The 144,179-nt window shown below is 35.9% G+C and overlaps 1 protein-coding gene across 1 annotated transcript; it reads left to right on the top strand.

Annotated features, from left to right (window-relative positions):
- The first annotated feature begins 58,941 nt into the window (after positions 1-58,941).
- LOC133846953 (twitchin) lies at positions 58,942-123,082 on the top strand. Its single transcript, XM_062281665.1, is given in 71 exon segments — positions 58,942-59,050; positions 64,218-64,566; positions 65,718-65,739; positions 66,983-67,011; positions 67,014-67,144; positions 67,254-67,395; positions 68,131-68,272; positions 68,468-68,668; positions 68,736-68,764; positions 68,767-69,036; positions 69,684-69,831; positions 69,833-69,905; positions 69,965-70,001; positions 70,004-70,099; positions 70,102-70,365; positions 72,574-72,616; positions 72,618-73,167; positions 73,170-73,238; positions 75,430-75,474; positions 82,205-82,378; positions 90,908-91,036; positions 91,575-91,842; positions 91,845-92,270; positions 92,357-92,710; positions 92,936-93,274; positions 93,277-94,234; positions 94,236-94,645; positions 95,460-95,813; positions 95,816-95,860; positions 95,863-95,923; positions 95,925-96,202; positions 96,205-96,354; positions 96,744-96,905; positions 96,908-97,048; positions 97,051-97,161; positions 97,164-97,454; positions 97,457-97,503; positions 97,782-97,917; positions 98,243-98,914; positions 98,917-99,132; positions 99,202-100,230; positions 100,233-100,532; positions 100,535-101,866; positions 102,155-102,436; positions 102,520-102,588; positions 102,591-102,818; positions 103,085-104,090; positions 104,092-104,373; positions 104,375-104,919; positions 104,922-105,152; positions 105,155-105,308; positions 105,310-106,349; positions 106,352-106,588; positions 106,591-106,716; positions 106,719-107,153; positions 107,156-107,482; positions 107,485-110,310; positions 110,313-112,370; positions 112,373-112,408; positions 112,411-112,530; positions 113,134-114,000; positions 114,003-114,111; positions 115,115-115,344; positions 115,347-115,455; positions 115,622-116,223; positions 116,226-116,663; positions 118,922-118,978; positions 119,935-120,056; positions 120,119-120,251; positions 121,016-121,318; positions 121,904-123,082. Coding segments are annotated over 70 exon segments (24,597 nt in total). The 5' UTR covers positions 58,942-59,050; positions 64,218-64,253; the 3' UTR covers positions 122,542-123,082.
- The last annotated feature ends 21,097 nt before the right edge of the window (positions 123,083-144,179 follow it).

Here is a 144,179-nt window from a genome sequence, read left to right as displayed (position 1 = left end):
ACAATGAATGTACTTCGCGATGCCGCCTGTTATGTTTGTGTAATTTGATTTAACATTCATTTTTCCGTTTATTCTTCTGTCAAATTTCAAATTTAATTTAAGTTTAAATTGAAAGTTTCAATCGACGCTTTGAATTTAGATTGACCAAGGAAAAATATCAAAAATATCAAAAAAAACATCGTGATTTCGATATTTGGGCAAAAAAATTATCACGATATAAATATATCATTTTTAGAAAAATATCGATATATTGATATTTTGATATATTATCAACAACCCTAGTTTTACCACTAATCGTTTGGAGTTGTGAAATTAAAGAAAGCGTTTGTTAAAATGCCGAAAGCTATTACATATGAAGCACATGCTAGCAATGGGCTGTAATAACCCATCTAATAAGATTTTTGTTCACACATACAAAAACTATTATGGGGCTGTCCATATATTACGTAATCACGTTTTCTGCGATTTTTGATATATATGTATATGTCGGCGGCAAGGGTATGTTTTCCATCTTGATGCTTTTATTGATTTTCGCAGCTGCACAGCGAGTTCCGTTTGGTTCGAATACTAGGGTTGTTGATAATATATCAAAATATCAATATATCGATATTTTTTATAAAAATAAATATTTATATCATGATATTTTTTCCCCTGATATATCGAATACCGCGATTTTTTTTATATATTTTGATATTTCCTAATTGGTCACTTTGATTTGACCTAACTTCCTGTAAAGATGAGCGCGGCAAAAAGTTTTTTTCGGAAGTTAAAAATCATTCTGCAACCTGCAACATTTGCAGTAAAATTGTCAAAACGAGCGGCAACTCGTCGAACTTACTGTCTCACCTTAAAACAGGCATCGGCATGTGTGAATTTCGCCGAAATTGTGCCAAGGGTTCACAATTTCGGGGAAATACACACATGCGTGTGTCTGATGTTTTTCTGGGGAATTCGTGTATTCCGTGTAAGAGATTTAATAGGCGAAATAAAATCAGGATTTTATATGTTTTTATGCAGATGCATATGCTGATATACACAAAAGATATAATTATGTATTTATTATACATATATATAATTTTGGAGTTAAATTTTGGTTAATGAAAAACAAATAAATATATAAAAATTAAATATCAAAAATACTTGATATATCGATATTTTTGGGTGATAAATATTTTTATCAATTTGATATATTTTTGAAAAACGATATATCACTGATACGATATTTTTAAATATCATGCAACCCTATCGAATACCCAAGCTCAACTTACTCTTGCATACGCGCTCACGTCATAAACTCACTCAAGTCGAGCCATCTCTGTCTTACTCAAGACTCTTGGTATCTTACCATCGAACCTCACTCAGCAGCAGTCTTTCGAATTTCCTTATATGTGTAAATAAGTTTCGTGCTGGGCCGGGCCGGGCCTCTCAAAAAGCGTTTGTTTTCGTGCGGGCCCGGGCCTTAAAATACAGGCCCTCGCCCACCTCTACTTCACATCCTTCGTATTACTGAATTACTAGGCACTAGGAACGCGAATAAAATTTAAAACATTGTAATTTCATTTTAATTTTCGTGCAAATAACTCTATCTTCTTACTTTAGATATTCACATTTTTCACAGACAAAATTAATATTGCCACCTTATAAAGAAACCTTATGCTGAAGTAAGTTTTAAATTTTACATAAACTGCTCACTACTTAGAGTTCTAATAGTGCCAAAAGATCAATCAATTTTTTAATGTTCATAAAAATATTTAGTAGAAAAAGATAAAATAAATTTAAGACTACAAATATTTATTTAATTTGTCTAACAATTATGGACAGCTCCTTTATTAGAGACAGTTTTGCATGGTAACTGCGAAAGGCAATTGTATGGAGATGTGTATTATTATTTCATATAAATAAAAGTTATAAATTAATTACGTGCAAACACATAACCATCCAATAATAAACTCATCCATATAAAAGAAAGCACAGCGCGACGATGCGCACCCATTCTCTTCTGAATTCAAACGCCGCTCGCCGTGAACGATATTTGAAATTCGAAATTATTCTGTCGTTCAGCGGTTGTTGTCATGGCTTAGGGTGCCAATAATGTCTTCAGTAAAATCACTTTGTTACCTGTTTAATAAATCTATGTATTCTTTAGTTGCAGATGTCAAATGGAGGCGGTTTTCATATTTTCATGACTTTGCACAGACATTTGATCTAGTTTGGCAATATTTAAATTTGTATAAACCGTTATATTCATCCGAAAGCAACATTATCATGGCTGCTACACTCGGATTTCAATTTCACTTGTGCCATAGACCTTTTTACTGTGTTTTCAAAAACACTGACTATTTTGCCAGTGATTATGCTAAAGACAGTAATGGAACTTCACTTGAAATGTCATAGATTCATAAAAAGTGCTCAATTTTAAATCAACTGAGTTTGGAGTAAGTTATTAAAATTAACATTTTTGTAAATCACTAGTGAAATCACTTGATTCGGCAAAACACTTCAGTGTTTTGACGCTGATTTTAATATATAGTGATGCCACTTTTTTGTATCGGAACACAAGTATTTAAAAAAATTTATGGAACGTATTTAAAATATGTTAAAAAGAAAAATGTATTTTATTTAGAATGGATTGATATTTTTTACCTATTTCCGTATTTATTGTCAAATTTGAAAAAAGCATTTTCCGCATGTGTTATATTGCAGTAAGCGAACCAAGTGAAGAATAAGAAGAGCATGACCAACGTGTAAATGATTTCTGTTTAAATTAAATAAATTTCATTTTCAATTTTAAATTAAATTTAACTTTACAAAAGAGACAGGGTTGCAGTAGCTGCTGCACTGACACTGCGGCTGAACTAAACTGGCAATAGACATTTAATTTACAGGTAAATATATTACAAAAAGTGTTTATTCCAATAATTCGGAAATATATATATATTTTGGAAATAACCAACGTCAAACCACTGAAAAATGTTCGTCATGTTACAGAATTCCGAGGGGTTAGCCTAGACAAAAACCCTTGTGGTGTGAGCACTGAACATAAAATAAATATAATTAAAATGCTACCATCACTACATTTAAATTAGGGGCTGTCCATATATTACGTAATCACTTAGGGGGTGGGAGGGGGTCAAGGAAATGATTATGTTTGATTACATGGGGAGGGAGGGGTCTTGGACAATGATTACGTAATCATTTTATAAAAATTATGTTTAAAGTATTTATTAAAAATTGGTTTAGCGCCGATTACTCTGTTGATAAGTACCGAATGCAATAATTCATATAAATGTAGCTGTAAGCTTCGATTGAAAATCAAAGAAACCCCTTTACCGTGTGGCTGGACGGCGATAGGGAGAATGCCTAGTAATTCAGTCATACGAAGGATGTGAAGACCTCGAAAGGCTTGAAGAAGATGACACCTGCGGATATAAAGAGATTTTGACAAGCCAACTTCCAAAAATAAAAAATATTAAAGATTGGCTGGAATCTCCTTTTGAAAATACAGATTAAAAGAACAAATTTTCCTATTTTTCTTTTTTTGTGATTACGTAATCATTGTTGGGGGGGGGAGGGTGTTCATCAAATGATTACTTTTGAATACCATGGGGGGGGAGGGGATCAGAAATCGCACATGATTACGTAATATGTGGACAGCCCCTTAACTGATTTTTGTAGTGCGATTGTTTGTACGGTAATCGTTTCCGAAAAAAAATGTCTCAAACATGTAAACAAAAAATTCGTGATGCTTGGTAGGAAGATTTCCCAATTTAAGTACTGCATTTAAAAAGATTTGACCAACTTATATCAAGCTTTTCAGCTGCTTTGAGTATGACGTCCCAAATAAGTATCCTACACAAATTGGTACAATGGAAAAGTAAGTATGAAAGCTCCTATGATTATGAAGAAATACACTACATTTGCTGTGCAAAAATATAATAACTTGTTATATATTCGGAACGATGAGCACGAGCGATTTCTTTATGCTGTGCTTTCGCATCTACGTATGCCTCTATGTATCTACATATATGATCGCCTATATTGATATATATATGCACGTGAAGTTTTACAACGTGCAGTTGTCACACTGTTTTGCTGTGCTGGGTAACGGACATGATACAATTATACAGGGTAGTCTCGTCGGCAAAAGCTGGTACCCTAGTAATCTTGACAATGAGTGTGAGTGAAAGGGTCTCAGCGTAGTAGTGTGAGCGAGACGAAAATGACGATGCAATTTAATATTTACATATTTAGAAGCTAATATTAATGTCTCCTTGACATATTTTTAAAATGTAAGTTGTTTATGAACAATATTAATAATATATATGAGAATTGTCTAATTCTCTAAATGTTGCAAAATGTCGTTTTGTATAAGCGTTAATTGCGAAAAAATCGTCCGCAGACAACCTCTTGAATCGTTTTTGCGGCACCCCTTCTTATTTATTAATTGACTATACTTATTTCAAGTTTGCATCATATTAAGCAGTCCGTTCTGAGAGGAACGAACTTGGTCGTCTCGGCGATTTCATCCAAGCATTTTCTTTCTTCTTTGTTCATTTCCTTTTATTTTTAGCATTATTCATTGTTTTTTTATGAAATTGCAATGGTGAAGTTATAGCATATAATGCAAGTAATCATGCCAACAACTGCTTAGGGATGCAAAATATTATTCAAAATACAGATACATTTTCAGAATCATTGCCGCATCATCATTATGCATCTTAAGCCGTCCCAGTCTTTTAATTATGCAGCCCAGGCCAAACAGGGTATTAGACTAATATTTGGGTATATTTATAAAAACAAGTGACATATCGCCTTCAAATTATTTATTTATATTTGTTTGCAGTTCTTAAAAAATAGTCCAATGTCAACAAAATGAAAGGAAACAGTCAATAGTCATAAGAAAATGTTTTTGTAGAAATGTTTGTATAGAAATATGATCGTTGCAGATTATTATGATGTACATCGGAAAAAAGTAGTCAATTTATGAATAATAAATAAAATTTATATATACTACTATTTTATAAATTTTTTAAATTTTTAATTTTTGGTTGATTGGTTTCTATTGACTTTGATATTCTTCTTACTGCCTGAGTAAGTTTACTTTTTCTCCCCAAGCAGCTGTTCGCATGACATAGTTTTGGTGTAAACCCTTGCAACGTACAACCGTATCATTGAATTGGATGATAGTTGGTAATAATATTATTATAAATAGAGTATAAAGCAGATGCATTTACTCTAAATGGAGTATAAAGCGGATGCACTTAATCTAAATTTAGTATACAATTTCTTATTGCAGTAATATGGTGATTGCTATCGATAACGCATTTCCGATAAATATAACAAAGTATGAGGAACGGCCACATTTTTAAAATCAACGCAACATTAGTCTCTCAACCGTCTCACTCTTATAGCCTATTTCCACTGCACCTGAAAACCTCGGTTTTTTCGTTCAGGTCGAATGTTACGTTCGCCCAATGTAAAACCCATAAGAAAAAAGTAGGTTCGAAACGTGGAAAAAGGATATAATACAGAGCTGTTTATGGAACAATGCCCCGAAGGTTACTTTTTCAGAATTTTTTAATGATATATGTAGCTAGTCTACACTGTATATTAATTAGGTCGAAGCACTAATTATATTACCATGTATTATATGGTTAATGGTCGAAGTCCATAGAAATTTCGTCGAATGTCTGTTCGACACAATATAATTGTTTACTCATAACTCTTTTTAATTTGAAATGCAAGTTTAATGAATGTAATATATTTTGGAATTAGTACATATATTTCTAGCGCCGATAGTTTCAGTTTTGTCACTAAACGTAATCAAAGTCAGCATATTGAATATGTTATTATTGGTTGTTATTCATTAAATGTAACGACTTCAAGCTGCCTGCGAAGAAACTTAAGTTCTTAGCAGCTTTGTGCAATTACAATTGGCACGAAAATAGTAAAAACACCACTCAAACATTCGCCTATTAAGTAAATGCATTTTTTGATTCCATTTTTAGTCTGAGAAATATCGATATTAAAATCATCGCTTAATTTTTACCTATAACCGCTGTTAACGGATAAACTAATACCTGCTTAGACTTTGTAGCATCATTACAAATTTTAGTTGAGATGAATTTTCCGTTAATGGTGCAGCATCATTAATGCAGCAACGGTTCTGAGCATGTGGCCGTATTTGGTTAATACTGTGGTATAGGCACTATTTCCAGATAAGCGAAATCGCGTTTTTCCGCGAAACTTCATATAACAAAACAAAAACGCCCGTCAAAAATTTTAGAAGCGTCATTTCGGTCAGTCCTTCCAAACAAAAATACAAAAAGGGTATTGATACTCCGATAATGGAATGAATGTGGATGTTTAATCGGTTGTTCCGCAGACAAACAAATAGACAACTTATTTTTTCGCAATGATATAAATGATGAAACATGATAAATTTAAAGACAATTAAAAGACGAGAAACGTCATTTATTAAAACGGTTGGAACGCAGGACTGTATTAAAAATCAAATAAAAAATGTAAAATAATTTTTAGGGAAAAAAATTCAATCGCCCAATTTTTGTGCAACTCCATAAAAAACAAATAAGAAAGCTAATATTACCAAATAATAGACCTCAAAGCTCAGACAGGTAGATGAATATCAAAATGAATTGAAACAAATCAACCGAAAATTAGAAATTTAATAAATTATGCGGCACTGAGGCCAATTAATTTTTTAGCCCTCCGTCTATTTTCATTCATTTTTTCGGTTTTTATTTAAGTATTGCAAAACAATTTGAAACTATTTTAAGGCGCTAAAACTCGCAAGTGAATAACCCAGTTGAATTCTATCGGCTTGCTCTGAAATGATTATGTTCCTGTATAATGTGGTCAAATGGATAGTTTTGTTTATTTTTTTTAAACATTTTCTATCGGGTCTATCTATTACTTTAATTTTTTAGAGAATTGCTATAAAATGTTGAATAATTTGAAGGCGCCAAAATTTAAAAGTGGAGCTATCTGATTTCAATCGATATCGCACTTTTTCGATAAATATACCAAAATATTAACCAAAATACGGCCACATTTTCAGAATCAACACTCTCTTACAGGCGATTATGAAATTAGGCGGGGAAGGTTCTACTCAACGGAAATTTCAATGATGCAGGTCAGTCCAAACAGCATATTAACAGCACTGAAAAATTTTAAGGACACGGCGCCGAAAATAAAAATTTATTAAAAATCAACTATTAATCTGTAATAAAATAAAAATTAATTAAAAATCAACTATTAATATGTAATAAAATATTATATGTCTAATTAATTCAAATTCTTATGTTAACTTATGTTAGTATTTGAATTACCTTACTGTTTATGTGCTGTTCCTAGATAAACTAAATAACTGTAATTTTGTGCAACTCGATATAAAAAATAAGACCGTTAAAAGTCTACGCGGCTGGTTCCAGATATACTAGAACGATTTATTTCTGTGCTGTTCCTTCAAAACTGTTCGCTGCGGCATTTCGTTTTACAATCCTAGCGCAACAACCAATATACCAAAATAATACACCGGAAACTATTAAAAATATAACAAATGGTATAATTTATATAATGATATAGTATTATGTGCAAAATATACCATATAGTGAAAAATATACCAGATTGTCAGACAAAGCAACTAAAACATCTAGAAAGAAGTCGATTTCCCCATACAAAAGTTTTACTTGAATATCTTCGACTGAATGACTGTATTATTGTATGTACCAATTACCAATTCGCGACTTAAGCTCTAAAATTTCACTTGTTTTTCGATTTTTGTCTATTTGCGGGGGCGGAAGTGGGCGGACCGACAGACGAACGATCAGACGGACATGGCTATATCGTCGCGGCTGTTGACGCCGAGTCAGAGCCCGAGATGCCTCCTTCTACCTGTTACATACATTTCCTGCCGGCACAAAGTTATAATACCCTTCTACCCTATGGGTAGCGGGTATAAAAATCGAATAACAAGCGTAATTTTAAAGCTAGAGCTGCGAATTTTTGTGTATACAATAATAACTATAGTATTTATGATTCCTGAAATTGATTACCAACAGATAAAAATTGTGGAAGTTATTAAAGAAATACTTTTGTATGTGCAAAAACGCCTACTTAACATACTAGGGGTCTGAGTTGCTTTGGCCGACAATCTGGTTTATTGTGCCGCCTATGGTATATTTTGAATGTGGTACTATATAGGTATAACAAATATACTTTAGTATTTTAGTATATTAAAAAAAATACTGAAATATTTTGCTTTTATTCAAAATGGGTAGTGGTATCTCACAGTCGAGCACCCTCGACTGTAGCTTTCTTGTTTGTTTAGATTTTAGATTGTATAGACATTTATTTTTTACTATTTCTATAGGGACATTATCCCATGCACATTTTATTACGACCTTTGTCTAACTATTAATATTTTCGGTTGATTACTAAAATCAAAGTTTCAAATAATTAAATTTTAATTAATTTAATCTTTTTTTTTTGAGGACTTTGCTTTTATTTATTGAATCTTCTCCTAAATTTTGAGACTAACAATAAGTTTACGAATCTTAACATTAAAATTTAGCTAACAGTGTGTTAAAACTGCATTCTGGTTGCGCGTCCCTCAAGTCGGTCGCTGGGTAGGTAAGTCAATACGACGAAGACGTGATTGGTTGCTCAACCTTGTTAGACCTCTCGCCAGGTGGTTAGGGTGCAACAGTAGCTTGGTAAAGTACTTTTCCTTCTGTTCTGCGATCACTTCTTTGACTGGTAGGATGTTTAAGTCGTGTTGTATGTTTTCGTTGCGAACGTACCACGGTGCCCCAGTGATGGTTCTCAAGATCTTCGACTGAGCTCGCTGGCCTATGTCAATATTACTATTGCTGGCATTCCCCATAACTGGGAGCCGTACATCCATATAGGTTTTAGTACCGAGTTAAACAGCAGGACTTTATATTCAAGGCTAAGGGGAGACCGAGCGTTGATAAGCCAGTGAAGGCTGCTGGCTTTTAGCTTTAGATGTGTTCTTTTGGCTTCAATGTGCCGGCGCCATGTGAGTCTTCTGTCGAGGTGTACTCCTAGATATGTCACCTCGTCTGCTTGCGGGAGAAGAGTGTTGTTTAACGTTAACGGCGGACAGTTTTGCCTGTTCAGGGTGAATGTAACGTGCTTGCATTTTTGTTCGTTCACTCTAATTAATTTAATCTATGCTGAGAATTTCTTATAATGGTTCTATCAGGGATTAAAAATCCAAGTAGCTATAAAGCCTTTTAATTTTCCTTTGACATAAAATCGAGTAGGAATTTTGAGAAATATGTAGATGATTGTCGACGATAAACCTCCTCTGCACTATGGGCAAAAGTCGCATTTTTTGTGTTCGGTATCATTAAATTGACTTTATTTTTGAATTAGAATACTTCAAGAATACTGAAACATATTTTTGAAAAAATTTTAGACTTCGTTGGTAAGTTGTTATTCGCCCATATTTAAAGACTATGGTCTGGTGTGATTTGTGATTTTTCTGTCAATTTTATATTCATATATTAAATCAAACAAAAAGCTTGAATATGGAATTTAATTGTCAAGGTATGTAATTTTAATTATTGGCACTAAATTTTTAGTACATGTGATATATTGTCCAATCATGCAATGTGTTGTTGGTATGTTTTAGGTCCCTGGTAACAAATGTATTTGTGTTTCTGTGGAGTGTAACTTGTGCGTCTAGGCCGGTCGAGGCAATATTAAAGCTGAATTTTATTAACCAAACTGTTAACAATCAAATAGTGATTAACATTTTTGCCCATTCTTGCCGGATTTACGGCAAAACTCAATGTTGCAGTTGTATTTACGTCTTGTTTTTCAACGTTGCTTGATTTTTGGAGCAATAACAACTGCCAACAAACTGCTGTGAAGCAGTTTGTTTTGCAAAATATCAATGAAAATGAATTAAGTGATGTTCAAGAAATCTTAATAAAAGATAAGCTTATTCAGTTTTTCGGATTGAATAACACTAATCTACGAAAATGCAACAGAAAAGCCTGCGCAATGGCTTGCATCCTCGTTCATAATTGAGTTTCTTAAGATGATGTTCCACGCGAAAAGCCTGGTCGTAAACGATTGACGTATACTGAGGCAGGATCAAGGTTAAAGTGAAAATTAACATTTGAACTAATCTATGAAACAGAAAAGTCAATGCTATTGTTGCATAACGTTTTGAAAAGTGTTTATATAATTTTAATTGCTACATAATGTGAGTTTGAGATATGCCCATCAAAATTTAAAGTAGGTACTTATACGTTAATACTTATAAGTGGTATCCAATGTCTCCAATTTTGCATAAAGTACTGGTACATTGGCACCAAATTATGGAAACCTCCGTACTTCTTCTAGCTCTCCGTAAAAATGCGTCAGAAGAGCGCAAAAATTGTACAAACTCGATATGTTTTCTCATGCAAGGAAAAATAGCCGCCTGAATACTATATCAGATGTGTTTAATAGAGCTTTGGATTCCTCTGATCCACTGCTTTCAACTATAAATCTAAAGGAACGCCAAAGATTAAACTATAAAAAAGCCTACCAAGAGATGTTATAGCTCTTTTGGAATCTCCTGATATTGAGCCTCCAATAACACAGGCACGTGCAGACAATAATGATAATCAGGTAGAAGAAGGCGGAGATAGTGAACTCGACATTTTCGGGCAAAGTTCCCTGGAGTTGGAGGAAGAGCTTTATGAAGAATAAATTATTAACTAGGCACCAAGCTATGGAGTCACAAAACATAATATTAGACATGCAAATTAAAATTGGCATGGATTCAAATCAAATTTAAAATGCGAATTAAATAGATTAATTTAATAAATTTTGTTTAATTTTATGCCATTTTACATTAAAATATTTTAAAACAAATTTTTAGAAAAACAAGTAAGAAAGCTACAGTCGAGTGTGCTCGACTGTGAGATACCCGCTACCCATTTTGAATAAAAGCAATACATTTTGCGGTATTATTCTCAAAACATACCAATTATACTACAAAAATACTAAAAATATATTTTGGGGTATTATTATTAAAATATACCAAATATACTAAAACACTAAAATATACCAAATGGTATATTTGGTATATCGATATAGTACCGCATTCAAAATATACCATAGACGGCACAATATACTAGATATTGTGATATTACCTAGTAAGTAGGCGTTTTGCCCATACAAAAGTATTTCTTTAATAACTTCGACAATTTTATCTGATTGCAACCAAATTTTCAGGAATCATAAATACTATACTTATTATTGTATATACCAAAATTCTAGTTTTACAATTACACTTGTTATTCGATTTTTGATTTACGGGGGCGGAAGTGGGCGTGGCAAAAATTTGAAATAAACTTGATCTGCGTGCAAACATAACAAATGCTGTCGAAAAAATTATAGCTCTATCTCTTATAGTCTCTGAGATCTAGGTGTTCATACGGACGGACGGACAGACGGACAGACACACAGACACACAGACGGACAGACGGACATGGCCAGATCGTCTCGGCTGTTGACGCTGATCAAGAATATATATACTTTATAGGGTCGGAGATGCCTCCTTCTAACTGTTACATACATTTCCTGCCGGCACAAAGTTATAATACCCTTCTACCCTATGGGTAGCGGGTATAAAATCAAAAATTTTAATTTCATGTTTCTATCTTCAAAATGGTAAAAATGCCGCAATTCGGGACTTTTTGCCCATAGTGCTCTGGTTAACTTAATGTCGAGGACTTGTTTTCTATAACTTCGTCGTATAAACTTAACATCAAATTAAAATAGTTATACTGATTTCATAATGTATTGATACTTTAAGTCCCTTAAGGTTCATTTATAACTGTTTTCCTTATTTACTATATTGCTTTCTTTCACCACGTAACACTAACCCATGCATTAAAAACACGAAAACTTAAAAACACAATAAGTCCGAACAATATATACAAATAAACCGTAATTGCATGTTTTCACACGAGAATCGATAGCCATAGTCTTGTTCTTGAATTTATTTTCTCTGGAAGAGGGATGCTTAAAGGTTCTATTGGCAATTCCCTTTTAAAATAACATAAAAAATCGTTTCATCCAGTAAATATCACGCTGGTTTCACAACACACGCTGCGCGCGTTACATATTTTTCTTCAAGATCAAATAGTTTGATGTTCTGCATAAATGTTAATTATTGAACAAGAGCTCACCAAAGTTAAATCAAGAAAGCCCTTTACACATAATAGGTGTAAAATATATGCATTCCTGATCTGTGTCAACCGCCGAAAAGATGTACTTATAACTGTCCGTCTGTGCGTATGAACACATAGTTCTCAGAGAATATACTCGTAGAGACAGTGCTACTATTTGCTCAAAGCATTCGCTGTTAAGTTTGTTTAGATTTAGACCACACGCACTTCTGCCCCACAAATCGAAATAAGTTTTGGTACACACAATAATAACTGCAGTCCTCATGATTTCTCATAATTTTGTTGCAATTGATATTAATAATGAGGAAGTCACTCAAAAATAATTTAATATGGTATTAACCCGCTGTAGCTCGTTAATTAGACATAGAAATGAAGTATATGTATGTATGTATATAACTACTATTATAATAAAAAATAATCTAAATACTAAACACTTTAAATAATCAAAACGCTTAAAAATTAACTAAAGCCTCTTGAAATTTTAACGAAAATACACAAAATTTGCATTGGCGACTATGACTATAACACGCAGTCTTGGCGTATGGGATTGACAAAGAGAAATTTAAATGATGGTCCATTCAAAACGTGTCATAATGCTGTCTGTATGCATCAACAAGAGTTTGGTATGTGTTATAGACTCTAAAATTGTTCTCAGTAGTTGACGCTGATTGAGAATGCATATATTGTTACATTTAATCTAAGATTATTGTATGGCTTCTGTATATCAAATACATTACACGTCACACTGTTAATATCCATTGTAAAATTTTTAATTATAACTGAAAACATACAAATCTTCAATCCATAATCATGTTTCTTAAAACAAATGTTTCATTTTGAAGCATTAATAAATTGCAAATATTTGTATGCTATGAGTACAATATTACTACAAAGCCTTATTACTTTTATGTATTATTTTGTTACTCACCCCTGTTCTCATGCTCATTACTAAATTTGTTTGCAGCCGACGTCCAAAATGAACTTAAAATCACCAGAACGAAATATTTGAATGCGTACAATACAACATAATTCAGATAGGAACAAAACAATAGACAATTAATTTACTCTAATTGCAATTGGCTTTTTGTAGGCATATGTATTTGCAGTCAGCAAAAATAAAACTTCGTGTATAGTACACATTTCTTAGAGCTAATTCAAATTCACATATTACTACTACATTTAAAATATGCTACCACGGGATTGTCAACCAAAGAAATTCAGATCCCTGCAGCAGCCGAGGAATATTGTTATTCGTTATATTATGAGACTACCTTAAAAAGTTCTTCCGTTTTTCGTCAACGATTATTTTGATTAGGTTTGTGTTTTAATTATTGGTTTTCGGATTTCATATCTGTATTATCGCAGCATTAGCTCTTAACGACCCGACTCCGACACCATAAACTATATGTACATATTCTTGATCGACATCAAAAGTCTAGATGATACAATCATGTATGAATCGATTTCAGACCTACAAATATGACATTAAACTACTATTTGTTTGACAACACTTGTTATTATTGCATGGAAATCAAGTTTTTTTGAAACGAAATGAAAAGAATGTCTAAGCTTCGATTCATGGATGGTGTTCTTTATGATTCCGATCAAATAGAAAAACTAGGAGTTTTTAAGACTGCAGCTGCTGTGGCAGCTGGTGGCATATTGTGACTTTATTCACATATTCACATTCACATTCATACAAATATACCTTTTGGTATTTTGGAGATTTGCATTTCTAATTCTTATGTTATGTATTACTCAATAAATGATTTAATCAAGAACAATATCTGCGAGTAAAGCTACAATTAAAAACGCCAACCTCGTTATCGTATATAAAATATTCTAAGTGATTAGTGTCAACAGCTCAAAAACAATTTCTAAGCTTTGATACAGTTTTGGGAAGGAATTTGCATGCAGCGAATGGTCTAAATACGAAATCGAGATACATATTTGTAAACTTTTATTCTTAACTGGCTGCACTCAGCATGGGTCCTTTTAATTACGTTCGCATACTTAACTGCCACTCATCGGCCTGTGCAACGCCCCTTTTTCATATTCTATTTAATTTTCCATATACTGATATTGTAGGAAAATAACCGGTTCAGTATGGGGGCGGGAGTTTTGCCAAGGCTTTTGCTCAGTGGTTGTCTTTACACAATGAGCACGAGGTAAACATACATACATATGTATGTACCTCGGGAGGTTACATGGAATGTTTATAATAATTGAAGCATATTCATATACTTGATAGGAGTGGGAGCGGTCGTGAAGACCCAGAAAGAGCGGTATACGAGTTTGAAATGTATGCTGTTGTTGTTGTTGTTTGCTAACATCCCGCTGTCATCTTCCATCTCTCATACCCCTCCTCCTTTTTGTATTGCAGATATGTGTTTTGGTTGTTTGCATTTGGTTGGCTGGTCAAATGCGTCCCTCTAGCCATAGAATTGACCGGCTTCCTCTCTGTCAACAAAATTGGTGCTTCTGCTGCCACGAGTTGTGTGGACGATACTCTAATTGTTTAATGGCTCGTTAGTTAAATTCCCGAGGGGAACAAACGCTTTAGCTTCAGATGATAAATATAACACGCTTTATGTTGAGTTAGCTAGGATTTTAAAGTGTGATAATTGTACTGATTTATTATGTATTAACCACTCACTATTTACATTTACTGAAAACAAGAATATAACTTTTATGCTCATGCATTTTTATTCAAAATCAACAAATTTGCATTTACTCCTGCATGAGCTCTAAAACTACTACTACTACTTGATAGTAGATGACCATTACCGAAATTATTTCATACTCTCTTTGTATTTGGAAAAGTGTCACCCTTCTGCGTGAAATGTGAGCCATATCTTGAGTTACAATATTTGTGGCAGCTTCAATACTTACTTCAACATTTTAGTCAAGTATTCAATCAGTTGCCTCTTTAAATATTAATATACAAAAGACTGTTAGAGCAAATAGTATCGTTTAAATTGTGAGAGTGTGGGTGCGTAAGCGTCGAGTCCTACATAAATATCTTGATCGACTTAAGTTTCAGCTGGCTGCTAACTTTAAATAATGGGGTATTGTCGTTATCGCTTGGTCGCAAGAGTTCACGCAGAGCACTTCGTTTAAAGGGCGACCATATCAAGCAACAGTGACATTTTGCGCAAAATTTGACGAAAGCAATAGAGCGTGCTGGTCTACAGGATATCATGTGCCCATTGTTTCGCAGATTTTCGCAGTTATAAAGCTTAAGTTAAGTGAAGCGAATTAGCTATATAATACGAGTTTAAAGAGGTTTTAACAGTGTACAAAACAAGTAAGAAAGTTACAGCGTGCCTGTTTCTTGTTACCTATTTTCAATAAAATCATGTTCTCATTAATATACAAATTTAAAATACCGAAAAATACAAAATACGCCAAAGGGCGTATTTGGTATATCGTTGTAGTACTACATTCCAAATATAACATAGTGCACATAAAATTTCAGATTGCCGGCCAAAGCAACTAAGACCTGATTGTCCAATATCTCAGGAATCATAAATAATCAGAACTCTAACTTCCAAATTACGCTTGTTACTCGATCAGTTGTGGGCCTGGCAAAAGTTTGATACAAATTTGATTTGCGTGTTAAAATAACAAGAGGGAGGCACAAAGTTATTATACCCCGCTATCCATAGGGTAAAACAAAAAGTATTCTTCAACCTATTTTTTAGGTCTATAATATTTGATTTCCAACGAGCCATTCAAAAACAGTTTTCATAGAAATCAAATTGTATTTAAATTATATTGTTAAATTGTTTTTTTATTTCATTCTAAATAACATTAGTTATATGCATTAAATCCGCACGCTGGATAAACCGTTAAAATTGGCAGCATACATATACTAAAATTTTATTAATTTATTGCAATAACTTATAACTTATTTTAGAAGCAATTATGTAAGGTCAAATACGGCTGCTGCTGTCGGGTCTTAATTGCATCGGTTGAAATATAAAAATAAGTTAAAATTGTTTCTCTGATCGCAACCAAATTTTCGGAAATCATAAATCCTTTTTTATTATTGAGTGTACCAAAATCGACTCCAAAAGTATATTTTTATGAACATTTCCTATGTGTCGTCACGTTACAATCGTACAACAAAATATTAAGATATGAAAACGACTTTTGGTTGCAAATATTTCGATACATCTTTGTAGTGGTCTAACACAAGAATTAAACTACACTATTTATATTAAACTATGGTATTGTATTGTATTACTTTTGCCATTTGTTCAGATCAACAATTACTCCCTTTTTGGATATTATTGCGTAAATTAAATTTCGAGTTAATTACCTGAATTAATCTCTTTTTTTGCTCTGTAGGCCTTTTTCTGGAAAGCTCATATATAACTAAAAGTTATATTATTATATTTTATATTTTTCATATATTAACAATCATTGAAGCGAATCTATCTACGTCCGTCACACCATGGTCCAGGAGGCGGATACGAATCCGTATCGAGATCCGGCTCAATGCAGACAAAATCTTGAAAGCTCTGCCCAGCAACCCTAAAATATCCTTTTCCATCATTTCCAGTGTCGGCACGTGGCAAAACAGTCTTCAACAGATTGGGCACAACTTCCTGCCGAGAAGTAGATTTACTTTTATACGGATTGCCAGTAATACTAATACTGTAATATATTTCTTCACTTCACCCGTTAAATAGCTCCGTTAGGCATGTACATACTATGTCTTTCTCTCTCTTTTTTTTCCCTCAATTTATTTTTGTGCTGTTACGGTTTTTTTTTAATATTCCCAGCAAACATAGCTTGATAAGACCTGATAAAAGATGCACATAACACACGATAGATCTAATCTTTATAAATTAAAATACTTCGAATGCAAGAAGAGGACGTGCTTCTTGCCAAATCTGCTCACATTACCTATTAAATTAAATATCTGAATACCAAAGCTAAATATTCGCTAAAAAAAAGTTAAACAAAATATTAAGGATTCATTGCGTTAGTTGTTATAATATTTCGACATTTGTATTTCATTTAGCACACCGAAAAATCAGTTACAGTCATGTTTCAATTTTATAAAACCGTTTATTAAGTCTTACTATTTTATTTAATTGTCGTTTTTGGATTGATAATTAATGCATAATAAAATATTGATTACAAATTTGTTAATTAAATTATAAAACAAACATAAGCATGGGTGAAAAGTTGTTATTTTACCCGATGTGGTATATTGATTTGTTATACAGTCCAAAAATATACATATGTTTTTCAATTTCATTTTTTTTTTTTTTTTTTAATATTTTGATTTTATATTTTTAGAGTATCTCACCGATTTTGTAAAGTTTTGCTTAGCACATTTTTATACACGCTGGTAGAATGCAAAAACTTCTAGAAAGCAAACACTTCTGCATATCCGACGCCATATGATAAAGTTCTTAAAGTCTACCTGTTTGTGTTTGTCTGTCTGTCGGAACATTTATATCTTAGAGGCCACAGATCTAAATTTTCTACAACCGTTGTTATTGTTGTTTTGCAGATAAAGTTTTCTTTAAATTTTGATCACGTCCCGTCTGTCTCGCAAAATGAAAATAAAATCATAATCTCCAGTTCTATGACCTTTAAAATTCCTGATAATTTTGTTACGATCGAATAGCTCGTTTTTCCCTTCATTAAATAAGCTAACTTACAGAATAATAATTATATTATGTAATTTATTTAGTGTAGTTCTGTTAATCGCCGTCTCTTACTGAACTTTGCGGACTATTTACACACATATGGATATTTAAAAAGTATCCCAACATCTCTAAAAACTCAAATCATTTTGTTGAAATTTTCCGTTAGGTAAAGTAATGTTTCCGGCGAGAAGAGTTTTCGCTATAACTACAAAAAATGTTATTTTGTAGCTAGATGATAGATTGTAGTTTTCCGGCTTGTTTAAATTTATTGTTATTTCCATTTGAAACCTTTAATATATGTTGTTATTTTTATTTTCTTTATTATTTCATTCTTTTATATAATGAAACTTCACACACATTTTTATTTACATATGTTTATGCCGTTGACTATATATTGATTTAATTTTTGTACATATATGTATATGTACAACATGTGTATGTATAGTCTATATGAAACTGACAATATGTACTTGCAACTTTGTCGTGTAACATTTCGGAATAACCTTTTGTGTTTTGATAATGTTGATCTATTATATATTGGCTCGTTTTATAGAATTTTATAAATAAAATATACAACTCATACATATGCATATATATGTGTATTGATTTAACGAATAATAATCAATAATCAAAACAAAAGTAACATCTAAATTAATATCGTCTTGTACAAATGTTGTTGTAGGCCAAGTGTTAATTGAATAGAATTACACGTAATCGTGGATTGCATCAATTTCCATAAACATTTTGTTATTCGAAACATTTGTATGAAATAAGGGCTCTCGTTTTCAGGCCTTTATTTCATGAAATATGCCATCCTATTCTAACTGTCGCTAATCTCCCAATGTGGTAAATGGGCACGTCTGCACATGCCAAAGTGAGTAAGCTGTATGTCCGTCGCTATAGTTGTGGGTGTGTCCCTTGTTTTACTCGTGCTGCTTCCTGACACAACAATAAAGAAACGCCCAAATCGCAGTGAACGGAGAAATATGAAACAAGCATCATCACCTCCAACACATTTGTATAAACGAGTTTTCATTCGTGTTTCTTTTGTCGAAACGGAAGTCAGTGTCGAGCGGTACTAGTTGCCGGAAGAGCGTAGCGGTTTTTGCTATCGGAATAAAACAATTCAATTGGGTAACTGCCACTTACTCGCACTCGCCTAGTCATTCGCAAATTGTATAGAAGTTATTCGTGGGTGAATGTGTGTTTCCATATACTGTGTATGCATCGTTCAATATAAATATGTACATAGATATGTTCATACATCCGTACGTACATCCTTATTCACACACGCCCAACATTCATGCATGGGATTTGAATCCTATGTCGAATATATAAAAATTGACGGCATGAATCATTAAGGAATGTACTGCATATAATAAACTAGCAAAATTAAATCAACTCTTTTACATTATGAATTGTTAAATATTTATGCTTGGTTAGATTTCTTAAAAAGATACCATTATTTTGCGGATTTAACTTAAGTTATTCTTTTGGTTTCTTTCCTTGCCACAACCAAAACACACGCTACTCTCTTTCAACGCAGCCGTGCTCTAACTTGTAATGTACAGAAGCGAGAGAGGCGCATCAGCCTGAGAAACTGGCTATCAGCCAATCAGCGTAGGCTTTTCCTACCCGACTTGGCAGTGGATGGTACGTAGACGATGTCAAGCGAACCAATCAGAACGCTCATTCAACCTCACACTTATGATATTAACGTAGTCGTTTGAAACCCGGGCACAAAATTTGAAGCATGTGATTGTCATTCACAGTTATATTGGCAATAGCATTCGCACTGCGACTCGTCGCCGCTTGCAGTACCTCAATTCCGACGGGGCTAGTGGAAGTTCTTGAAAATCGGGAAAATATAGTGTTATATGTATATTAATTAATTGCTTTGAAATAGTACCAAGTGTAATCAAATAATTCGGTGTTTAAATTGCATGCAAATACAAAAATACAAATCGTATAATACAAATACAAATATAAATGTGAAAACGAATAGAATCCGTATTTGTATCCGAATATGAAACAAAAGTGCAAACACGATAAATAGGTTCTATAAATTCAGTGCTTAAAATGCTCTTTTAACTCAATACAACAAAAGGAACAAGTCTAATTTCTCAAATATAAACAAAGGCCGTGCTGCTCATGTCACAAAATTATTTGACAATAAAGGATTGAAAAGTACACATATATGAACATACTTTATCCTGGAGCCGCACTACCAAGAGACCATCTGCCTGAATTGTGCAAATCGCTGCATGTATTCGTTCCCGCCCGCAGCGAACTCGGCGAACTCTGAAAAGAGCACGATTTGAGTTGGATTTCAAATTCAGTTTGTATGCCATACAAAAAAAAAAACTCGACAAAATTAAACAACAAGATTAACCAACAATCATCAGTAGTCAGACGCTGGTGCGTTTATTATATCAATTAGATTTGGTAATTATGTTTACGCTGCAACCAAACCCGGCCAGCTTAGGCACAGTACCATGGTCAGCAGGAGCGCTGATTGAGCGACTGCCTTCGCTGGAGGACCACAAAGGTATGTGCAGTATCATTTAGATTATAAAAATTCATTCAGCAGAATAAGAACAAAAATAAGTTCTCTCGCGGGTCGGTCGTGCTCGATTCAAAGTCTCCTAAAAGATATTGCCTGAAAGCCATGGAATTCTCAGAATGTTTTTTCTGGCCTCTAGCTCTTGTATTACTATTGTACTATGTATCTGTATTCGTACGGCTTATTTCCTTCGATATATATATACAGCAATATTGTATCCAATTTTATTTGGTCTAGCTCGAGTAAGAGAAGGAAATGGCGACAAACGATCTGTTGCCCCTCCAGCCTAGTAAAACCAATAGTTATCTAACGTAAGAGTTAAGAGTCTGTGCACAGACTACACATGTAGAAAAATAAAGTCCTCGCAAAATTAATAATAACATAAAACGACAGTTTTACAGATTTGTTTACCCGTTACCCATAGGGTAGAAGGGTATTATAACTTTGTGCCGGCATGAAATGTATGTAACAGGTACACCCGACCCTATAAAGTATATATATTGTTGATCAGCGTCAACAGCCGAGACGATTTAGCCATGTTCGTTTGTCCGTAAGAAACACTGGATTTTAGAAACTATAAGAGATAGAGATATAATTTGTTATGTTTGCACGCAGATCAAGTTTGTTTCAAATTTTTTCCACGCCCGCAAATCAATAAAATCGAATATCAAGCGTAATTTTCAAGCTAGAGTCGCGACTTTTGGTACATATGTATATACAGTAATAATTATAGTCATTGTGATTCCTGAAATTTGGTTGCGATCAGATAAAATTGTCGAAATAGTTGCTTGAACTGACAATGTAGTATACTGTTCCGTATATGGTATATTTTGATCGTGGTACTATATGGATATACCAAATATATAATTGGGCATATTTTTAGTATTTTGTAATATTTTGAGAATAATACCACAATATTTTGCTTTTATTCAAAATGGGTAGCGGGTATCTCACAGTCGAGGACACTCGACTTCAGCTTTCTTTCTTGTTTTTTTTTATCTAGCGGTAGACTGACAGTTTTTCATTTTCATTTTGCTCGCAAGGTTAGAAAACTCATCGGAAAGTTATTCATTCAAATTTTTAAATTGCTTTTACAAATTGAATTTAAAAATTTTAAGTCATGAATTTTATTGTTAGTTTTTATAAATGGTTCAGCGAGTTTTTAATCAATAATAATCTGAGAAATCTAAAAGTTTCAAAATATTTATTGCTTATCAAATAACTAATGATTAATGTTGAAAATGCTTCAAACGTTTTTGGATTATTGTTTAGCCGATTTTTTTTTTTTTTTTTTCGGAAAGTTTGAAGAAAATAAGAATAGCATAAATTACAAAACTTCAAATGAAAGGATGGATTTTGGTCATTCGGGTTAATCGTGTCGTTGGGCTAAAAGAAAAGAAAAAGAAAGACCAAAATGGTGGGCCTCAAAATATTTTTTCCATGTTCCGATAGTGCAATTATTATTAGCATTACATTATACAAATCAAATAAAGTGCCTGAATTCCCATGTAAAAATGCTAGTTTTAATCGAGATGGCTGTCACCAAATAAAAATGGGATCGCAGTCAGACCAGCTGGTTGATTAAAACAAAAATATAAAAAAGTTTATTGGATTCTCATGCGATAAAACCCAAGTTAACTTATAACGGCACAGGTATGGATCTCAACTGGTCTATGCTCCGCCGATCGTAGGGCAGCTGGTACTCCCTACCTACTTACCTACCTTATGTATAGTAATAAAAGTCCTACTTTTGGGTCTTCGAGCCACTCAGTAAGGCGAGAAACTGGACAATATAATATCCTTAAAGAAATGGTTAGAAAGCAATAAAGCCATCGATTTTATGCATTGCACGGAGTCTATATTATATAAATATCTCATTGAATGCCAAGTATACAATTCCTAGTTGGGTAAATTAAACATTTTGGGAAATTTGCATTGGTGTTCTGGTTAAAATTTCTATGAGAGCATGTCATGACAAGGACAGACTTGCTCAGGCGGGGCCCACCTTTTTTTTGTCAATAAGGATTCTCATTCATATGTATCAAATATTTTTACTAATAAACTTCTAAAATTTCTACATTTTACACAATTTTTCTACTAAAACAAAAAAAAAGCATATTAGCATAACTAAAGTATATAAAAACATGTAAGAAGGATACAATCGAGTATGCCTGACGGTGGGATACTCGCTACCCATTTTTAATAAAAGCAAAACATTGTAGTATTATTCTTGAAATATACCAAATTAGTATACCACAAAAATACTAAAATGCACCAAAATGCTATATATGTATATAGTATAGTTCATATTATAATATAGAGTGTGAAATATACTAGATTGTCAGCCACAGTAACTAAGACCCATAGTAAGTAGACGTTTTTCCCCATACAAAATTATTTCTTTAAATAGCTTCTACAGTTTTTATCTGATCCAAATTCTGTACCAAAAATCGTGGCTCTATCTTTAAAATTACAATATTTATTCGATTGTTAATTTGCGGTGCAGAAGTGGGCGTGTCAAAAATTTAAGACAAACTTTATCTTCAAACATAATAAGTGCTATCGGAAAGTAATTACTATATTTATCTCTTATAATCTCTTAGATCCAGTGTGTCATACGTACAGACGGACACTGATTGAGAATATAGTTACTTTGTGGGATCGGAGATGATTGTTTCTATATGGTATATACATTTCCTGCCGGCACAAATATATGTATAATACCCTCTACCCTATGGGTGGCGGGTATAATAAGGATTCTTCCTTATTCTTCCTTATTATAGCTACAGTCGAGTGTGTTTGCTTGTGAGATACCCGCTACCCATTTTGAATAAAATCCAAATATTTCGGTTTTAAAAATACTTGATATACACCAATGACTAGTTTACGTACATATATTGATATAGTACTACACTTAAAATATACCATAGAGTGCAAAATATACCAGATTGTCAGCCAAAACAACTAAGACCCCTAGTATGTAGTCGTTTTCCCCATACCAAAATTGTTCTTAATATCTTCGACATTTTTATCTGATCGCATTCAAACTTTCGGGAGTCATAAAGGCTATAGATATTAATGTATGTACAGTTCTAGTTATAAAATTGGGGTCCTTTTCCGAATTTTGTCGATTTGTGGGGACGTAAGTGGGCGTGGCCCAAATTTAAAACAAGCTGCCTGCAAACATGACAAGTGATTGCTTCTGACTGGTCATACAATTCCTGCAGGTACAAAGCTTTAATACCCTTTTACACTATGGGTACCGGGTATAAAAAAATGTTGAAACATTTTCCACCTTAACCATTAATTATTTAATAAACAAAAAATAAAAAAAATGGTCCAATTCATAATTTCGTAACTTTAGGTCGACATCTCATATTCCTGACTTAAGATTAAAGATAATTTATTTGATGATATAAAATATAAAATTTATCGTTTATAATAGTACAAAATACTGTTCTTTTAAATTTGATGAATAAGTATTAATGATATATACGTATGTATGAATACAAACTTATAAACTATTTAAAATGTAGTAAGTAGTTGAAATGGCAAATGAACTATATGGATTTTATGATCCTGATATTCTGTTTACTCTGCTCTCTTTTCTCTTTCTTATTTTCTTATAGACAATGTTCTTGCTATGAGAAATTTGCCGTGTTTGGGTGTCGCTAGTACTCCCGGATTAAGCGGAATGGTGGCAAAGGCAACTGCTGCTGGGATGGAAACCGCTGATGGAACCACTGGCGCAGTACCACAGCAACCACATACCACATCATCGTACTTTGCAACAACTTATTACCACTTAACTGATGATGAATGTATGTCTCCACTTTCAACTTTCCGCTTTTACCTCGACTTCCACCCCCTTCATACGTTATACGTTCATACGAACTAATGTTCGTACATATATTGTGTATCTACATTTATGCAGATTAGTCAATGCATATAATGCCAAAAGATTTTAAAAAGTTCAATTTGATTTGAACCTAAGAGAAAATATTAGCCTATATATCTAATTAAATATGTACATACATACATACAAATATATATATTCAGTCAAGTCAATGTGTATGGGTCAATAGGTACGCGTAGTAGGCGTCGACCAAAATCAGAATCGAAGACACTATATCTAAGTAATTTTTATTTTTACTTTGAAAATGTCTAATATACTGTTATCACTGTAAGAATCATTGAATATATGTATTTGAAAAGTCCAACTTTCCTCCGAATCTTTCCATAAACAGCTATGGTCATGGGTGATAAAGTCGAATATTTAATGGTACGATAGTCAATTAGAAAGTATTTTGGGTCAATGCTAAACACAAAAAATGTGGTTTCATGATGAATTTTTTTTTAATTTTTGTAGAACGATTTTTGTAAGAAAATATATAAAAAAAAAATATAATATAAAAATTAAATATTAATTCCTGTGTATAAAGTAGTAGTATTTACTCCTTTTGTAAATGGCTCATTTAAATTAAGCGATTGAAGAGATATTAAACACGCTAATTAAGTCATTTGCTTTTTTACAGTAACGTTGGAGTTACTCCTCAGATATTGTCTTTGTTCCATGGCACGAATGAAAATAAAGTGAGAAATTTGGTACATTGCGATAAGTTCGCCACTAATTGTGTGCAAGAATAGATCAAATTCATTGTTATATTGTAAAATAGATGTGACTGGCTTTTTGACCGAACACAATCACATTTAAGAACACAAACTAAATGGGTCCAAAGCAAAAATTCTATCCATTCAGTGGCATGTTCGAAAGAACAATACGTGCGGATTGTCATAGTCTAAACAATCACAGCAAACAAAATGCTACTGAAAATCAGTTGATCACTCTCTCCCTCTTCCGTTGTCGATGCACAGCCCATTCTTTTTGATCCTCACTGGCTTTGCCGCTTTGTTCCGGCTAGCAGTCACCCGCTGTGTCGTTAAGTACTCTTAGTCTCAGTTCGCAGCTCTCGGCTTTTGTGTGTGATATGCTAGGTGTGTATATGTGAATCAATACAATTATATTCCACCTATAATAATGATCTTGAAGGATCCCTATTGTTCTGTTCGTTTTCGTGTCGTTACAAATGAAAACAATTAAAGACGATGTCGATAAAAGCCGAAGTCGATGGAAAAACACAAACAAAAGTTTCTCCCTATCTTACTCTCATTGTTTTGTTGATTTTTATATTTTCTACTTGAGTAAAACAACAAATTCCAATACGCCAAACAGAGCTCTCATTCTTTTAACACTTGGAAACCCAAATGAGCCTCCTTAGCGGATTTTCATTGTTCCTTCAATTCCCGGTTCCTAGTGGTAGGTTCTCCCTCAACAATCCAATCGTCTGAAAGGGAGACACTGGTAGAAAGCAAGTGAGAGAGAGAGAGAGAGATAGCAAATAAATAGCCAGAACTCTGTCCACTAAACTGTATTGTTCGCCAACTCTTATTTTTGTTGCTTGTACATTGTTAATCCCATTTGGAAAGATGTTTTTCACTTTTGTTCGTCTTGTTAATTTTGGTAAATCATCGCATTATTACATTTTATTCATCTATTCAAATATGTTCATGAATGTGTATATTCGTAGCATATGTGTGCGTAAAATGTGCGTATAAATGATGTAAATCACAATTAGAACGATAGGGAATCGTTGAAAAGCTTCTATGTATAGTATTAAATCAAAATTAATTTGGAATGCTATTATTTTTATTAATATACAAATTCGAATCTTGAGTAAGGACCCGGATCTTAATTTTAAAAAATATATATTTTATTGTATTATTAATTCTATTAGCAGATATTTATCGGCAAATTTAAACATATCAAACCACCTAAGGAATACATATTTTTGAATACATTAAATTTATATTATATATTATATTTTCCGATATTCACAAAATTCCATAAATAATAATTATTGCTATAGCAATTATGTATTTAATAGCAATTGCATACAAGTGCACAATATAAATTGCTCCCAAATAATTACTATTTTTCACTAAATATTTATTATATTTCTGCACAGCAGTCGGAGCAGTATTCACAAAGCATTCTGGAATATGTATAAGATGAATTGTTCAATTCGCAACATTTTATTTATATGTACAGAAAAAATTGTAAAATCAATAATATATGACGTCAAAATCAATTCAAGAAGTTAATTTCAAAATTCTACAAAAGTCTAGAGGCTGTGGGAGAAAGATATACAATTTTTGTTCGACAGTTATCTTTGCACGCAGAACAAGTTTCTTCTTGATTTTGGCCGCCCACTTCTGTCCCACAAATCGAAGAAAATCGATCAACAAGCGTAAATTTAAAGCACTTCATATAATAATAACTACAGTGTTTAGGATTCCTGGTAAATTTTGCACTCTATCGTATATTTGAGTCTTGTTTTAAGAAACATGTACAAAATTCTTAAATTTAAAAGATATTCCATCTTATACCCTGAGTTCTAATCCTAAAACGTGGTTGAAGAACGAAATCTTCCTTCATTTAAGATTGGATAGATAGGATCGAAAAGTTCTTAAATCAAGATCAATCAATCTACTTTTAAATATATTTTTTCTTAAATTTGTAGAAAAATTTATTGTCCACTACTCGAACTCCAAAGTAATGAAAAGTTACACATATATCTATATGTTACACTGTTTTGTTGCTGTGGTCAGTTTTATTGACAAGTACTCAAACTGGTTGTCAAGTAGAGAGGAACAGAACTTATTTGATCCCATTGTAGTAGGGATTAGCCCATGCCTACTTTACTATTTATCTTCTTTTTATACAGACCATAGATAACAGGGAATAATTGACAGATATTTCTATGCTCCATTGGCTACAAGTAAGAATTAAATTGATACGCAGATTCCAAGAAATTTGTATTGAAATCTATACTTGATTGAGTTTTGAAGTGCTGAAGTCGTTTGTACAAATTGTCTGAAATTATTAGCTTAGTGTAATTTAAGCAACAGGCGGACAAAACAAAATATGTTGTTATTTTTAAAATATTGGAAAATCGAATGTGGAAGTCTTTTTTTCTTTAAATACTCACAGACTGTGAATAATTTTAGATTTTTTAATTAAGATATTGAAATAATAATAATCATTATAATTATAATTCTTTACTGAATTTCGAATATTTCAGGCCACAGTGGGGTCAATCAATTGGGCGGAGTATTTGTTGGTGGACGGCCATTACCCGATTCGACTCGACAAAAATTGTCGAGTTAGCTCATTCCGAGCTCGACCGTGTGATATATCTCGCATCCTACAAGTTTCTAATGGATGCGTTAGCAAAATTTTGGGCAGGTGAGTATATTACAAGAGTGTCCTGCCTATTCTCAGAATGTCAAACTACTAAGAAAGTCGAGTGTGCTAAACTGTTAAACACACCACCTATTAGCAATAAAAGCATACCCTATTATTTCTAAAATATACTAAATATTTTATAATGTTCAAAAACTTAATTTCGAATACCAATAGTAGTTTCCAAATACTACCGAAAAGTGCAAGACATACCAAATTGCCTATTTTGGTATATATAATAATTATATATAGTATATAGTATAGTATACTATAGTAGTAATGATTCCCGAAAATTTGGTTGCGATCAGATAAAAATTGTGGAAGTTATAAAGAAATACTTTTGTATGGGCAAAAACGGCTACTTACTAGGGCTCTTTGTTGCTTTGGCCGACAATCTGGTACATTGTGCCGTCTATGGTATATTTATAGTATATATATATATATATATATATATATATATATATAAATACCAATCAAAATATACCAATATATATATATATATATATATATATATATATATATATATATATATATATATATATATATATACTATAAATATACCAAATGGTATGTTTGATATTTTCGGTATATTTTGAAAATAATACCGCAATATTTTGCCTTTATTAAAAATGTGTAGCGGGTATCTCACAGTCGAGCACACTCGACTGTAACTTTCTTACTTGTTTTAATTTTATACTTGCTATAAGTACAAAAAAAACAACAATAGACAGAATATTCTTTTGCTATACCTTGTGTCTTTTGGAGAAATGTCGTTTTTAATTTTAAGTGAAGAGAGATATGACTTGATGAACATTCAGTTGCGATAAGTTCAAAAATAGTATCGCACGCAACATTTTTTGCTAGATAATTAGCTATGCACTAAATTATTATTATTTATGTATAACTTTTTGTTTCAGATATTACGAAACAGGAAGTATTCGACCACGGGCTATTGGAGGCTCTAAGCCAAGGGTCGCCACCGCTGAGGTTGTTAGTAAAATTTCCCAGTACAAACGAGAATGTCCTAGCATATTTGCTTGGGAGATTCGAGATAGATTATTACAGGAAAATGTTTGCTCAAATGATAACATTCCAAGTGTAAGTAAACATCAATTTGCGCGTAATACCTACATATTTATATGTATGTACATACATATGTATATAAGATAGCTCGCGGTTTTCATATTGTTGATTGGGTATTTTTTCCAATAATATTCATTTTTGTTGTATTGTTTCATTTTTGGTAATTGAACATTGAACAAACTTGAGTAAAAATGCACCAAAAATGTATTAGTTTTTTTGTTAATTAATGAGCTTTTTAGCAAAGAACACAAAGAATGAAATTCAAAATTTATGGTTTGAGGGTCAATGGCACACTAATGTATTTAGTATTTTAATAGCAATATTAATATACCTATTCTCACTTTAAAAACAGTTTGAGTTGGTGAGTGCTTAGTTTAAACAGAGACCTTTGTTATTATGCTAATAATATATAAACTTACACCATCAACTTATTTTGCATGTTAATATACTAGAAATATTATAATTAAAAAATTATTTTTCCACAATTGTTTAGTTTATCGGAAGTACAAAGCCTACCTGTCTTCAACCTACTTTATTATGTTATTTAAGATACAACTGGTATCTATTTCCTAGTTTTCCTACAATTCTATGCACATCAACTTCTTAAGACAGGCAAACACTTTTTGTATACATATTTAAATAAAGAACAAAGGAAAAATTGAAATTCCTCTATTTGGAATATTTGAGTTCATTTTGGATGAGATAGTAATTTGTATGTAATTTTTGCTATATTTTAGAAATCACATTATGCTTACCAATTTTGATCGCCATTTAAATCTTTTGAATTGTTTGCTCCATTTTTCTGCCTCTTTCTTTTTATTTTCACTTTTACTTAGCATTGCGATAATTTTCTTTTATTGTATAAGTACGAAAAAAAATTGAATTGTGACAGTGATGCCAATGGTCTGCATTGAATATTTTCCCCATTGACAGTTGTGTGTGGAAAATGTGCTCATTCAAATGGAAAAGAAATCTTTTATGTACATTAAGCGACAAAAGGGAAATCAGTGCTAGAAATATATATGAAAAACGCACAATATTAAATAAATACAAACCATGCCCCGTGCTATGTACATACATACATACATACAAACCTAAGCAAGTCAGGCTGCTACCACAAGCGTTAGGCGTTGAAATTCACGCGTAAGGGGATATTACAATTTTTGGTTTGGTTTGTAACTCAAAACAGAAACAGAAGCAGTAGCAACAGAATGGATGGGACGATTGAACGACAATAGACCTTTGACGGACTTTTGTAATGGGGTGGGATGAAATGGAATGAGATAGGACGCGATGCTCTGAAATTGTGGTACATGCGTTAAGGGAGCAGCCGTTATTGCTAGAATAGTTCGTATAAAACAAGGAAAAATCTTATAAAGTCGAAATATCTTTTTAAGCTTTGTGAAAAGTAAAAAAAAAACAATAATTAGTAAGAAAGCTCAGTACGTTATGTGTTTATGGTTTAATAAAGTGAATAATATTAAATGATCGGTGTTAAAGTTCTAGTGTTAGTTCTGTATGCCCGCTAAAAGCTAAAAATCAAGTACAAAATAATATATGGGTAATTTTCTGGCGAAAAATATTATTTTCAGTAAAAAAATACATAAACTCAAACAATTAAAAAAAGTGAATGTTAATCTTATAGCTGTGGAAGAGGATTTTGAAATTTATTCTTATCTCTAATTAAAGCTATAAAACTCATCTTTATTTAAAATAAAAAATGTTTGGGTATACATACATACATATGCTTTTTACTTTAAGAGCGATATTTTCGCCTGGTAATTACCTATTGGACTTAAACACAAATGAACATTTTTTCGCAAAAGTGCATTTTTTCCAAAATCGATCTTTAAAAATATATTTACGGTAGAGTGTACACAACTACATAAGTATACATACATATGCATAAGTGCACCTACATACATGTGTATACGCACAGACATTCATACAAATAATAGTTATGCCGCCCATTTTATTTTCAGACTGAATTTTATATACCAAGCGTAGGTTTTCGTTCCTTGAAACGACATTCTGACTAATTTTTCCAGTCAACTGCACTTTTCCCTGTTGTTCTTACTCGTTCATTTGTGTGTGTTTGCTCGTTTTTACTTTCATTCTTTTTCTTTCCATTTTTGTTAGATTTTGCTGTTGTTGTTTTTCCGTTGCCTTTACTGCTGCTTCGTAATTTTTGCTTTTAAATGAATTCCAAAAACGTTGTCATGCGCAGGCATTGCCCTTAAAATAATAATGAAACCCAAATTAAAAAAAAAGCGGCAACTGAAAGAAACTGGCTTTCCGCGTCGGAGTAAATTAGACGCGAAAGATTTTAGCTTTGCTATTCGACGATAATATTCAAATTTTGGGACAAGTAATATTTAATATTGTGTATTAAAGTTATAAGGTACAAATTCGCTATTATAGTTCCCGTAGTGGTTGGCCGTCTAACACTAACTGTATAATAGTAGTATATTGTACATACATACACCAAAAATAGATCGACAACTTGCTGAGCATTGAGCAATTACTAAACTCCTCAGGAAGTCGAAATTCGATTCACTAGATTTAGCGAATATAACTTAAATGATGTAAGCAGAATACTGTTTACATGAGAACTATAACAGAAAAGTTAAATACAAGCACCGATAAATTTGATAAATTACAGAATCTAAGATAGTAATTTTTGTGATTTCAGGTATCATCTATAAACCGCGTTTTACGAAACTTGGCGGCACAAAAAGAGCAACAAAGTAGTGGATCGAGCCAGAGCATCAGTTCGCATAGCAATCCCAACCCAAGCCGAAATGAAACACCTAATACCGTTATAGTTAGTGGACTGTCGAGCAGTGCCGGGTCAAGCTCTACAAACGATCTGATACAAACAGCGACACCACTAAATTCATCGGAGAGCGGTGGGGCTAGCAACTCTGGAGAGGGTAGCGAACAAGAGTCGATTTATGAAAAGCTCCGTTTGCTAAATACTCAAAACGGCTCGGTATTAGACGTTCAGTGCCAGAGTCAGGGTCAGCTTATTACAAGCATGCCACACCATTTCAGTCCAATTTCCCCCCATGTGAATCACTCGTTACAACAACCCCATGGACACAATCCACAGCAGGGCTGGCCACCTCGACATTATTCTACTGGATCTTGGTATACATCACCTCCGAATAACAGCCAAAGTGCTGCTCCATCAGAAGTTATAGCGTCTACAACTGGATACAATAATGTCCCTACAACGGTTCCTTGTCATTCTCTAAGCCCTCGAACTGATCTTATAGATATCGGGGCGCCAAATGTTCATTTGAGTAACTGTTCTATCACCGAAGATGATGCCATACTTAAAAAGGTAAGATTTTTCAAAGTATCATTCATATTAGTGTTTTGATATGGTCAAGAGTGTAATTTATTATTTATTCTTTCTCTCGCAAAATAAAACAAAGATATTAAACGAGTTAAGACCTTATTGAAGTGTGCACTTACGAGGAATTGTGTATTAAAGAAAGAAAGCTGTGAAGAAAAAGAGGTCAAATAAAATTCTTAATAAGCTTCAACAGCTCATAAAGCCATGACCGTCTGTCTGCCCGTCCGTCCGTATGAAACACTGTCTTATTGTCTCACGAGACATTGTTTGTTTTCGACAGCACTGTTATGGGTGCACGCAGATAAGATAGTTTTGTATTTTTGCCACCCCCACTTCCGTTCCCGTGAATTGAAATCTACAGTCGAGTTAACACGACTGTAAGATAACCACTGCCCATTTTGAAAAAAGCAAAACAGTGCAGTATTATTCTTACAATATATCAAATAACAGTGAATATACTAAAATCGACCGAATGCTATTTTTAGAATATTTATGAAGTTTTACATTCGATATTTACCATAGATGTAAAAATATACCAGATTGTCAGACAAAGCAGCTAGGACACCATTGCAGTAGGCATAATTCGCCATACAAAAGTTTTTCTTTAATAACTTCTACAAAATTTTATCCGATTGCAACAAAATTCAGAGTAATCATAAATACTATAGTTATTCGAGTATTATCAATTGGCGGGGCGGAAGGGACTGATAGATACATTTCGTGCCGGCACAAAGTTATAAATCCCTTCTACTCTATGGGTAGCGAGTATACAAATTTAATAGCGATCGTAATTTTAAAGCATGGATGGTAACTAATGTGATTTGGTTGCAATCAGATAACAACATAAGTAATTTAAGAAATAATATTATATGTCAAAAACGAGTGCTGCTGACAGGTCTTAATTGCTCTGGCTGACAATGTGGTGTACTTTATACTCTATGGTATTATATTCAAAGTACTAGTATATTGGTATACCAAATATAGTTTAGGTATATTTTTGCATAATTTTAAGAGTTTGCCCTTATAAGTTTTAGTTACTTAAAATTAACTAACATTGTCAATTGAAAAGTGGGGTATAAAAACGTAAATGCTCTGTGTGAGTTAGTAACCTAAACTTAGCGATAAAATTCTTTCGTAGTATGGGCCAAAAAGTGAGTGTTTGGTCACGTGCTACTCATATTTACGCATGTACGACAATTTTTATACTCATCCAAGCGTCAACCGACTGCGTAGTCGATGCGAAAATCAAGTAAAGTAAACGTTGCTCAAGAAGGAGGAACAGATAATTCATTTTAGTGTGTGAGAGCGTATGCAAATGTGTAGAAAAATATATAATATGCACGGTAATACTTATAACGATTTCGTAGTACTCTACCTACTCTACCTTTAGCTATTCTTGCATGAGGTCAACCGTGCGAATATTGGATACAAGTAAATCACTGTCACTGGTTGTTACTTTAATTTCGTTTTCATAATTAAATGCAATTCTATTCATATAAGAGATACATCGCTGTCTACCCGTGATAAATATGGAACGCTATTTTTCTTTTTATTTGTTTATTCAATGTTACAATGTTCACACAAACCACAAAATTGTACAAAATATTTAGATATATACATACATACATACATATGAGTTAGTTATAACTGAATTAGAATTACAATTACATGAAATCGCCAACTATAAAATTTGCTTAAGACTTCAATACAAGATCAGATATATAACTTCTTATATAAGCGTCAATATATACAAAAAAAATTAAACGAGATTGTTGTATGTATATTTACTCAGGCTCTTATAATTAGTTTAACCTCATCAACACAAAGATTCTGGTGAACCAAATCTCTGTGGGTAAATTTCAACCGCGTGTTTGTGTGCAAGGCAGCTACTGTATCTGTATAATCCGCAATCTGTAGCCTTCGGCAACACGGTAACGGAGTTTGCTGTCGTACTTGACAAGGTCTTCCCTAAACCGTGTAGTTGGTTTAATACGATTTACAGACTCATTTTACAGGCGATGACACTTCATTAAACGCCAAACCATTGGGGGAATGTAACCATAGTCGCAAGGGTTGTGCTGGATGGAGTGAAACCGAGTGTGGAGTGTATGGAGTACGGTTATAAAGCGTTCAAGGCGTAGTGATGATGGGGTGCATAAATAGAAAAGAACAAAAATACATATTTATAAAATCGTATAGCTTTGAAATCCTCATACCACAATTATCGCCTTATCAGTTTGTATTTCTAATATATTCCACCATGGACGAATGGATTCACTCTCTAACTTCAGTTGTCTCTTTTATTCTCATGCTCTCTTGTTTAATCTTCCATACTCCCTTATATCATCGACGCTATCTTTTACTTCATGTCGTTGTTGTTGTTGGCTGTCACATTGCAGTTTATTTGGCAAGTGACGTGTTCCCTGAACTGGACTACGTTGGGCCCTGCAAGAACCTGCGGCATGTCTCAGAGCTATCAGCGTCTATTTGCTCTGTCAGATTCACTAATACTCACTGCCAGTTACACACACACAGTCACATTTAAATACATGAATGAAAAGTGACAAGCTGAGATCCAAATGTTGTGGCCTGCGGCATTTTTGATGTGCATGCGAATCTTAATAATAATATTGATGTTAATGTTACTTGATATTTGTATGTAGCTCTCAATGCTTCATATGTTCATAACGCGTCATATGGCATGTAATCGTGTTTGTTAAAAACTTTATTGTACTTACAAATAGTATGCTATCTTACTATGTATCTTAGACTTTCAGTCGCTTAGTTTGAAAACATTAGACATTATAATACATTTTATGTATTTTTATTTTCAATTTCCTATTTACAGAGCTCGATGGCCAACATTCGGACGAAACAGTCTCCGGGGAAGGAGATAATTCAAACGGTGACACATCCAATACTGGAACTACAGAAGATGATCATGCCAGAATGATACTAAAAAGAAAATTACAAAGAAATCGTACATCATTTTCAAATGAACAAATTGACAGTTTAGAAAAAGGTAATTTTATTTTGCAAAAAGGAAACATTTAAAACCAAATCAACCACAACTCTTGCATCGTGCTAAACAACTTCTTTTAAAAACTTTATCATATATAAATTAGAGATTTCGACTTAAGGATATTATGAGAGATTTCATAATTCGAAATTTTTGCTAGAATAATACGTAAAAGCAATAAATGTTGCCCTCTTCAAAATCAAACAAAAAATGTTTTAAATATATTCTCATATGTGGCTTTGTTTTCAGTGTAAAGTCCAGGCATTAGCGTTTTACATATATCCTGCGAATCTGTTAACTGTATCAGTCGCCTCATTCGACCTGCTGATAACGCATATGCGCAGACATATTTATATTATACATATGTATATACGAACATACATACACATATACATATATGCGCCTTTTGAATTCTTGGATGATTTTAATTTATGTATTTTTATATCATACGGTATTTCTAACTTTGATACATTTAGATACAAAATATTGTGTAGTTAAACAGACATTTTTAACAATACTTGATCTGATCAACGATGACATCGATAATATCTTTTTCAACATAAAAATGTAAATTGATTTGCACTCTGGCATCTTACGTCACTTCTTTCTTTAAGCATCCACACATATAGTACGTGTGTGAAGTAATTTTTATACATTCACAATAAACTAGCGACTATTTAGAGCTGCAATAGGGTCAATAAATACTACAATTTTTTTGTATTCATTTATTCATATAGAAATAATAATAATAATAATATATACATATATGACAAATTCAAAACTGCCAATATTTTTTTTTAATTTGCTTAACTATTATGGTTAAATCCATTGTAACTGCGAATGACAAATTTTATGGTGATGTGTATAGATGTTTTGTAAAACAAAAGATGAATTAATACAAATATATTGCAAAAATGTGATCATTCCCATATAATGTGCTTTTCGGAACACACTAACTAAAAGTTAAATATCAACGACCTAAAGAAAATCTCAATGCACAATTATGACGATTTCGAAAACAACTCTATCTCAGCATCTAAATTCTCCCAAAGTTGTATTTCGGTTGAAATTTTGTTGGCTTTGACTTCTGCGGCACCCCTGAATACAGATCGGAAAATAAAAATGTTCTTTGTTTTAATTTCAGAGTTTGAAAGAACTCATTATCCAGATGTCTTTGCCCGTGAGCGATTAGCTGGGAAAATTGGATTACCCGAAGCGAGAATTCAAGTCTGGTTTTCGAATCGGCGTGCAAAGTGGCGTCGAGAAGAAAAGCTAAGGAACCAACGTCGAACTCCAAACTCGACGGGCACTAATGCAACACCGTCTACTTCGTCAGCAACAGTTTCTATTACAGACAGTCCCAATAGTCTAGTTGGCTGTTCTCCTCTTTTGGTTGCTTCCAGTAGCAGTAAGTAAATCCTAATAAGCACCATCATAACATTTTTTACAATAATAGTGTAGAATTTAATGTGGAACATCCATCGAAATTAGAATTTTACCTATTAATATATATTATTCTGCAGATTTGTAATTCTTTCAAAGCAAACCGTAAATGCTACAGAATTTTGAGCGGAGTTTCATTCATTATTCGGAGTTTTTTGTCACGTAAAACGTGAAATCAAAAAAATAAAAATGTTACCCCACTTCGAAAACACAATGGATCGAGATATTTTCTGATATTTGATTGTTTTAAGTGTGAAATCCATTTATTATCGTTGTATTTTATAAATTAAATACTTATAGAATGTGATCATTATTTCAATACAGAAAAATTAATTAGTTTTCTCTTATAAAAGGGAAGTAGTCTGGCGGCACTATCTTATAATTCTAAACTGACCGATTGCCTGTGAATATTTGCTTACATTTCGGCAGAATTCAAATGAATTTTGTATCAATTAAATTAATTTAATTTTCTGTATTGAATTTTCGATCTTTTTGTTGCAGAAGAATTTATTATTTTCAACTTATAAAATAAAAGGCTTAAAGAAAAACGTATGAAATCTCTCAATAATCTGTGGCACTTACAGCTTTATTTGGAAGAATTCCAAATCTCCACAAGTCGAAATAGCTAGGGATGTTTGTGGCACTCCCGTATGTTAATGTAAGGAAAAACCCCGCTACCCATAGAGTATAAGGCTATTATAACTTTTGTCGAGCACACTCGACTGTAACTTTCTTACTTGTTTTTATTTTATCTATGTTCTAATCATAATAATTTTATTGTAATTGCTTCGCATCAAGTGCAAGCAGATGGCTAAAACTTCACGTGTTAAGTTATTTTGGTATAAATATTTTAAATATAAAAATCGTTGGGGTTACTCTAATTAATCTTTTTATATTGATTTTTAAAGTAACGTACTTTCGCGACCTTACCATAAGCAAATGTCGATTTTTACTTGCGTCGCATGGATGTTTGAAAAAACTATGTCGTTTGTAGTAATAAGCGATAGTTGTAAGCCACAGCAAAATATATTATATGTGTACATTTTTATTAATCCAATTGTTGAACAAATTAAATACCAACATTGTTATTTTCGGACGGACGTAGCTGCCAGTTTAAAAACAAATTTATTTTTTGGAGCTTTGCCGATTTAAGGGCTAACTTCGGATGTAAATCCATTGAGTGGAACTGCTTTGCAACTTCCCACGGGAAAGGTGCAGTCGATGGAGTTGGTCACAAACCACAAAAACCTTCTTTTAAATGACACGTTAGACTTTTACCACTATGGCAAACAACACATAACTGGAATCAAACTGTTATATATTGAAGCAGATACAATTAATAAAATGTCAACGTCTTTAATTAAGAAATGGGAGGATATACCGAATATTCCAGGTATCAGAACAATACATTCCGTTTATTCTGATAGCAATGTTAAATTATGCACAGCTAGGACGGCCATTAAAAACCAAAATATTATAAATGCTTCATTACTTCTTATTATTACTTACTAGTTAACCCGGCGAACTTTGTTCCGCCCTTATGAGAATAAATAAGCAGATTGTTTTTATACCAGCTACCCATAGGGTAGAAGGGTATTATAACTTTGTGCCGGCAGGAAATGTATGTAACAGGTAGAACGAGGCATCTCCGACACTATAAAGTATATATATTCTTGATAAGCGTCAACAGCCGAGACGATCTAGCCATGTCCGTCTATCCGTATGAAACACTGGATCTCAGAGACTATACGAGATAGAGCTATAATCGACAGCATTTGTTATGTTTGCACGCAGATCAAGTTTGTTTCAATTTTTTGCTACCCCCACTTCTGCGATCAGAGAAACTGTGGAAGTTATTAAAGAAATACTTTTGTATGGGCAAAAACGCCTACTTTTTAGGGCTCTTAGTTGCTTTGGCCGCCAATCTGGTACATTGTGCCGTCTATGGTATATTTTGAATGGTGCGCTATATCGACATACCAAACATACCATTTGGTATATTTTAGTAAGTAGTAGTAGACTATAAGAGATAGAGCTATAATTTTCAACAGCATTTGTTATGTTTGCACGCAGATCAAGTTTGTTTCAAATTTTTGCCACGCCCACGAAAATCAAAAAATCGAATCACAAGCGTAATTTTAGAGCTAGAGTTGCGAATTTTGATATATACAATATTTACTATAGTAGTTATGAAAATTTGGTTGCGATCAGGTAAAATTGTCGAAGTTATTAAAGAAATACTTTTGTATGGGAAAAACGCTTACTTACTAGGGGTCTTAGTTGCTTTGGCTGACAATCTGGTATATTGTGCCGTCTATGGTATATTTTAAATGCGGTACTATATCGATATACCAAATATACCATTTGGTTTATTTTTAGTATCTTTGCAGTATATTCGGTATATTTTGAAAAAATACGGCGAAATATATTTCTTTTATTCAAAATGGGTAGCGGGTACCTCACAGTCGAGTACACTAGACTGTAGCTTTCTTACTTGTTTTAATTTAAAGCGTACGAATGTACGTTCGCGACCCGTGGAAATGCCCATATACAATAATAACTATAGTCTTTGTGATTCCTGAAAATTTTTTTGCGATAAGATAAAAATTGTCGAAGTTATAGAAATACTTTTGTATGGGCAAAAACACCTAATTACTTGGGGTCTTAGTTGTTTTGGCCATATCAATATACCAAATATGCCATTTGGCTTACCTTTTAGCATTTTGTGGTATATTATTTCGGTATATTTCTACAAAAATTCAGCAATATTTTATTTTTATTTAAAATGGGTAGCGGGTATCTCGCAGTCGAACACACTCGACTGTAGCTTTCTTACTTGTTTTATTTTATACTATTAAGTTTTTCAAATATTTTCGTCAACATTTTTATTCATGATTTGATCAAAACCTTCTGATGTTGCGTTGATAGCCCCATCAGTCAATAGCCCCAATAGTCAATGAATCGATCTAATTAAATAGTAATTTTATTAATCTCTACGAAATATTCAGGTGGTCTAAATGCTGTACTGTCACCACATCCCATATCGACCCCAACAGTCGGAGCGGAGACTTCCGAAGCGCACATTTCAACTTCTGGATGTGCCCCACATGCTCGAACTGGAACTCATGGTATTGATGCATGTCGTTTAAATGAAGATGTCGAGGGCTCTACATGTTCACCGGGAGTTGGAGCTAATCAACATCATCACGTTGCTCACACACTCGTCCAATCAATATCACCGCGCATTAATTTTAATAACGGCTTCAGTAACTCAATGAGTGCCGTGTATTCAAGTATGCATCATAATACTTTATCGATGAGTGACGGATATGGGTATGTAGAAAGTTTTAGTTCTCACTATGATTCAACTGAGTCTCTACATATCGTGTACTTGATTTATTTCAAAATCTGTATAATATAAGTATCATCGGCTACAGTCCCTTATGTACTGCAATACAAACGTTACGTTGCTATATTTCAGTTCGAAGATAGCATGGGCTCTTCGTGCTTCCGTATAGGATGTAGTTTTAGGACGGAAAGACATATTGATAAAATTAACCACAATTCGTTCTAAGATACCAAAAATATACAAGCAATGAGTAACAAGGAATGATATAAGGAGGATTGTAGCACTAACCATATAATACATAGATACTGCAAGATAATCCAAGATACTCCCAAAAACCGAGCGCTGCGATTTGAACGCCTCTTCAGCTCATTTCGAAATTCGACCGTAGCGCTCAACGTATGTACGTCACACACTCAGATCGCATACGGAACGATGAGCACGAGCGCATTTCGTTGCGCTGTGCTTTCGTTTGTATGTATCTATGCAGACGATATATAGACATATATCGACATGCTCGCCTATATTGCAATATATGTATGTATATGCACGTGAAGTATTGCAACTGCGCGGCTAGAAACTAGCGCAACTCAATTTTGTTTTGCTGAGATGAAAGTGTCGAAAATTAAGACTACAACAATTGCTTGTGTCTTATACTCCGTTTCCACAGCCACTCAGTTCTTCTACGTTCGTCCAAGTCCCGTTTTGGCATTCCACAGCCACGAACCGAAAAGTATGGCAAATGACAAAGTATGGGTAAATTTCGTAATACGGGCCAACTATTCAAACGTAAACAAAATTTTTTTTAATTTCAAAATTTTTGCGAAGATTTGGACCTCAATGCCGCCAAATTTTCCTCCCACAACTCAACAACAACAACATTTCTTCGTGAATTCCAATTTACGATATTGCTGTAGATTTGTTTAAAAATCCAATAAAATGTTTATTTCTATTTTCATACTACATTGGCGCACTTAATGGTCAGTTGTCACATCGATAAAATATCGCGTGATTACCCAAAAAATGTGTTAGATTTCTGAGTTTTTATACCCGCTACCCATAGGATATAACTTTATAACTTTGTGCCGGCAGAAAATGTATGTAACAGGTAGTATCTCCGACCCTATAAAGTAGGGACGATCTAGCCATGTCCGTCTGTCCGTATGAAACACTGGATCTCAGAGATTATAAGAGATAGAGCATTAATTTTTTTCGACAGCATTTGTTATGTTTGCACGCAGATCAAGTTTGTTTCAAATTTTTGCCACGCCCACTTCCGCCTCCGCAAATCAAAAAATCTAATAGCAAGTTTAATTTTAAAGCTAGAATTGCGAATTTTGGTATATACAATAACATATGGTTGCGATCAGATAAAAACTGTGGAAGTTATTAAAGAAATACTTTTGTATGGACAAAAACGCCTACTTAATAGGGCTCTTAGTTGTTTTGGCCGACAATCTGGTACATTGTGCCGTCTATGAATGTGTGTGTACTATATATATACCAAACATACCATTTGGTATATTTTTAGTATTTTGGCGTATTTTGAAAATAATACCGCAATATTTTGCCTTTATTAAAATGGGTGTCGGGTATCTCACCGTCGAGCACACTCGACTGTAACTTGATTACATGTTTTTCTTATGAGTTTTGAATGGGGTTTTGAACTGAACGGAAAAGAACCGAGTTTTTGGTGCTGTGGAAACGGGGCTTTAGATGTTTGCAGTTAAATGACGCAAGCGCATGGACTTATAGCCTATTTTCACTGTCACTCAGTTTTTACGTTTCGAACCGACTTTTTTCTTATGGATATTTACATGGGGCGAACGTAACATTCGACCTAAACGGAAAAACCGATGTTTTTGTTGCAGTGGAAATAGGCTATAAGTTGGCATTGCTGATAATTTGTAAGCCCGTATGTTGGGCTTACTATATGGTTTGAGATGATAGTTTTGCAGAACTCGAGCGTAATCGATGAAGTTGATACTCATTAGATTTGAATTAAAATAAAATTATACAAAAAAATAATGATTAATGATTTTTTAAGGAAACGGATAATTTCACATACATTTAATTGTTGTGTCGGTTAAGTTTAAATTTGCAAATAATTACAAAATTTATAAAATAATATTTTTAATTTCAGTTCCGTGACATCAATACCTACATTCAGTCATTCATCAATGGGATCCTTAGCACCACCATCACCGATTTTGCAACAGAGAGACCTGACACCACCATCCGTATCCATGTATCCGTGCCATATGCCACTACGTCCTCCGCCCTTAGCATCTCATCATAATCTTGTGGGTGTCGGTGCAGGTCTGGGAACATCTTCAAATGAAGTTGCAAATGTCAGCAGCAGTCCAAATATAGCATCAAATCCACACGGCTCGAATGGGACAAAAGTGTTAATAATGATGTAGCTGATTACGAAGCAAATTTGACTTACGGATTGCCACCGCCTCCACTGCCAATAGCACCACCAACGGCATCAAATTCCTTAGCATCTCTGCCGCCCATCACCCCAAATGGAGCATCATCGCCAATCGAATTGTAGTCCCATACAAATGAGCCATGGTCAAAGCTTTGCTAACGATAGTACATCACATGCAATACCGTCATATGCACACATGAGCTACAACTATGCAGCAGCGGCTGCTGCAGCTAACAGTATAGCACCATCGGATAGCAATCATAATAACTCACACGTTTCCGGAAAACAACAGTTTTTGCATCTTGCTTTTATTCACCTTGGGTTTAAGATTGTTTCTTGCAAAGCAAAAGCACTATATAACTTTTTCCATCAATTAAAGATTACATAAATAGTCTTAATATCATATGTAAAAGCATTTCATATCGGTAGAACAATTTAGCAGCCAACTCACAAAACATGAAAAAACGAATTTACATATCTCTAACTCCGTTTCTTTGTCATAAGCATGGAAGTAGTCAAATACAAATATGTAAATCTCCGCCCAATCATGCCCTCAGTCTATTCAATACTTTTGAAAAGATTAAATAATGTTAATTTAGCTAAAACTTAAGACTTAAATTATTTATGTTAATCAAATCACTCTTAAATTACGGGCTCAGTCTATTAATATTAATTTATCAACATGTATAATTTAAGAATACAAAATTGTATAATAAAATAACGTAAATAATAATGTGAAAGTTGATTGAGATCGTTTGCCGGATTTTTATATTTGAGGTTGGATTGGAACCATAAGTCTAAAATATATATCATATTCTAGCAATAAATCGTAACAATATGAAATGAATGAAATATTTTATAGCGAGCCACAACCAGCTTAACTAAACGCAATATTTCCGCGAAATTGCGTAAAAAATAGCATACTTGGTACATTCTTATAACAGGCATTTTTTTATACGTACATTTCCAGGATATTTGATATTTAATAAATAAAGCGCTGGTCCCAGATAAATGAAGTCGCTTTATTTCTGCGCAACTCCATTAAACAAAACACAATGTAGCGTGACGGTCACAAAGCCAAATTTGGGAACACAAAGGGTAATAAAGACGGTCACACTAAAATAATATATAGTAAAGCGAAACTGATTGAAAAATATATATTGGATGTTCGATTCTAAATTCCCAGAAAATCAGAAGTAAGAGTTATTAAACATAGTGCTCTTCCAAATGAATTAAATATTTCAATATAAATTAAAAAATCTTTCAAAGTTTTTTCGCGATGATTGATGCACACAAAATAGGTAATGAAACATTTACGTAAATGGTGCCCGAGAAATCAAAACTAACCGAAATCCATCCGACTACCAACTTTAAGAGATCGTAGTTGGAGCGGAAGCGAGATGCAGTAGGTTCTCAAACGAATAAATCTAAAAGCAACATCACTTTTTTTCGCCCTTCCCAGTACATAATAAAGGTAATAAAGATGTCAAATCGACTGTTTCACAGACGAAAAAATGGACAACCTCTTTTATCGTACTGCTATCGGCAAAGCGGTCACATGCAAAAATATGATAAATCTAAAACCATTGGAAAAAAGCGTAGCATTTTCTCGTTAAGAGAAATAGCTTGTTGAAAACGGTAACTCTAAAATTTGTGAAGCTGGCGAAAAATAAAGTTTTTTTCGCAGGTCATTAATTTTGTCCTTGGGATAATGTCGTCATAGAAATAGGCTAACATTTGACTTCATCTGTTTCATTTAAAATTTTAATTTATTTACGAAATATATAGTTTTCGCATGTCATTTATCCCGATTATCAGGGAACTGCGGTTTACCGATTAACTCGACAAAAACACGACATATTGAAATCTAAAAATATTGTCGTACCTTCAGTTTGGTGTAACAGATTTTCAATTTTTTCTATGTATAAGATTATCCGAAGAATAAATCTTCTAGTTTATGGTGGCTGGTGCCTTTTTAACATAATTAAAAGGGTATTATTATAACTTTACACTATGGGGCATTTTCTATTTTAGCTGGCATTTAATATTACGAGTAAATCATAAGAGATTTTTACTGCAGTTTTCGTTATTATGTGTGTTACTTTATTCCCAAGGAGTGTATCATAGAAAATTAGGCGTGGCAACACCTCTACCGCCTATAAAAATCAAAAAATTGAATATTACGGACACCTATGGAGTTAGTATTATAAAATTTTACACCACTATGTTCTTACCCTTCAGAACTCGACACGCCCCTTAAAATTTTTCCCCGCCCCTTCCGCCCACAACATTTTGAAAAAATTAAATATTTTGAGCAGTTTTAGAGCAAAATACCCCATTCTTGGTATACATAATGTAAATCCTATCCCGGATGTGCACTGCAAATTTTTTCCGATCGGATCAAAAACAAGGAAGCTATTCACAAAACATTGCTTCAGACGGCCCTTCTCTCTATTTCCTACAGAGCTCTGAAGAGCACAAATCGGTGTTGGAAAACGTGAGGTTCTCTGTGAAAAATGCAGAAAAATACAACTATTGGTGGATTAAGAATTGACAACACTACAACATACACTTGAAGGTTTTGCTAACTTCATTTTCAAAATCCTTTCCAAAGTTGAAAATTATTCTTCAAAATCCAGCTTAAAAAGCTTTTAAAAGTTTGCAAAATATTAGTATAAACACACACAATTTGATTAATTATTTGCATTTAACATATAGTATAAACATGTGAAATTATTATCCATCACTTCTTTTTTGTTAATAGCTTTCAACATAAATAAATGAATAACAAAGTTCACTCAAAAAATATGTGCATACTTAGCGCACGTGCATTCGTATGCAACAACTGACTTTACAGCTGTTATGCTCAAAAGCGCTGTTAGATATACATATTTTTAGTACGAGCCATAACAGTTTGATGTTCTGTTAATGCATTGACATTAACATTTTTCTAGTGGAACAATTTTCAAAAACGCCTAAATGACAGCTAAAATGGAAAATGCTCCATAGTGCTTTGTGCCGGCAGGAAATGTATGTAACAGGTAGAACAAGGCATCTCCAACCCTATAAAGTATATATATTCTTGATCAGCGTCAACAGCCGAGACGATCTAGCCATGTCCGTCTGTCCGTCTATGTGTCTGTCCGTATGAACACCTAGATCTCAGAGACTATAAGAGATAGAGCTATACTTTTTTCGACAGCATTTGTTATGTTTGCACGCAGATCAAGATTGTTTCAAATTTTTGTCACGCCCACTTCCGCCCCGCAAATCAAAAATCGAATAACAAGCGTAATTTTAAAGCTAAAGCTGCGAATTTTGGTATATACAATAATTACTATAGTAGTTATGATTCCTGAAAATTTGGTATAGGCGAGCATGTAGATACGTACATAGATGAAAACATACAAACACAGCACAGTGCAGCAAAAAGTGTGAAGTGTGTGATGTACGCTACGCGATGCGTCAGAACTTCGAATTTAAAATGAGCCGAACAGACTCTGGGTACAAAGATCGCCATGGCTGATTTTTCTAAATATCATTTACTGTCTCTGTCAATTTCCTTTTATTTTCTGGATAAAGATCTTTTTAAGGAATCGCAAATCAATTAACAAGTAAGAAAGCTACAGTCGAGTGTACTCGACTGTGAGATACCCGCTACCCAATTTGATTAAAAGCAATATATTTTGCGAAATTATTCTCAAAACATACCGAATATACTGCAAATATGCTAAAAAATATACCAAAGGGTATATGTGGTATATCAATACAGCACACCATTCAAAATATACCATAGACGGCACAATATACCAGATTGTCAGCCAAAGCAACTAAGACCCCTAGTAAGTAGGCGTTTTTGCCCATACAAAAGTGTTTCTTTTATAACTTCGACAATTTTTATCTGATCGCAACCAAATCTTCAGAAATCATAACTACTATAGTAGTTATTATATATTATAGCTCTATCTCTTATAGTCTCTGAGATCCAGTGTTTCATAAGGACAGACACACAGACGGACAGACGGACATGGCTATATCGTCTCGTCTGTTGACGCTGATCAAGAATATATATACTTTATAGGGTCGGAGATGCCTCCTTCTACCTGTTACATACATTTCCTGTCGGCACAAAGTTATAATACCCTTCTACCCTATGGGTAGCGGGTATAAAAAGGGTGTACATAATTTTAAATCCCGATTAGTAGTTTTTAGTATTTTGTTATTAATAGTTCAAAGAATGATATGATGTATTTAAATGATCATGTCCTATAGTATTTAAGCAAATGACTGAAAATTGTGCGTTCTTGTTCAGAATTAGTGGAAGTAAGAAGTAAGTATAGTAAGAAGTAAGTCATCGATTTAACATGTATTTTAATGAATTTCTCACAGCATAAAATCCTATCAATCCTGGCAAAATCGGATTCCTATCCAACTTCTAGTTCTGTCGGAGACGACCATTTTCTTTTATTTGCATACCACATTCGGGCAAATCGGTAATTTGCATTGATGTGCTAGTGGAAAGGCAACTTAAGCAGAAAATTTAACGACGCACTGCTGAGAATGTTAACTCAGCATTCCCTAGGAAAACAAGAAGCCAGCAAACTATGTATCTGCCGGCTACTTCAGGAAGTGCATCTGCGACACCTACAGGAATGCCTGTGGCTGCTTGAATCGCAGCCGCTGGAGGCACGAGTGCACTAGTTGCAATTGGTAGCAATTACACCCTGGCCCTGCAAAATCGGTGCGTTTCCAAAGCCAAGATAGTGTTAGCAAAGCAGTGTGAGACTCTGGTTGATATAAAGAATATCGCCGATCTGGAAGCGCATTTCAAAATGACGCAGACTTAAGTGCAGTTAAGTGATCCGTTGTTGAGTGGAAGCGCACCGTCAGTGTGAGTGAAACGCGATCAACGTTACGATGCCAATCGACAATAGCAGATCAGCGTCGACACACTTGAGTGGAAATCTGCCGCCATTTACAAGTGCGAATCAAACGGTACCTAATTTATGCGCGTCATCGGCAAGTGTAATTGGGCTGACATCGTCAGCCAACTGAAACTCACAAGAATAGCAGTGTACCTAAATGGAGAGGACGAAGGTGTTGATCTCACTCTCTTTGTTCGCTACCCACCCAGCCATAGTCTTCTAATGTATATTTAAGGGAAGACCCCAAAAGCAGCTTATTATTTACCCATTCTTAAAGTTTAATTAATCAAGCAGAAATAAACGGAAATGTAGTATATTCATAATAACGAATAGTTATTTTAACAAAATTTATCCATTTGGAAAATAAACTAGATTACAACTTAGTATTATGAGAATATGTGTACAAGTATATATTATAAGTATGAGTGGCCTTAAATATGTATAAGTAAATCGCTCAAGTATTTAGAATTTTTAATGTGTTTGGGCTCTCAGCAACTAGGTTTGAGAACAACTAGGTTATATCAAGTAGGTTTGAGAACAACTAGATGGTAGAGCAAGTAGGTTTGAGAACAACTAGATGGTAGAGCAAGTACGTATGAGAGCAAGTAGGTTTGAGAACAATTTCATTAGTACAGTTTTGTATTAGTTTATTTCACTGAGCAGTTTAATATCATTTTGTGGTTTTATTGTTAATTTTCACTGAATGTTTTATATATTGTATTCGCTTTGTTTCCATTTAAATAATATTGCAAAATACACTCAACAAAACATTCATTCTGATTTTCTTTCTCCGCGCCTGAAAAAGAAATCGCAATAGCGATACATGGCAATAAAATATACGAATATCAATGAAAAGGCAATCAGTTAACTTCTGCTTTTTCTTTGTTTTTGTCTTTATTAATCTCTGGACTAGGCAGATGAGTTGACTGATGCACTTGTCATCGCAAAATAAACGAAAAGAAAAGTTCGCAAGCCGCCGGCAATCACAGCGTGGCTACACTGGTCAACACAAAAGTGTTACCGATGTGGTAGCTAACGCCTTGCGACTTCCTTTTTCACTCAGCCAATTTTCCTCGATGAAGGCGTTCTCGACGATGTGGTGTTGTTGTTTTTGTTTAAATTTTGATTATTTTTAATTCTTTCACCAATATATGATTTGTCTGCACTTGATTGTTTTACGACAATTTGTTTTTTAAGTTATTAGGCACAGTAAAAAAAACAACAAAAAATGTTCGGTCGAGTGTATTGTCTTTTAATTTTATTCACTTATTATTTTTACACATACACACAATGTCTATATCGCTGCTTCAGTGTTTTTCTGCTCTTTTGCTCACTTTGTTCACTAACTTATTTATGCTTTTAATTACTATTTTTCTCACTATGTTAATATGGTTTTGGGCTTTCAGTATTTTACTTATTTTAAACTGATATTCAGCCGCAATTGTTGTTTGATTTTCTTAGCAATTTGCCCTCGCTATTTATGCACTGGCACTTCTTTTTTAATTTGTTATTTAATTATTTATTTTATTTAATTTGTTTCCTCCCCGTGTCGTGGTCTGTTCCCTGCTGCTGCTGTCTGTCGCCCTCCTTAGCCAGTTGGCTTTTTTGCAACTAATTATTTTTCTCTATTTTTATAATAATTACCTTGCCTGGACGGCACTTTGAAGTATTAGGTCAATGCCAGCTTTTTGTGGCAAAAGCGGCGGGGATGGACAAGATTATCCTCGATTAAGAAATTTTTATTTTCTTGGCCACGAGGCCTTAATACTTGGGTGGATATAATTTTTCTTCACAGAATATTCAAAGACGTCTTCTCCTTTGCGATCTTGATAGAAAAGAACCTTGATAGTGCAGATCTTAACGAGCCCAAGTGAAAGCGAAATTCACCGAATGGTGAATTTGCATCTGTCACTTACAACGCTGTAACTCTCCACTATCACATATCTAACGTACGCCTATGCGCGCCTAAATATTTAAATTCAAATTCTAACGTTTTATTGATTTTTGGGGATATTTTAAGTTTTTAAATTTTATTGTTATTTTTGTTTACTGTATGGGTCCATTAGAAGGGATCTCTCCATCGAAATCAACGACTATGGTTAGATATGGTAGATTTTCAGTATCAAGTGTTCGTAAACTGCCGGATCTGCCCGAGTTTGGAGGCAAACCAGAAGATTAGGCCGATATTTGCTTATGTGTTTACGAAAACCACAGCGGCTATGGTTGCACAAACATGGAGAACAACCAGAGTCTGCAGAAGCCACTAAAAGGTTATGCGTATGACACTGTCATTGCTAATCCACCCAAGCAACGTAAACGCAGTTTAAGAGCAGCTACGGTTCAAAGCGTGCGAGATCTGCATGCTATTGACGAACAACACTTGGCAAAGATCATTGTATTTGCTACCCAATGGAAAAATTTATTTTGAGCAACCCGACGCTAATGGAGGAACTGATCGCAAAGCCATCATCATCATCCATCAGGAAGGAGAGTTGAGTGGGCAAGACATGCCAGCACTCTGTAATTTTATCCAACTGTCACGCATTTCAATAGATGGCTCACTGAATTTGCAAATGTTGCGTGCACAATACCTGACGTCGAGATAAAGGATACGAAACGACACAGACCGACAGGAGTAACGTTGCAGCAAGCAGTGACAGCAAATGCTAGGTGGGTGGATGTGAAGGACGACATCACAGATTGCTGCACGAGACGTGGAATTCTTCGAGGAGAATGCCGCCACCAGTAAACGAAAACAGAAGGGAAAATAAGCCACAGCCAACGAGAGCTGTCCAAGAGTCCACGGAATGGAATCTGAGCTGCGTCGACTAAAAGCGGAAACGATTTCTCTTTGTATAATGCCCGTCACGCTATAGATCTGCCAGAGAACCTAAAACTTTAGTCCATCTACAAATCAGTGGAACGGAAAAACGCCAGCATTACAATTTGGAGAATGTACATTAAGTGCGTAATCTAAGCTTACCGATGCATAGCCTGCATTGAAGAGATTTTCAAAGAGTTGTTCCTAATGACCGTCTTCTAATTAAGACATTTGATAATGCAGTGCCGAAGCTTTAGCTTGGACTGGATCATGCTTATTTACGATGGTCTATAGAGAGTAGACAACAACGGGCCCTATGTATCGGCCCCAAGATGCGGTGGCTGGTCTTTGGTCCAACAAAGGATTGCAGAGGAGTGTCCTCACCGGTAGCCGAGTACTTCGAGATGGAGAATTTGGCGTGAAGCTCGCACCGGCTGTTGCAGCCAGTACGAACACATGAGCCCGAAAGATTTTCGAAGAGACCACGGTGAGACTTAAACAGAGATACCAGACAGGACTCTTTTGGAAACGCAATGACATTGTAATGCCACGGAGCTACGATATGGCGTAAAAGAAACTGGTGAATATTGAAAGAAAAATTAAACGTGATCCACAATTTGGCCTAGCGCATAGGAAATTATGAATGATTACGTTTATAAATTTATATTGCGCTTGGAGCTTGGAACAGAACGAGATACATTTAGACAACGAAGACAAACTATGGTATTTGCCACACTTCGCTGCAAAGAGTCCCAATAAGCCAGGCAAGCTGCGTCTGGTCCTCGACGCAGCGGCGAAAATTGGCGATGTATCGCTAAATTCGGTGCTGGACAAGGGTCAACACTACAAGCCGTTACCATCGGAGTCTTCGGCGATATCAAGCAGATGTTTTACCAAATCGTTATACGAGCAAGGGATAGATGTGCACAACGATATCTATGGCGTAATGGATGATGATTGTAATGACAGATGGCGCAGCCTGTTCACAGAGTACGGCATACTACGTGAAGACGATAAATATGATGGAGCGCCAACAAATGGATCCTTATGCGGTCAAAGCCATCATGGAATACCACTGGACGATTATGTAAATAGCTTTTCAACTGAAAAGCTATCAATGTAACGTCGCGTGTGAGGGCGATACATGCCAAAGATGGATTCGAGCTCTGCCAATTGGCATCCAGCTCGAAAGCCGTAGTGGATGCTTTAAGTAAATATGGAGCAGCTAAAAGTGTACAATGGCGTGAAGCTGAGGAGAAGATACTCGACATGAACTGGCAGCCAGCAACGGACAACTTCAAGTTCAACGTGAGATTGCACAAGGTTCCGAAGAGCGTGATGACTGGCAAAAGAAGTCCTGCAAAAGGGAGTTTCTGAGCGTGCTTATGTCAACGTTGGATCATGTGGATTTCCTGTGCTGTCCTATGATTATCGCCAAATGACTGCTGCGAGAGATTTGTCGAAGAGGGATTCACTGGGATGAATCTCTACCGAATGGAATCAGCAACACCTTTGGTAATTGGTGTCAAGGGATCGCAATCGTGGAGCGATTTCGATGAACACTATTTTAGACCAGAAGAGGTTTTGGACACTCAATTGCACGTTCACGTACATTTTGTGTGTGCAAAAACAAAATGTGCTTCCATGCGCACAATGTCCCTAAACCGTCTGGAGTTGCAAGCAGTTGTTCTGGGCACGAGATTGGTCAACACTGTTAGGCAAGAGCATAGCATCGCCATAAGTGAAACCATGCTCTGGTCCGATTCTCAAACAGTGCTGCATAAGCAGTGCACACCTCTGATACAAACAATTTGTCGGTAACCGTGTGGCAGAGATTTTGGAATCGACAGACATCTCTCAATGGCGCTGGGTACAAACAGCCGGCAATGGGCGGTTGACGACGCAACGCGGGCGCAATCAAACATGGATTTAAGTCAAGAGTCACGGTGGTTGAACGGCCCCAAAGTCCTGCGAGATCCCATTGGATATTGGCCACAAGCAAAAGCACTGAGTGTTTTGAGTAAGTGAATTTGCCTTAATCACTTCGCATATATATAATATTTTCAGAGATTCTCAAGCTATACACGTCTGCTAAGTATCACCGCTTGGGTACAGCGAACTACTGAACGTTATCATGCTTTACATGTTAAAGGGCGCATCCAGTATAGCAGATGATGGCGCCTCTGCCCTAGGATCGCCTCAAAGCCTATACCTTTGGACCGGTACTTGTGGTAGCCGGTCGCCGTAAGGAGAAGAGATGGGTCCCCTTGCTTACATACCTGAAAACAAGATCGATTCATCTGAAGACGAAATACGACCTGTCGACGGATGCCTCCATAATTGCAATGCGCAATTTTATGTGTACCAGTTATGTGGACCAGTTAAGAGACGAGAGGCCATGAAATTCGAAGAAGTCTTGGAGGCAGAGAAGATTCAAGAAGAATTGACATCCCAATCAATTTGAAGGAGGCGTATGGGAAAGTATGGTGTAGTCCGTCAATAGAGCAACGCGACATACGTTAAAGGATATGTCACCTATGGAGCAAGTGCTGCAGAGCCTTTTTAAAGAGTCGGAGAACATCATCAACTCTCGTCCGCTTACCCACTTGCCGCTAGCGGATCAGGAGGCGCATCTGACACCAAACGATTTGGTGGTGGGCATATCGAATACCCAAATACGAGAGTCGTCGAGGAACTGAAGCTTGACAAATGCATGATGAGGATCGATCCTGGAGAAGATGGGTCGCCGAGTATCTACGCTTGTGCGACGAGAGAAGTGGTGCACACGCACCGATCCGATGCATATAGACGATGTGGTTTATCTTTGTAATCCAGTCATTGCAGGCAGAGATTGGCGTAGGGGAATCTTCGAGGAGATATACACTGAAGTTGATGGAGTGCCTAGTCGTGCAAGTGTGCGCATAGCAGAAGGAGACCGAAACCGAGAGATGATGCGCCTCGTCCCCAAGCTGGCTCTTTTAGATGTAAGTGAAGCGGGCACTTCACGGATGTGGATGTCGCGAAGCGATGTAAATAAGTTTGAATCCTGATTAGTAGTTTTTAGTATTTTGTGATCGATAGTTAAAAGAATGACCATTGTGACGGTCACATCCTATAGTATTTAAAAAGCTGACTGAATATTGCACGTTCTAGTTCAGAATTAGAGGAAGTCACTGCGGTAAGAAATAACATAAGTCATAGATATCATTTCTCACAGAATAAATATACTAAATAAGTTTTATATTGGTGCACATTAACATAATTGGACGCTTCGAAACTCATCCCCGACCCGTCCTTTCCTAGGAACACCGCCAAGTCCCACCATCCACTGCATCGGCGGCTCGTTGTCCTCTGCGATGACGACGAGCTCTCAGACTTGAAGATTTGGCTGCGACTGGTCCCACTTGGCACGTCCTGCAGGCTTTCGGAGTCGCGAACTGCGCTCTCCTTGCCCTCGACTGAGCTCCTCCAGATGGCGACTTGCTCCGACGAATTCGTCGCGTTGTCGCAATGGGCTCAGCTCGGGTATCCTTTTCGACTAACAAACCTTTACAAAGCCATTAGAAATGTATTAGTTGACAAATCAGGTACAATTTTTAAATGAACCGTGGGCGGAGCGCTCGGAGCTGTGTAAGCAGCAGAGGTTTGCATTTAAAACAACGGACAACAGCTCTTGAGCATTGACTAACCAAAGTCGTTCGCTAACAATGCTCACGAGCGCTCTTGGGCCAGCATGTCAGTTGGTCAGGTGAAGGTATCTCACATAGCTACGAGCAAATTGTGAGTGCTTCGACAAGAGGAATGGAAACTTAGCATCATACGAAACAGGAGCATTTACCAGTCGCCCCCAACTACCAAGATCCTTCATACTCATGTATGAAAGGATTGAGTCGTTGTAGACTCCAGCTCACACGTGCACTCTTACATACCCTATCTATATCTTCTCTGCATTCGAAACTCTGCATAACTTCTACGATTTTATCGAATGCTTCTTTCAGTTCTGATCCCGGTGGAACCAGTTCAAATTGAACTGTTTTGTCACATAAGCGAACACAGACTTGTGTGCGACGAAAAATTTTCGATCGATTCCACTAGATCTGACTTTACCATCATAGCTGTCAGTCCAACAGTTGTTTTGCGCACTTCCAAATTGCCCGTCTTTTCAGAGACGAAATGGTGGTTAATTGGCCATGCGTCGTGTGGTTCCTTTAAGAATGACGGACCACTGAACCACATTGACGCGCACAGTTCAGTCACATCGCAACCTCTCGATACAATGTCTGTGGGGTTCTGCTTAGATGGAATATAACGCCATTCCGCGCTCTCTGACCACTCTTGAATGTCGGCATATCGATTCGACACGAATGTCGTGAGAGTGGAAGGATGTGACCAGATCCAATGAAGAGTGACTTTCGAATCTGATCAAAAACTGTCCGTTTAATTGGTGATCGGATCAACCTGCGGATGCGGTGGCAGAGTTCTGCAAGAAGGTGAGCTGCACACAACTCAAGTCTAGGAAGGGTCTTAGTTTTGAGGGTCGCTACTTTTGATTTGGAGGTTAGTAACGATGTTTCGTATATTTTTATAACTTGGGAATTTAATTCACAAATGCCAAGCAAGCTGATGCACAAGTCTTCTCTACACAAATGCAGTCACTGAGCTAGTTCCTCAATCACAAAATTAATTTGTGACCCAGAATCCAACAACGCTCGGGCTAAGACGAAATCGCCTGTGTTCGTCTTTATTTTATGACTGCTGTGACCAGGATCACTTTATCCGACACGGTCGCATGCCTTGCATGCGAAGTGGATGGACGATCAAGCTCAACAGCGGAGGGACTAGGGGTGGTGACACTCTTCTATTTGTAGTTGCAGAATATATGTGAAGCAACGTATGATGTGAACGGCTGCAACCACGACACTTTTTTGCTTTACATTTGGCGACAGTGTGACCCTTCCGAAAACTATTTATGCATAATGCAGTTGTTTTGGCGTGGTCTCTGTTTAACTGCCAAGGCAGCAAACATAGAGCAACTTACTATGGCATGATCTTCGGAATTGCAATACAAGCAGATCTTTTGATCAATTTTATCTTCAACAGTCGTACACGAAAACGAGCTTTTATTAAACTGTTTGGCCGAAACGGCTTGACTATCAGACTTGGTCGAATTCTCACCTGACAAGTGCTGATATCGACGATTAAACGCAGTTTCACACTAACTTTATAATGGAATCTTCGTGTAATCTGTGGCTGCTCATCCCGCTTCTTTTATATTCATCAACTTTGTGCATGACTAGGTGAATGAGGATTGCATTTGCAATCTTCTTATCATCACCTATCGACAATAATGATTCGTATATCGCAGAGACAGTGTCAATCAAGTTTCTCAATGCTGAAGAGGAGGGCTGCAAAATCTTTTCATTAAATTCATTAAATACTTTCATTAAATATCAGAAAATTCTTGTAATATACTCTTTTCGAACTTGCCATTGCTTTCTCATACTATAGTTGTCCTCGGTGACTTGAAACGCTCTCACCGTTCCAAAAGCCTCACCAGAGAGACATGAATTGAACTTCTCAATGCGCAGAATCGAATGGTCATTGTCAAACAAACTGATAAAATTTTTAAACTTGGAATACTTTCCGCTGAACTTCTATGACAGACGGGTGTGAGGAGCGGCAATCTGCTGAATCGATACATTAGCGGATGAAGTATCGGCAAACGATTTCACTACCGCCTTCAGCCTTGCCTTGCAGAAATGCAAATCTCTTTTAACTCGCAACGATATTTGTCAAATGTCTCTATCCTGCTTTGATATTTGAGAGCACTTTTAAATGCGAAGACAACAGCTCGAGCCTGCACTCTAACTCTGTCAAATCGCGGCCAATAGTCTCATCGAGAATTTGATCATGAATCCTGCTAATGCTCTTCACGCAAATAGCAAGTTTCTTCCTAGAGCCTTCAAGAGATTCTTTCGAATTCATTATTAAACTATTAAACGAGACGAGAAAATAAAAGACAAAAAAATAAAAATACAAAATAAAATCTTGCTGTTACAATATCTTTGTTGTGCAAAACGAAAACGACAAGAATAACGACGCGCTGTAACGTCTGATACTCGACTAATTACAATGTTAAGTTACATTAAGCCTAACTTAACTAAAGTGGCGAAGCGAGGCGAATTCGCTCAGAGAGCAACATGAGAGCTTTATTGAGCTCTCGCTTTGCCCTAATTCTATCAACTTCATTGAATTCCTAAATTAACTTAACCAATTGTGCCAACAAATACATATTTTTACCAAAATTTCCATATAAATGAGCACTGTTTCAATTGGCTACTCAATTAGTGGAGACGCACTTGGTTTCATGGAGAGGGATACACGCCATGATGCTATTTCACTTCAAGCCAAGTTTGCTCTGTGTTTAGTGTAAATTTAATATAAATTATAAATTATTTTAGGTTCTTAGCATCCGGAGATTTGAAATGTCACGTCAGTGGTATATATATATAATTGAAATTGTGGTCGATGCATTATGACTCGTCTTGAAGGCCTATGGCCGGAGGCAAATATGCAAAAGTGGACAGATGACTTCATGGCCAAGTGGAACTTTTCACATACTGTTGGATCGCGCACGCTCACTGCAGATAAGCGAATGTTTAATTATAGGCTTAATCGAGATCGCATTTGCATTTATATTTTTCGTAATTTAAGAACAAAATGGATGGTGGTCCAGAGAAATTTGCGTTGTTACTCAGAAGAGCGCAAAATATTGTTGTTGCTTGCTGTTCTCTGAAAATTTTTCTGATCTGTTTGAATCCTACAGATTATAAAGCAATTGTATATCGAAATGTTAAGTTAAATGAAACATCTCCGTCAGCAGCAAAAAATGGATGCCAGCTAGACTATCCAAAATTCATTAGGAATATAGCGAATGAATATACAAACTCAAATGAGGGCTCCGTCCCTTGGCGAAATGAGTCTGCCGGCATTTCGCAACAATAAAAACAAGTAATAAATCTACAGTCGAGTGTGCTCGACTGTAAGATACCCGCTACCTATTTTGAATAAAACCAAAATATTGCGGTATTTTCAAAATATACCGAAAATACTATATAATACTAAAAATATACCAACTGGTATATTTGGTATATCGACCAAATTCAAAATATACCATAGTCGGCACAATATACAAGATTGTCAGCCAAAGCAACTAAGACCCTAATAAGTAGGCGTTTTTGGTCTTTAATAACTTCATCAATTTTTTATGATCGCAGCTCTAGCTTTATGTTATTACGCTTGTTATTCGATTTTATTGATTTGCAGGGGCGGAAGTGAGGGTGGCAAAAATATGAAACAAAATTGATCTGCGGGCAAACATAAGAAATGCTGTCGAAAAAAACTATAGCTCTATCTCTTATACATAGTCTCTGAGATCCAGTACGGACGGATGGACAGACGGACATGGCTATATCGTCTCTGCTGTTAGTGCTGATCTAGAATATATATACTTTATAGAGTCGGGGATGCCTTCTTCTAACTGTTCCAAACATTTCCTGCCGGCACAAAGTTATAATACCCTTCTACCCGATTTTCAACGCCAGAAGATGCTGTTGAAGCGTTCAATGACCATGTTTTGGAAGTGCCGCAATCGGAGTGGTAAAAGTGCTTCGACAATTATAATCTTGCTGAAGAATAGTTTGAAAACAAGTAAGAAAGTTACAGTCAAGTGTGCTCGACTGTGAGATACCCGCTACCCAAATTTAATAAAGCCAAAATATTGCGCTATCATTTTCAAAATATACCGAAAATACTAAAAATACTAAAAATATACCAAATGATATGTTTGGTATATCGATATAGTTCACCATTCAAAATATACCATAGACGGCACAATGTACCAGATTGTCGGCCAAAGCAACTCAGACCCCTAGTAAGTAGGCGTTTTTGTCCATACAAAACTATTTCTTTAATAACTTCCACAAATTTTATCTGATCGCAACCAAATTTTCAGGAATCATAACTACTATAGTAATTATTGTATAAACCAAAATTCGCAACTCTAGCTTTAAAATTAAGCTTGTTATTCGATTTTTGATTTGCGGGGGCGGAAGTGGGCGTGGCAAAAATTTGAAACAAACTTGATCTGCGTGCAAACATAACAAATGCTGTCGAAAAAATTATAGCTCTATCTCTTATAGTCTCTGAGATCTAGGTGTTCATACGGACGGACGGACAGACACACAGACGGACAGACGGACAGACGGACAGACGGACATGGTTATATCGTCTCGGGTGTTGACGCTGATCAAGAATATATATACTTTATAGGGTCGGAGATGCCTCCTTCTACCTGTTACATACATTTCCTGCCGGCACAAAGTTATAATACCCTTCTACCCTATGGGTAGCGGGTATAAACAATAAATCCATTTTTGATGATAAATATTTGCATTTTCATTATTAGGCCAGAAATATATAATATATAGCGGGAATAAATTGTGTCCTTAATTTGTCATATCGTTTGTAATCAGTGTTTCACGCAACTATACATACCATACTTTTTTTTATCTTTTTCTTAAAAGCACCTAACTGCCTGTCTATTCGGTCGTGTGTGCATGTATTGTGCTGGATGTGTACATATGTACATGTATAAAAGAGAACGAATGAATAGAATAAAATGAGAGCAGATATTGAGAACTTTTAATGAAATTTTGACTCAAAGTCGTATCTTGATTATTGAGGGAAAATTCAGTAATAGTTTAACACTCGGGGAGTTCGCTTCGTTTTGCACGCAAGGATAATTTTGTGCTTTTTATATTGCACCGTGTTATCTGTAGTCAAGTTGTACGTATCGACTTAATTACACACACTACACATAATCAAAATGCAAATGATCATATATAAATATTTATTTATTTAATAATTAACATATTTTACATAAATATGAATAAGAATATGAGTGGAAAATTGTGAATTCATATTTACCAAGTGAGAGTGCCAATAAAGTGATCTCATATAAATTTTAAAATAAATAGAATTCAACTGTTATGTCTTCAATGATTTTTATAAGAAAGAAATTTTATATGTAAATGAACACGCATATATGCGCGTATGCGTAGCGGTATCTGTATATATGTATGTATATGTACATATGTACATACATATTAAAATCTAAACAGCTGCGTCTATTCAAGGAATTGTGTAACGGTTGTGGGGCTTATAAATAGAAATGTTTCGTCGTTTATACCAAAATCCCCAGAAAAAGTAAAAAGCTCTGTTACCAGCTAAGTAATTACTATGTATATTTAATTGTATATCTATATTTAACGAGATGACCACATTTATAACAGACATATCCATAAGTGTATTTAGCGCCCAATAATATAAATGAATGAGTGCATCGACTAGCGGTTTTTGTATATATGTATGTACATACATATGCCTCTATTCCAATTTTTTTGGCAAAAATTTGTTTTTATTGAGAAAATGAATGTACAAAATTATCACTATGTTCTTGAACTTCAATTTTAGAAGTTTGGAAGGGTTCGTATGTCCATGTTCAGTCTATGTTCAGGTTTCATTTATTCTTATATACATAAGAAATATTTATGTACAAACATATATACATGTGTAGTTTGTCTGTATAGCGTACGGTGACGGCGGATGTCTAAAATAAACTGGGCAACTCATTAAAAATTTCATTTTAGCTTTTCGACTTTTAAACCGATAGAGAGAAAACGATCAAATTTCCATTTTCCAAAAAATATTGATGAGTCGTGTGCAATACTTCAACTAGACCTAAATATATGTATGTACATGTGTACATATGTACATACATTTATGTGTATTGCATGTGCAGATTTGCATTTATTGGCTAATTAATTTATTTGCTGTGTGCTAATTAAAAAATGTTTCACACAGGAAGGTCTGGTTGTTATAGGGTAGAAGGGTATTATTATTGTGGATACATACATTTATACATAACTACATACATAATATATGTACATACATATATGTACATATTCATCAACAGCCGAGAACATTTAGACCTGCACGCCTGTTTGTCCGTATTGGCAACTAGATTTCCGAAAGTATAAAGAGAGATACAAATATACTCAGATCAATTTTCATTTTATTTTGCCACGCCCACTTCCGTTTCTGTTCATCGAAAAACTCGAATAAAAGTCGTAAAAATAGTAAACCTGCTGTAGAGGATGCTGGAATGTGAGTTACCCGCTCACTTAACCTTCTATCCTCACAGACACATTTCATAAATAATTTCTAACTATTATATACCCGCTACCCATAGGGTAGAAGGTTATAATAACTTTGTACCGGCAGGAAATGTATGTAACAGGTAGAACGAGGCATCTCCGACCCTATAAAGTATATATATTCTTGATCAGCATCAACAGTCCAGACGATATAGCCATCCGTATAAACAGCTATACCGCAGAGACTATAAAATTTGTTTTAAATTTTTCCACTCTCACTTCCGCCCCGCAAATTGACAAAACTCAAATAACAAGCGTAATTTTAAAGTTATATCATATCAGCTATTTCAATAATAAGTGCTAGGTAATGAATGCCATTTTATCTAGTGTGGCCATACATTTTTCATAGTGATTTTGTTACCAACATTTCCTACTGTATCATAGAAAATTTCTGAAAAGTAGAATCTTCCTCATTCTATAAGTGGTTGTGTGGAAGAGAACGACGGCTTATGGTAATCAGCTGATTATTGCACTTCCAAATTTTTAGCTCACAATTATTTGAAATTGCTTGCCATTCTTTCAAAAGCAAAAAATAGAGGAAGGTTTAGAGAAAATAGCCGAACTGTTCAAATTCACCACATTGATCTTTTCAAAACGAGTTCATTAATATAATAAAAACACAAATAAATATAGACAACTAATTAATAAGATGTTAAATATAAAGACCAAAATACTTTTAAATGCACCCAGTGTCGCATTGTTTAATAAATCACTAATATTCCGTTGATTTTATTTTACCTATGATATTTTTTTTCTGCATCAGTTTGTCTAAAAACAAATGCTTGAATTGCATTATTCAAGTTTTTGAGCTTAAGTTTAATTAGGGTATCACCACTAACCATATAATACTTACATATGTAGATATTTTAACTCTTGAAGCAAAACGTTTCATTCGTGGAATGCTGCAATTAGAACCGAATTCGAGGGCTGCGCGCAACTTACCGTAACTTCAGTCGCATGAGAGTGTCCAAAAAGAATTACGGCTTCATTAATTTAAAATTGTAATTTTTAAAACCAAATATGTATATGTAATTATTCTCGATCCGGAATCGAACTCGCACACCACTTGCAAACTATCAGCAGAGCCAACGCAGACCTTATTCAGGCGCCATTTAACTGCAAACATCTAAGACTCGAGCAATTGCTGTCGTCTTCATCTTCGAGACTTGCGAGGCAACTGCACGTTGCAACACTTCACATTTATATCAGTGATGTCATTTCCGCTTTTTCCCGTCAGATCTGGATTTTTTGAAGCTTGATTGCGGGAAAAATATGAAAACAGCGGGCAGCGGGAATTCTGGCTTTTGAGCAAAGTTACGCAGCTTTTTTTAGTTTAGTTTCATTCAAATTTTAGAGATGTTTAAATTGAATTTAACGGCTGAAATGTTAAAAATGTATTTCTCTCGACAAAATATCGATATTTACTTGTATCGAATAACTTCCCTCAAAAGTTCACACCTAAATTGGAGCGTCTTGCATTACTTATATTCTGAAATTCGCATGCGCTATTCAAATTAACGATGCCAAAGGAAACTTATAAGCAAAAGTGAGAGATGTCTGGCTGCAGAGCACAGAATTCAAGGAGTGGATGAGGAAGGATCCTACAGACCTCACGCGGGTGTTTTGCAGCTATTGCAATTGCAGCATAACTGCAAAATTAAGCGACTTGCGTGCACATGCTGCTACAAAAAAACACACCAGTGCTATGGAGGGCTTTGTGCAAAAAATAAAATAAATTTTGCTAAAACGCCATCAAAAACAATTGAGCAGGAGGTAGCGCTGTGCCTATTTGTTGCTCAACATAGCGCAATAGCCCCTGTAAATCATTTGAGTGACCTTTGTCAAAAAAGTTTGATGACAGCAACACCACGTCAAAAATAAAGATCCACCGCACAAAATGCACATACATAATTAAAAATGCATTGGCTCCCCACTTCATTATACATATTACTTATTTTTAAAATTGTTTCAGTTGATATTTTTTTCACTGTAATGACATCCGTTAGAGAATTACCCATATATTTTATGTTAAGTTAAGTGGAACTCAGGGTTTATTCATGAAAAACATACAGCACATTGCCTTATAAAAGTCAGTTTTTTCTTAACTTTTTTTCTCTGGTATTCCGCTTTTTTAGCTTTTTTTCGTTGATCCAGCTATTTTTGCTCTGAAAAAATGACACCACTGATTTATACACGTACCAATATAGATTGGTGAGCATGTAAATACATAGACACATTCATACAAATGAAAGCACAGCGCAACGAAATACGATCGTGCTCATCGTTCCGCATTCGATCTACGACTGAACTAAGTGTGTGACGAACGCTGCACGCTGCGCGCTGCGCTAGAACTTCGAAATGAGCTAAAGAGGCTCTGGGGTTTTAATCACAGCTCTCGGCTCTTCTGGGGTCGCAATAATTCTGTTGCGAATGATACTTTTGCTTCAAGAGTTAAAGCATCTATGTATGTATTATATGGTAAGTGGTATCACCATTGGTGATGCCAATTTGTCCTTTTCCGGACAGATCTGTCCTGTTTTTAACGCTTCATCCGGAAAAATTGAAAATCATCCGCATACCTGAAATCTGTCCTATTTTTGGATATTTCATCCGGAAATCTGTCCTTTTTAAATCTAATATTAATTCTTTATTTTTCTAAAATAGTTGCTTTCGCGCTCCAATTTAAATTTATTATCAGCTGTAAAATAGGAAACAGGTGGCAACTTTTCACATCTGCCATACTTATATCGAGTTTGGTAAAAATTAATCGAAAAACTCTATTTACAGTTTACGTGCACTCTCTGTTTCGGTACTGAACACACAATTTCAAAATTTGTATTATTAAATTAAAAATGTCAAAAAAATGTAAAAGCAAAAGTTTCGGGACTGTTGGCTACTGCAGCCCGATTTTAAAGATTGGATTAGCCAACATAATTCAGACATTAACAAGGCTTATTTCAAATACTGCAAATGCAGTATTAACTGTAAAATTGACCTAATAAGAGTGCACATGACGACAAAAAACATACACAAAATACATCAAGTTTAGTGAAACAAAGTAAAATTTGTTTCGAGCCGGTCAAATCTTCAGAAACTTGTCGCCAACAAGCTGCGATAGCTATGTAACCACCTAAGTGTATTAGTAAAAACACATTTTGACGCCAAGAAGGTTAAATTGCACAGAACCAAGTGCACTAACCTTATTAAAAATGTAATGTCTGACAGACACTCTGTGCCTGAAAAGTATCTCCAAATAATTGGCTCTATTGTTACTTATGAGGACAGCAATAATGACGAAGGAAAAATAATTGAAGCTGCCTTAAAACTATTATCTTAATAATAAAAATTAAATTACTGTAAACAAACTTTTTGTCCCTTTTTCTTTTCCTTTCTTTCTATCCTTTTATAATATTTTCATCCTATTTTTCCTGTTTTTTTCTCAATCTGTCCGTGTTTTTCGAAAAATATTGGCATCACTGATCACCATTAAAACATTATTTACCGACGATAACTATCGAGATTGCAGAGTCGTCTTCGATTGCGATTCGAAAGTGCTCACCCATCGATAGGTACGGATTGTATTATCGATTCAAAGAAACAACACAATTTTATCGAAAGAAACGTACTAAAACGTTTATTAACAATCTGTTAAATTAAGCTATGTTTGTTTCTAATTTAGAATTAACTTTTAATATGGCAATACGTCGTTCATTAATTTTATTTTTAAAAAATTTAAGGGCCTGACCCGTTGACGATTAAAGAGAACCTTCAGCATGGGGGTGGCTGAAGATTTCGCTCCCAGCTTTGTGAAAAAGCCACAATTGCATCAGGAAGACGATGGCAATCGTTTGATATTCGAATGCCAACTTTTGTCGGCTCCAAAACCGGATATCGAATGGTTTCGAAGTGATAACAAATTATCAGAGGATGGTCGAACCAAATTCAAAATCCAACCAATTGGAGACAACAAATTTACGGTAGTATTAGAATTGGACGATGTCGTTGAAACAGATGCAGGCCTTTATAAGGTTAAAGCAAAAAATAAGTCGGGAGAAGTATCCGCATCAATTAATTTAAACTTCACACGTAAGTCAACATATAAAGCATAATATTCTTATATATTTTGTAATCCCATTTAGGCTTCTGTTTTCTCACATATAAGTTACTAAATATAACTAACTGACTGAACTATAAAATAAAGTCCAAACCATAAGATGAAGTAGATTGTAAATTTATACTGCACAATTCTGACAAGTTCACTACTAAGTGAATTAAATATACATATTCCATGTGGTTTAGTTTTGAAGATAGAACTAAAACCCACAAAATTTCAGTTCATATTAAAATTTTTAAATTTGGGAATTGGCTTGAAAGTTGAGTGTCGGTCACTGTGTTCTGTATTCTTATTTCGAATTTTTCTATTTTAAGGTATGTAAAAACAATCGCTATATTTTCAATGTATAGTATAAGAAATAGAATTGCATTTTCAGGCTATTGTTGAGAAAAAAAATATTCTCATTAAATTTTTTAAAAATTTGTATGTTGTATGTCCTTTTACCTGCTTGGGCACAGAAAACATCATTGCAAACTTTTTTTCCAATTTTAATATGTAATTTCAAATTCCTTAGGTTGTCTGTTCAATGACATAAAAGAAATACATTTATTAATTCGTGATTTTATGGAATATTGACTCTTAATGTGGTGTTAACAATTTTAAAACAAACTCAGTCTGCAGAGGACATATACTCAAATAGTTTATAAAATACAGACACAAATGAACATGTACATAGTATATCAAGTGTTGAAACTTGTCAAATATGTGTTATGTACTCCATGGGGTTTGGTTTTGTTTAGAGTTTTATTGGGCCATTTATCGTAACCTAACAGATCGAAAATTAATCATTTTTAATGTTAAATATAAATCAACCCTATGAATCGATAAATTCAATTTTGAATTCTTTCCAATTCAGACCATAATGCAAGAATTTTGATCTTCAAATTTTAAATCATAAATTTGGAATTGCATAGAATTACAAAGAAAATGGCAATAATTAATTTATTGTCTTGAGGTCTAACACATATTTAAAAATGCTTTATGGTGTTAGCCACGCAGATAGTTTACATTTTTTTGAAATTTTTTTTTTTTTAACATTTTATTCAGTTCAATTTAGGTGTTTGATTTCACATTTTTCATTCATATTTTTATGTATTTATGCTCCTCCCACATTATTGTACAGCTGCTGACGAACCAAAAGAAAAGTAAGCAACTTTATTTCAATTTGTTTTAAACATTTTTGTTTTTAATAATTCCTTTGTAACAATAATCTTTTTAATATTAATATTAATTTAAGAATAATTAAATCGTGCTTGCCTCCGTCATTGCTTAAAATAGAAACTAATCTACCATAATTTTTAATTTATTAATGCTATTCAAATACTTTTTATAAGTGGGAAAGTTTTGTCTTCTTGAAGACATAAGGTGAGTTGAGAAATGTTTGGCAGATATTTATATGTTGTGCTGTTCAGACAATAAATTTATTGTCTAATTATATATGTATGTAATACTATATATTATATAAGTGTTCCATTCCAATCAGGTTCCGTTGTTACAACAATTAAAAAATTGTTTTCGATGTGGAAAGTATTTCTTGAAATATACTATACCCTCAGGTTGCTAATGAATATTTCTAAAAAAAAAAATGCCATCACTGCCTATTTAATAAATGTAATATAAAAAATTAGATGAAATCACATTCATTGCCAAGCACATATTGCAATTAGGCTCCAAAATTTTTTAATTTTCTTTCTTTTAATTTTGTAATATAAATTATTAATATTGATGCTTTCTCCACTTTGTCGATTTGAGTGCGGAATAATAAGTTGTCTATTTTTCGTATGTGAAACTGCTGATTTGACATTCACATACATTCCAGTCTCAGTACGTTAACATTTTTATGCGCTGCGAACAGCATCCATGATGCCGCAAGGATTTTTCACGGCCGTTTTTTTATACCCGCTACCCATAGAGTAACTATGTATGTGCCGGCAGAAAATGTATGTAACAGGCAGAAGGAGGCATCTCCAACCTTTTAAAGTTTATATATTCTTGATCAGCGCCACAGGCCGAGACGAGCCATGGCCGTCTGTCCGTCAGTCTGTTGAACACCTGGATATCAGTATATTATTATGGTATATTTTCAGAATAATGCCGCGCTGTTTTGCTTTCATTAAAATGGATAGCGACTGTAGCTTTCTTAGCTGTAGCTTTTATATGGAGTTGTGCAGAACATGATTTTGCTTATCTGGAAGCAGCGCTTTATTCAAATAAAAATAAGACTCTCACATGCAACTTATTATTTTTACTATAAAATCATTTTTTATCATTCTGTCCTCTTATGATGTTAGTGTTTTCCAAATTTCATAGCATGTTCATTTTGTTTTTTGTTTTTTTTTAAGTATTAAGCTTCGACATCCCAATTAACATATATTATAATTATATTAGACAAATCGACGGCATCGCCCCGACATTCGCGAAAAACCCACCATACGACAAGAAGAGGATGGAAAGCGTCTTTTATTTGAATGCCGAGTAAATGCCGATCCTCTACCAACAATCACATGGTTTCATAATGGCACGCCTGTTGAGGAATCTACAAGACATAAAGTAAGTCCAATACCATTCATAAGTATATATTTTCTTATGAAGTGTTTGTAGAACTTTATCTTGTAAACTGAGTATAAAAAGTTTAATGTTAATACTTCTGTAATTTCAGCTTATCGTCGATAAGGATGTACATTCGTATTTTGCAGCTCTTGAAATTCAAAATGTCACAGTTGAGGATGCTGGCAAATATAAAGTGAATGCAAAAAATGAGCTTGGCGAGAGTAATGCAACTATCAGTCTAAACTTTGACAGTAAGTTATGGTATTTTCTGCTAAAACGCAAATTTGTGCACTAGTAATTCCAAAAATTATATATTGTTTGGCATTAAGAATAGAGCTATTATTATTAATATATCTAATGCATGTTTTAATACTACTACTAAAATAAATATACTTTTTAAAATGCATCCAACAAAAAAAAATCAAATCATTTTATTTTAGATGCTGCGCTTGATTTTACCCCATACAATTGCTTCGTGCTCAACTTAATTAAATACAATCGAAATTATATTCAAATCACTAATTTAGAGTGAAGATAATGTCATTTAAGGTTTTGCGAATTTCATAGTTAAGATTTTAAGACTACTCATAAAAAATATTCTTTTGAAAATTATACTTAGTTCATTTTATAAAAAAGGGTGATAGTTTCGACTAAAGCAAATGAGTCGGGGCATCTGATTTTGTATATCCAAAATAATTTTATGTTAGCTGGCAAGTTTGTAATATAATTGTAACAATTCTTCAACGAAAACATAGTTACATACATACATAGATTAGAGCCCATTTTCATCAATATTCGTTTTGTAGATTTTGAAAACCCTGAGATGGAAATCTTTACCTACACGAGTATTGTATTAATGTATAAATGTAAACGATTCCGTAAATAATCTATACTATATTGTATGTAAACTGTTTTAGCTTTTAGCTCACATTCTAAGTTCTTGTAATTTCAATAACTCGTATAACATGGAAACTTCAACTTCATAGGCGACGAGGCTCCCATGCCGGAGAGCACAGATGGAATTAAGCCCACATTTACTGAACGTCCCGTTATTTGTCAAAGCGAGGATGGTGGAAATGTGACTTTTGAATGTAGATGCGTTGGAGATCCAACACCAACGGTTACATGGTACGCAACTGTTCAGCTTTTCCTGAGCACCCAAATAAATTTTCTTGAGTCCCATTAAAATTTTCATTTTAATCTGACATAATATTGTTTATGGAGAACACCAAAATGTTGACACCATTGAGATGATTAGAAAAAATCCGAAATTTGAGTAATAACCGTTTCCTTTATGTACACTACAATCCTACATTATAAAAGGTCCCATGGCGAGACAGTCTTGAGTGAGGGCAAACGCTACAAAATGTCATTAACTCTGGATCAAAAACTCTACCATATGGCACGCTTAGAGATTAGCAGTGTAGTCTCAAGCGACCAAGGCGAATATCGAGCCCAAGCGAAAAATAAACATGGTACCGGCATTGCAACGATTAATTTAAACTTTGAAAGCGGCTCGAAAAAGTAAGGCATCTACTTCCAAATCAAAAATGTACTTCTGTACAATATATTAATAACGCTGTTTATATAGAATTCCGGACGGTAAGTCTCCACGATTCCCAAAAAGCCAACAATTCGACAAGAGGAGGATATATTGTTAATGGAATGCATTTTGGAGGCACATCCAGTTCCGGATATAACCTGGTATTGCTCAGATAAGCAGATCACAGACACTCTACGAACTAAAATGACACGAAAGGCCATTACCAAAGACAGCTATATTTTAACGCTCGAAATACAAAACCCCACTAAAGATGATGGTGGCAACTATCGATGCAACGCTATTAATATGTATGGAGAAAGTAATGCAAATATTGCGCTTAATTTCCAAGGTATATATTTATCCATTTTATCGTCTGAATTTAAAACAATAGTTTTAAATAGAACCCGCAAAATATTCTACACTATTACTACAACCTACTACAACTTATAGATAATAATTAATTAAATTAATGCATTATATAAATTTCAATTGAAGTCAAATTTTGCTTATAAGTATTTAATAGGCAAAGTAAATTTGCCTTAATTTTTATAACAATTGTTTTATATTGCTGCACATAAAGGTATCGTAAGCAACCCAGATGTTTAATTTTATGTTGCATAGATTAAATGTCATACCTTTCGATTTATGCCATTAGAGTTCTAATGTTTATAAATAAATATGTATAAGTGTGTCCACGTTTAAAATGTCATAATTTGCTTAGTATAACGGCCAACTCACTTAGTATAACAAAAACTCGCAGCAAGCTTTACAATTCTTTTTAACTCTATTTTTTTATCCTTTTACTTTTTAATTAAAAATCAACAACTTTTTTTACATGCTTAATAAATGACTAATAATCGTCCATGATTTTTTGGTAAATTTTTGCAATAATGCAATAATACTTATTTAGTTTCATTTTTTAGAATATATTTTTGAACAAAAATAAATTGATCGATTTGAACGTAAAGATTATATTGTTTTATTATGTTATTGTAGGTGCGAATGATGCAAATGGTTTTGCGCCGTCCTTCATCGAGAAGCCTAGGATAATACCAAATGAGACTGGCACTTTAATAACAATGAAGTGTAAATGCAAAGCAAAGCCTGAACCAACAGTAACGTGGTACAGAGGACAAGAGCTTGTCACAAAAGTAAAAAATTAAAATCAACAGCACGATAATTTCCGAAGATATTTATGAATTGACTTTGGAAATTAAGGTATGCACGTTATAATTAATTTTGATTAAATTTTATGTTACTGATTTTAAAAACTATAGGATCCCGGAGCAACTGACGGTGGTACCTACCGGTGCAATGTAAAAATGATTTCGGTGAATCAAATGCGAATTTGAATTTAAATATTGAAGCAGAGCCTGAGCCCGAAGGTGAAGGCCCAACATTTATTGAAAAGCCCGCATTATATCCGAAAATAATGGTAAACTTGTCATTATGGAGTGCAAAGTCAAGGCTGATCCAAAGCCAGATGTTATTTGGTTCCGCAATGGAGATGTTATTCAGGAATCCAATAAACTGAAAATGTCCATGGAACAGCGAGGTGATCAGTACTACATTAAATTGGAATTACTTGACCCGCAGTTGGAGGACTCGGGATTGTATAAATGCAACATTAAAAATACATTGGGAGAACTGAATGCGAATCTCACTCTGAATATTGAAAGTAAGTATTGAAATAGAAATCAAGTAAGGAAGCTACAATCGAGTGTGCTTGAAAAAAGTCTAAAAACTACATCTAAGCCTACATTTGGTATATCGATATACTATTGATTGCATTTAAATTATACCAAAAGTAAACAACAATATTGTTAACCAAAGCAAATAAGACCCGACTGCCGCATCCACTAAATAATGATACAATAATTTAAATTCTGCAGTTTTCTTCTCAATATTTCAGATGATGCTCTGTATTTAGCTTATTTTTCTTTAATTAATAACATTTCTAACATGCTTTCTGATTGTGATTACTTATAGCCCTTGGCGATTTTAATATTGCTGGTATCTAATGGCATCCGCCAAGAATTTTAATGGACTGTGCCCTCTACATCCCATGTTTTTATCGATAGTCTTTTCGGAGTATCATTGTCTCAGATTAATGGTATTCCAAATTGTTTAAACACGTCTCTGGACCTTATTTTTGTTTTAGACCCAGATTCCTGTTCTCTATCGAAAACATCTCCTATATCTTCGCCTGAAGACCCTTACCATCCCACTTTGGAAATTATGTTGGAGTTGCCATATATTGCGTCCGAGTCTAGTGTACGTTGTGGTGAGCGTTCTCGTTGTTTTCGGAAAACCGATTTTGAGAAACTTGCCCTGCTTATATCTCAAGCTGACTGGTCGCAACTTTCAAGAATTCCACATTTGTCTGATAAACCGTTATGGTTTACTAAGAAATTATCGAATTTAAAAATCGTAAGTCGAGACTTTACAGTAGTATCTGTAAACCGCTTCTTAAATTGTTTGAATTATCCGTTAAATCATGCCCTTTTGCCAAAAATCTGGAAAAATCTTATATTATACCTATTTAAAAAAAAAGGAACAAAACTAAAGTCCGAAAGCATTTGAAAAGATCATAACTTCTCAACTGCAACATCTGTGTAAATTTATAATTTCACCTTACCAACATGGGTTTGTGAAAGTGTAAGTAGTAAGGCTTTTGACTCAGTAAATCATCACCTCTTACTGTATAAACTTAATCTTTTAGGGTTTCCTCATAGCCTAATTGAGTAGATCTCCTCATACCTTTCAATAGAATACAGAATGTTTTTATAATGGCTTTGTATCTAAATGTGTCCACAAGAAGTGTCTTGTGATTTCCAGGGTAGTCATTTGGGTCCTCTATTGTTCACTTTGTCCATAAATGATCTTCGTTCTGTTATAGAGCATTCCCGTGTACTTATGTACGCTGATGACGCGAGCTCGCTGTTGCAATGTGACTTTGATCGTCTAGAATCTTGGTGCAGAGTAAATATGTTACATCTCAATTGCAACCTTATGTAACGGTTCTACCCAGGTAAACAACTATGTTTTATATGATAGTCCTTTAGAGCGAATTAAGTCTGTGAATGACTTAGGTGTTCTGCTTAATGCAAAACTAAAATTTGATAAACATATTCTGTCTGTTGTAAATATGGCCATGGGTGTACTGGGATTTATAAAACGCTGGTCGAAAGAATTCAACGATCCCTACACTACTAAGATCTAAGATCTCTTGTCTGGAATTCCCAGTATAGGGTTTATCAAGATAGGATTGAGTCGGTGAAGAAACTATTTGTGATATTAGCTCTTCATAGTTTAAATTGGAGCAATAATATTAGATTACCACCTTATCGTAGTAGACTTTTATTACTAAACCTTTCTGCTCTTTCTGACCGTAGAACTATGCAAGGTGCTATTTTCATACAGAGACTAATTAATGGGGACATAGAATCTTTGGAGCTGTTAAGTAAAATTAGTTTTGCGGTTCCGGTCAGGATCACTAGAAATTTTCTACTAACTACTAACTTTGCTTGCCATAATCCCTTCCGTAGTCTGTGTGTGAATTATAATAATCTCAATAACGTAGTTTGCTCCAGAAAATCTCCTCTGCTTAAAACCTTATTATTAGCATATTTATCGGGTATCTTAACATAGTTTGCTTTCATATTAATGTAGTTTTACTAGTGTATTTATTAGCTGTCCATCGTCTTTTAATATTTATTCGCGGTTTTCGATTAATGCATGCTGTTCACAAATTTATTTTGTTCTGTTTGGTATCGCTGGGCCACTTGATGGTATTGCTATTAGTACGTCAACGTCGAATTAAATAAATATGTATATTTACCTATGGAAATGCCTAACCTTGCCTTTAATTGTGATTTTCTTGCAGTTGTTCCTGTCATAAAGGACAAACCTAAAATCATTAAAATAATAAAAACGAACTGTTGTCATTGAATGCACAGTTGCTTCCAAATTCGAACCAAAATGTACATGGTACAAGGAAAGCAATACGGTTCAAGAAAGCAAACGACATGTGTATCTAATTGAAAAAACGAAAGAAGGTGAATTCGCAGTGAAGCTTGAAATAAATGAAGTCGAAGATAGTGATAAAGGAGCATACAAATTGGTGGCAAGCAATGAAAAGGGCGAGGCTGTATCCCAAGTGGTCAATCTAGTTGACATTCCAGAGGAAGAGCGTAAACCAACAAAACCGCAAATTACCCGTAAACTTGTTGATCAAAAAATAACTGAAACAAATACATTTGAACTTTTGATAAGTCTAAAGCAATCTGATCGCAAATGCAAAGTAGAGTGGTATAAAGGAAGCACTCTTATTCGTGAAACAAAGGATATTACAACAACATTTGATGGCACGACTGCCAGATTGACTTTTAGTTCAGCGAAAACAGAGAATACATCAAATTATAAGGTCGTTGTCGTCAATGAGGCTGGCAAGGATGAGTCCTCTTGCAAAATTACTGTGGAAAAGAAGAGCAAAAGAAAGATGAAAAGGTTGAACAGGAAAAGGAAGGAGAAACCGAAAAGAAAACAAAGGTAAATAAAACATTTGATGACAAAAATATCGGTGGCGAAGGAAAAAATCGAAAAGAATCTGTTCAAGTACAAAAGGTTCAGATTGAAGAACAGGCTATTCAGATTTCAACAGAGAATCAAATAATTCAACAGACTGATAAAAAAATAGTGGTAGAAAAATCGCAAGAACTGTATTCAAGTTTGGAAAAACAAGAGGAATTTCATTTGCAAACTTCATCTAAACTTCAAAAGAAAACTTCTGATATTTCCACAACGGTTAGTTCAATACATTATAAAGTTTATAATTTTGGTCATTAAATTTCCATTTAGCAGTACTATATTTTTCCAAGTTCCTAATTCAAATTAAATATAGCTGTCAGTCAGCTTTCACTTAAATGAGACAATTTATTCTCCTTGCACGCACTTCCCTTCCGGAAAGGTTTTAAGTTTTTAATTTTTAACAGTAGAACTAACTATTTCGCCAACAGTCGGGAGTCACTTTGTACAAGATGCCAAAACCAAACATCATAAGCTTCTGCTTCATCCACCGGATATTGTTCTACCGAATAACGAACAGAAAACCATCTTTGGTGTGAAATTAGCCCCAGTTAAATATGCTTTATGTGAAGAGGTTTGCAATAAGCACTTTCATAGAAATTTGATTATTTATTATTTTCTCTTGTCATTGTTTAAAAACCTCTATCAGATATAATGAAACACAGTTAATAGGTCTAAAATCTGATAACATTTTCTCTCCTCTTTCAATCTGAAATTTTGCTCTCGAATTATTCCCTATTCTGTTTTCGATCTCTATTTCTGTAAAACTAAGTAAATATTATTTGTTACTAATAAACAAAACAAAAACAATGTCGTAATCCTAATTCTTCTATTTGTTTGAAGTTAAAAATACAGTACAGTCATGGGCTATTTTGGAACTCATTAATTAGTATTTCTATATGGTAGTTTCATATTTACGAAAATAAATAATAGGTAAATAACATTGAAAAACTATTTAGACGAAATTACAAATAAGTCTTAAGGCCTTAACGCACACATTTTATCTAAAATGTTATATAAGCGAAGAATCAGCTTTGTTTGGGAAGTAATAAGACTTGTAAGTAATACTTTTTATCAAATAAGACCGACTTAGCTCGGTCCTTTTTAGGTAGAGGGCTAATAAATTAGATTATTGAGTTGTTTTGCAATGGGAACAGCAGAAGATATATTATATTGAGCGCATTATAGCTTTCATTTTTAATATATTTTTTTTATTGAGAGCAATGCATACACATATATGTATGTAGTATATGAATAACTTACATAAATTCCATGTTCTTAAACTAACCATTTTTCTTTCTATGAACTTGTCAATAACAAAAAAACTTACAAACACACAAAAACAAAAACAAAAATAGAATGAAGAAGTCATAAAAGAAAATCAAGACGAAGAAATCAAAGATAAATCGAAACAGAAAAAGAAAGATGACAATGCGGCACATGATATTAAGAGCGAAAGTAATGAAATTGAAGATCCTTTAAAACATGTAATCAAAAATACAGAACAGAAAACACCAATTAAATCAAGAGAAGACGAAAACAAAGCTGAAGACGAAAAGGAAAATGCTCAAAAACCCGACTCGAAAATATTAAAATCTTCAGATGAAGCATCATCAGATAGAAATAAAATTATATCTTTAGATGATAAAAAGACGTAAAAGAACCAAACAACGATACTTCGCTGGAAGAGAATATGCATCCCGCAAAACAAAAAAAATTGTGGATAAAAATATAAAAGAAGAAAAAGCAGTTCCAAAAGACAAATCTAGCAGCGAAGTTCAAAAATCACTCGATATTAATGTCGATGACCTAGATTCTGTTAAAAATAAGCCAGTTTTGAATGAAGAATCAAAAAGAAACAAAATAAAAAAGATTCCGATTTCACTGTGAAACAAAATGATAATTTTGCAGGTCGATCTCCTGAGGTAAGGATTTTTTAAAACGTGACAACCAAAATGAAGATATTATTCGCCGAAATTTAATACAATCGACAACAAAAACTTATACAAATTTTATTTTCCTAAACTGCATGGAAACAATTTACAATATTATTTAAATATAAAATATTAACATATTATTAACATTGTATATTAAAACTAACGAAGATAATTGTTTTAATGCAAAATTAATTAATATATATTTTCATGCATTATAGCAAGAATCTTCTGAACAAGTGGCCCTGAAGAAAATTGAACGCAAGGTAAGTTATTAATGATAATTTAAATTATAATAAGAAATATTAAAAAAAAATTGAATGAAACGTTCGGATACATATTTAGCTTAAAATGCAGACAAGTGACCTTAAATAGATGGAAAAATTATTTTGTTGAATTTCCTAACTCACAAATTCCAGTAAATGTCTGTTTGTATTAACTGTCTGAACAATCATAATGATTATTGAATATTTGTATTAAGTTTAGTTACATATGTAAGTGGAATTACTTGGCAGTTGTGTATATAACATAATATTTTTAATACAAAAGCAAAACTCTTAGCGCGAAAAATATTGCAATACTTCGCCGAAATGAACATTTTCATGTAATTTATTTAAGGTCAATATTTAAAGCAAATAAACTACGTCATGGTATGTACATATTATAATACACATGCCACACAAACATACGTTTCATAAAGTTAGAAATTATCTTCAATGGAAAATTAAATTTTAACAAACCCCATTATTCATTTTAATATCTTCGTTTTGTTTACATATTTGTATGGTCAGGCCAGTGTTGTATCTGTTAAAGAAGAATCCAAATCTGAGGTACGTCGAAAGTCAATAGCAAAGGCACACGAAGACGATTCCTCAGTTTCATCAAGAAGATCTTCACTTTTGGTAAGAGCGTATTGATTTAATATGATCGGCATGTACTATGTGCAAAAATTTGTAATACGTTTCCATAGAGTGCACATGACAAGCAGGTTTTTGGGTAGCAAACACGAGTTTACTTATAACTCCAACTTTTTTAAATAACAGAAATATGTATTTTATAGCCTGTTTACAATAAATATTTGAAGCTTGAGTGAATATTTTTTCTACAAACGTGGAATATATATTTTAACTCCATCGCATATCTTGTTGTAGTATACCGATAAAAGAAACATATTTTTTAAATGGGTATCATTCAAACACACTTAATTGTACCTTTCTTGTTAAGAGGGAAAAAACTTTTAAGTTTAGTGAGTGGTGTGTGAATAATGTCTATAGTTTAGAGCACATATTACAGTTTTCAAATACATATATGTATGTATTTCTCGCATTTTATGAAGAGTTTGTTTTTATGTTTTCCAAGGAGGAGAGTTTCGCATCTGAGTCGAGGCGTACTTCTATTGTGGAGAAAAAGCATTGGAGGTACGTATATAATTTATGTGGTTTGCGAGTTATATTTCAATAAAAATGTAGTTTACAAGTTTGTATCATTACTCAAAATTACAAATTACAAAAAAAAATGTACGTTTATTTACAATATACATTTATATTATTCTCGTAATATATGTTATTTAATATTAGTATATTTCTGAGAGTGATTTGACAAAACAAGTTATTTATGTATAGTTATAAGAAATCGAATATATTATTATAAGCCGAGATGTATATTCCGATATAGGAAGTTGTTGTTCACAACAACAAAATTGAAGCCAACAGTAATCCTCAAGCCATAAAAGAAGAAATTCCGAAGTTGAAACCAGCGGGGAAACGTCCAATTTCAAAGGTGAGCGATGAACGGTATTTGAAAAATGGAACATCGCTCCTATAAGCCGCTCTTCGATTTTCTAAACTAAACTTTCATCTTTCTTCTTCTTTCTATTTCTTCTGCTAAACTGCAATTTATGTGATATATTTTTTTAAATATGTATATATACATATACATACTACATATGTATATATACATATACATATACATACTATATATGTATATAATGTACAAACTACGTACCACCTCATCATTTATTTTTAATACTTTAATTTATATATATTTCTAAATATATTTATTTTATAATAACATGCGTTTAGCTATTTAGTACTTAACAAAAAACCTTTTCTTTAAAGTTTAGAAATCTATCTATCTTTTAAAATCTATTCATGTATCTAAATATGTATACCTAATATATGTTTAGATAGATTTATTAACAGTTGAGGTAAGCTGTCTTATTGCTGGGAAAAATATATACATAAATTCCTAAATAAGAAAACTTAAGTTACTAATCAATTTTGTAATTTGACACAAAACTAATATACTTATGTAAACGTATGATTAACAACCCATTTCAATGTCGTGTTTGTCTTCATATATATAAAATAGACGGTAGAGGAGCAAAAACCAGTCGAGGAACTACCAAAGTTACGAAAAACATCGATTGCACAGCCAAAAGAGGAAGTGAAGCCTGAAACTAAACCAAAGGCCAAAGCCAAACCTAAAGCAAAACCAAAGTACGAAGAGCTCCCAGAAATTCCAGATTACGAACGTCCAACCCTTGAAAAATACGAAAAATCGGAATTCAAACCCACTGATTTTGCACGTGATCTTGAAATACCCAATAAAATGGAAAAACCTGTTTTAGAACTACCCATTAAGCAAGCAGAAACGGCGCAGCAAAATAATGGGCTTGCTAAGGTAAGCACATAAACTGCAAACATAATTAAAATTTTCCAAGCCTAATATAATTTCTACGGCTTTGTAAGAAAACACTCAAAAAATTATTTTCTACTCAGTGGTGGCAATAGCCCTAGACTCAAGTGCTCAGACATCAGCTGGAATCTTTATACCCGCTACCCATAGGGTAGAAGGGTATTATAACTTTGTGCCGGCAGGAAATGTATGTTACAGGCAGAAGGAGGCATCTCCGACCCTATAAAGTATATATATTCTTGATCAGCGTCAACAGCCGAGACGATATAGCCATGTCCGTCTGTGTGTCTGTCCGTATGAAAAACTGGATCTCAGAGACTATAAGAGATAGAACTATAATTTTTTGACAGCATTTGCTATGTTTGCACGCAGATCAAGTTTATTTCAAATTTTTGCCACGCCCACTTCCGCCCCGCAAATCAAAAAAATCGACTAACAAGCGCAATTTTAAAGCTAGCGTTGCGAATTTTGTCACATACAATAAATACTATAGTAGTGGAAGTTGTGGAAGTTATTAAAGAAATACTTTTGTATGGGCAAAAGCGCTTACTTACTAGGGGTCTAAGTTGCTTTGGCCGACAATCTGGTACATTGTACCGTCTATGGTATATTTTGAATGGTGTACTATATCGATATACCAAATATACAATTTGGTATATTTTTAGTATTATGACAGTATATTCGGTATATTTTGAAAATGATACCGCAATATTTTGCCTTTATTAAAAATGGTAGCGGGTATCTCACAGTCGAGCACACTCGACTGTAGCTTTCTTACTTGTTTTAAATTGGAATTAACTATGCTCAACATAAATTTTTAACCATAGGGTAGAAGTGTATTAAAACCTTATTCTACCTATCACATACATTTTCCGAAAAAAAACCTCCATCCAACTGTAGCGCCTCGTTAGTTCACTATTGTAATTGTTATTAGTGTTTTATTGATAATGTCTACGTGTTTGTTTATGCTTCTCTTTGTGTTGCATTGCAGAAAAATAAAATTATAGAAGAAGAATTGGAACAACCAAAAGGTATTAAAATTGGCAAAGGTAAACTTCCGGTTGAGGAGGATATTAGAGACGGCACAACACTTAAACCCGTAATTGTCGAACCAAAGGTAAGATTTCGGTAATAAACATTATATGTTCAAAATCTATGTCTAAATTCATACTAAATTCAAAAACAAAATTTTTTTCTAACATGGTCTTGATCTCTCCTTATTCATATATCTTACACAATAAAAGACGGATAACCCAATAGAACGCGCCGAAAAAGGAAAAAAGGTAAGAAGTAATTCTCCCGTAAAAATCCTATAATAAGTAAGACTATAGTCGAGTGTGCTCGATTGTGGGATACCCGCTACCCATTTTCAAAAATACTTGAATCAAAGAATGAAATTATTTTTTCACAACTTATTTCTGACCCCACCTCAAATTTGGAAATAAAATGTTGCCGTCGACAACACCAATTTTCGTTTTGGTCAGCGACCAATAAATCCGTCACATGAATTATCGCCAAAGCTGTCGTATTTTTGTGGAACGAAAAAAATCAAATATAAAATACCTTTAAATTAAAGCGGATGGCACTTATTTTGGTGAAGTTGTGAAAAATATACTGTTAAAAAAATTGTATTACTTAAATGCAAAAGTGCCTTAAAAAGTAGTTGAAATCAGAGGAATGAAATCGGTTAAAAGGGTGGCATTCCCTTTCTGCGGGAAATAGCTAATTGCCGTTCAACTGTTTTTTAAAGTAAGGTATAAAACTCTTTTGCGGAAAAGAGAAAACAACAAACACAAGTCAGCTGTTTCAGCAGTAAGAAATGATAGCATGACGATGACCAAAAAGTGGTGAAATCCGGAGCACCTAAAAACAAAGATGTCGGTTTTGGTCCCATAACGAAAATAAAAAGTAAAACCTGTGCACCCCTGTATATCTTAAAAATGTATAAATATGCTGCCCTACTGATCTCATTTTAATGTAATTAAACCCTATTGGGAGACTCATTGAAGTTTGAAAAGGTTTTGTTTTAAGTAACTCGTATAATGCGGCATTAAAACCAACCTCTTAGGAAAATAACCCATCTGTGATGGATATTGTAAAACAACGACGTCGTTCCTCTATCCGAAGCTTAATGACTAAGGAACCCATTCAGAACGAGTCTTTTCTTGGAATAGTTTTAAAACCTGTAGTAAAGGACGCTAAAGAAATAGTTCAGCCCCAGCAAGCTAAAGAATTACTTAAGGTAAAATGGTACTTGAGATTTACAATATTATCCTATCTAATTCAAATTTCTACATATGCAGATGTATACTATAAAATCTTTTCTATTTTTTCTTGCGAATAATTTCCCATTTTTGTAAATAAAGGAGGAGGTCATAGCCTCCGAATGTTTACTCTACTTCTTCTACTTTTTCAACATCTTTTTCCTACTTCTTAATATCTTTGTGTGCTTTATTCTATATTAAATTTTCTTACTCGCTTTTTAGCTCTTTATTCTTTGGAACTTTATGTGCTTAGCCTAATTTTATACGTACCTTTTTTAGAATTCTGTAAAAAAACAATCTTTGCATTTATGCGTATACAAAAGTAGCTTATATGTTCATACTTTTCAATTTACCTTTGAAAATAGAAATATGGGAATGTGTCGCCCATTTTTTTACTTATTGAACATATTATTAAATTTATTATTGTTGTAATAATCCAAATAAAATTTCGAAAAAAATAATACGATTCAAATTATTTGAATGAATAAATTGATAAGATGCGGAAAAAATCTGTTTTGAATAATGTTCATATGTATGTTAACTTTTGTATATGATTCATAATATTTAAATACGAAAATTATTCATCAATAATAAAAGTCCCATATTCACCCACACAAAAAAAGGCTCATGTGACGGAACAATTAACTCCCACGAATGCAACCAAAGCGAAAATATCTGATTTAAAAACCTGAACCTATACCAACCATTGTGGATAATAATGAACGACCTGAGTTAGATAATTATGAATGTGTGGAAATTGAAAAAGTTAAACCGAAACCTGAGAAGCCCATAACAGTCATTAACACTCCGGACAAGCAACCTGACGTTCAAGTGCCTGCTGACAGCTTGAAGGTAAGGGCTTAAAATACACTTAGCGACTGAAATAATTTCACTTGATTTCCTTTTTTCATTAAATATCTCATCTATACTATATATAAAACTTCAATGTCTCTGTTATACTTTGAATCGACTTATGTACAAGTTGTTAAAAAATTATATTATATGTATATAGGTATATAATTATACACATATTAATATTTCATATACACAAAAATTCAGATATTCTTAATACATTTAGAAATTTTAATATATTTACTAAAAATGTGCATAGATTGCGTAATATCAAGACAGAGGTGTAGGTATACATTTACGTAATAATATTTGTTCATATACTCTAGCATATATTAATACTATTTCATATATACTCAATATATTTAAATATTTTATTTTATCATTCGTTCCACTAAAAAAGAATTCAACAAAAAATTATGTTTCGTGGTAGTTAAAATTAAAATACCCAAGACATACGAAAGGCATCCAGATAATAGAGGTATGTGTATGTAAACACACACTACGTATGAGTATTAAATTCTACCGACACATAAGCATTTCCAATATATTTTTAATTTTTGTGTTTTATATATTTATCAAATATACATTCTTATATATAAAATGTTATATATAAGTATATGTATTTTAATGCGCAAAATTTGCTCGACATATATAATATAGCAATTTAAATGTTTGAGATCTGTCTGCTCTTGTCGTTCTTGACCAACGGTTTGAATTATATGTTTATAATAGATATGTATCCATATACTTATATAAAACCATATAAACTAGTATATCGTGAAGAAAATTAAATAAAAAATAATAATCGGAACATCCATTACAAAAACTATTTGCAATGTAATTGCTGTGCAATCTGAATTAATTAAAGAAATATTGTATATAAGCGTTCATACATATGTACCTACATTCATAGATCAATTTGTAAGCTTATAGCAATATGGCGACCTTTCAATTGTCAGTTACTGCGGTATGTATCAGTAGTCATTTAGAAAATTGCTTGATTGGATTTCCTTTAAAAAACATTCAATTTTAATATTAATTCAAGTGTATCCGAAATTATTAAATATTTTTAAAAATGGTGGAAAGTAAAAAATAATCTACAGAAAAAAGTAAATGTATTCTAATCATAATATTCATTTTAATTCAAAATGTTTGATTTTATGCCTTCATTTTTTTTATTCAGGAAGACAAAACGAAAGTTCCCAGAATGCAGCCTCCTGCGCCCGGTGAGCCACCAAAAATTGAGGTAATTCGGGAGAAGCGTCCATCACTTGCTCCAGAGCCACCGAGTAGACGAGGATCCCTAATTCCTCCCGCCGACATGGGCCGTCGACCATCCTTAATCATTAATGACGAGGTAAATTTTGAACGTCTTTTTACATATTGAATAATTCATTCTCTTGAAGTAGTATGCCACCTCTTTTACATTTTTGACGTGGCAAGATTGCCAAACATTTAAATTGACCATGAGTTAAATTGAAGGCGCATAATTATATTTTATGCATATTATATGCTAAGATTTTTCTATCAAAATAGCCATTCATCACTGGCATGTTCAGAGTTCAGGTATAAGTAAATGAAAAAGGTAATTGTACCTGAATCGGTCTTCTGTAATTCTGCCTATCACTCTATTCATTTCCCTCTCTTTTATAAGTAGAAAAGATAATCATTAAATACAAACCCTAAGGGATTTAAAAAGATTTAAATGTCAATTGTATTGTTGTGGCCGTCTTGAAAATTAAACATGAACTAGTCCTATGTAATAAATTTCATATATAAATCATGTTTAAAAGCAGAAAATAAATAAATAAATAAATTTGCACAATAATTCAGATCAAAACATTAGAACTGAACTGATTGATCACGATATCAAATTTTTATAAAATGTCATTGCTTTCTTAGATATATAAATAAACTCTTGCTTTTGTCTGTTTTTTGCTATTATTTCTTACATTTGTCTTACAATAACATCTTCAAACAACCGACAACTACCTCAATTAATAGCAAAAGAATTTTGCTAATTCAAAATTGATAATTAATAATAATTAATAGTCCGAGTAGTATAATTATAATATATTTAGTGAGAACCCTTACTAAATTCTAATAATCGTTAAGATATACTGATTGTTAAATATTTTTTTACGCTGCGGTTGCTTTATAGTATTCTATATAGATAAAAATTAGAAATAAATATCGACCTGGGAACACATACATACATACATATCACAATATAAATTTTATATAACCAAAGGAAGAGATTTCGAACAATATTTTGATATATATAATATGTATACATTGTTTAATAATTGAATGTCTTGTACTTAATTGTATTGCACCTTGTTATCAAAATTGTACCTAATTTCATGTATATTTCCTATGTCCCTTCTATGTACCATGTTCACAAACTAAACAACAACAAAAATCACTACAACACCAATACATATAACATATCCGATTCAACAAAACAAAAACTGTATTGTATTCGACATGTCTGTGAATCGCAACTTTACAACCGATCGAACAATCCAACGCACTTCCTACCTACAACAACAAACCCATTTTCCACTTGGTATAAACACAATGCAATAAATATTCACCATACCCATGTGCACGTACATATACGTACATATATATATATATATATATATTATATATATACATATATATATAAATATAAATATATTTATAAACAAATTCAGAAGAAACTACGCCCCGGCGAAGTTATGGATACGCGGGTAAGACAATCCAAAAACTTTTTGTTATCTTGTAAAAGCTCTGTTTTATGTCGTTTGCAATTATAGCGAGGTTAAATTCATATTTGAACATTTCTTTTCTATTATTTATTGTTAAATTTTGGTAAAGTTTTACAAAATTATAAGTTTTAAATAAATTAAAAATAATACCATTTCTGATTTTGAAAAAGGTAAAATTTGTAATATTTTAGTTTATCAATTAAGTAATTATAAATTTATTTGAAATGTTAGAAGCTAAAAATAATTAGAATAATTTCGTGCAACTTTCCAGTAAATTGTTTAGGGCTACCCCAATACTAGATTACATTTATATAAGTGAAATGAGTGAATACACATAAATGGAATTAACATTACACGTTTACATTTATCGGTTAATTGTTTAAACATATTTATCGATCGTAAAATAGATGGTATTGCTCGAAAACTTTTTAATTCCGAATGATTTGGACATTCGTATTGCCAGATTTATCTACGGCTAAATTATATATGCGATTCAACTTTATACATATACCATATTGCATTTTCTAATAATAGACGAATTTTCAACTCACACAAATTTGTCTAAAATAAAAATAAAGAAATATATAATGCCCAGATTTGTTAGATGCGTAAATATGCATTACATTATTATGTGGGATTTTTATTTACATTTGCATATCATTGCGTATTATTTAATCATCCACATATACTACAATAATAGAAAAGAGACATACTGCATCGTAAATAGACTGCACGTATCTTATGCATTAGTATATTAAATTATATATTCAATTGACAGTTGTGATGACAACTTTTGCAAACAAAAAGCTATTTAAATTAAAAAAGAGTAAATATATTTAAAACAAGAAATTAAAAATACATTCGAAGTTATTAAATATTTATATCTTTGCAATAACTGAAATATTTTTCTAAATCATTAAAAAAAAATTTAAGAAATTTAATTAAATTAAATTTAAATTTAAATTTTTCGCCCAAGCTGGTTTTATTCAAAAGCATAAAACAAAAGTCGATCGGAATTAATAAGTTCTTTAACTTATTGATATTGTTTACACAGATACAACTGGAACTATTTATATATTTCCCGCTGTTTTATATTTCTCCTGCTTGTTAATTGGCACCACTGGCAGGTCAAAATGGTCTACAGCTAAACCGCATTATTATAATCATACATATGTGTATATAAAAACAAAATTAACAATAATATACATTATGTATGAGTTATGAGCATTTAAACTAAAAAATTTGTTGCGAAGGTGCATTTGGTTAAGTGTATCGCGAGTGTAGAGACGAGGCCGTGTTCGGTGTTAACGTAAAGACGTAAGAACTAAACTGTTAATTAATTCAAAAATATAAGTTTTTAATTTATTAATTTCAACAACTGATAACAAATAGAAAGAAATTATATAATAGATTAATTACAAACAATTAAATATATCTCAATTAGTAATAATATTTATTTACTACACAAACAAATATATAATAGAAAGGTCGAAATAGAAATAATACTTTTTGGCATGTGCAGTACGTTTCACTATCATCCATGTAAATTCAACATTGTATCACTATCAATCTTGTTAAATAGTTAAAACGCAAAATGAATGTTCTTCAGCCTTTTATTGATTTTAATTAAAAACACCCATATTGCAGTTATTGAGGCCAGGCGAGGTTGGTGAAGGACAGGTGAGAGTTAGTTGTGCTTTTTCCCTCATTTTTTTATGTTGTAGTATTTTGGTCGATTCCATTTTTTAAAAGAAACCTCTATCAGACATCCAATTTCCAAATATTCGTTCACCTGCATTAAATTAATAATTACCAATGCCAATAAATTAACTACAACATCTAGGGCTGCAAACTAGCCACATTGTTTACAGAGGTTTTGAGACTTAAGCAGTCAAAAACAAACCAAAATGTAATAATCAATTATTGTATTTTTAGACTTTTAATTGACGTATATTGATTTTTGATGTTCCCACCAAATAAATGATTAGATATATTATAGAGTGGTGGGAGAACAACGCCTTTACGGCAATATAGTATGTTTCAATCTAGTATAATCCAATCAATAAAAATTACGATAAGCTGTTTGCAGCCTTGGTTACATTACATTAAATCAAAGTATGTAGATTTAGTCAATTATTATTATTTTTAAATGCTTTCATATTTACGCATAATACTTCCATTTGAATTGCTAGGTTCATTTGTATGCAACTACATACATATAGTATGTATATCAAAAGCCGTAGTTGCTCAATACGAGAATGAATACTCATACACATGATTCGTTGATTGATTTTCTTTATTACTATGTTAAAACATTTTAATATAATAATTTAATATAATTTAACCAGCTACCCATAGCGTAGAAGTATTCGATAAAGTTGTGCCTGCAGAAAATAAATGTAGGTACAGGCAAGACGATGCACATCCGACACAAAATGCCATGTCCGTCCGTGGAACACTGACATCTCACAGACTATAAAAGATATAAACACCACCTTTGTTGTTGTTGCACGCAGATTAAGTTTGCTGTGGATTTTGAAAAAACAAGGTAGTATGTAGTAGTTTATTGTGAAGACGAAATATGAATTTCGGTATACAATCATTTGCTACGTGGATATAGTTTAATACTTTTTGCACTGTTTTGCTTTTATTGAATGGGTAGCAGGTGTTTCACAGTCGTACACACTCGACTGTAGCTTTCTTACTTCTTATTGAAATTAGACTTTTTACATACATTTAACCCCCATTAAGATGCGTAATGAATAAAATTAATTATTACTTCGAATTAAAGAGGAGGTATAAAATGCAAGCAATATTACCGAACACTTTTCAGGAAGGGATATAAAAATTGTTCATTTCTATAATTATTTAACTTTCAAGGGCATTTTAAAGGTGTGTCGTTTTTAAATATTTGATATTATTTTGAAAATTATTCATTAAAATACTTATTTTTGTTTCGATAGCACAAGCAGCAAAGACCAGGCGAAATGGGGACACAAAACAGGTCTAAATATATATTTATATTTGTTATCGCTTGTTTTGTTTGTGTTGATTACTTATATTAAATTCAGAATAGTCGTACCATGAAGGTTTTGTAAATATTGATTTACATAGATATCCGACTGTATATTCACATCAATACTTTATTTAAATTTAAAATTAAACTTGTGACTGGCACTAGCCCTTCTCACATTCCTGTAAATAATATATTCTAAGTCGTTTATGTGTACATCAAGTAGTAGTGTAAAATAATATTATACATTATTCGTTGTCTTTAATTAGGAATTCTAAAGTTAAATAACCACTGCAAATGGCTGTTATCTACAAATTTGTTAGAATCAATAATACAGTTTTTAAAATATTTTTAAAGTTGTTAATCATAATCATTAGTATATTGCAACCTATTCTGGTTCTGCAATGTTTGTTTTACTATAAAAATTTTAAAGTGTAGTTTCGGACATTATGATTATTATGATTTTCTTCTATTATGTATTTTGTTTGCATTTATTTATCTATGCTTGAACTTGTGATCTAAATACAGCTGTACTTTATGGGGCGGTAATGGTCTATAAGGGTGTTATTATTACAAATGGGTTTACAATGTAAACTAATTTATTAGTCACTTGTTTGAAATTTGAAGAATCATTGGGTAATACATAATTAAAATTAAAATTATAAAATGGTTTTATTTTAAACGTGCACATATTAAAACAAGATTGATTCAATATCAATGTGCACTTAATGAATTAATTAATCTACACGTTTTGTAAAACGCTCATATACACACATATACTAATTAAACAAACAATCTTTTGTCATGCATAATAACTGTTAAGTAAAAGTTTGAAATTTTTCAGTAGTTGATGTATGTATCTGTAGTTTGAAATTAATATTTTTCGTGTTTTGGTTTTTAACAACTCCGAAGTATAACGGAATAAAGTATTATATACTTTGAATTGTAGTTTTCCATTTTCCATTGAAAATATAAATGATTTCATAAATTGGTTTAATCTTTAATGTTTACTTTTCTTCATAACGCTTCAAGAATACCAATATCGACTGACATATATTTGTTAATTTTGTTTGTTGCTATGTGTTCGTGATGTTATTGTGCTTGTCCAATAAAAGCGGAGACGTCCTTCCATTGATGTACGGAGACCAAGTGTTCAAGACCTGGAAGACCTTATAAACAAACCTTCAACTCCGTTGCGTGATGTTGGTGATGGAGGTCCACCCTCAATTATCGATGTACAGGAGTCATACTCCGTGGTCGAAGGTATGTTGTCAACCTAAAATAAATGCTATCTTAAATGTATGTAACTAATGTCCAAGTGGAAAATGTTTCAAAACTTAGTTTTTATGTACTATAGTTGTTTACTAATGTATTAAAGCTGGAATTGGGATACGTTTTTATCCCTTAGTTATTTTATAAAAAAAAATTAAAAAGTAGTGTTATTCTTAATTTTGCAACAGTACATTAGTACACAACTCATGAGATTATTTTTAGTACCACCAGCTACTACTAATTTTACTTCCATTTCACTGAAAATATATGTATTTATGTACATCGATACAAAAAAAACTATTTCAAATGAGTAAAAAAAGCTATAATCATACAACAATTATTTTATAGTAATAATAATCTAAAATTCATGTTAACATATTTTCCAAGGCTGCACAGCATTTAGTGATTCGCAAAGTGTAGTGATGTTAAAGTGTAACATAATAAAGCCAGAGTGTATAATTTTTCAAAGCTAAGGGATATTAATTAATATTTCTATGAACTAAGAACTTCAAAATATATAAATTTGGTGTTTTTTTTTAATTGTCAAAGCTTAGACCTTGCAATTGCACTGCACATTAAAATAAACCTTTTATTTTAACCTTTTATAAATATTACTGTTTCTGAAATCCTGAAAAATTGTTTAGGGATAGTAGAACTTCATTCCAAAATTAAAGTGACTCACAAAATTCAACTGCTTTTGAATTATGAACTCCTAGAATGGCAAAATCTATTACGGTTAGTTTGTTTTGCAATTATGCATTTTAAAATAAAATTTTTCATCATATCAATATAAATTTGGTTACCAGAACGATGTACATATATATTACTTAAAGAACAAAAATTGGGTTTCTTTAATACAATCGAGTTTTAGTTTTTGGTAGGACGACCAATTTGTTTCATGCATGAGGCTTGTACCCATACTTACCCACATATATATCTATGTTTCATTGTTATGTTTCATGAAATTGACAGACTCGACGGCCTACCTTACGGTTGGTGTCGAGGGCAACCCAGCACCTACATTTAAATTCTACAAAGGCGTTAGTGAAATACTTGAGGGCGGTCGCTACAAATTCCTAACGGATGGGCAAACGAACACAATTACATTGTGTATGCGTAAGTGCAAACCGAACGATGAAAGCAAATATAAGGTTGTTGTTTCGAATATACATGGTGAGGACTCCGCGGAGATGCAATTATATGTCTCCGATTCAAGTGGTATGGATTTCCGTGCCATGCTTAAAAACGTCGTTATCAAAAATGGGACAAAGAAGAACAAGACCCTAATTGGGGCGATCTTAAAGAAACTGAAAAACCGTTGCCCGCTTTAAAAAGTCGAAAGGGTAAGGAAACAAAATATGGTTTACAAAACTAACAATTTTTTCCAAAACAAAATTTTAATCAAAATTACTGCACATCACGACATTGTAGTAATTTTAAATTTTGATTGCAAATTGCATTCTTTAAACGTTAAGTGAACGTAGAAAATTATATAAAAATCTAATTAAAACGAAGAATTTCTCGCAAATCTTCAAATGCCCTTTGAATTGTAATGTATCATTGTTATAATTTTATATAATTATTATATCACTCTTAAAATTCTCCACACCCTATTGAATGTTAAAATGCAAAAATAAGGTACAGGTATAGACCAATATCGACAGTTGACAAGATATTGATTCTCAGCTAAAAAAATTAGAAAAGGACGGTGGCTTGTCCAGTTATCGAATTTTACCTTAAATTCTTTAACTATCTTTACTAGTTGTCCTAAACATAATATTGTTGTACTGTAAATACTTTTGCTTGGATGTGGCAAATGGTAATGAAATTTCTCTTTCTGGGACTTATAAACACTAAGAACAACATATTTAATCGTTATAATGTACAATATGATACAGGCGCCATCATCTCGTAGGCCATCCCTAGCTGAGTTGATCCCCGATTGGCCGACGTTGCATCCATTTCGACGCGAGGAGGTGCGATTTCAAATAACAGAGATTATTTCATTATAAATCAAAATTTAAAAATAAAAAAAATTTTTTTTTGATGAACAGGTTTTCTTGTTTTTGGCGTCTTTGTCCGTCCATCGACTTTTTATACTCTGATGTAATTTTGTAGTTTTTAACAGACTAACTGTGCTTGTGCTATACTTGAGATTTGGGAGCACATTGATTTATTTTCTTCATATTATGGATATTGTACAGTAAAGTGATATTTTTATTGTTCGGTTGATATTTTCATTTTGTCTTCAATTCCTTTTGTTAGTTTTGATATTGGACGTCTACAATGATCTTATGATTATCAAAATTTCAAACGGATATATATAGTACATTAATTATATACAATGAACGTTTATTTATCCTTTGAAATTAACTAATTTTTTTCCAATTTTGAAATTCATATTTAAAATGTTCCTTCATAAATTGCGAAAAAAAAATGGAGGAAAATATAAGAAATTTAATTAGTAATACAAACAGCAGTTATTAATCATTGCTGTTTCGAAGAAACAACTCATTTTAATTGCTATAAATATTTTATGAATGTATATGATAAATTGTTTTTGCGTTGATTTGTATTTTTGCTTCTGATTTATTTTATTAAAATTATCATAGTTCGTAATCATACTCAGTATTAGAAATTACTTGAGTGAAATAGAATTAAATAAAATATATATAGAGAGATGATTTAAAATAGTACACATTTGGCGATCTTATGTGTGCATCTATTTTAATTGTGAATGCTAATTGTAATCCTATATCAATATTGATGTCGTTTGACCTCTTTACCCATTTTTGACAACGCAAATAAATTCAATCATTAACAACAACATCGCGATAAATGAGCATAGAAGGTTGAGTCATTCCTTAGCCCGCTGATAGACCAGTTCGCAAAGGAAGGAAAAGATAAGAAAGTTGTATTTGAAGCGCGATTCAGCAAGCCAAATTGCAAACCGAAATGGCTTTTAGAAAAGATGTGAGTATTAATTAATAATTGTAAATTGTTTTCTGTTTTATTTGTTTTTTTAATCAATTTTAAAAATAGTAATCAATATTACAAGTTTTTATATACAAATAAGTACGTTGGTGTAATAAAAATTTACCGTGAAAAAACGATTGATTAAATTCTAAAAAGGAGCCATTGTTACATTCGTATGTAAAAGTAAGCTTAGACTGCTTTTAGATTTTCGTTAATCAATCCAATTTTTTTCGACCAGAGGAATAAATTAATTTATTTCCTAAATTCAATTAGAATATTACTTACTATTCACAAGTTCAAAAATTATTAATTTTGAATATTGAACTCAAATTATCTTTAAAAATTCCGATTATTACAAAACAACGGCTTATATTAAAGACTATTAATTTAATATGAGAAAAGAAACATTTTCTTTTCCATTGATTACCTAAACGTTCTCACGTTTAAGATCAGATATATTTTAATCATTTATAAAATATATGTTGCATACCTAGTCTAAAAAATTTTCTATTATTAAATGGGGCTCCATATTATAGGAGGTGTTCACAGGCAGCAAATACAAATTCAAGCAAGAGAATGATACGTACCAGTTGATAATAACAACGCCTAAGGTGGAGGATACTGGCAAATACACAATTGAAATTGGCGGCGTGTCCAGCACCGCATTTCTTAATGTTGAGGAAGCCGATCCCACATACACATTTACAAAACCACTTAAAAAGAAACTTGAAGGATTTACGCGACATGAGACGACATTGGAATGTGCTGTTAGCAGTAGCATGGCCAATGTGCATTGGTTCAAGGATAACAAAAAATTGAATCGGATGATCCACGTTATTTGATCTCCAAAGATATTAATGGTAATCTAAAGCTCATTATCAAAGAATCTCTATTGGAGGACACGGGCAAATATCGATGTCAATTAGATAAACAGCCAGATAAAACCGAATGTGCCCTTAATGTTGTGGAGTATCCCTACAAGTTTGTCAAAGTACTCAAATCACAGCAATGTATAGAGAAGGATACTGTTACCCTGGCTTGTGAAATTGACGATGCCCAAGGTGATGTCCAATGGTTCCGCAATGATGAGGAAATAAAGCCCGATAAACGTATGCAAATTATTAAAGACGGTCGTAAGCGAAAGCTTGTGATTAAAGATTGCAAAGTTACTGATGCGGGTCAGTTTAGGTGTACAACAAATGCTGATAAGACCGACGCTGAAATTATCATAAACTGTAAGAAAATAATATATTTTCATTTATTTTTTAGTTGCGTTGCCTGAAAATATATTAATATATATATTTCTTTTGAACTATTTAAGATCAAAATCGATTCAACAAGAAACTTAAAGACACTGATGCTGTGGAGCGTGAGAAGTTGGTATTAGATGTAGAGCTACAGGATCAAACAGCTCCATGTGATTGGAAGTTTAATGGAGAACCAATAGTGCCAAACGAACGTATTGAAATTAAAAATTTAGGCGGTGGTAAACATCAATTGGTTTTCAACAGTCTTGAATTAACCGATGTTGGTGAGATAACCTGTGAGTCGGGACAATTGAACTCGACCTGCCAACTTTCTGTACGCAAAGGAGAGAGTAGACCCAACATAGATTGTCCAGATGAGTTCGCTGGTCCTATAAGTGCAGCTGTAATTATTGAAGTGCCCTACAAAGGTATTTTAATTATTATTTATTTATGGGACATTTTTAAACTTTTACATTGTAATTTCTGAGTTAATCGACTTCCAGTACAAATAGGCCCCTTTTTTTTTTTATTTTTATTTTTATTTTTTTAATTGGAAATTCATTCATTTATCGTGTTAAAACACATTAATCTTATTTAGATGCCTTATATTATTATTGCAAGAATATATTCCTTATTTTGTCTCTTTCATGAAGTCTGCGGTACAAGACAAACTCCGATTGAAGCTAAATTAATTAAAGATGGCAAACCCTTGCCCGTCAAAGATGTCGAAGTTGCGGTCACCGATGACAAGGTTACCTTTAAAATTAAAAAACCCTCGCGAGATTTGTCAGGACCATATCAAATAAAAATTGTCAATGGGCAGGGTGAAGATACGAAAAATGTTAACATTATATGCCAAGATGTCCCAGAACCTCCGAGAGATATAGATATTACTGATGTGTATCAAACTTCGTGTGTCGTGCAATTCAAACCACCAGCGGACGATGGCGGAAGTCCTATAACAAAATACGTGATCGAACGCCAAGACTTGAGCAAAAACAAGGCTGGGATCCTGTCGCTGAGGTTCTACCAAGCGAGCCATGTCTTAAGAAAATTGACGACTTGGTACCAAAGAAGCAGTACAGATTCCGTTTGCGTGCTGTCAACAAAATTGGCCCATCTGACCCGGCTACCTTCAAAAACTCAATACTCGCGAAAGATCCATGGGATGAGCCTGGTAAACCAAAAGAGGTTGATCTGGTCGATTGGGATAAAGATCATGCTGATTTGAAATGGGAGGCACCCGACAGCGATGGTGGTGATCCCATCACAGCATACGTTGTTGAATATAAGGAAAAATTCTCCAGTGATTGGGTGGCCGGCAAAGAAGTACCCGGAGATGCTAGAACAGCAACCGTTAATGATCTCAAAGAGGGCCAACAGTACGAATTTCGAGTCCGTGCTATTAATCGAGCTGGTCCTGGCGAGCCTAGCGACAAGACGAAAGCCATTATTGCCAAATGCCGTTTTGTTAAGCCATTCCTCATTGGCGATGGCCTTAAAAATATTACTATTAAGAAAGGGCAAACTGTGCGCTTTGATATAAAGTATGACGGTGAACCGGAACCAACGCCTAGTTGGTTGAAGGATACACAAGTATTAAAGTTTGACAATCAGCGCACTTGTCTGGAGCAACTCGAGCGTAACTCGTCCATTACTATTAAGAAGGCGGTGCGCAAGGATACCGGCAAATACAAATTAGTTTTGACGAATAGTTCAGGTACAATTGAATCGGAAGCACAAGTTGTGGTCCTTGATCGTCCATTGGCACCCGGTGGTCCCTTTGAGCCAGAAGAAGTTCGTGCTCATCATATTAAGATGAAATGGAAGCGCCCTGCCGATGATGGTGGTTGTGAAATCACCGGCTATGCGTTGGAGCGTATGGATGATGAAACTGGACGCTGGATACCAGCGGGAGAAGTTGGCCCAGAAGAGACGTCATTTGATTTCAAGGACTCACACCAAATAAAAATACAAATTCCGCGTCAAGGCAATTAACAAAGAAGGCGAGTCCGAACCGCTTGAAACAACTGATGCGATTGTTGCCAAGAATCCATACGATCCTCCAAGTCCACCAAATCAACCAGTCATTGATGATTATGATAATAAAAGTGTGCTTCTTAAATGGAAAAGACCTCCATCGGATGGTGGACGACCAATTACACATTATATTGTTGAAATTAAGGATAAATTTTCGCCAACGTGGACGGAAGTAACCAAAACGGAGGATCCAACGCCTGAATGCAAAGTTGAAGGACTTAAGGAAAAAATGATCTATCAATTCCGAGTACGTGCTGTCAACAAGGCTGGACCCTCAGAGCCATCACAGCCTACCGATAATCATTTGTGCAAGCATAAAAATCGTAAGTAACTCAATAGGTATTCAAAACCAAGATCATCCTAAAAGTATATTATTGCTTTTTTGGTTTGGCTTTGGCTTAACACACCTTTCCACAATTATGAAAATGTGTATGATTATATTTATGTTCTTCATATATATATGTTTATTTATTATATATTTACTATGGAACGTATTTACTTAGCAATTTATTTTGCAGTAAACAGCGTAATTACTTTATTTACAAAATGCAATTAAATTTATTTAATAAAACTATTATAGAGACATTAAAGCTATATGAAATCTTTGTAAATAAGTTATCAGAAAATCAAATAATTCATATACACAATATAAATAGAAAAATGTAAATCTAATTATGGTTAATTATAGTTTTATTTCTTCATTGCTCGATTAACTACACTTTTATTTATTTGAAAATGCCTTTGATGATATTGGAGGCTCCGAGTACTTCAAAATTCTTTTATATGATTCCGATTTCGATTACTATTTTAGCCTTTTTTCCTTTTCATACATTTTTTTTAAATAAATAATAAATTTAAATTAATTAAGCATACTGCAAATATACAAATGCAATATATATTATTTTTATTTTAAATAAGCTTTAAGCTTATCGTAACTGGTCCCAATAAATAAAATATTTGTAATTTGCTTATATAAATATCGTTACCCTAACAAATAAAATGTGGTTTGGAAAAATTAACATGCTTTAAGCTTGTGAAACGCTTTTTCAAAGTACGTATGCAATTGCAATATTATTCATATCGGATTTGGTTTAAATTTAAATTTTTATCACTACCTTATTTATCAAAACTTAATAGTTAAGCCACAAATTGACCGAACGACCTTTAAGCGGGTTACTCTCAAGAGTGGTCGAACTCATAAATGGTCGGTGGACGTTAGCGGTGAGCCCGTACCGGAATTGGCATGGAGTTGGCGAGATGATGTTCCATTAACGAGCGGTGATCGAATTACTATCGAAAAGGTTGACTACCACACGGAATTTGTGATAACAAATGTAAAGCGCAACGATAGTGGACTCTATACATTGAAAGCTGAAAATCGAAATGGGGTTGATCGCGAAACGGTTGAGTTAATTGTTTTAGGTAAACCCAGCTCACCAAAGGGACCACTCGTTGTCGACGATGTTACCGCAACTGGATGTAAGCTGCATTGGAAAAGCCGGATGACGATGGCGGAGTACCGATTAAGGAATATGTGATTGAAAAATGGATACTGCAACTGGTAAATGGATACGAGTTGGTAGATCAGCTGGTGAAAAGAACCCCCAGTTTTGACGTGACTGGGTTAAATCCTGGATCAGAGTATAAATTCCGTGTGTCGGCAGTCAATGAGGAGGGCGAATCAGAACCATTAACAACACTTGTAGGCGTTGTCGCCAAAGATCCCTTCGATGAGCCAAATAAACCTGGTACTCCAGAGGTTGTCGATTATGACAATCAAAGTGTTAAACTGAAGTGGACCCCACCAAATAATGATGGTGGTGCTCCAATTCAAAAGTACATCATTGAAAAGAAAGATAAAAATAAACCAGAATGGGAAAAGCTTTGGAAGTTCCAGGTGATCAATTGGAAGGAACAATTGCCGGTCTTCAGGAATATGGTGAATACGAGTTTCGAGTAATTGCCGTCAACAAAGCTGGCCCATCTCCACCGTCAGACGCAAGTCTGCCACAGATAATCAAATATAAAAAATGTGAGTAAGCAAACTCTTTGCGTAAATGTTGTTCATATTCTATAAAATAAGTAAAAACCTACAGTCGAGTATACCTAATTGTGAGATTTCCGCTACTCATTTTCTAAATTCTAAAAATATACCACATTCAACCGCTTCCAGGCACAAAGTTGTAACACCATTCTTTCCTATGGGTAGCGGGTATAAAAATCGTACACTGATAATATTTTTTAAGAAAATACTTTACTAACCAGCACACATGACGCATTTATATTCGCTGTTTCTTTTAATATTTAACTATTCAAATTAGATACATTCTGAACTTATTAAATGAAACTAGAAATTAGAAAACCTTATAAGTGGTGTTGCAAATATAGATTAATGCTGTTAATATTCTTTACTATCTACAGTGAAACCTCGAATTGATCGCACCAACTTAAAGCCTTTGCTAATACGTGCTGGCAAACCCATAAAATACGACGTCAATGTACGTGGTGAACCAGTTCCAACAATTACATGGTATCAAAACGACAATGAGCTCAAACAAGAAAACTTGCCAAGCAATGCTGAAATTAAAACATACCTCATAATACTAAAATATCGATAATAGATGCGGTACGAGAGCACACTGGTGTCTATAAGATTCGCGCTGAGAATGAACATGGTTTTGATGAGGCAACTGTTGAAGTGAACGTTTTGGGTCCTCCTGGTAAGCCAAGGGACCGTTAACGGTCAACGATATTACCAAGGACAGCTGCAAGTTAAAATGGAAGAAACCAGAAGATGATGGTGGTAAGCCCATAACGGCCTATCAAGTCGAGAAATTCGATAAAAACAAGGTCGGTGGGTACCCGTCGGACGTACCTCTGGTAATGATACCGAATTTGATGTCAAAGGTCTTCAGGAAGGCCATGAGTATCAGTTTCGGGTCAAAGCCATTAATGAGGAGGGCGAATCCGAACCTCTCGAGACCGACGGCAGCATAATTGCTAAAAATCCATATGAATCGGCCAGTAAGCCAGGTACACCTATAATCGACGATTACAATGAACATATGGTCAAACTAAAATGGGAGGTACCAAAAGACAATGGTGGTGCCCCCATCACAGGTTACATTATTGAGAAAAAGATAAATTCGCACCGATATGGGACGAAGTTCTTACCACGAACGTAAGTATTTTCTCATACAGATGTAATCTCTGCCTACGCAAGTTTTTTGTTAGAATTGAAGTCATTAACTTGAATTGAAAAAATATAATTTCTGTTTTACTATTATAACAATTGGGTCAATTTATATTTCCAATTTGAAATTAATATCGCAAATAAGTAAGTTAATTGAAGAAGACGATCGAATATAGTATTTCTTAAGATAGTATGGTATTCACTGGTCATAAAAATATAAAACACTGTATAACGATAAAAAATTAAATAACCTCTTTGATATATAGACACCTGCACCAGAGGCAACAGTCGAGGGTCTTATCGAAGGAAACGAGTATCAATTCCGTGTTCGAGCTATTAATAAGGCAGGCCCTAGCGAACCAAGTGATGCTACTGCACCTCATTTAGCCAAGCCAAGAAACCGTAAGAAATTTAAATCATACTTCTGCGAAATTTTTAATTAGAATTTGTTCTTCTGATAAATAACAAGTTTTATACTAATTTTTCAGCTGCAATATCAACAAAATTGCTTTCCATAATTAATAAGTTTTTACTTTTTTTTGATAAGCTTTTACTGTTGGGTAAATTTAAAAATAACAATGCCTTTGAAGATCATTAACTCGTAATGATTTATTCCCATCTTATACACATAATAATTTATAGTGTTAAGCCAAGCCATGGTCGTGTAATGTTTTTAATGTGCCTAACTCCAATTGATACTCATTAATACGTTTGTAAATTTTTGTAGTCAAACCATCCATAAACCGAGAGAAAATGAAACCCATTAAAGTTCGAGCGGGTCAACCCATTAAATTTGATGTAGATGTCAAAGGAGAGCCCGCACCAACGTTAACTTGGGCCTTTAAAGAAAAAGAAATTACGCCTAGTGGTCAAGCACGATTAGATAATGAAGATTATAATACTAAACTGACATTGTTAGATACGACACGCAAAGATAGTGGCGTCTATAAACTTCGTGCTGAAAATATTAATGGTGTTGATGAGGCGGAAGTGGAAGTTATTATATTAGATAAACCTTCGAAGCCCGAAGGTCCATTGGATGTAAGCGATATTCATAAAGAAGGCTGCAAACTGAAATGGAAGAAACCAAAAGATAATGGTGGTGTACCTCTTACTGGATATGTTGTCGAAAAAATGGATACTGCGACTGGTAAATGGGTACCTATTGGATCTGTTGATCCTGTGAAAACTGAGATTGATGTGAAGGGTCTCGAGCCCAATCATCGCTATCAATTCCGTGTTAAGGCTGTCAATGAGGAAGGCGAATCGGAACCACTAGAAACGGAATCAGCAATTACAGCGAAGAATCCATTTGATATAGCTTCACCGCCTGGCTTACCAGAGCTGGAAGATTGGGATGAGCATCACGTTAAATTGAAATGGGAACCACCTATGCGAGATGGGGATCACCAATTACAAACTACATTATTGAAGTAATGGACAAGGATTCCGGAGAATTTGTAAAAGCCGCCGAAACCGATGGTCCCATTTGCAAAGGTGTTGTCAAGAAGTTGGAGGAAGGTCAACAATATAAGTTTCGGGTTCGTGCTATCAACAAAGCTGGTCCGTCAGAACCATCTGAGCAAACCAATTGGCATACTGCAAAGCCTAGATTCTGTAAGTTAATAAACTTAAAAACATTCACTTATTCAAAATAAAACAAATTAAAAATTATATTTTTTGCAGTGAAACCCCATATTGACAGAACGAATTTGAAACCTATAACTGTCAAAGCAGGATTGTCAATTAGCTTGGATGTTAATGTGAAAGGTGAGCCAGCTCCAACGGTTGAGTGGCTATTTAATAGTTTGCCCGTTGTCACCGAGGAAGAGGGTATTAAGATTGATAACGTAGATTATAATACCAAATTCTTCATAATGCGAGCCAAACGCCCACAGAGTGGCAAATACACCATAAAGGCCACAAATGAAGTGGGCGAAGATATTGCAGAATTAGAAGTGACGGTGTTGGGCAAACCAGGAAAACCAAAGGGCCCACTCGAAGTAAACGATATAACGAAGCACGGCTGTAAGTTGAAATGGAAAAAGCCTGATGATGATGGTGGCTCTCCGATAGACTATTATGAAATTGAAAAACTTGATCCACATACGGGACAATGGTTGCCATGTGGCAAAAGCTCAGAGCCCGAAACTAAGGTAACTGGACTTCAAGAAGGTAAGCCTTACAAATTCCGTGTGCGGGCTGTTAATAAGGAAGGTGAATCTGAAAGCTTGGAAATGGAACAGTCGATTATTGCAAAGAATCCATATGATGAACCCGACAAACCGGGACGCCCAGAGCCTACGAATTGGGACAAGGATTTTGTTGATTTGGCATGGACGCCGCCTAAAAATGATGGGGGAGCGCCAATACAAAAATATATCATACAAATGCGTGATAAGTCTGGTAGAGCTTGGGTGGATGCGGCCACTGTTCCGGGTGATAAAACCAAGGGGACTGTTACTGGAGTTGAGGAAGGCCATGAGTACGAGTTCCGCGTTGTTGCTGTAAACAAAGCTGGTCCAAGCGATCCCAGCGATGTCTCCAAGTCCGTGGTGGCAAAACCACGATTCTTAAAACCACACATTGATCGCAAGAATCTACAAAAGAAGATCATGCGCAGTGGCCAAATGTTACATATGGAGGCTACAGTTAAAGCCGAGCCTCCAGCGAAAATCACCTGGACATATAATGGAGCGGAAATTGCAAGCAATGAAAAATTAAAATTGAAAATGAAGAGTATAAGACGACGTTTATAATGCCTAAAGTACGACGCGCCGATAAAGGATTGTATGTGGTTTCAGCTAAAAATGATTCTGGAATGGATATGGTAGAGATTGAGCTCGAAGTATTATGCAAGCCAAGCAAACCAAAGGGACCTTTAGCTGTATCCGACGTGTCGGCTGAAAGTGTACACCTAAAATGGGAAAAGCCAGATGACGATGGTGGAGAACCCATTGAACATTATGTAGTTGAACGTATGGATACCGAAACTGGTCGTTGGGTGCCAGTTGCGACAACAAAACGCCCGAAGCCAGTATTACCGGTTTAACGGAAGGCAAAGAATACTTCTTCCGCGTAAAGGCTGTCAATAGCGAAGGAGAATCCGAACCTTTGACCACTGATACGCCAATTACAGCGAAAAATCCATACGATGCAGCCAATACACCTGGTAAACCACAACTTACTGATTGGTCGGCTAATCATGCCGATCTCAAATGGCGGGAGCCAGAAGATGATGGTGGTACTCCTATTACCGGCTATATTGTTGAGAAGAAGGATAATAATACCGGCAAATGGCAAAAGGTATTAGAAACAAATACTCCTGCTTGCAAGGCCCGTGTTAACGATTTGATAGAAGGCACCAAATATCAGTTCAGAGTCAAGGCTATCAACAAGGCGGGCCAGAGTAAGCCATCTGAGCCTTCGGATCAAATGATAGCCAAAGACCGATTTGCACCACCGAAAATTGACAGAACCAACATTAAGGATATTACTATCAAGGCTGGTCAGCATATACGATATGACATTAAAATTTCAGGAGAGCCAGTCCCATCCAAGATATGGTTCCATAATAAAGCTCGAATCGAAGATGATGCGTATAACATTGATATGGAAGCGCATCGCACAAAATTATCACTTCCGTATGCCAAGAGAATACATACCGGCAAATACACAATCAAAGCTGAAAATGAATCGGGCCATGATGAGGCCTCCTTCGAGGTAACTGTTTTAGATAAACCAGCTTCACCAGAAGGTCCATTGCGTGTCTCAGATGTGCACACGGAAGGATGTAAGCTAAAGTGGAATCCACCTCTGGACGATGGTGGATTGCCCATTGAACTACGTGGTTGAGAAAATGGATCTGAGTCTGGTCGCTGGCTACCATCGGGTCGCTTTAAAGAGCCATTTGCTGAATTAAATAATTTAGAGCCCGGTCACGAGTATAAATTTCGAGTGCTGGCAGTCAATACGGAAGGTGAATCGGAGCCACTTAACGGTGATCATTCAATTATTGCCAAGAATCCATTTGATGAACCAGGCAAACCCGGCACTCCAGAACCTGTTGATTGGGATAAGGATCGCGTCGACTTGGTATGGCGACCGCCATTAAATGATGGTGGCTCTCCCATAACTTCTTATGTTATTGAAAAACGTGAGAAAGGCGGAGATAATAAATGGTTGAAAGGAGCTGAAATACCTGCACCGCAATTTGGTGAAGAGTGTAAGGCGTCGGTGCCAAACCTGGACGAAAACTGTGAATACGAGTTTCGAGTTAAAGCTGTTAATGCGGCTGGCCTGGGAGAACCATCCGATGCTAGTCGATCGATCGTCACAAAACCCAGAAAACGTAAGTAAACATTACCATAAAAACTTACAAATTTCACCTGTACAAGAATCAAACTAACAAAATCAACAGAAACAAGATCTAAAGAAAATGTGAACAACTGTACATCAACAAACTTAAGCAAATGAATAGAAAGGAATTATGAATTTAAAATTATTCTGTTCGTTAGCTAAGTACCCAAGAGTAGAATTTTGAGTCACCCCTTTAGTTTTAAAAGTTATTATTACCTATAATCATATTGAATGGAATGTCTTGTGTGTATTAATTTAATTTTATTTTAATTTTACCCAGTTGCACCCAAAATTGATCGCCGCAATATTCGCACGTATAATGTGAAAGGTGGTGAGCCAATATTCTTGGATATTAACGTTAGCGGCGAACCAGCTCCCGAAATAAGTTGGACTCAAAATGGCAAAACAATAAGTCCCACATCTGTATGCCACATCGAAAACGTGCCTTACAATACGAAATATATAAACAATAACCCAGAACGCAAAGACACAGGGCTTTATAAAATTGTTGCTCATAACCTTTATGGGCAAGACCAAGTCGAATTTCAAATAAATATAATAAGTAAGTATTTAATACGCGAATGCTACTCGAGTATGCGGGCTTTGTCATGTGAATCAATACTAACGATCGACTGTTCATTTCAGCAAAGCCAAGTAAACCTGAAGGTCCCTTGGAAGTATCTGACGTTCACAAGGACGGCTGCAAACTGAAGTGGAAAAACCAAAGGATGACGGCGGCGAACCAATCGATAGTTATTTGGTCGAAAAATACGATCCTGATACTGGCATTTGGTTACCTGTGGGTAAGACTGATATACCTGAAATTACTGTGGATGGATTGATACCTGGTCAAGAGTACAAGTTCCGTGTGAAAGCCGTTAACAAAGAAGGCGAATCTGAGCCATTGGAGACTTTAGGCTCAATCATCGCTAAAGATCCATTCAGTGAGTATTGTATTTTCATTTAAAGTTAAACTAATATGCTAAATTTTAGGACAATGAAATTTTATTGTAATAAAAAAAATAATTTGAGAAATATAAAACCATAAGTTCCCAAGTTTTAGTTGTTAAAACATATTTTTGCTATCATTCAATTGAAAAAGATTATTTGAAAATTGAAAAAGATCTATTCCTATTCTATGCTTTCTGACAATAACATCCAATTTTTTATGCAAGAGACTATAAAATCATATTTACTGTCATCTGTTTAGCTACACCTTCGAAACCAGGAGCACCAGAACCTACAGATTGGACTGCAAATAAGGTGGAATTGGCGTGGACAGAACCAGCTACTGATGGCGGCTCACCAATAACCGGGTACATTATTGAAGTCAAGGATAAATATAGTCCACTATGGGAAAAAGCACTCGAGACAGACATTGCAACTCCAGTTGCAACCATCAATGGATTAATTGAAGGCAATGAGTATCAATTCCGCGTAATTGCACTTAACAAGGGCGGGCAATCCGAGCCATCGGAAGCAAGCAAAACATTTGTAGCTAAACCACGGTATTTGGCTCCAAAAATCGACCGCAGAAATCTGCGAGATATAACTATATCAGCGGGAACTGCTCTCAAATTTGATGCAAATATTATTGGCGAGCCAGCCCCGAAAGTAAATTGGAAATTTTCGGATTATCCACTGCAATCTGGTAAAAACGTTACAATTGAAACTCCCGACTATTTTACAAAATTAGTGATACGTCCGACACATCGCGCCGACTCTGGCGAGTATTTAGTTACGGCTACAAATAGCTCGGGTAAAGACAGTGTGTTAATTAACGTGAACATAACGGATAAACCAACTCCACCCAATGGACCGCTTCAGATATCGGATATTCACAAGGAAGGGTGTCACTTGAAGTGGAAGCGCCCCAATGATGATGGTGGTACCCCCATAGAATATTTTCAAATCGATAAGTTAGATCCGGAAACTGGAAATTGGATGCCTTGTGCTCGTTCTTCAGAGCCACAAGCCGATGTTAATGGTCTAACACCTGGAAGTGAGTATAAGTTCAGAGTATCTGCTGTAAATGCCGAGGGTGAATCCGCTCCCTTAGTTGGTGACGAACCCATTATTGCTAAAAATCCATTTGATGAGCCCGACAAGCCTGAGAATCTTCGTGCTGTCGATTGGGATAAGGATCACATTGATTTAGCCTGGACTCCGCCGTTAAATGATGGTGGTTCTCCTATAATTGGCTACCTTGTAGAAAAAAGACAAGTATGGCAAGTGGGAGAAAGCATTGGAAGTTCCAGCTGATCAATGTAAAGCCACTGTACCCGATTTAATCGAGGGTCAAGCCTATGAGTTCCGGGTCAGCGCTATTAATGCTGCCGGCCCTGGGGAACCGTCGAATACCACAGGCCCAATTATCGCCAAATCACGCAACAAGCCACCCGTCATTGACCGCAGTAGTTTAATTGAGGTTCGCATTAAAGCAGGTCAAGCGTTTGGTTTTGATTGCAAGGTCTCGGGCGAGCCAGTCCCAAAACTAAATGGCTACTAAAAAGAAAGAAGTCTATACGAAAGACAACGCAAAGGTCACTCATTTGGAGTACAATACTAAACTTAAGATAACAAATGCAACACGCTCTGACTCCGGTTTATACACAGTTCATGCTGAGAATATTAACGGTGAGGATAGTGCTGACGTTAAGGTCATCATTATTGATAAGCCATCGCCACCCAATGGACCGCTCAAGGTGGAAAATGTACATGCCAATGGTTGTACTTTGAAATGGAGTCCACCCGATGATGACGGAGGTCAGCCCATTGACAGTTACATTGTTGAGAAATTCGATGAAGCAACTGGACGTTGGGTGCCGGCAGGAGAAACAGATGGACCTAAGACAAATCTGGACATTAAAGACTTGATACCAGGACACAAATATAAGTTTAGAGTACGTGCTAAGAACCGTCAGGGCACATCAGATCCACTTACCACACCCCATTCAACTGAAGCTAAGAATCCTTACGATGAACCAACTAAACCAGGCACTCCTTTAATTAAAGATTTTGATAAAAACTTTGTTGATTTGGAGTGGAGAGGCCAAACAGCGATGGCGGCTCCCCAATTAGTGGTTATATTATTGAGAAGCGTGATAAATATGCACCGGATTGGGAAACATGCGGAGAGATTGAAGGCGATGTTACCAGCGGTCATGTACCTGAATTAATTGAGGGCGTTAAATATGAATTCCGTGTGCGAGCTGTAAACAAAGCTGGGGCAAGTACGCCAAGTGATCCAACAGCGCCTCATTTGGCACGCGCGAAAAATTTGCCCCGAAAATCGATAGGAGTTTTATGGCAGATATTAAGGTACGAGCTGGCAATGTTGTTGAATTCGATGTACCGGTCAGTGGAGAGCCAATACCAAGCAAGGACTGGTCGCATGACGATAATATTGTCATTAATACGGATCGCGTAAAATTTCAATTTTGATGATCGTACAAAATTACGCATTCTTGACGCCAAACGGATTGATACGGGAACATACACGCTACTGGCGCGCAACCATAACGGTGTGGATAAGCATTCGGTTAAAGTGACGGTTCTGGATGTTCCCAGCGTACCAGAAGGACCTCTACGTGGCGACGACGCTACGAAGAACTCTATCGTATTACGATGGCGACCACCCAAAGATGATGGTGGCTCAGAGATCACTCATTATATTGTAGAAAAAATGGATAATGATGCGATGCGTTGGGTTCCAGTCGGTGAATGTTCTGGCAACGAGTTACGTGCCGAGAATCTTATCGAAAATCATGATTACAATTTTAGAGTACGGGCTGTCAACAAATTGGGCCAATCACATCCACTGACAACATCACAAGCCATTACAGCCAAAGACCCATTCACGCGTCCTGATAAACCAGGACAGCCTCAGGCTGTGGATTGGGGCAAGACCTTTGTTGATTTAGAGTGGGCAACGCCAAAACGTGATGGAGGCGCGCCAATCACTTCTTATATTATTGAAAAGCGTCCAAAGTTTGGACAATGGGAAAATGCTTTGGTTGTGTTAGGTAATGAACTCAAAGCTCACATCCCTGACTTGACTGAGGGAGGTGAGTATGAATTCCGTGTCATTGCAGTAAATCGTGGCGGTTCAAGCGATCCCTCAGATCCGTCTGGCACTGTGATTTGTAAGCCACGCTTCCTCGCGCCATATTTCGATGCATCTCTATTAAATGACATTACCGTGCACGCTGGAAAACGCTTGGGTTGGACTCTTCCCATTGAAGCATCACCTAGGCCGAGCATTAAATGGCTTTTTAATGGCAAGGAAGTGCTCGGTGAATCGAATCTCTTCCAAAATGAACTGACTTTTGAGATATCATCGGCACGTCGCAGCGATGAGGGACGATATACTTTGATATTGAAAAATGAACATGGTTCGTTTGATGCATCGGCTCATGCTACTGTACTGGATCGCCCATCTCCTCCAAGGGGTCCTCTCGATATATCGAAAGTTTCTCGGATGGCTGCCACTTGGCCTGGCATGTACCAGACGATGATGGCGGGTCTCCAATACTACATTACATAATCGAAAAGATGGATCTGTCCCGCGGCACTTGGTCCGATGCCGGTATGAGCACTCATCCTGTTCATGATGTCATACGTCTGATCCACAACAAGGAATATTTATTCCGCGTGAAAGCAGTCAATGCTATTGGAGAATCGGAACCATTGGAGCTCGCCAAGAGCATTATAGCTAAAACGAATTTGATGAACCAGACGCTCCTGGAAAGCCACTTGTTACCGATTGGGATCGCGATCATGTCGACCTACAATGGACACCACCGAAATCTGATGGCGGTGCCCCACTCTCTGAATACATCGTTCAAAGAAGCAAAAGGGTAGCCCTTACTGGGCGAATGTTTTACATGTCCCTGGAAACAAAACAAACGCCACAGTTCCCGAACTTGTTGAGGGACAAGAATACGAATTTAGAGTGATTGCCGTTAATCAGGCTGGACAGTCTGAGCCGTCAGAGCCAACAGATCCCATCATGGCCAAGCCTCGTTATTTGGCGCCAAAGATCATCACGCCCCTTAACGAGGTCCGCATTAAAGCTGGACTTATTTTTCACGTGGATATTGATTTTATTGGCGAGCCTGCTCCTGAAGCTATTTGGACGCATAAATGTAATCAATTAAAATCAAATGAGCGTTCGACAATTACTGCAATTGGACACCATACTGTTGTGCACACTGTAAATTGTCAACGTTCAGATTCCGGTGTCTATCATTTACTTTTGCGGAATGATTCAGGCATTGATGAGGAAGCTTTGAATTGATTGTACTCGATCGACCCGGACCACCAGAAGGTCCGTTGGTGTATGAAGAAATTACTTCAAATTCCGTCACAGTATCATGGAAGCCACCCAAAGACAATGGCGGCTCTGAAATTTCGGCATACGTTATTGAGAAACGCGATTTAACGCATGGTGGAGGCTGGGTTCCAGCTGTGAACTATGTGAACGCAAAGTACAATCATGCGATTGTTCCTCGTTTGCTCGAGGGAACTAAATACGAGTTTAGAGTTATGGCTGAAAATCTGCAGGGTCGATCTGACCCCTTGACATCCGAGCAGCCTGTGATTGCTAAAATCAATACACTGTACCAGGAGCACCGGGTAAACCTGATTTAATTGACAGTGACAAGGATCATATCGCTATTAAATGGAAGCAACCGATTAGCAATGGTGGCTCGCCGATATTAGGTTACGTCATCGAACGACGTGAGGTCAGTACGGGCCGTTGGTTAAAGATCAATGGTGAACCAGTGCCAACCACCGAATATACCGATAATCGCATAACACCAAATCATCAATATCAGTATCGCATATCGGCAGTCAATGCAGCCGGCAATAGCAAACCTTCTGAACCATCAGCAACACTTACGGCCCGCCCTATGCGCGAGAAGCCGCAACTTTATTTGAATGGCTTGGTTGGCAGACGTGTTAAGGTACGCGCTGGCGAACCAGTAAATATCAACATACCCATTTCTGGAGCACCAACGCCGACAATTGAATGGATGCGTGGTGATGTAAAATTGTCAGAGTCAAAGAAAATCTCTTGCGATACAAATTCGGAAAGAACTATTTTCCGAATAGATGATTCTGCTCGAGAAGATGCTGGAATTTATAAATTGAGTGCGAAAAATGAATTTGGTCAGGATTCAGCTGATATTGAAATTATTGTTGTGGACAAACCATCGCCTCCTGTGGGACCACTTAACTACACGGAAACTGCTCCTGATCATATCTCACTACAGTGGAATCCTCCCAAAGATAATGGTGGTAGCGATATAACAGGCTATATTATTGAGTTCAGTGAGTTTGGTGTTGCCAATTGGAAACCCGTGCCGGGATATTGCCCCAAAACCAATTATTGTTGCAAGGGACTCATAGAAGGCAAGAAATATGTGTTCCGCGTACGTGCTGAGAATATTCATGGTATCTCCGACGCCTTGGAAGGTAAGCCAGTTGTGGCCAAATCACCATTTGATCCGCCTGGTGAGCCATCACAACCCCAAATTGTTGCTTACACTCCGAACTCAGCTTCATTGGAATGGCATCCTCCAGATTATTGTGGAGGAAAACCGATTTCAGGTTACATTGTTGAGCGGCGAGAGCGAGGCGGTGAGTGGCTCAAATGCAATAATTATCCTACACCAAATACCAGCTATACCGTGCCCGATCTACGTGATGGTTGTCGATACGAGTTCCGTGTGACAGCCGTAAATGATGCTGGCCCAGGAAAACCATCGAAGCCATCAGAACCAGTGACAGCGGAGCTACAACGCTATCGTCCTGATGCTCCAGAACCACCAAAAGCCGATCGCATCACAGAAAGCGTTACACTTTCATGGCGCCCTCCACGTAATGATGGCAAGTCGAAAGTCAAGGGCTATCACGTTGAAGTGCGTCCAAAGAACTCCAAAGAATGGCGTCCCGTTAATGAATTACCAATCAATGCAAATGTTTTCACTGTTCCTAATTTGAAAGAAGGCGAAGAATATTCATTCCGAATTATTGCTGAAAATGATGTTGGTCGCTCGGAACCCTCAAAACCATCGCAGCCTATCACAATCATGGAGCAACCTAATAAACCATGCATGGATTTGGGTGGTGTACGCGATATTATTTGTAGGGCCGGCGATGATTTTAGCATTCATGTGCCATATGTGGCATTCCCGAAACCAAATGCATTCTGGTACTCAAATGATACTGTAATTGATGATGTGCTAGATCATCGTGTGCATCAACGTTTAACAGATGATGCGGCTTCATTTGTTGTCAAGAATTCCAAACGCTCCGATTCAGGTCAATACCGTTTACAGCTGAAGAATCCTTCAGGGTTCGATACGGCCACAATAAATGTGAAAGTTTTGGATAGACCGGGCCCACCACATAATTTGCGTGCTGATGAATTTGCTGGGGACTCATTAACCCTTTATTGGAATCCTCCGAAAGATGATGGTGGTTCACCAGTGCAAAATTATATAATAGAAAAGAAAGAGGCTCGTTCCTCAACTTGGTCTAAGGTGAGCAGCTATTGCACCGTGCCTTTTGTACGAATTCGCAATCTTGGAATTAATAAAGAGTATGAATTCCGCGTGTTTGCTGAGAATAAATATGGTACATCGGAAGCAGCCATTACAACAGAACCAATACGTGCTCGCCATCCATTTGATGTACCAAATGCACCTGGTATTCCCCGAGGCATTGATTCTAGCGAGGATAGCATTACTATTGCCTGGTCTAAGCCCAAGCATGATGGTGGTTCACCGATTACTGGATACATAATCGAAAAGCGCTTGTTAAGTGAAGAGAAATGGACAAAGGCAATGCATAATCTATGCCCGGATTTAACGTGCAAGGTGCCCAATTTAATAGAGAATGCAGAGTACGAATTCCGTGTAGCGGCTGTTAATGCTGCTGGACAATCCCCTTATAGCGCATCCAGTGATTTAATTTATTGCCGCCGACCACCGCACGCACCAAAGATCACTTCCGATTTATCTATACGGGATCTCACTGTGATTGCTGGAGAAGAATTCCACATTACTGTGCCATATCACTCGAATCCAAGGGCTGTACCGAATTGGAGTATTAATGGTATTGACGTTGTTCAGGATAAACGCATTAAATTTGAAACAGATGATTACAGCTCGATATATAGAAATGTAAGCGCCAAACGATCGGAAACTGGTTCATATACAATTACATTAAGCAATACTAAGGGTTCGGACACGGCATCTTGCCATGTGACTGTGGTAGATCGTCCTGGCCCACCGCAAGGACCATTAAATGCTTATGATATTACACCGGATACGTGTACGTTAGCTTGGAAGACTCCTTTAGATGATGGTGGGTCGCCCATTACTAACTATGTTGTAGAGAAGTTAGACACGAGTGGCACTTGGGTAAAGTCAGTAGTTTTGTTCGTAACACGCACTACGATCTAATGGGCCTGGAACCCAATCATAAATACAATTTCCGAGTGCGTGCTGAGAATCAATATGGCCTGTCTGATCCACTGGATTTGTCCGAGCCGATAACAGCCAAACATCAATTTACTGTGCCTGATGAACCTGGACAACCCAAAGTCATAGACTGGGACTCAGGCAATGTGACTTTGATCTGGACACGTCCAACAAGTGATGGTGGCTCTCGTATTCAAGGCTATCAAATTGAATACAGAGATGTTGTGAACGACTCTTCATGGAATACTTATGAGTTCCTCATCAAGGATACCAAATATCAACTATATAATTTGATGAATGGCAATGAATATGAATTCCGTATCAAGGCAAGAAACGTCGCTGGTCTTAGCAAACCGTCGCAACCATCAATGAGATTCAAACTTAAGGGTAAATTTAATGTGCCTGCGGCACCAGGAACTCCACAAGTGACGAAAGTTGGCAAAAATTATGTCGATTTGAAGTGGGAAAAACCAATAAATGATGGAGGATCTCGCATCACCGGTTACATAATCGAGAGACGAGATATTGGTGGTGCAGTTTGGGTTAAGTGTAATGATTATAATGTGCTAGATACCGAATTTACAGTCATTAATCTTATCGAAATGGGCGATTATGAGTTCCGCGTATTTGCTGTTAATGCAGCTGGTCGTTCTGAACCCAGTTTATGCACCATGCCCATTAAGGTGTGCGAAATTTTGGGCGGCGAGAAACCTGATTGGATTAAACGTTTACAAAACCGAGTCGCACCTTGCGGTAAAGATTTTACTTTGGAATGCGCAGCATCAGGTAAACCAAGACCTACTGCCCGTTGGCTACGCAATGGCAAAGAAATCCAAATGGGTGGAGGACATATCTCAAGCGATAGCAAGGATGGCGTATTTAGATTGCACATATCTAATGTACAAGCTAATGATGATGGGGATTACACTTGTGAAGCCATCAATTCTTTAGGATTTGTACATACCTCGGGTTATCTAAAAGTGGGCTCGCCACCTATTATCAATAGATGTCCCAATGAACTGTATTTACCAGAGGGCGATAATAACAAATTTAAAGTTTATTATTCTGGAGATCAGCCGATTTCAGTGAGACTAACACGCAATAATGAGCCCATAATTGATTCAGGCGATAACTCACATTTTAGACTTAACATCTTCGATGATTATATTGCCATTTGTATCAGGGATATTGTGAAAAACGATGCTGGTCAATATCAAATTGAATTATCTAATGATTCTGGCAATGCAAACGCGAATTTTAATGTCTTTATTACTGGTCTTCCTTCAATACCAACTGGTCCTTTGGGAATATCTCACATTAATAAGCACTCTTGTACATTGGCTTGGCGTCCACCTAGTTATGATGGCGGACTAAAGATCACTCACTATGTGGTGGAACGCAAGGATCTTACTTCACCTCATTGGATTACAGTATCGAGCTCATGCAAGGATATGTCGTTCAATGTGCAAGGTCTGCTTGAGAATCAAGAATATATATTCCGAGTGATGGCTGTTAATGAGAATGGTATGGGTTTGCCATTAGAAGGCTTAAATCCGATACGCGCCAAGGCTCCAGTTGATCCACCATCACCGCCCGGCATTCCACAAATTACCGAAATCGGCGGAGACTTTGTTCACTTGGAATGGACCAAGCCCGAATTCGATGGCGGTGCCCATATCCAAGGCTATTGGATTGACAAACGCGAAATTGGCAGCGATACTTGGCAACGAGTTAATCCAATCATATGTCTACCCAATCAAATTAACTGCCACAATCTAATTGAGAGTCGTCAGTATGAATTCCGAGTTATAGCGCAAAATATTGCGGGGCTTTCAAAGGAATCATCTGCATCGCAGACCGTTAAAATTATCGATCCAAAGGCGGCAACGCCACCCATTATTGAGAAACCACTGCGCGATGCACATTGCATTCAAAATCACAATGCGCAGTTCACTTGCACCATAACTGGTGTACCTAGACCAACTATATCCTGGTTTAAGGGCGCCAGGAAATAACAAATGGAGCTCGATATCGCATCTATTCAGAGGGGACACTCATTTCCTCAATATTAACGATATTTTTGGTGAAGATGCCGACGAATATGTTTGCCGTGCTGTTAACAAAGCTGGTGCCAAGTCCACACGTGCTGCACTCGCAATTATGAGTAAGTAAACATTTTAGCTATCTCGAATCGCGCATTAAAAATGGTACAAAAATACCAAATATATATTTATGCTTTTGCCACACAAACGCCACTTTGACTTGAACTCCATTACTATTTTGTAAATAAATAGTGAAGTTAATAGACCCCTGCCCTGAGTGTCTTGGCTCGAAATGTGATTGCCTAAAAGAATTCAATGAAACCTAAATCCCAAAATTATGATATTGGTTCTTATAATGTGTCCCCAGTAGAAAACTTAAAAATTGCAACAATAGTTTCAATTAGTAGTATTAATTTATTTTTTTACAGTATTAATGAATCTTCCTCTTCTTACTATTATAGAAAACATAAATTACAAAAGATCTATTTAGTAGTAAATTAATTTTTCTATTATTATCGAAGCTTATCGTAGACATACACAATACATACATATTTATTCATAGAAAAAGCTACATGAAGATATAAACATTTTTAAAATTATGATTTAAAATTCTCGGTATTTAATATTATTCTTAATTTTTGTAATTTTTTTCTGCTGATTGTTGCATATTTACAACATATTTCAAATGGTGTAATAAATTTCTAACGAATTATCTGTATTTCAAGCTGCCCCTAAACTAAATGTGCCACCAAGATTTAGAGATACTGCCTACTTCGATAAGGGTGAAAATGTTGTTATCAAAATACCTTTCACCGGTTTTCCCAAGCCTCGCATACATTGGGTTCGGGAAGGAGAATGTATCGAATCTGGCGGTCACTACAATGTTGAAGTGAAGGATCGTCACGCTGTGCTGACAATACGCGACGGCTCTCGCCTCGATTCAGGGCCATATCGAATTACAGCTGAGAATGAACTTGGCGTCGATGTCGCCAACATCCAAGTGCAAATCAGCGATAGGCCAGATCCGCCACGTTTCCCGTTAGTGGAAAGTATCGGGACTGATTCGCTGTCTCTAAATTGGAAACAACCTGTTTGGGATGGCGGTAGCGACATTACAAACTACCTGGTAGAACGCCGCGAGCATCCATTGTCTTCGTGGATACGTGTGGGTAACACACGCTTTACTTCAATGGCTGTCAGTGGCTTAAGCCCAGGCAAGGAGTATGATTTTCGTATTTTTGCCGATAACGTTTATGGACGTTCGGATTCATCGGAAATAAGCACTTTGATCAAAACGAAAGATGCAACTAAGAAGAAGCCAACAGAACGCAAATGGGAGTTGGATGCGAATGGCAAAAGAATTCGTGGCAAGGCCGATGGACCTATTAAGGATTACGATTCTTATGTATTCGATATTTATTCAAAGTTTGTTCCACAGCCCGTGGAAATATCACAATCCAGTGTTTATGATAAATACGATATTCTAGAGGAAATCGGAACTGGAGCGTTTGGTGTTGTCCATCGATGCCGTGAGCGCAGCACTGGCAATATTTTTGCAGCAAAATTCATACCTGTATCGCATTCCGTCGAAAAGAGTTGATTCGCCGAGAGATTGATATTATGAATCAGCTGCATCATCAAAAACTTATCAACTTACATGACGCTTTCGAAGATGATGATGAAATGGTACTCATTCTGGAATTGTAAGTAGAAAATATCTTAAAAATTGTTTGTTGATCGACTCCGCATAATAGATATTATGGTAAAATGATATTATTGTAAAATTAACAATAAATATCCCACATGTTAAGTACAATTCCTGCTGGCACAAAGTTATAACACATAGTTATAAATATTAACAACAATCAGAAGGTACCATCTTTGACCCCATAAAGACTTCATATTTCTGATTATTGGTATATTTTTGATACTTTTATATAGTTTATAGCGATATACCAATTATATATACATATATCTAGTAGTCTTAAGCCTCTCACACACGATGCAAACAATTTGCGGCAAGTTTAAAAATAATTTGCAATTTGTTTTGTTTTGCAAGTTCTTTGTTTGCAGCAAAATGGTTTCACGTGCAAATTTGATTACAGCAATCAACTTGCTGCATTTTTTTTTTGCATCGTGAGTACCTAGCCTTAGGGATGCTTTAGTATTTCTTCCGAATATTAATTTGCTGTATTTTTAGATCCAAAATCATATATATATATCAATATATAATTATACAAATTTCCAATTATATATAATTTCTTTGCACCATAATTCGAAAATAATACCAGTATTGATAAAATGTACCGTAGAGTACAGCAATATTTAATGTTTTTATACCCGCTAGAAAGGTATTATATAATTGTGCCGGCAGGAAATGTATGTAACAGGTAGAAGGAGGCATCTCCGACCCTATAAAGTATATATATTCTTGATCAGCATCAACAGCCGAGACGATCTAGCCATGGCTGTCTGTCCGTATGAAACACTGGATCTCAGAGACAGATCTATATCTATCGACAGCATTTGTTATGTTGGCACGCAGATCAAGTTTGTTTTAAATTTTTGCATAACAAGTGTAATTTTAAAGCTAGATCGAATTTTGGTGTATACAATAATAACAATAGTAATTATGATTCCTGAAAATTTGTCTGATTTAGTCAAAATTATTATGTACATACTTAACAAATATTTTATATTGAATAGTTTATCCGGTGGTGAACTCTTTGAGCGCATTACGGCTGAAGGCTATGTGATGACCGAAGCTGAAGTTATCAACTATATGCGACAAATATGTGAAGGCATCCGGCACATGCATGAGAAGAATATTATTCACTTGGATATTAAGCCTGAGAATATAATGTGTCAGACTCGTAGTAGCACATGTGTTAAGCTCATTGATTTCGGATTAGCCACACGATTGGATCCAAATGAAATGGTAAAATCACGACGGGAACAGCTGAATTTGCTGCTCCGGAAATTGTCAACAGAGAACCCGTTGGCTTCTATACTGATATGTGGGCAACCGGAGTACTTGCCTACGTTCTGTAAGTTGATTTCAAAATAGCTCTTAACCTTAAGGTACCACCTTTAACCATAATTGGATTAAAATCTATTATTTAAGCTATAAGTGTACAGTCTAAGGATGTAAAAACTGAGACCCTCTAAAGGCGGTCAAGTATTCAAATTCACCACTTTTGCTTTTTAATACAGATTAAGTGGACTTTCTCCATTTGCTGGAGATAATGATGTGCAAACACTGAAAAATGTGAAGGCATGTGATTGGGACTTTGATAAGGAAGCATTCAAACACATTTCCGAAGAGGGCAAAGATTTTATAAGGAAACTTCTTCTTGCCAACAAAGAGAAACGAATGACGGCGCACGAATGCCTGTTGCATCCCTGGCTGACGGGAGATCATAGTGAATTAAAACAAAAAATTGCACGCGATCGTTACCTCGCATATCGAGAGAGACTAAGACAAAAATATGCCGATTTCGAAAAGTATTTATTGCCAATTGGACGATTATCCGAATATTCTTCATTGCGGAAATTACTCATGGAGAAATACAAGATACACGAAGCGGTCTTTGATCGAAGACAAGCTGCTCCACGATTTGTCATTCGACCAACCTCTCAATTTTGTTATGAGGGTCAAAGCGTTAAGTTTTATTGTCGATGCATTGCAATTGCTACCCCTACATTAACGTGGTCGCACAACAATATTGAGTTGCGGCAGAGCGTTAAATTTATGAAAAGATATGCTGGTGATGATTATTACTTTATCATAAATCGAGTTAAACTCGAGGACCGAGGGAATATATCATTAGAGCCGAAAATCATTATGGCTCACGCGAGGAAGTCGTTTTCCTCAATGTCCATCCCCTGCCAAAAGAACAGCCCAGATATCGAATTGAATCGACGCCGGTTCGTCGCCGTGAACCATTGCCTTACACATTCTGGCAGGAAGAATCCGAGTCGGCACCCAGTTTTACATTCCTTTTACGTCCACGCGTAATGCAAGCTCGTGACACATGTAAGCTTCTTTGTTGCCTCAGTGGTAAACCAGTTCCTACCGTCAAATGGTATAAGGATGGGCGTGAATTAAGTAAATACGAGTACGCCATGACCCATTCAGATGGTGTTGTCACAATGGAAATAATTGATTGCAAGCCTTCGGACTCCGGCAAATATAGTTGCAAAGCAACTAATTGCCATGGGACTGACGAAACTGAGTGTGTTGTTATAGTTGAAGGTAAGACGACTAATCCGTTTTTAATTTTTAGCTGTTAGATGTTAATATATGGAAGTTTTTATTCTACACTCTTATTATTATTTAGTAAATTGTTTGTTAATTTGAAGATTCTTTTCGTAAGATGTTGCAATTAATCAAAAATGTTCAATATTTTTGGGGAATAAATCAATAATATCGCTTAATAGTGATGCTTAGCAAAATACTACTATAGGTATATATAATACCCAATACTGATTATTGATATTTATAAAACTGTTGGCGTCCTGCTACAAATTCCGTATGTACGTTATAACTGGATAAATTCAATTGTGTACTTTGCAGAATTTTTTTGTTATTTATTAACAATTAATTAATATTAAATTAACAGACAACAGTTTTCCAACATACATTATAATAGCTACATGAATTGTTTTTCGTCTTGAGCACAGTTCCCAGATGCGTAAAATCGTTTTTGCCAAGCAACTCCATAGTGTTTTAAAAAAATAACATCTTCATCCACATTTTTTATACCCGCAACCCATAGGGTAGAAGGGTATTATAACTTTGTGCCGGCAGGAAATGTATGTAACAGGTAGAAGGAGGCTTCTTCGACCCTATAAATGTATATTCTTGATCAGCATCAACAGCCCAGACGATGTAGCCGTGTCCGTCTGTATAAACAGCTAGACCGCAGAGACTATAGCACTTGTTATGTTTGCACGTAGATAAAGTTTATTTAAAATTTTTCCACGCTCACTTTCGCCCTCGCAAATTGACAAAACTCGAATAACAAGCGTAATTTTAATGCTATATCTTATCGGTTGTTTCAATAATAAGTGCTAGGTAATGAATGCCATTTTATCTGGTGTGGCCATAAATTTTGTATAGTGATTTTGTTGTCAACATTTAGTATTATAGAAAATTTCTAAAAAATTGGACAATGGTTTTAATATGTCGAGGGTAGTGTGGTCAATATTTCGGTAATCAGCTGATTATTGCACTTCCAAATGTTTTAGATCACAATTATTTGAAATTGCTTGCATTCTTTTAAAAGCAAAAAATAGAGGAAAGGTTTAGAGAAAATAGCCGAACTGATCAAATTCACCACATTGATCTTTTCAAAACGAGTTCATTAATATAATTAAAAACACAAATAAATATAGTCAACTAATAAAAAGATGTTAAATATATACACCAAAATACTTTTAAATGCACATAGTGTCGCGTTGTTTAATAAATCGCTAATTTTCCGTTGATTTTATTTTACGTATGATATTGTTCTTCCTGCATCAGTTTGTCTAAAAACAGATGCTTGAATTGCATTATTCATATTTTTGAGTTTAGATTTAAGTAGGGTATCACCACTAACCATATAATACTTACATATATAGATACTTTAACTCTTGAAGCAAAACGTATAATTCGCCGAATGCTGCAATTAGAACCGAATTCGAACGCCGCGCGCAACTTACCGTACGTTCAGTCGCATGAGAGTTTTAAATAGTGTGTGCAAAAAGAATTACGGCTTCATTAATTTAAAATTGTAATTTTAAAACCAAATATGTATATGTAATTATTCTCGATCCGGAATCGAACTCGCACACCACTTGCAAACTATCAGCAGCCATTTAACTGCAAACATCTAAGACTCGAGCAATTGCTGTCGTCTTCATCTTCGCGACTTGCGAGGCAACTGCACGTTGCAAAACTTCACATGCATACTCGTACCAATATAAATTGGCGAGCACAGCGCAACGAAATACGCTCGTGCTCATCGTTCCGCATTCGATCTACGAATGACTTCGAATTTCGAAATGAACCAAAGAGGCTCTGCAGTTTTAATCGCAGCGTTCGGCTCTTCTGGGGTCGCAATAATGGGGATGCGAATGATATGTTTTGCTCCAAGACATGAATTATCTATGTATGTATTATATGGTTAGTGCTTACGCATTTAATTATTCCCAAATGTAGCTTATTATTTAGCATGAACTGATTTCTAATGGTTCATAAAAATTATAGTATTACTGATTAAAGGTTGCTGACTTCTACATTAATTAATATACATAAGTTCTAATTGCGCACTAAAAATTAAGGACGTTATATGTTTTAACATGAGATATTTCTCGCAAATGCTAATACATATACCATCTTAATTTGAATGAAGTTGAAAAAAGTAATGTGCATGAAACTACTTCCATCTATTAAATTTAAATTTAAAAAATGAGATTATGACTATATATATTTATCTATTATTTTTATTCAATACGAACTATTCATAGGAGAATGGGTTACGCCTGAGCAGGCTGAACTTGCTCACAATTTTCTATACTCAGGAGGTAATTTATATTTCTGGAATTTTTATTATTAAATACAAATACAGCATGAAACTATTTATAGATGTTATTAGTTTTCAGATATGCATGTAGAATATGTACTTGATTAAATTTCAGATATCACATTTTACTGAAAACAAATATTTACCAAATTTCATAATTACATAATCAATTTATCTATAAAGCTTTTCGTCCTGACTGGCACAGATTATCAACTCACAGTCGAGACCTTAACAGATAAGTGTCTTTTACACTATTAAGTTCACATTATGATATAGTCATGAAATAAGGCAAGCGTTTAAAAATTACCCTTTAACTTTTGTAAAACGTTTATAGTAATTAGTATTTAAAGTATTTTATTGAGAAGACTTCTCTTAATTTAGGACTTGCCAAAAATACCTTGACTTTTATTTTGTTTTTGCAATATAGTAGGTATTTGCTAAGAAAAACAAAACTTTTTTGGAAATAGAATAAAGTTAATAAAACCAATCAAAGACCTTAATTTATGTGTAAACATTTCGTACAACATTTGTCATTCATTATGAAGGATGGTAAGAATTTAGGAATTTGAAAAATTACAGCCCTATTGATTTTTCAAATATTATTAAAACCGTTGTGAAGAAATAGCATACAGGGTAAACTAATCAGTTATATCAAACTTGTAAAAGTATAAAAACAAAAATAAATGTCGATACTTCTTATCGGTGCAACCTCAACACCCATTTTAGCAAAGCTTACATATTAGTTTGTTCTTTGTACAAAAATACAAAATTAATATTAATAACATGTATTCAATATTCCTTGTGGATATAATTGATTAAATTCGCAATAATTATATGTGCATCTTATCTCTATCCTTTTCCATCAAATTGAATGGTTACACAATTTCTATGTACTTTACCAAATATTAATATTACCAAATCATACATATCTCACTGAAATATTGATTATTTCCACAGATCGTAAGTACATTGAACAACCCATCAAGCCATCCCCAGCACCAATTATCACAAACCGTCAATTTACATCATCAACCAGTAATGCGCAGACGGCGAGAACCAGCTTAACTTCTGATGGCAAGGTTGGTTTTTTGTAAAGATAAAAAAAAATATGTAAATGATTCGTTTATTTCATAAATAACAGACTGTCATCAGCACAAACAGTAGTTCCTCAACAACTCAGAATAGCATTTCAAGTAAGAAGAAATATGCAGCCAATTCCTTACAAGCGCCAGGCAGCCCATCTAGATCTCGAAGTGCCACCAAAGAGCTAATACGTAAGTATAGTCATTAATCGAAATAGTGCAATGCAAGACATAACTTTGCAAGACAATTGAGTTCAAAATATGTATCAGAAAAAGTGTGTGTATATACAAAAAGTTAGATATGAAGACCATCAAAGACATACCAGAAGAAAAAGTTGGCGAAGTCTTAAACTCTCCTATCAGCAATATACTAATTTATCTAATCGATTTTTGGCTTGTGATGGGAAAGGTGGAGACTTCACTTCCTTTACTTATTATTACTTATATCTGCAACTGAAGAAATGTGTGGTATATCGTTATTATGTGAAAAATATATATGTATATACCACCAAAGACACTAAGTCCCGACATCAGCAGTACTTCTTTGCATTTTAAATTCAATTTTGAATGGATAACACCCAAACATGCAGGAGTCATCAATACTTTAGTTTTAGTTTTTAAATTACGCTTGCTATTAAATATTTTCGATTTCTAAGGGACGAATATAAAAATGGCATGTGAAAATATAAAACAATCCTGATCTGCATACAATAAGAGCTGTACCGCTAATAGTCTCTGAAATCCGGTGGTTCATGCTGACAGACGGGCATGGCATATGGGTTCAGTCCTGTAGGCACAAAGTTATAAAACCATTATACTTTATAGGTAGCGGAATTAAATATATATAACAAGACGAATCACTGGCAAAACTACAGACCGCAGCTCGTTAATCACAACTACAACTTTAACATACTTTAAATTAATTTATGAATCTATATTCTTCTATATTAAAAAAGTTCCTCCGGACGACTCGTTAATGTGCAAGCCGGAGTTTACAAAGCCTCTTTTTGATTTGACTGTACACGATGGCGATGAATTAGTATTAAGTTGCCATGTAAAAGGCGATCCAGAACCACAAATCACATGGTCCAAGAACGGCAAGACTATATCTTCCTCGGAAATAATGGACTTAAAGTATAAGAATGGTATTGCCACTCTTACCATTCATGAAATTTTTCCGGAAGATGAAGGCATTTTCACATGCACTGCAACAAATTCAATCAGTGCTGTCGAAACCAAATGCAAACTAAGCGTTAAACGTAAGTGATTGTTATTAAATAATAATAATATTATTAACATATGTAGTTCACACAATATACAAGAAGTATAAAGTTAAAAAATCAAAAATTAATATGTACATAAATAATAAAACAATTTATGAACTTTCATTTATTATATAAATAATGAATGAACATACTACTAATTTACATAGTTCTTTTATAAAAAAATAATTTTTGTAAATAGAAGGTTATTTAATCATAATTTCGATAGAAGACGTGTGTATTAAGCAGAATGAAATCAATTATCAATCGAAATATTTAGTATATTAAATAACTGGACCCAAATATATATTGTACTATACATAAGTGTTGCTTATTGCCTACATCACTAGATGTACTTTATCGCGACTTGATTGTCCGAGTTATAAGTAGTAGAACACTTGTTTTATTACAGATAAAACTAATTTTCAATACTTGTGACTATAAATTTATGTTAATTAAAGGAGCAGCTCTGTACATTGGGAACTGTCCCTAAATATAGATCGTCATAGACAGCCGCACCTTACTATTTTGATTTTAATTATCATTATTATTAATAATATTACTTTTCGTGGACATTTTCAGTTTTGGACAAAGTGTCGAGCAACCGTAGTGTACCGGTTGGAAGCGATAAACAACCTAAAATTGTAAGCCATTTGGAATCAAGATTTGTTAAAGATGGAGATGCAGTTACTCTGGCTTGTCGTATTATTGGCGCCAAACATTTTGACGTAGTATGGCTGCATAATAATAAGGAAATCAAACCCAGCAAGGATTTCCAATACACGAATGAGGCGAATATTTATCGCTTACAGATCGCAGAAATATTTCCAGAGGATGGTGGTACTTACACGTGTGAGGCGTTTAACGACGCTGGTGAAACTTTCAGCACATGTACCATAAGTGTCGTCGTACCTGGTGACGAACCGAAGTCGCCAACTTTTATCAAATTTCCTATTTCTGTTTCTTTAACGGAAGGAGAGAAAGCTAATTTTGAATGTGAGCTCGACAGCGATCTGTTAAATCTGTCTTGGATGAAAGATGGCAAGCCTGTTGATGAGTCGCATTCGAGATACTCATTCACCAAGGACAACAATCGTTATACGTTTACAATCATCAAATGCACATTAGATGATGTTGGCCAATATCAGACGAAGGCAATGGCTACGAAGGGTGAAAGCCTGTGTGCATTTTCGCTTAATGTGCAGAGCCCTGATGCCTAAAGCACATGCAACTATTTAGACTGCTCATTATTTACTAAACATATCTCATCAAAATTTGAAACAAAATTAAATCTCAAAAATCAATTATCAAAAGGTAACCAACGATACAGATATTCTCTATCCTTCATTAGTGACTATAACTACAACCTCAATTATATGTGGACTGACAATAATACGAAGATCACCTATTATTTATAGAGAAAAAACAAAAATGTTTTGCTTATATTTAAATAATAGTAACATTTAGGCGAAATGTAATTTCATATTTTATTGTATGATACAACTGCTATGTACATTAATTGACTCTTGACCATTCTACGAAAATTCTATAGCGGGTCAATCAAACTGTCGTTCAATCTGTGGCACTTATGCTGGCATCCTCACTTAAAATCTTCACTGCATAAGTTTCACATTTTAGATCGCCATGATTTTTTTCTGCTATTTTCATATAATATTATTGCGATTAATTGAACCAAAAATAGATTACAATAAAGCTGAAATATCGAAAATCGAAAAAAATAAACGAATTGCAAATTTACAAGCTGGTTGTTATTTCAATGATTTAGCATCTAACTGCAGGCTGTTGTTCTTGCTAATAAAAAAATCAATCTGGTTCCTCTTGACCCATGCTGGCAGGCCCTGCACATACTACCGAGATAATTGCTGACAAATCACTCACTTAAGCGACAATTGCTTTAAGCAGCTCGGACTCCACAGGCCTGGGGTCCTGGTTGCCGACGGAATGCTGCCCATTTAATGTTATGTGAGGGAGGCGTCTTCAAAATAAATGTAAACACTTGCACTTTTCTATTTTTCTTGGTAAAACTTTACAAAGCACGTTTTTATTTTCTCATTTGAAAAACACTTGTAGCGCACAACGAAAGTAGTGAACATATGGTAGAAACAGAAAAAGCACTAAAGTGGGCAGAGTGACCATCACGAGAGGAAGTTAGATCAGTGTGGCTGCGCGTATGACAAGGTGACACGCACAGTATACTAGCTTTTGTCGCTATCGATAACACTCGATCGCGACCACACTGTCAGGCAGAGTTAGGAATCCACCTGCAGCAGCTCCTTTCGACGGAAATCGGATGTCCGCGAGGGGATGATCCACGTACCAACGCGGGTGACGGATAGCCGATAGGCCGTTGCCAATGATGCGCTGAAATGACTGGTCGCAGTGCACGGGTCGATCAGTGCTCGCATCTCGAACGTTTTAAATCCGGTGTCGATCAGGATGTTGGCCGTCGGAAGAATGCTCACAGCCTTATCCTGCAACAAGGATGTGAGCGACGTCGGGAAAGCCCCTCGGGTGGAGGTGAGGCCTGTCGATGGGGAGACGGCGAGCGGGAACGAGACCTCGCTGGAGCTGAAGACCGATTCGGTTCCGGTCGGTCGACTCATCGTCGCTGACGACTGGGGCGAGTGCTGCGTGCCTCCTTCAAGTGCATGAGCGTGTGGTGGTCCTTCTGACACACCCTGAAACTTCCCGCGCTGCAGGATTGCCCGGAGTGTTGGTGGGCCTGACAGTTAGAGCAGTACTTGTGCTCTCAACCGTTTCTCCGTTGTCAGTCTGAGGAAGCGCTGACACTTCCGGAGGAGTTGGTGTCAGCGGGACGGCACTGGTCGGCGGCTGCATGGTATGGCATACTACATGGAATGAAACAAAAGAACAAATGATTATTATAGGAGCCTCTTTACATTGTCAATGACACATGGAACAGGACAGCATAGGACGACGAATGGAGAAAAGGAGCAGGAGGTTATTCGTCCTTCAGTCCTTCTGACAGAGAGGGTCAGTCTTGCTGTTCTCCGTCGGGAGTATAATTAGTTTGGCGACGGGTCTTCGGATAGAACGTCGCGCCGTGAGCACATTTACAACTCGGACCTTTTATCAGCGCCTGGACTCGTCGTCAGCACCCGTCCTAGGCGCCACTTGTTGGAGGGAAGGTTGTCTTCCTTTACGACGACCATGCCACCGATCCGAAGGTTCCGTGTAGGGATTGCCATTTCGTCCGTTTATGTGGCTCCTCGGAGATCGGCCTCGAATTCAGGCAGGCTTCGATCTTAGCCAGAAGAGTGGTTAACTCTTCAAACGTATACTTTGTGGTGGAGGTCGCCATGTAAAAGAGTGGCTCTTTACGCCGGCTTCCCATAATCCACCTATATGTGAGGCGCCCGGCGGGTTGAAGTGCCAGATTAGGCTTTTGAGACCATGCTGTGCGCTGATGCACTTCCTCGTCAGCTCCAACGAAATTTTTCCGTTGTCCGAGTGCATTTGCTGTGGGCACCCGCACCGTGCTATGAAACAGGAGAATGCAGCCAGGAATTTCTCCGTCGTGAGATCCGATCCCTTTCCTTGGGCAAGTCCCCATCATTTGGGTCTGCAATCTCTTCTTGTAGATCACGCAAACCTTTGACGAGGACCTTCAGCTTTGGAATCCAGAATCTGGAACGGATCAGACGCATGACGACTTGGTTGTAAGGATATACCATGGGTGAAACGAACCAATAGTCACGCAAAGGACGAGGAATACGAGAGTATGATTTGATGACTTTCATCATAGCGCAGCGAGTGGGACGCCCTCAGACGCCCACAGGCCCGTAGAATTCCCTTGCCATTGAGGAATGGATTCAAGTTTCGGATTGAACTTGAAGAAGGCACCTGCTGCTTGGACAGACAGTGCAGACAGTGGTATTCCTTCGGAAAGGTTTGTCGTTGAGCCATGACGACTAGTCGCTCTTAATCCCGTGACAGCTCATCCGCTTGGACCACGTTCGAGCTTGGAACTGTCAATTCCGAATTCTATCGATAAACCTGAAAACGTAGGCGGAAGTGCGAAGTGCTCTGCCAAAATCAGAGAACTTACTAAGGAAATCAGGAGTAGGAGGTAATATGGCGAAGTTACACCTATTCCGCTGCTCCAGCAGAGTCTCCGGAATGGAATTTGGAGATGTTGGACATTGGTCCGGTTGGAGATGGAGCCACTCTGGTCCATGCCACCACAAAGGGTAATGAATCAATTCTTGTGGCAGGACACCTCGGCTTGCAAGATCTGCCGGATTGTGCTCGGATCGCACATGCGACCAATTCTTGGAGTCGCTGGCTTGGACTATTTTGCCCACACGATTGGCCACAAAGGTTGTCCATTTGCAGGGTGGCTTGTTCAACCAAGCGAGAACAATTGTCGAATCTGTCCAAAAGAAAGTCTGCAAACTTTCTGCTGGAAGATTTAGGAGGAGAGCCGAAGAAAGCTCAGCCAACAGGACTGCGACACAAAGTGACTTGACAGGAGCCACCCACTTGACCCAAATCCATGTACTCCTGGAGAACGGCATTGTACTGCTCCTTTAAGGAATCGGTTCTTGACAAACGATTCTCGTTTTTGAAGAACTGAGCCAGCGCTATGGATCTGGAATGACCCAGTTCAATGCCATCAGGCTTCCGGAATGGAAGAGTCACCCAATATCTGCCACATTTGCTACGAAAAGTAGTCTTCACGAAGTTTTCTTCGCAAACGAAATCTGACTCTTTCATCAGCTTCCCTGGAATATCCTCGACTTCCCAAAACTTGGAAATTAGTTTGTCGAGCTGTTCGTCTGTTTGGAGGGCGACTCTTGTTGAAAACGCAGAGACAGCTGTCGACACATTCTGGGAGACGGGGCCGTGGAGAATCCAGCTAAACACGGTTTCTTACCCAAAGAGTGAACCACAAATGTTTGGCCGGGAGCCGCTCAAGATGACTGACGGAAGGATATCCGCGCCAATTAGAATGTCAATCTGACCACCTTTGTAGAAATATGGATCCGCCAGTTCGATCGCTAGTAGACTGACAGCTTGACTGCCAACTGTGGAATAACGAATGCTGAAGTCTCGATATGGAGCCTCGGCTTCGTCGGAGAACCAATGCTGAAGTGATATAACTTCTGCGCTTGAGCCGCAACTGCGTGCTTCAGCCCAGATACTTGGGCTCGCACGGACTGAAATGGCAAATTGATGCGTTGGAACAGACGCTCAGAAATAAAAGTCGCTTAGGACCCGGAAAACCCAAGTGGCATACATTGATGACCGCCGTGCCTAGGATATTCTGTGCGTTATTGGCAAAATAATTTTGCACATTTGTTGCCGATGGATTTGGAGTGGACTGTATCGGAGAAGAGGAAGAGGCACCATTGAAGTAGAGTGTTGTTCCGCCCCTTGCTTGTGAAGCAATTGTGCGCACTCTTACACTCTCAAAGTTGGTGTCCTCTTGCGAAACAATTTAAACAGAGACTCTTCTGTTTAATGTAGGTCATCCGCTCATTGACTGACATCTGCGGAAACGCGGACACACCCGGACCGGGTGATTCTCCTTTGAGCACAAGTCACACGATTTGCCTTTCGGAGTGACTCGGGCCTCAAAAGAGTTGACTCGCTTTGAACTCTGTGGACGGATGGTCCAGCAGTCGCGTTCTGCGAGTTGGCAGTTTGTTTCACGTCCTCGTGCTCATGTCCTGCCATGCGGGAATTTTGGACTTGTCCACCAAAGATTGCTCCCTCATCGAGAGTGTGAGCTTGGGAAGTTTGGATGAGCAGAGAAACACTAAGATGCAGTCTGCGAAAGGACTACAGACGGAAATGTCTGTAGCTGCCCCCGACTCTTGTGAAACCGTGGACAGGTTGAAAAGTATTTTTAGTTGGCTGGATATCAACAAGCGCTTGTTTTCAAAACGCTCGTAGAGAGCACTCCAAGCCGTCGCGAAACCATCGTTCGTCAGCGGTGGCTATGATCTCGTTGGCCTCATCTGCGGTTTTGAATTGAGATGGCAAAGTTTCTCAAAGATCACGGAAGGTCGGCCACCGCAAGTTATCCCCACGGAATACTTCGGTGTCGACTGGAGGGAGCCGGCAGCCACTGTCGAAGGAGGAGCAGATGCTTCACTCCTAATTGACCCGGAAACTTGGGTAATTTGCCCCTTCACACGGGCAAGACACCGCTCATACACTGCATAGCAGTGGTCATATTTTGCCTGCATAGCCTCTATGCCTTCGTTGTCGCCGTCTCGATGCTGTGAATCAGCTCACGAGGCATAAGTGGCCTTGACATTGTCACAGCCGGTCACGACGGATCTCTTACGTGTGTACATTGTCGTCTTCGGCTGCAGGCCCTCTGACCCGACTCTCGAAGTGCACCAGTCTGTCAGAGACGGTGACGAAATTGCTGAGAACCATCGCACGGGTTTTGCTAAGTTTATACTGGACGGATCGTGTAGTTGCCTGACTACGCGCAGCAGTTGGAAATTTAGGCAACGACGGAGCTTTGGCCGACGAAGAGGCAGATGACGACGGACTATCAACTTTAATACACAGCTGAGCGGCAGGAGTGGCCTTTCCCTTAACGGATTTGGACCCCGAAGGAGCGGGCGAAGCGGACGACAGGCAACGATCTGTGGTCGGAAGCTTGAGTGAGTGCTTGGAATCTTTCTCACCCTTTTGGCTTTCGGACATACTATGCTTCGGCAGTCACTTTACTGTCTTTTCTCGACAAAGACTCAAAATAAAGCGGACAGCCGACAGCAAGCACAAATTGTCGAGGAAATTCGGCTATCACAGGATAGTGAACAAGGCCGACAGAACACAAGCGGAAATATCGCTGTTGGAAAAAATTGATCACAAGTTGCTGCTGTTCATATAAATATATATATGTGTGTTATGGATGTAGATGTGTGAATGTTTGGATATATATAGATAAATATATATAAATGTAATATATGTATGATGTGGTTGATGTATGTATGTGTGTGTATATATGGACGGATGTAAATATGTGGTTGGAAATATATATATGTCGTTAATATACGTATGTATATATATATATGTATGAAGTGAAAATAAGCGCGTTTTCGGATTTTGCAAACTTTATTGTTATTTAGTATAAAATAACACTAAGGCTGATGTCAGAGTGCGCGCGAGAAGCGAAGCGAAGCGATGCGAGAAGCGATGAGCAAAGCGAGAAGATGTCAGAGTGAGTGCGAGAAGCGAGTTACATTGTTATTTTATAAGGTTTGAAAATAAACGGTAATTAAATCAAAGAATGCAAGAAAACAATCGTACGCTCTGAGAGAGTTGAAGCGATAAAGCAGGTTACAAACTGCTCTCCAACCAACTCTGCCAACCACCTTAAAAATGTATTTCAACCAAATCCTGCCACGAGTGCGTTTACTCTGCCGACTTTCCCAAACGAGCCTCAGCTTCAACATGAGCCAATTGAATTTCGCCCAAATGAAATCATTAGCATCATCAAAAATCAACCGAATCCGAAAAAATCCCCGGGCTGCGACCTCATAACTCCCAAAATGATCATCGAGCTCCCATATTGCGCCGTTTGCACTATCACCCAGCTTTTCAATGCCATCGCAAAACTTGGCTACTATCCAGTGAGATGGAAAAAGTCAATTATAATAATGATAGCAAAGCCGGGAAAAGACCACACAATCTTCACGTCGTATAGACCTATAAGCCTACTTTCATGCTTATCTAAACTCTTTGAAAAATGCGTTTTGATACGGATAAACACATACCTAAGACTCCAGGAAGGAATCCCGTCACATCAATTTGGGTTTCGTGAAAAGCACGGAACAATTGAGCAGGTCAACCGGATAACATCAGAAATTCGGAACGCGTTCGAAAAACGAGAGTACTGTACTGCCATATTTTTAGATGTCTCTCAAGCATTTGATAGAGTCTGGCTAGAAGGCCTAATGTACAAGATCAAGACAATGCTCCCCAGCAACACCCATAAGCTTTTAGAGTCTTACCTTTACGACAGAAAATTTCTTGTGAGATGCAACACTGCTCTATCTGATGACTTCATTGTTGAGCTGGAGTTCCCCAAGGTAGTGTGCTAGGGCCAACACTATACGTCCTCTACACAGCAGACATCCCGACAAGCACACGAATAACAACATCTACGTTTGCTGATGATACAGCTATTCTTAGCCGCTCAAAATGCCCGAGGCAAGCAACTGCGCAGCTAGCTCTTCATATAATCGATGTCGAAAAATGGGTATCAGATTGGCGAATTAGAGTGAACGAACAAAAATGCAAGCACGTTACATTCACCCTGAACAGGCAAAACTGTCCGCCGCTAACGTTAAACAACACTCTACTCCCGCAAGCAGACGAAGTGACATATCTAGGAGTACACCTCGACAGAAGACTCACATGGCGCCGGCACATTGAAGCCAAAAGAACACATCTAAAGCTAAAAGCCAGCAGCCTCCATTGGCTTATCAACGCTCGGTCTCCCCTTAGCCTTGAATATAAAGTCCTGCTGTATAACTCGGTACTAAAACCTATATGGATGTACGGCTCCCAGTTATGGGGAATGCCAGCAACAGTAATATTGATATAGTCCAGCGAGCTCAGTCAAAGATCTTGAGAACCATCACCGGGGCACCGTGGTACGTTCGCAACGAAAACATACAACGCGACTTAAATATCCTACCAGTCAAAGAAGTGATCGCAGAACAGAAGGAAAAGTACTTTACCAAGCTACTGTTGCACCCTAACCACCTGGCGAAAGGTCCAACAAGGTTGAGCAACCAATCACGTCTTCGTCGTAATGACTTACCTACCCAGCGACCGACTTGAGGGACGCGCAACCAGAATGCAGTTTTAACACACTGTTAGCTAAATTTTAATGTTAAGATTCGTAAACTTATTGTTAGTCTCAAAATTTAGGAGAAGATTCAATAAATAAAAGAAAAATCCTCAAAAAAAAAAACTGCTCTCTCGCTTTGCTCTCGCTTTCTCGCTTGAACTCGCAACTCGGTTCGCTCTCACTCTGACATCTTTCGAGCGATTGCATATGAAAAGGGTTGCAGTGGTTTATCGCTCGTTCTCGCCCAATATTATCGCATCGCTTCTCGCTCGCACTCTGACATCAGCCTAAGAGTTTGCATACACTGGAGTGTGTTAATAGCAGACAAACGCGCCCAAGCGAAAATATAAGCGAGTTCTTTAAACCATGCAGATGTTCACACGTACACATATAAAAAGATATATATATGGATGTATATATATATATATATATACTGTGCAGAATATACACAAAGTAGAAAAGACGGCGGAGATTACCGGTGGAACGCTTGTGTACTTATATGTATATATGCTGTGTCACATATATATAAATTACGTGGAAAAAATGGTGCGAACACGACACTTGAAAAAATGTATAGAAAAAGTGTATTACTTATCTTGAAACCAATGCTGTTGCTGGGGTCGAGCGATCCGTCTCGAAGGACCAAAATGTGTAGGAGGCGTCTTCAAAATAAATGTAAACACTTTTATATTTTTACTTTGTAAAAATTTAACAAGGCACGTTTTTATTTTCTCACTTGAAAAAACACTTGTAGCGCACAACAAAAGTAGTGGAGAATATATGGTAGAAAAGGAAAAAGCACGAAAGTGGGCAGGGTGATGGTTCACGAGAGGAAACCTAGATCAGTGTGGCTGCGCACAGTATACTAGCTTTTGTCGCTATCGATAACACTCGACCAAATGCATAGGTGTGAGTGACGAGGAGCTTCTCTAAGGGATCCTGTATTATTAATTGATTTTAACGTTAGCTTTGCAGGATCATGGTAGGGTGGGCGACTGCACCAATGAGTGCACCCTAAAGGAGAAGTGTTCCGCGTCGAAGGTAGATCCCTATCCTGTCTTTTTCTAATTTTCTTCTAACCCTTTTGCTTACTGTCCATGTATGTCCCTTCACCCTTTTCCCCTATTCACCGTCCAACTTAGGTACGCGAATATCTTAATAATGTAGTTAATCTTGTTACGTTGTTAGATATCGTTTGTGCCAGCAGTTGGGGGTTATCGATATATGGCGAGGCGATAATAGGGGTAGGAAATGACAACTCCAGGGGAGGGAAGTTTAAAAACTGCTCCTCCTGTTAAAGATAAGAGTAAAGGAGAACGTCAACTTTTTCACTGGAGCTGAGCATGTGGATTTAGCTGAGTCGGGAGTGGAATTTTGACCGACGTTGGAGACGGTCGGCCTGAAGATCGTGCTGGACGATCTTGGCTGGAAAAATCTAACGCCCAAACACTAACGGCGCGCGACAAAACCAGCTACAATCACTGCTGGAGCAGAGCCAAAGCGACCACAACCACCGCTGGAGCAGTCCGAAGCGACCACGATCGTCGCAGCGGGGCGACGCCATAAAAGTCCGGCGACCACGGGCCACGAAGGACTCACAGACGTCGCCGCCAACGCTGAGCCAGGAGGAGGAGCCCGACTGGTGAGTCAGTGCGACACGTGCAAGTACTCGCAATCATCAGGAGTATCAGATTGCTCGATCGAGCCGGTAACTGTCGCCGACTATAAACTACATAACTGAAACAGCAACTAAGTTGTTGGGAGATTTGAAATCTTTATTTGTCTGCTGACCCTTTCGCTGTACTTATTTACTACTGGTTAATTAATTAACTAGAGTAATAGATTGTTAAATGAATCAACGCAAAATGTTATTATTAGTAAGAAAGTTACAGTCGAGTGTGCTCGACTATGAGACACCCGCTACCCATTTTTAATAAGGGCAAAATATTGCGGTATTATTTTCAAAATATACCGAAAATACAAAAATACTGAAAATATACCAAATGGTATGTTTGGTATATTGATACAGCACACCATTCAAAATATACCATAGGCGGTACAATGTGCCAGATTGTCGGCCAAAGCAACTCAGATCCCTAGTAAGTAGGCGTTTTTGCCCATACAAAAGTATTTCTTTAATAACTTCCACAATTTTTATCTAATCGCAACCAAATTTTAAGGAATCATAACTACTATAGTAATTATAGTATATACCAAAATTCGCAACTCTAGCTTTCAAATTACGCTTGTTATTCGATTTGCGGGGGCGGAAGTGGGCGTGGCAAAAATTTGAAACAAACTTGATCTGCGTGCAAACATAACAAATGCTGTCGAAAAAATTAAAGCTCTATCTCTTATAGTCTCTGAGATCTAGGTGTTCATACGGACTGATAAACAGACAGACAGACGGACAGACGGACATGGCTATATCGTCTCGGCTGTTGACGCTGATCAAGAATATATATACTTTATAGGGTCGGAGATGCCACCTTCTACCTGTTACATACTTTTCCTGCCGGCACAAAGTTATAATACCCTTCTACCCTATGGGTAGCGGGTATAAAAATAGCACGCATAAACTCTTGAAGTCATATCTTTACAACAGGATATTTGTAGTGAGATGCAATACCGTCATGTCAGCTGATCATTATATCGAAGCTGGTGTTCCTCAAGGCAGCGTTCTCGGGCCGACTTTATATCTACTCTACACTTCTGATATCCCTACGAGTAGACAACTAACTATGTCTACGTTTGCCGACGACATCGCGATCCTTAGCCGATCTAAATTTCCACAACAAGCTTCAGCGCAACTTGCGACCCATCTAGACGCTGTAGAGAAATGGCTCTCAGACTGGCGTATAAAAGTAAATGAGCAAAAATGTAAACACGTAACTTTTACCTTAAAAAGACGAAACTGCCCCAACCTTACACTAAACAACTCCGTGCTTCCTTAATCAGATGAAGTAACGTATCTTGGCGTACATCTCGACAGACGGCTCACATGGCGCACACACATTGAACTAAACGAACTCACCGAAGGCTGAAGGCAACAGTCTGCATTGGCTTATAAACTCCCGCTCCCCTTAGTCTGGATTACAAGGTCCTACTCTACAACTCCGTTTTGAAACCAATCTGGACTTATGGCTCTCAGTTGTGAGGGAGCGCCAGCAACAGCAACGTAGAGATCGTGCAGAGAGCCCAAGCAAAGATCGTGAGAACTATCACCGGGGCACCGTGGTACGTTCGGAGTGAAAACATTCAGAGAGACTTGAATATACTTCCCGTCCAAGATGAAATAGCACAACACATGGAAAATTACTACATTAAGCTGTCGAACCATCCAAATCAGCTCGCTAGAGCACTACCATTAGTATGCAGCCGTTCCCGCCTTCGTTGTAACGTACGTCTCATCCAGCGACAATTACTAGGACCGCCTACCATAAATACAGTTTAAGAAACTGTTAGAATACTGTAGTATTTTTAAGATTTAAACACATTTTGTTAAAATATAAAATAAACAGTAATAAAAAAAACTAATTGAAATCGAAAAGAAAACAAAATTAAAATTAAATTAAAAACTAAATAGAAATTTAACTTGATAGATCTTAGTATATATACAGAAAAAAGCTACGAATGAAAACAAATTAAAGTAAAGAACAATTAAATGAAAGTAAATCAATGTTTTGTTGTAAAACGGCAGAGTAGAACAGAAACAGAAAATTATTCAGATCAACATTTGCCTCTACGGAGATACAAATGTATGTTTACTTATAAAAATATATACATATATGCACTATAAAATTACCTATCGCCCCTTCACCAAACCTCAAGAGCTCTTAGGCAGTTCAAGGTAGACATTCAAGCGAATGTATCATTTTGAAAACGATAACGAAAAAATTGGTGCTCCCGTTTTCACTTTCACAAGTTTTTTCGAATTCCAAAACGAGAAAATTTGTCTTGTAGAAATGAAAAGTAAATGCCTTTTTCTATGTATATTAAATCGGATCTTATTTGCAGAAGGAAAAAAGTAGTTGACTCATTGGCTTATTGTCGTTCTTTTAAGACAGCCAGCAGATCAATTAGGCTTGTAATTATTTTTAAAACGACTAATTTGTGACCCCACCTCAAATTTGGATATCAAATTTTGCCGTCGGTAACAACAATTTTCGTTTTGGTGAGCGACCGATAATCCGACACCATGAGTTATCGCCTAAGCTGCCATACTTTTGATAGAAAAAAAAAGCAAGTTAAAAATACTTGTATAATCAAACGGATGGCGATAAATTTGTTGAAGTTGGGTAAAATATGTTTTTTAAAAATTAATTTATTTAATTTAATTACTTATGGGTTAAAATTTTATAAAAAAATTGTTGGAATAACCGGAATGAAATGCATTAAAAAGGTGGCATCCCCATTTTTGTGGGAAACAGCTGATTGCCGTTCAACTAATTTTTTAAAGAAAGTTTCAAATCTATCTTTGCAAAAAGACAAAAGGCAAATATATTTCGTTCAGGGAAGCATAAATAAACTATGCATAAAAAATCCTTATGTGAGTTCAATCCACGCACGAAATTGGACATAAAAAGACATTTTTCGCGTTGTTTACTTTTAACCAAAACACAAGTCAGCTGTTTTAGCAGTAAAAATGAAACGTTCCGATAGCAAAACGATGACCAAAAACGTGTGAACACCGGAGCACCTAAAAACGAAAATCTCGGTTTTGGTCCCAAAACGAAAACCGGAGCATGCCTGTATTGCTTACATTCCATTCTTTCCCCGAAAGTGTTCGTTGAGGACTTGCCGATCTTCTTCACTAAACTTAGAGTTATTACCGCATTTTTTTCAATGACAGGGATTCTTTAGGACCCATCTAGAAATTTGGATTTGTGAAATTATGTTATGTTGCTTTAAATTATATTTGCACGTGTGAATGACAACAAATGACAGCCATGAAAAAGACATTGTCGCATAAACAGCTAAACCCATAAACGTCACATGTGATGACTTTTAATAAATATTTTTCAATAAAAGTGAATGATTATAAGTTAAAACGGCTTGTATTATGTTATTATAATTATATTGTATCAAAAGCCAAAATATACTAATTTGATAAGGACTGGTTGTCCTCCTGGGGCCGTGCCGGCTGGCTCATCGGTACATGTCCGTCTAGATAGCTCCGCATCTTTAGCGTCACATATCGATAAAAAAAAATCGGCTAAAAAATATTTAAATTAAAAAAGTTTAAATGCAAAATAACAGAAAATTAAATTATCTTTCTATTAAATCCATTTTCGTCAAATTTTATGCAGTATTTATGCACTACAATCGTGATTGAAAAATAAGGGTAGCAACATTTTTGCCAATATTTCGGCTTTGACGAGGTGTCGGCCAAATCGGCTTATGATCAGTTATAGAGTATTGTTTTATAAATATACCCTCAATCGTGCTATGCGTTTTCGCGACATGGCCTGAAGAATAATTTGATGATAGCGTTAACATAGCGTTTTGCCGCTAACAGTGGTCAAGTAAACTGCAAAATTACGATTTAAATAAGAATATAAAATTGCGTATATTTATTAATTATAACAAAGCAATATATATTTAAATAGAGTATTTAAATGTAATTTTAAATTATAGTAATATTTGTTTCATTTAGTTATTTTCTGCAAGTATTTGAAGTCCCGCCAAAGTCCAAATGGTGTTATTTAACACTGACTGGTTTCAAGCTGGTTCCAGTGATTTGATGCACCTGCGAAATGAACTTGTTTTTGCGGGTTAGGAAAAGGTCAATTTTCTCAAAAACAGCTAGTAGGATTTGAACCAAAACTGCTATATATCTTCCTTATAGTTGTATCTTCGAAAGTATAATGTGCGCTATGGCCGACAAGAAAGTCAAACAGAAGTTACGGTCATTAATCGGCAACATTGATTTTTTGTGCTCATTTTGTATGGGGTTGGAGCTGAGGTTATCGTACTTTTCCTGAAATATCTCAAAACGAATAGGGATAAAATTATGAATTTTTGAGGGTATATTTATAAAACAATACTCTATAACTTGTCATAAGCCGATTTGGCCGACAAGTCGTCAAAGCTGAGATATTGGCAAAAATATTGCTATCCCAATTTTTCAATCACGATTTTAGTGTATAAATACTGCATAAAATTTGACGAACAATGGATTTAATAGAAATATAATTTAATTTTCTATTGTTTTGCATTTAAACTTTTTAATTTAAATTTAAATATCACGGAAAAACCACGAAAATAAAAAGTTTTTTAGTTGCGGAGCTATCTTGACGCACATCATAGGTACTCAGATTGAGTTCAACAACCCCTGGCCAGCAGTCCACACAATCGATAACTCCACTGATACAAAACAGCTGCTTTAAAACACAAAAAACGCATCACTAACAAAAAAGGTTCCGCGCAATTGAAAGTTGCGCTAAACAAAAGAAATATAAAACAAACTGTTGACAACGCTAATTACAAAGAAAACAATAATATACACTCACTGATCCTTCTTATGTTTGAATAGGGCCCGCAGCCATGCCTAAGATGGCCACATCAGCGCCATCTCCCTTTCGTTGGCCGCTCATCATTGGCTTCCCAATTGTGTTTCGTGTCATGCCAAGCCCGTGACTGCAAGACAGTCCAGTAGATCGCTAGATGACTCGTCTTGTAGAAAGCTTCTTGCAATGAGTCTGGTGTACACGCCCTCTTAGCGCAAAGCGTAATTTCCCAAACGCCTATTTTTCTCAATATGTGCAACTTTGTGTATCACGCGTCATTTGTTTTGTGAGTCCTGTACAAGAAAGTTGATTTTTTCCTGCGCGTCTTTTATAAAACAATAAGAGGTAAGTTGTTAATATTTTTAAACTACTATTCTAATCTGATTTAAATTAAGAAATATATTTGTATTTGTATTTGTATTTATATTTACAGTTTTGAGGATCACAAAAAGGGTTTTCTTTTGTGGCGTCATTTAATACTTGGACGGCTTTTAACATGTTTCGCCCATTATCAGACGAATGCTGTGCATGAATATGAAAATTAAAAAAATCACATATTTTAAAAATGGTATATATGTATTTCAATTTTACCTGTAGATTTAATCTAGTGATATTCCATAATCATCTAAGATTTATAGAATTTTGTTCTACATATATGTATGTATATGTCGACGTCTGTTCTGCCGAAGTCTGTTTACTCATTATCGCGAAGCGAGTTTCGATGCTTTCACAGGCGATTGCATGAGCACATTGCCCGCTCGTTCCTTTTACTGCCTACGCCATAGCCATCGAACCACACTCAGCATCTCGTCGCTGTCGCCCCGCAATAACTGTACTTGTCAAAGCGACAAAATGCGGACAACCAACAAAGTGCAAATAAAGAATGATGCAATCTAACATGCACACTCTTAATTACGCAGTGCCAATGTGCCGAAACGCACAAACAACTACGCAGTGTCAATGTGCCGACACTAGATGATTCTTTACTCACTCTCCGACACGGCCATTTTAACATATACACGTCCTCGTGTCTATAATGACTAACTTTCCATTTGTATTTAATACTTAAAAAAACTGCCAAATAATCTCAAATTCATATAATCTTCCATAACGTAACTTTACTTAAACATATCTCAGGTTATATTGTTTTATAGACCATTTCTTTCATTTACATATTCAAGCAAAAGACATTTTTAAATTGTACAATAGTCATTTCAAATCATCAATTCCTTATCCAAGATACATAGCCCAACACTTGGCTTCGCGAATTCAACAATCACATTTCTTGTCCATCGCCCAATACTTCACGAATTCATCAACCATATTTCTAAAACAACTCTCGTCCATCGCCAATCACATGACTTCATGAACACTCTTCTATTTCAACAGACACTTTCAACAGATTTTGTTCTTTATAATTTACATAAAGCTCTTCTGGAACTTGCACATCTTTTTTTTTTTTTATTAAAATAATAACGAAATGATAACAAAGAAAAGTGCACTGTTACCTAACTGGGCAACTTAAACAAATCAGAAATAATAAACAGAAAATTAATTATGTCAGCAGCACATAATAAATATAAAGTAAATAAAGATTGTGTAAATTCGCTGTTAATTATTAGGTCAAGACCCGAGCCAGCAGGTCTTGAGGATGACATCGTTTAAGTCTTCTCCTGACTGTAGTGCGATGAGCTGGCGTTAGGCGCTTAGCCAGGCTGTTAGGGTGACCTCCAAGCCTCTCTGTATATTTTTGGGCAATTGTCTGTATTCTATCGCCAATTTTTGGTACTTTGAGGTCGCGCTCGATGTCCGCCGTTCTCATGTACCATGGAGCTCCTGTGATCCGCCTCAGCGTCTTGGCTTGAAGTACTCGTATTTTGTTGAGGTGCATTTTAGCTGTGATACCATACACCTGTATTGCATAGAACAGGTTCGGAGCTAAAATGCACTTGAAAATTCGAACTTTGTTGTCCAGTGAAAGCTTGTTTTAGCGGAGAGTAGCCAGGACATACGATTTAGTTTGGTTTTATATGACTGAAGCAGCGACTTGACATGGCTTTCGAAATTGAGCCTTCTGTCTAGAATGACTCCTAGGTATTTGTGAGATGCTGAGTGAGCTAACACTCTACCATTAAGCGTCACACACGAGCATTTGCACACGTTCCAATTTCTAGCCCATTCCTGGAATGCATCTAAATATTCTTGGAGACCTATTTTTGCAAGATCTATGGAGCTGTTTTTGGTGAGCACCGCGGTATCGTCAGCATAGGTTGCAATCAGAGTATCCTTTCGTGCAAGTGCTGTGATTGACGAGTGGGTTGGCATGTCAGCAGAGAATAGTGTGTACAATGTTGGGCCAAGCACACTACGTTGAGGAACACCCGCTTCTATAGACTTGGTCGACGATTTATAACCATCGGTCATCACATGAAAAGTGCGTCCTTCTAAGAAGCTCCTTATTAGCAAGAAAAGCTGAGGTGTTAGCATGTTCTTTGCTTTGTGAAGAAGTCCGGGATGCCACACTCTGTCAAAAGCTTGCTGGATATCCAAGAACGCAGCCACCGCGTACTCTTTCTCCTCCAAGGCCTCCAGCGCAAAGTTGACAACTCTATGGAGTTGCTCTGGGGTGCCATGCTGTCTGCGAAAACCGAACTGGAACTTGGGAATCGCACGGGTGACAGCCTCGACATTCATCATTCTGTTCAGAATCAGTCTCTCCATTATTTTTCCTAAAGAAGGAATAAGACTGATAGGCCTGTAAGAATCCACATTTGATGGTTGCTTTCCTGGTTTGAGTATCATAATGATGCTCGCCGACTTCCAAGCTCTCGGAAAGTATCCCAAACGCAGGATGCTGTTAAAGATGAGGACCAAGAATAGCAAAGCTTGATCTGGAAGTATTCTGATGGTCCCGTTGTCCAGCAAGTCCTCGCCAGGGGCTTTCTTCACTTTTAATTTCGAAATTAAATGTTTAACTTCGTCCAGCGTGACAGGATCTGCGGGCAAGGCCATTTGAAAAGGAGTTTCAAGTGACTCCGCAATCATTCGGCGATGGCTCTCTTGCGCAAAGTCATGTGGCTTAAAACGTTGCTCTAAGTTGTTGGCAAACACTTCTGCTTTGTCACGGCTAGTGCGGCACCAGCCTCCAGCAGGGTCTCTAAAAGCAGACTTTGTTGTGGGCAGCGTCTTGTACCTTTTAGTTATTTTCCACAGGGAGTAGTTAGTAGAAGCATCCGTCCCTAAGCTATCGAGCATGTTGCCAATTTGCATTTGTTTCCTGCGAGCCAGCACTTTGCGAAGACGATTGGCCAATCTATTGTGAATCTGCTGGATTCGAGCATCACCAGTTCTGGCGTACTCTCTTCGGACTTTGCGCTTAATTCGGAGGAGTTCGATGATTGCAGGAGGAAGCTGAAGCTGCCGTTGTTCACTCACTTGTTGTAGGTTTCTAGGACCAGCTCTTGTTCCAACTAACAAGTTGGTTCATGAAAATATTGATGGCGTTGTCAATATCCTCCTCCTCTTGAATTTCCATGTAGATGTCCAATTCCTCCTCCAAGTGCGCCTTGAAACTGTTGATATCGGCACCACGAGAGAGTATACGATCGCGTAGTGGCTTCCTTGACGGAGTAGCGTGCACTTCAGCCAGTATAGGAGTGTGATCCGAAGAAGGAACTTGCACATCTTACATATAACTTTCGCAAACTTTCATGTGGATACTTGTAACGTCTATTGTTCTGTGAAAACTTTAAAACGTATCTGTCTCCGTCCAATACCTTGACATCCAAAAAGGTCTTTTAAACTTTCAATTGATGTCTCTCGCAATATTAAGTAACACAAAGTCACCCACACAAAACCTAATTATCTTAGCCATATTATTTTTTTTTCTTATCACATTTTGTCTCTCATAACTAGCGACCTCTTCCACGTTCTTAGGAGCAACGACATTAGCAATTCTATTTTCTTTAATTTTGAATGTATCTCCTCATCTTTTATCCGATGTAATCTTAAGAAAAAACATTTTGAAATGTTAAATGAAAATTTTGCCTTCACTAGAACGTCTAAAACAAGTTGCAACCGCTCATACGCTTCTTCCTCCGATAAAAGATTTTGAGTATTGCTTTAGTAATGATATTTAAACTCCTTTTATTATTCTCTTTCAATTTCCTAGCATTTTAGTTTCAATCCCATCAGAATCAGTAGATCGAAGGGTTTCACAAATGTTCATAGCTTTAGTTTCAATAATCCTAAACCAATCGCAAGAAACATCCACTAACAACCCTTGATCCAATACTTCTCCGGCAACTAAAATATTTCCCTTTCATAAACTCGTTTGGTACAATATGAAACAAAACAACCAAAGAACCACCATCAAACATGACACCAATTCAGCCTGTGGAGCACTGTAAGTACTGCGCGTCTTTTATAAAACAATAAGAGGTAAGTTGTTAATATTTTTAAACTACTATTCTAATCTGATTTAAATTAAGAAATATATTTGTATTTGTATTTGTATTTATATTTACAGTTTTGAGGATCACAAAAAGGGTTTTCTTTTGTGGCGTCATTTAATACTTGGACGGCTTTTAACATGTTTCGCCCATTATCAGACGAATGCTGTGCATGAATATGAAAATTAAAAAAATCACATATTTTAAAAATGGTATATATGTATTTCAATTTTACCTGTAGATTTAATCTAGTGATATTCCATAATCATCTAAGATTTATAGAATTTTGTTCTACATATATGTATGTATATGTCGACGTCTGTTCTGCCGAAGTCTGTTTACTCATTATCGCGAAGCGAGTTTCGATGCTTTCACAGGCGATTGCATGAGCACATTGCCCGCTCGTTCCTTTTACTGCCTACGCCATAGCCATCGAACCACACTCAGCATCTCGTCGCTGTCGCCCCGCAATAACTGTACTTGTCAAAGCGACAAAATGCGGACAACCAACAAAGTGCAAATAAAGAATGATGCAATCTAACATGCACACTCTTAATTACGCAGTGCCAATGTGCCGAAACGCACAAACAACTACGCAGTGTCAATGTGCCGACACTAGATGATTCTTTACTCACTCTCCGACACGGCCATTTTAACATATACACGTCCTCGTGTCTATAATGACTAACTTTCCATTTGTATTTAATACTTAAAAAAACTGCCAAATAATCTCAAATTCATATAATCTTCCATAACGTAACTTTACTTAAACATATCTCAGGTTATATTGTTTTATAGACCATTTCTTTCATTTACATATTCAAGCAAAAGACATTTTTAAATTGTACAATAGTCATTTCAAATCATCAATTCCTTATCCAAGATACATAGCCCAACACTTGGCTTCGCGAATTCAACAATCACATTTCTTGTCCATCGCCCAATACTTCACGAATTCATCAACCATATTTCTAAAACAACTCTCGTCCATCGCCAATCACATGACTTCATGAACACTCTTCTATTTCAACAGACACTTTCAACAGACTTTGTTCTTTATAATTTACATAAAGCTCTTCTGGAACTTGCACATCTTTTTTTTTTTTTTTATTAAAATAATAACGAAATGATAACAAAGAAAAGTGCACTGTTACCTAACTGGGCAACTTAAACAAATCAGAAATAATAAACAGAAAATTAATTATGTCAGCAGCACATAATAAATATAAAGTAAATAAAGATTGTGTAAATTCGCTGTTAATTATTAGGTCAAGACCCGAGCCAGCAGGTCTTGAGGATGACATCGTTTAAGTCTTCTCCTGACTGTAGTGCGATGAGCTGGCGTTAGGCGCTTAGCCAGGCTGTTAGGGTGACCTCCAAGCCTCTCTGTATATTTTTGGGCAATTGTCTGTATTCTATCGCCAATTTTGGTACTTTGAGGTCGCGCTCGATGTCCGCCGTTCTCATGTACCATGGAGCTCCTGTGATCCGCCTCAGCGTCTTGGCTTGAAGTACTCGTATTTTGTTGAGGTGCATTTTAGCTGTGATACCATACACCTGTATTGCATAGAACAGGTTCGGAGCTAAAATGCACTTGAAAATTCGAACTTTGTTGTCCAGTGAAAGCTTGTTTTTAGCGGAGAGTAGCCAGGACATACGATTTAGTTTGGTTTTATATGACTGAAGCAGCGACTTGACATGGCTTTCGAAATTGAGCCTTCTGTCTAGAATGACTCCTAGGTATTTGTGAGATGCTGAGTGAGCTAACACTCTACCATTAAGCGTCACACACGAGCATTTGCACACGTTCCAATTTCTAGCCCATTCCTGGAATGCATCTAAATATTCTTGGAGACCTATTTTTGCAAGATCTATGGAGCTGTTTTTGGTGAGCACCGCGGTATCGTCAGCATAGGTTGCAATCAGAGTATTCTTTCGTGCAAGTGCTGTGATTGACGAGTGGGTTGGCATGTCAGCAGAGAATAGTGTGCACAATGTTGGGCCAAGCACACTACGTTGAGGAACACCCGCTTCTATAGACTTGGTCGACGATTTATAACCATCGGTCATCACATGAAAAGTGCGTCCTTCTAAGAAGCTCCTTATTAGCAAGAAAAGCTGAGGTGTTAGCATGTTCTTTGCTTTGTGAAGAAGTCCGGGATGCCACACTCTGTCAAAAGCTTGCTGGATATCCAAGAACGCAGCCACCGCGTACTCTTTCTCCTCCAAGGCCTCCAGCGCAAAGTTGACAACTCTATGGAGTTGCTCTGGGGTGCCATGCTGTCTGCGAAAACCGAACTGGAACTTGGGAATCGCACGGGTGACAGCCTCGACACTCATCATTCTGTTCAGAATCAGTCTCTCCATTATTTTTCCTAAAGAAGGAATAAGACTGATAGGCCTGTAAGAATCCACATTTGATGGTTGCTTTCCTGGTTTGAGTATCATAATGATGCTCGCCGACTTCCAAGCTCTCGGAAAGTATCCCAAACGCAGGATGCTGTTAAAGATGAGGACCAAGAATAGCAAAGCTTGATCTGGAAGTATTCTGATGGTCCCGTTGTCCAGCAAGTCCTCGCCAGGGGCTTTCTTCACTTTTAATTTCGAAATTAAATGTTTAACTTCGTCCAGCGTGACAGGATCTGCGGGCAAGGCCATTTGAAAAGGAGTTTCAAGTGACTCCGCAATCATTCGGCGATGGCTCTCTTGCGCAAAGTCATGTGGCTTAAAACGTTGCTCTAAGTTGTTGGCAAACACTTCTGCTTTGTCACGGCTAGTGCGGCACCAGCCTCCAGCAGGGTCTCTAAAAGCAGACTTTGTTGTGGGCAGCGTCTTGTACCTTTTAGTTATTTTCCACAGGGAGTAGTTAGTAGAAGCATCCGTCCCTAAGCTATCGAGCATGTTGCCAATTTGCATTTGTTTCCTGCGAGCCAGCACTTTGCGAAGACGATTGGCCAATCTATTGTGAATCTGCTGGATTCGAGCATCACCAGTTCTGGCGTACTCTCTTCGGACTTTGCGCTTAATTCGGAGGA

Source organism: Drosophila sulfurigaster, chromosome 4, assembly GCF_023558435.1.
Source record: "Drosophila sulfurigaster albostrigata strain 15112-1811.04 chromosome 4, ASM2355843v2, whole genome shotgun sequence".
In the NCBI taxonomy this organism is placed as follows: Eukaryota; Metazoa; Arthropoda; class Insecta; order Diptera; family Drosophilidae; genus Drosophila; species Drosophila sulfurigaster.
The sequence above is the reverse complement of the archived record's forward strand: the minus strand, read 5'-3'. Positions and strand labels throughout refer to the sequence as shown.